At 39.8% G+C, this 144179-nt stretch overlaps 4 protein-coding genes, 1 pseudogene and 5 gene segments (V, D, J or C); 8 read left to right on the top strand and 2 right to left on the bottom strand.

The window, feature by feature from the left end:
* The first annotated feature begins 4982 nt into the window (after positions 1 to 4982).
* On the top strand, positions 4983 to 7782 carry LOC120548899. The gene is made up of 6 exons (XM_039785409.1): positions 4983 to 5343; positions 5523 to 5814; positions 6489 to 6622; positions 6982 to 7336; positions 7449 to 7495; positions 7588 to 7782. Exons 1-4 carry the CDS (start codon positions 5295 to 5297, stop codon positions 7308 to 7310), a joined length of 804 nt encoding a protein of 267 aa, XP_039641343.1. The 5' UTR covers positions 4983 to 5294; the 3' UTR covers positions 7311 to 7336; positions 7449 to 7495; positions 7588 to 7782.
* Positions 7783 to 10744: 2962 nt separating this feature from the next.
* Positions 10745 to 11530, top strand: LOC120549446. The segment is given in 2 exon segments: positions 10745 to 11105; positions 11198 to 11530. Coding segments are annotated over 2 exon segments (357 nt in total).
* Positions 11531 to 17675: 6145 nt separating this feature from the next.
* On the top strand, positions 17676 to 38995 carry LOC120548898 (M1-specific T cell receptor beta chain-like). The gene is made up of 9 exons (XM_039785408.1): positions 17676 to 17773; positions 17894 to 18187; positions 27903 to 28121; positions 32364 to 32388; positions 33086 to 33150; positions 37696 to 38046; positions 38162 to 38188; positions 38476 to 38582; positions 38681 to 38995. The coding sequence occupies exons 1-9, from the start codon at positions 17731 to 17733 to the stop codon at positions 38705 to 38707; spliced, it is 1158 nt and encodes a 385-aa protein (XP_039641342.1). The 5' UTR covers positions 17676 to 17730; the 3' UTR covers positions 38708 to 38995.
* An 11260-nt stretch (positions 38996 to 50255) lies between these two features.
* Positions 50256 to 50837, top strand: LOC120548897. The segment is given in 2 exon segments: positions 50256 to 50316; positions 50450 to 50837. Coding segments are annotated over 2 exon segments (402 nt in total).
* Positions 50838 to 50994: 157 nt separating this feature from the next.
* Positions 50995 to 53513, top strand: LOC120549438 (annotated as a pseudogene).
* A 2297-nt stretch (positions 53514 to 55810) lies between these two features.
* LOC120549442 lies at positions 55811 to 56990 on the top strand. The segment is given in 2 exon segments: positions 55811 to 55919; positions 56499 to 56990. Coding segments are annotated over 2 exon segments (447 nt in total).
* A 6561-nt stretch (positions 56991 to 63551) lies between these two features.
* Positions 63552 to 64145, top strand: LOC120548896. The segment is given in 2 exon segments: positions 63552 to 63660; positions 63741 to 64145. Coding segments are annotated over 2 exon segments (432 nt in total).
* Positions 64146 to 70485: 6340 nt separating this feature from the next.
* On the top strand, positions 70486 to 86601 carry LOC120549449. The segment is given in 8 exon segments: positions 70486 to 70563; positions 70682 to 70982; positions 75476 to 75482; positions 83574 to 83616; positions 85444 to 85793; positions 85909 to 85935; positions 86078 to 86184; positions 86293 to 86601. Coding segments are annotated over 8 exon segments (911 nt in total).
* A 7850-nt stretch (positions 86602 to 94451) lies between these two features.
* Positions 94452 to 132291, bottom strand: paplna (papilin a, proteoglycan-like sulfated glycoprotein). Of its 3 annotated transcripts, none has more exons than XM_039786364.1 (28): positions 132096 to 132291; positions 129735 to 129797; positions 128571 to 128674; positions 123031 to 123091; positions 122698 to 122800; positions 122391 to 122521; positions 120112 to 120235; positions 119833 to 119913; positions 119282 to 119454; positions 117677 to 117800; positions 117425 to 117551; positions 117186 to 117251; positions 113343 to 113547; positions 112223 to 112399; positions 111484 to 111634; positions 107465 to 107545; positions 106547 to 106742; positions 106202 to 106286; positions 105622 to 105748; positions 104304 to 104748; positions 102211 to 102369; positions 101992 to 102119; positions 101032 to 101086; positions 100664 to 100810; positions 98937 to 99064; positions 97763 to 97871; positions 97010 to 97185; positions 94452 to 95560 (listed from the first exon to the last, which is right to left on the bottom strand). In XM_039786364.1, exons 2-28 carry the CDS (start codon positions 129789 to 129791, stop codon positions 95400 to 95402), a joined length of 3681 nt encoding a protein of 1226 aa, XP_039642298.1. In that variant the 5' UTR covers positions 129792 to 129797; positions 132096 to 132291; the 3' UTR covers positions 94452 to 95399. The 3 variants fall into 3 exon arrangements, with proteins under 3 accessions (XP_039642298.1, XP_039642299.1, XP_039642300.1); XM_039786365.1 differs by having other exon boundaries at positions 105622 to 105724; XM_039786366.1 differs by lacking the exon at positions 117186 to 117251.
* A 10934-nt stretch (positions 132292 to 143225) lies between these two features.
* The window catches only part of psen1 (presenilin 1), a 13456-nt gene continuing 12502 nt past the window's right edge, over positions 143226 to 144179 (bottom strand). The window contains exons 10-11 of the mRNA XM_039785407.1: positions 143824 to 143942; positions 143226 to 143598 (exon numbers count right to left, since the gene is read on the bottom strand). Of these exons, the coding sequence (XP_039641341.1) occupies positions 143443 to 143598; positions 143824 to 143942 (275 nt within the window). The 3' untranslated portion in view covers positions 143226 to 143442. The remainder of the gene's footprint in view (positions 143599 to 143823; positions 143943 to 144179) is intronic.

The raw sequence follows: 144179 nt of genomic DNA, 5'->3' as shown, positions 1-144179 counted from the left end.
AGAAGCTAATACAGGAGAAATATGATCTCTTCTCCTAGTTCTCGTCCAGAACACGTCGCTGCAGCATTCTGGATCAGCTGGAGAGCCTTAAGGGACTTATTTGGACAACCTGATAATAAGGAATTGCAGTAATCTAGTCTAGAAGTAACGAATGCATGGACTAGTTTTTCAGCATCATTCTGAGACAGGATATTCCTGATTTTGGCAATGTTACGAAGATGGAAAAAGGCTATTCTTGAGGTTTGTTTTAAATGGGCGTTGAAGGATATATCCTGACCAAAAATAACTCCCAAATTTCTGACCGCGAGTGCTGGAGGCCAGGGCAATACCATCCAGAGTAGCTATATCTTCGAAAACGAAGTTCGGCAGTCGTGTGGTCCTATCACAATAACTTCCGTTTTGTCTGAGTTTAACATCAGGAAGTTGTGGGTCATCCAGGATTTTATATCCTCAACACACGTTTGAAGTCTTGCTAACTGACCACTTTCATCTGGCTTAATTGACAGATATAATTGGGTATCGCTCGTGAGCAGTGATAATTAATTGAGTGTTTCCTAATAATATGTCCTAGAGGAAGCATATATAAGGAAAATAGAATTGGTCCAAGCACTGAGCCTTGAGGAACGCCATGGCTGACTTTGGCGTGCTTGGAGGGTTTATCGTTAATGTTAACAAATTGGGATCGCTCAGAGAAATAAGACTTAAACCATTTTAGTGCAGTTCCTTTAATTCCGACTAAGTGTTCTAATCTCTGTAACAGGATTGTATGATCAATAGTGTCAAAAGCAGCACTAAGATCTAGTAAAACAAGAATGGAGACAAGTCCTTTGTCTGCAGCTGTTAGAAGGTCGTTAGTAATTTTCACCAGTGCCGTCTCTGTGCTATGATTCTTTCTAAATCCTGATTGAAAATCATCAAATAAACTGTTGCTATGTAGAAAATCACATAACTGATTAGCAACCACCTTCTCAAGGATCTTGGATAGAAAGGGAAGGTTAGATATAGGTCTATAGTTTGCTAAGACCTCAGGATCCAGGGTCGGTTTTTTCAGAAGAGGTTTTATCACAGCTATTTTAAATGACTGCGGTACATAACCTGTTAATAAGGACATATTGATCATATCTAGTAGTGAAGTGTTTACCACGGGTAGCGCTTCTTTGAGTAGCCTCGTTGGGATGGGGTCCAAGAGACAGGTAGATGGCTTAGCTGAGGATATCTTTAACATTAATTGTTGAAGGTCTATAGGATAAAAGCAGTTTAAGTATATGTCCGGATTAGTCGTTCGTTCTAGCGGTCCTGTATTTAAAGATGAACTGTTAGAAGTTGAGGGCAAAAGGTGATTAATTTTATCTCTAATTGTTATAATTTTATCATTGAAGAAGCTCATGAAGTCATCACTACTCAGAGCTAGAGGAATAGATGGCTCAGTAGAGCTATGACTGTCTGTCAGCCTGGCTACAGTGCTGAAAAGAAACCTTGGGTTGTTCTTATTTTCTTCTATTAGTGAAGAGTAATAGTCTGATCTGGCTTTTCTTAAGGCCTTCCTATAGGTTTTGAGACTTTCTTGCCAAACGCAGACGGATTTCTTCAACTTTGTGTGGAGCGCCACTTACCCTCGAGGTTTCGCGAGACTTGTTTCAATCGCGAGTTTGTTCGTATACCAAGGAGCTTTTTCCTTCGCTTCATCGTTTTCTTTTGAGAGGAGCGACAGAGTCCAAGGTCGTCCGTAGGCAAGTCGCAGAGGGCCCACAAATGCATCAACCCGAGAGGGACTGAGGTTAACATAGAGGTCCTCTGTTATTCTAAGGCACGACATAGAGTCAAATGCTGTTGTAATATCTTCCTTAAATTTAGCTATAGCACTGTCAGATAGGCATCTAGTGTAGAAGCCATTATCTAGTTTAGTATGGTCAGGTAGCAAGAATTCAAAAGTAATTAAAAAATGATCTGATAATACCAAATTCTGCGGAAATATTCTTAAGTCCTCAATTTCAATACCATATGCCAGCACAAGGTCGAGGGTGTGGTTAAAACAGTGCGGCCGCCTTTGTGCACAGTCTGACTGAAACCGATTGAATCCAGTAATGTGTTGAAAGCAGTAGTAAGGCTATTGCTGTCAACGTCCACATGGATATTAAAATCACCTACAATAAGTACTTTGTCTGATTTAACGACTACACATGATAAAAACTCTGAGAATTCAGATAAAAATTCAGAATACGGACCTGGAGCTCGGTAGACAACAACAAATATAATTGGCTGTTCTGATTTCCGTGTTGGATGTTGAAGATTAAGAACAAGACTTTCAAAAGAGTTATAATTCAGTTTGGGTTTAGGATTAATTAACAGGCTTGAATCAAATATGGCTGCAACTCCCCCTCCTCGGCCGGAGCCTCTAGGAATTTGAGTATTAATATGACTGGGAGGAGTTGCTTCATTTAGACTAACATATTCTTCATGGCCCAGCCATGTTTCAGTAAGACAGAATAGATCAATTTGATTATCAGATATCAATTCATTTACTAGTACTGCTTTAGAAGACAGAGATCTGATATTTAGTAATCCACATCTAATTTTCGTCTCCTTTTCTATCATTGCAGTGGTAGTTTTAATTCCAATTAGGTTGTTAAGTATTGCCCCTCTATTCACCACTTTGTGTGGTCTGTTGTTGATTATAATTGGAATAGTACTAGTACTACATGTTACTGGAATAGTACTAGTACTACACGTTACTGGAATAACACTAGTACTACATGTTATCCTGCAGAAAACATTTTCAGATTCATCCACTTGTATAGTGCTATCAGGATCAATGCCTGGGGGACATGAATCTGTGATATTTTCAACATAATGTCAATACTTGCCCAATGGGCGCGTCGATTGTGTCGCTGGACCAGGATGAGCTGCGTGGGGACGTGGCAGAGAAGGGAACTCCTCGTCGTTCGTCAGAATGCTGTAGCGGTTTTCTAGTCGTAGGGGTCGTATTACACATTCTCTTATCTCTGTATTACAGCTCCTCACAGCACCTCAGACCTGTCTCTCTCCCTCTTATTAGGTGGCAGTATATCTGGGTGTAGGGGTAGTCGATAGGGCTGGGCTGATATACCTTTGTGCCGACTCGATTCTTTGACGATATATAAGTGCCAATTCGATTTGTATTGCGAATATCATTTATTGCGGTTGTAGAAGTACTGTGGTTCGATAGTATGGAGTGTTGCGGTTTTCTTTTCCTTCTTTAACAAAAGTTGAATAATACACTTCTAGAGACAATATATTCGGAGACTAGTGTTTCCTCTATGTTGATTTGACCGTGGCGGCCCCCCACAGCAACATTTCTGCCCCCCACGGTATCAGAAATCGGGCTGCATTTAGGGCTGCAGCTGTATTATTCCATCGATTAATCGAGTAATCGGATAAGAAATACTTTTGTTTTATTGAAGAGCAATAATTAACAATAGTTTGGTTAAATATTCGGAAAAAGCTAAATTTTTATTGCCTACATTGCTTCCTATATCATATCTCAAAAAACTAAACATTAAGTGCATTTAAGTGCCATATTACATTGTTTTTTAAAGAACTTTTTTTTCTCCAAATGATATCAACCTCAAACTAAGGCATACATAAACATTACATTGTGCAACTTAACTTTCAGAACTACACGTTTCATCCTGAGACTGATCTGTATATAGGCCAATATGTAGATATTAGTTATACTACAGCTACACAGCTCTGTTACACTTATGCTATTAGATTGTTGATCAGCTGTTTCACCAGAGAGAGAGAGACAGAGAGAGACAGAGAGAGAGACAGAGAGAGAATTGCAACAATCAGCTGTTTTTCCAAAGGGATAGTCACCACGTCAGCTCTTTAGATTAAATTGTAGTCACCATTATATATTTTCTTGTCTTTGTTTTTGGTAGTTGTTGTGTTTGGTGTAGTTTCATCGTCCATACGACTCTGGGATTTACTTTTGTCGGTCCGCTTCGTGGAATGGATGATGAAGTTAGACTGAATGTTTTCTGTTGAGATGCTAAAGCATTGATGTCGTGCTATTATTGTGGTAAGCTAGTTTGATTTTGCAGTAGACACACTGCGCAGTTTTCGTTTTAATTACGTTTGAGCTGATTCCAAACTTTAGACACTTTCTGTTGTTTTCTCCAGCCTGTCTCTTCTCTTAGCCCCTCGCTATTTACGCTCTAGCACAGGGGTCAACGTTTTTTAAGCCAAGGACCCCTTAACTGAAATAGACGGATCAGGGACCCCCTACTACATATATTGTATAAAATGAAGTTGCATATTAATCTGGTCCTACAATAACTTTTAGGGCGCCTAAAGCAATTATAGATACCTTTTTTGCATAGAATACTAAGCTATTAAAATAGCCTTAAAATTGTTGGCTTGATTTTATAAATCATGTTTTAATTAGTGACTACATTATTGGCCAGTAAGCCTATCAGTGGGGATTTATATTTGCTAATAATATGTTGGAATCATGTTAAGTTGTATATTTTGAAGTTGTAATATTTTGAAAAAACCTTTCAAAAATTAATAATTTGGAGGCCCCCTGTAGTGACTCTGAGGACCCCTAGGGGTCCCTGACCCCCTGGGGAAGATCCCTGCTCTAGCATGTGTCGTCAGCAGCAGACTGAGGAGCGTCTGGTGTGCGACAGTAATAATGATCCGTGCGGAAACACCGTCCGGCAGCGATACAACGTTGGTAACATTGATTTAACTAAACTTCGAGGCAGGTCATTTCGCATCGAGGATTTTTTGTAATCAAATTATTCGAGTTATTCAAGGAATCGTTTTAGCCCTAGCTGCATTGTTAGAGTGCATGTCGGAGAATAGCACGGACACACAACGATAACTAGCCAGTTGAGATTGTGTGTGTACGTCCTTGAGAACTGTAAGTCGTATAACTTATGTTGTCAGTTCATTTAAGCCTGGTCTTGCAAATTTAAATTAAGTTAACTGGTGATTTTCGTTGTTTGTATTCTTCACCTGCGAACCTGCCCCCACCGCTAAAAAAAATCCTAAAGGAAACACTGCAGAGACATTTCCAAAAATAAATTGTTTCCTAAGAAGAATGTACATCGCATCATCAGTCAGTCATTTATTTATTTAAGAATGTAAAGAGGAGGAGGATCCACTATGACACCACCCACCTAATGACTTCATGAGGATCTGCTGACAGGAGGGTTTACTCAAACAGGAGGTTGGAAAGACAATGATTCACAGCAACAAGATTTTGATTGTGTGTATTGTTCAATATAACCAAACACTTGGAAAACAAAATGATCATCTTATTCCTCAGCATTACTTTGAACACAATTCTGGTTTCAGGTAACATCATCAAAATCATTTCTTTTGAAGTTTTCAACAAAATCTGTTTACACAACTCCGACACTGCTGCAATGTCAGCTGTCTTAGTGGATTTTTTTTAAATGTCTTACGTTAGTCAGTTCATTCAATTCACCAGGGTTTATGCTCCTGTTGTATTTAGTCTGATGCTTTTTCCACAGGTTCCTCTCTCAGTGACAGAGTCCACCAGACTCCAGCTCATGTGTTCAACAAACCCAAAGAAACAGCCAAAATCAACTGCTCGCACAGTATTGACAGCTACGACCGAATCCTCTGGTACAAGCAATCGGACAGACAACTGCAGTTCCTGGGATACATGTATACAACCAGTGGAAACCCAGAGGCTGGTCTGGGTGTGAAGATAGAAGGGAGTGCAAATAAAGACCAAAACTGCACATTAACAATAGAAGAACTCAGCCTGAGCAGCAGTGCAGTGTACTTCTGTGCTGCTAGGTGACACAGTGCTGCATATCACTGCTCTTCAGTACAAAAACCTCCTCACAGTTGTGTTCCTTCCTAAGGATATCATTACTCAGATCTGTATGCTGAGCCAGTGGTGTGTAAAAGCTAGTTACCATGAGTTATATGCACAATGACACCACCCACCTAAAGACCTGGGAGGGTTTACTCAAAGAGGAGGCTGGAAATACTCAGTTAGTACAACTGCTTCATTCATTGCGACAACAAATTAGTGTTCCTATTTTCCTATTTTTGATTTTGAACACTCAGAAAAAACACACAACGATCATCACATTCCTTTCTATTACTTGTACCTCTATTCTGGTTTCAGGTAACGTACTCAATAGTTTGAAGAGATTTTAATTAAAGTTCTCATATTGTAAAGATTGGCTTGTGTACAGCCAGTCTCATATAGTGCTGCTGTTTCAGTTGTGGTTTGCATTATTATACATTTAAAATTTGTCTGGTTTTTAATTCAGCCGTGTTGATGCTCATGTTCTATTTTGTCTGATGCATCCTTTTCCACAGGTTCCTCTCTCAGTGACAACGTCCACCAGACTCCAGCTGATGTGTTCAACAAACCTGATGAAACTAACCAATGTCGGTCTCTCTTCTGATTAAGATCCGAAATTAGAATGGGAGGTCCTTTCTGTAGAGCAATGCCTTTAACCTCCCACCTCCCATTATAAAAAGCAGCCTCAGACATTCATCAGGTCTGCTGTGACGGCGTCTCATGTTAACAGGATCACTATTATGACTCAAGTTCTCATTACATTTGTAGTCTCGTCTCTGTGGCTTCAAGGTACAAGGCTAAATATTGATATTTTTGTAATGTGAAAGGGATAGATTTATTGTTATCCAGTGTATTTACTAAAATGAAAACAGGCTGATGAAGACCTATACATGCAGTCTCAAATTCTGACTATAAATCAGGGATAACAAAGATTCAGTAATAGTAGACTCAAGAAAAATTATTTGATTTTTTTTGTCTACATGCATACAGATAAATCACCATTAGCATTAAAGAGAATCCAGCATAGGAAAATATTGACTTGATAGTTAAAATATTAGGATTTGACACCCTGTACGTTAATAACAACTTTTTCGAAATGAACTAAAAGGGAAACTACTTGTATTTAATGTTGTATTTTCTCCGAACAGGTCAGTGCCAGGATGTGACCCAACACCCTGAAATCAGTTGGAGTTATGTTTCCCAATCTGCAGAGATGAACTGCAGCCACAACAAAGATATTTCTCATAACCAGATGTACTGGTACAGACAGCGTCCAGGGGAGACCATGACCCTCGTTGTCTACACAGTTGTTGGTGTACAGCCAGACTACGGGGGGGCTCCTCAAACCAAATATTCAGCCATCAAAGAAAACTCTGAGAGCGGGGCTCTTACTGTGAAAGACTTGCAGCTTGAGGACAGCGCTGTGTACTTCTGTGCCGTCAGTAAACACAGTGATGTGACAAGTCTGAGCAGCTGAACAATAACTGGTTGCCAACACATTTGGTGAGTGGATTAGGAACCAAATGTTTGCTTTGATATCGTTCCAGCAGGCGGCGCTGGAGTTCCAGAAATACTCTTCAGTTCAACACTCAGTGTTCTGTGTTCATTCAGACAGACAGGAGGACAACATGCCAACATTATTCCTTTTGTCTTGGCTCATTGGTAATCATTTTTATAACTCAGGAATACCACTTGATCTAAAGTTTCTATGTGATTCGTTCATTTTCTTTCCCTCTGTCTGTCTTCCTTTCTAGGAGTTTGTCTGGGTGATGAAGTCTACCAAACTCCTCCAGAACTTCTCAGAAGACCTGGAGACAAAGTCGAGCTGGTCTGCAGCCATGAAAGGAGCTACTTCACAGTCATGCAGTGGTACCAGAAATCCGCTGGAGACTGAGCTCTGAAACGCATTTGACATGTGTATTACAGCAACATAGAGCAGGAGAAGTCTTTCAAAGAGCATTTTAACATCACTGGAGATATGACTGGAGACGGAGCAAAGAACGGCTCTCTGGTTATATACAACCTGAAGGCCCCTGAGCACAGTGCGGTGTACTACTGTGCAGCTAGCAGGGCACACTGACTGAACATCCCCTCTCTGTTAGACAAAAACTCTCAACCAACTTTGATCAACATGTATGGTTTTGGATAAGCACCCTCCCAGCCAGCTGCTCTTGATTCGCTGCCATCGTCTGTCAGACGTTACACAGTGATGCCGTTTCATCTTCACTTCCTTTTCCGTTTCAGTAGAGGCCTCAGTTGGATCTCCATCACTCACAGGACCCAGGTTGATATTACTGTCAGCGACTTACACCTCTGAAACTCTAGGATACATACTTCGGAAAACTAATCTATAAAAGGCGTTTGAGTAACGTTTTCATTTTGAGCAAGTCAAAATGATCAGTTTTCTTTTTTTCTGTTGCTTAGCAGGTAATCACTTAAATACAATTAGATCCTAGTGTATGAACGTGGAACTGTATAATCTATCACAATAAATACGTTATTTCTTTCTCTGCCTAGGTGTGTGTCTGGGTCTTGATGTCCAGCAGTCTCCCTCTGATCTCATCACCAAATCTGGAGACAAAGTGGAGATATTCTGCAGCCATGATAAAACTGACTACAGGGCGATGCTCTGGTACCAGCGCTCACCTGGAGACACGGCTATGAAACTCATTGGATATTTGAACTTTAAAGATGTCACAAAGGAAGAGCCATATAAAGAACATTTTAATATGTCTGGAGATTTGGGGGTTAATACAGTAAAAAACGCCTCTCTAATCATCCAAGTGGTTGGACCTGAGCAGGGTGCAGTGTACTACTGTTCAGCTAGCAAAGCACGCTGACAAATATCCCCTCTGAACCTAACAAAAACTCCACACAGTTCTGTATCCTCAGTGGTTTTGCATAAGACAAGCTCCCAGACACCTGCTACTGTGGTTGTATTTTGGTTTGATGCAATCAGACCGACATTAACTAATGTGACTGTTTATATCTCATCGCTTCAGTCTAATTCAACAAGGCACGTTATTTAAGCACAATTTATATATTCCACCAGTAGTCAAGCAAACACTTTCTCATCACTAATTTATTTATATGAAAATGCATCAACGTGGCTGAAGCAACAGGCTCCTTTGATCGATGACAGGATAGACATAGTTTATGACAAAATGGAGAGATTGACATTATCTCAAACTTCGGTAAGAAGATTTTGCCAGCATATGGTTTAAGTGGACCGTATATATTGCTCCCAGAAGAGTAGACTTTATATAATGCATACTATATGCATTTAATTCAAGTACACACATTCCTCCCTGTTCTATAATATATATAGTTCTGTTTGTGGTACCAAACAGACCTTTTATTGAAGATTATACACAAGTTATCAAAAGACAAAGTCAAGTGTTTTGTTTGTTTGTTTTCTTTTTTGTATGTGAAATCCATGAGAAATGTGACGGGTAATAACCTGGAGGGTGGCCAGATGTTTTTTGATCGTACTGATGTGGTTTCTATTGCTCGTCTCTGTGTGTCTTTGTGACTACGTCCCTGACGTGTGTTTTTCTTGCCTTGCTTTTGAGAGGGTAGGGGTGCTGGGAAGGATGCAAGGTGTCTTTAATGGTTAATGTTTTTCTGTAATGCTCTGGATACCAATTAAAAAAAATAAATAAATACATCAAGGTGCATGCGGGCATAAATACTGTATTTAATAATCCTATAGGGGCTGGGCTTTCTAAATAACCATAATCTGTTAAACACTAGGGGTGTAAATCACACGTTTTCTCACAGAAAATATATTGATTCTTCTTCAACGATATTTATTGATATCACAAAGTCTGCCACGATATGATTTGATTTAATTCAGGGGCCTGCAACCGATACGAGACGATACCATAAGCCCATTTAACACCATCAGTTACATTTATATAGGTATATTTACAAAAAGCAACTAAAGTATGATTTGACTATTTCATTACTAACCTCTTCCAGATATTTAAATTAAAAGACAAACTTCTCTTTCAAAAAAAAAAGAATATAAAGTGAAATAAAAAAAGTCAAAATAAAGGTGCATCTTAAAGATGACGATATGTATCAATATTTTCACTTTGTATCGATAATATTGGATCGTTGAGGATTGAATCCATATGTTGATCTAGATCGATGCATCGTTACGCCCCCATTAAAAACACATGGATGCAGATATTCAGCCCAAGTTTATTACTCCTCCCAGCCCGCTGCATTTACTTTGAAGTTTTCATCTTTGCCAACATATGTACAGTGACCATGTTTCGGCATCACTTCCCTTTCCTCTTTAAACCTCAGTGATCTCAGCAGAGCTATTAGTCGATTCTCATTCCAAACCGTGACAATCAGTGTGATCAGAAACAGACATCCTTAAACCTCTGCCACACGGTTGTACACGTCATCTAAAGACTTCAAAATATATCTTCTACGTTGACAAAGATAAAATGATATGCCTTCTAGTTTTCGGCTGCCTTTCAGGTAACGAATTGAAAAAGTATCAATTCCATAGAATGTGGAAATGTTTGATTGATCTATCACAATGTGTATCATTTATCTTTCTCTGCCTAGGTGTGTGTCTGGGTCTTGATGTCCGGCAGTCTCCCTCTGATCTCATCACCAAATCTGGAGACAAAGTGGAGATATTCTGCAGCCATGATAAAACTGACTACAGGTTAATGTATTGGTACCAGCGCTCACCTGGAGACACGGCTATGAAACTCATTGGATATCTGAACTACAATGCTGCCACAAAGGAAGAGCCATATAAAGAACATTTTAATATCTCTGGAGATTTGAGTGGAGATACAGCAAAGAACGCCTCTCTAATATTCAGAATATCTGGATTTCAGCACAGTGCAGTGTATTACTGTGCAGCCAGCTTAGCACAGTGAGTGTTCTTTCTTTCTCCTTCATACAACAACTACTCCAACTTTTATCAACACATATGACCTTAAATTAGAACCTGAAGAGGCCCCTCCCAGCCAGCTGCTCTTGAGTTGACACCATTAGGTTTGCCAGCCACTGTACAGGAAGTGTTTAAGCGCTTCCCTTTCTTTTCCAGACCTCAGTCAGCTTAGCAAACCCATCAGTATAGTTCTATTACTAACAGTGAGACTGTGTGTAATCTGATGCCAGATTACAACAGTTTACATCCCTAAAACCGTGACATCGAGATTGGCCGGAAGGACTTTTGAGCAACTATTTTATGCTGAGGAATTAAAAATGATCGGTTTTCTCTTTCTCTGTTGCCTAGCAGGTAGTAACTTGTTCAAATACAGTTAGCTCCTGTGAATGTGAAAACGCTTTCATTTTAGATAAATGACTTCTCTATGTTCCTTCTCTATCCAGGTGTGTGTCTGGGTCTTGATGTCCGTCAGTCTCCCTCTGATCTCATCACCAAATCTGGAGACAAAGTGGAGATATTCTGCAGCCATGATAAAACTGACTACAGGGTGATGCTCTGGTACCAGCGCTCACCTGGAGACACGGCTATCAAACTCATTGGATATTTGAACTTTCAAGCTGTCACAAAGGAAGAGCCATATGAAGAGCATTTCGATATCATTGGAGATTTGGGGGGAAATACAGCAAAGAACGCCTCTCTTAAAATCAAACTTTTAGAACAAGAGCACAGTGCTGTTTACTACTGTGCAGCTAGAGAAGCACGCTGACAAATATCCCATCTGCACTTTACAAAAACTCTGCTCAATCTTTTCTCCATCAGTGGTTTATAATAAGACATGGAATAAACTGCTCCCAGACACCTGCTTTTGTGGTTGAACTTTGGTTTTGACGCAATCATATCATCAACAGCTACTGTAACTGTGTTTCTATTATTTATTCTAAATAAACCAGACAAGTTCAATTCTAAAATATAAAAAGGAAATCTGTCAAAAGCAAAACATCTGTGTGGGGGGAAACCAGGTGAAAGGAAGAGCGTATATAGCTAGATATCAGCTTGATATGCAACTGAAGCCACTCCTACCTCCTTTCTACATCACATTTGCTTCCTCCTTCATGTGACTGTTTAGTGAGAAAGCCCAAACAGCAGAGGCGCCGTCCTAACTTTACACTGCATTTTATCTATGACTTCAGAATAACCAACAAGTTCATAGCAACAAAAATGACAAGGGGAGGATACAGTTAGAACAAATGTTTTATAATAAAGAGGCGTAGTTTACTTCATACCTGTTTTATTACATTGTCTGGGTCACATAACTTTCATATATAACCAAAATATGTATCCTGGAATTCATTCCAAATTGTAATTTGTTTAAAAAAAGTAATAAATAAATATTTTAAAATTTGACTAAAAGAGACAATTATATTGTTAATCCCAATCATTTCTGTGACAATTATTTGTACAGCAAAATTTGGAATTGTTACAGCTCTACTTAGTAAGCCACAGTATATCATAGGGGTGGGAATCACCAGAGGCCTTACAATACGATATCATCACGATACTTATGTCACGACGATACGATATTATTGCGATTTCAAACATATTGCAATATTCTGTGATATATTGCAATTCATTAACTTTTTTTCCAACTTCAAATTTTTCCCAATTTTAAAATTATGTCCCCAAAAGGAAACTTTGTCAACGTCTGTTTTATCTAAAGAGATACATTTCTCTGTTTGTTCATCTCATTTCAATTATACTGCTGCAAAATTCAGATTGTCAAGCAGACAAACTAACCAACACATATATAATAAAAGATCAATACTTGGCGTCTGTGTATCGATACAGTACTGCCGCAGAACATATTGCGATACTATGCTGTATCGATTTTTTCCCCCACCCCTAGTATATCACCCATTACAAGAATCTCTTCAACTGAAGCATCCTACAGTCAGCAGGCAAACTTTTGTAGTACACCTAGACACTTGAGAGAAAAGCCTCAATATGTCATCTGTAAACATGGAGCAAAATCCTCCTCCCCCCATTGTTCAGTTGGAGGAAAACAACAAAAAGAAAAGGCAGATATTGTTTTCCCTCCTAGAAGACAAACTGACTGAATGAAAGAAAGGCTTGTCAGTGTGAACTAGTGCTCTGACTTCTCTACGTCACTTCCTGCCCCCCCCCCTGCTGCTCCACAAAGCTCTGCAGAGACCCCAGTTGGCTTTTCACATTCAACACTCAACAAGATGCCAGCTCGTCTGATCATTTCCATCATCACGGTGTTCTGGATTGAAGGTATTGAGCATTCATGACGCCGCCACTTTTTCTATTTAATTTGGAATTAACTCTCAAAAACCTTCAGTGCCAGTGGAGGAATAGAGGTATTTAAATAGTAATGGTTTTGTATACTTCAATGGCTTTTTTCCTCAAATAACTGCAACTGTGTAGTTAACGCCAAAGGCACAAAGATTTGATATTGTGCTGGTCTCTCTACAGGGGTTTACCTCAGTAAAGAAAAACAAGTGTCTCAGACTCCGACTCAGCTGTTTTGGAAACCCAACGCTGAAGCCAACCTGAGCCTCACACATCAAATCCCGAGCTATGACACCATCCTCTGGTATCAGCGCTCAGCAGGAGACACTTCCCTCAAGCTGATTGCCTACGTCTATTATAAAACTGCTACGGTTGAGCCAGCGTTTGAAAGCCACTTTAGCATGAGTGGAGATGGAGAGAAAATGGCTTATCTTCACATCCTGAACCTGAGCCACCCTGAAGACAGCGGAGAATATTTTGGAGCAGCGAGAAGCACAGTAATAAAGACAGTGACGCTCTCGTACAAAAACCTCCAATAATGATCCAGCGGATAACAGCACGCCAACAGGAAACCACTGAAACCACGTGACACAGAATCAAAACGAACAAAAAAGCATTAGTATTGGTTGCTTAGGATGAGTTAGGTTCCTTTAGCATGTAGGCTACATTTGGGGGGGGGAAAGTATACAACCCTATGAACATTTGACAGAAAAGTGGTTGCAAAAGTAAAGAGAATTTTACTGAGACGGATATGTATCCTCACAGTCATTGATTAATGAGATCTTTTGCTATTCAGCTCTCTCCACTCTACAGATATTAGTCACGATAACCAAATGAGGCAACATTTCATGCAACGGAGGACGTGGCCAAAATAGTGCTGGTTCTATCCTTGCAAACAGGACTTGTACATAAATGTACATTTACTCCTACTTCCACTATATTGACACGATTACTCATTGATTTTTGGAAACAGTAAAACAAAAATCTGCCTTAATACTTTTCCCTTTTGAACTTTTTGAATTCCCCTTCGGAACAAGACAAAATAAGAGTTGACTTGCATAATGTCATGTGCAAAATAATCATTTTTCCCCCCCGATGACTTTGTTTTGGTGATCGCTGGGAGCCAAAATCAAAATTTGATGAACTGCACAGCCCTATATCACCGCCCTGGTTCTGGCACGCTCTTGACAGCGCTTCCATTGGGTTTTTGTGTTGTCATTCGGACTGAGATTTGTTTTTAAACCGTGCTTGTGCAGACAGGATTTTTTTGTTAGAACTAAAGGAGGGAAAAACCCTGTTTCCAAAATACCCGTCTGTACTAGGCCTCAGATCACCTTTGCATGAGTCAGAATCAGAACACTGAACAGCAGAGAGCAGTGAAAACACACCGACATGAAGATGCCTGTACAGTCAGTAAGCTCCTCCTTCCTCATTACAAGCATGCAATAAAAGGATGATTTCACACCAATGTATTTTCATTAATGCCATTGCATATCTCTGTATTAGTCCCAGTTCAGATGTGAGCCACCACAGTGAATATTATGCCTAAATGAAGATTTTAAAATGCTTGTCATTTTGTTTTTTTCTCTGTCTTTGCTAACAGGTACTGCACGAGTCACAAGATGTGTGTAATTTCTCATTATGACATAAACCTGTCGTGTCAACCCTCAGTTTTTATTTTTCCTACTCTAGACATTGTGATGTCGTCGCTTACGATCCAACAATCACCTCCTCTGATAAAACCTGAGCAAGCAGAAGCCCGTCTTGACTGTTACCATGGAGACAACAGCTACCCCTACATGCTCTGGTACCGGCACAAGTCGGCAGCAGGAGGCCAGGGGGGCATGGAGCTGATCGGACTGCTTCATTACGAAAACCCAAACGTTGAGGAGAACTTTGAAGCACGTTTCAAGATGACGGGCCACTCAAAGGGCCGAGCTCAGCTCGTCATCTCCAACATAAACCCAGCAGACAGTGCAGAGTATTTCTGTGCAGCGAGGTAGCACAGTGTCTCAACTCCTCTGGCTCCTTTACAAAAAGCTGGTGGCCCACAGCAACATGCACCTGCATCAAAAACCTAAACTGCTCGATAAAGACAGCAGCATACTTCAACTGCTGCTGTTTTCTTTCCCTGCTGAGAGGACTAACAAAAGGTATAAAAGTAATGCGTGAGACAAATTATGATCGATGAATCAAACAAAAGACGGACTAAAAATGCCTGTTGTGCACATAAACATCGCAAACACAACGCGCTCCAGTCTTCTTTCTTCTGTAGTCTTCTCTTTGGTCTATTTAATACTGCAGAGAGTCTGATGTCATTTACTCCACACACACAGCTCTCAAGTGTTGGCTCATTGTATTTTCAGTCATTTTATTTTCCTAAATCCAATAAAATAAAAGTTAATATCTATAAAAAAAAATTTTTAATTTTAAAACATATATAGACACAATCTGGCTTCCTCTCATCAAATGTGTGGTTAAAATATTTTTGGTGTTTAATATAGAGTACATTTTCATCATTTGTTCCTCTGAAGTAGGGCTGCTCGATTATGGGAAAAATATTTTTATTGTGATTATTTCGGTCAATATTGAAACTCGTCGACTTCTTGAAAGATGTTGCAATTGTTGAACTTAAAACAGTGGAAAAAGTTAAATAAATCAACAGTAAAAAAAATATAAATACTTTCCCTATTTCCTATTTAATTTTTACAGTCAGAACACAAGACAAAGTAAGAGTTTACTTGCAAAACGTAATGAGTTAAATAATTGTTTTTCTCAATTATTCCGTTTTTGTGAACATTGGGAGCCAAAATCATAATCACGATTAAATTTCAATTAATTGCGCAGCCCTAATCTGAAGCAAACGGATTTAAACTTTTTAAACAAAGCAAAATACAAAATAGAAAAGCATGTAAACACATGACTTATATTGATGTGATTTAGTTAGTTAGATAAAAGTATTTGTTTATTATGCTGGCAACAGCTTTTCTGATCTCTGTGTTTCAGATGTTTCTCTGTCTGCTGATCACTCAGGCCTAACTACATCTCCAGTCCTACCAGTGTCGTGGCAGAAATGCACTGTTACCAGAATGACACAGATTATAATAATCTGCACTGCTACAGACAGCTGAGAGGAGAAGGTTTTCAGTAGAAGCAGTGGTCTCTGGTGAAAGAAAATAAAAATAAAACAGCATTGAGAAGGAGAATGAGCCCGTTTATCTGTGTGCTGCCAGTCTACAGACCTTACGTCTGTGACATAAACATACAGTGGAGACGGAGAGGCCGTTTATCGTTAGGACTGTAACAATTATGACATAATTGTCTCATCGCTTAATTGCTAATAGCTAAGGTCCTAAGGGGTATGACTGTTGATGGTAATTGTCAGTTTCATGTTCATTTAAGCAAAAAATACAATGTACTTGTGGTATTATCTGGGTCACTTGACAGTGATTGATATAACCAAAAAGATGTATTCTGGGATTCACTCAAAACTTTCATTTGTTTGATTCATTTGACTGAAAGAGACAATTCTATTGTTAATCGCAATTATTTCTGAGACAATTATACAGTAAAATTTGGAATTGTTACAGCTCTATTTATTGTTCTGCATCCTGACTCGCATTAATAATAAATCAAATGAAGAAAGGAACTCAACCACGCTGCAGAGATCATATCAGTGACTTTTACTACATGTTTCACTTATATTAATGGAAGGGACAAAAGGCACAAAAAATAAAGTCAATCAGGAATAAACTGCTCTCTAAAAGATAAAATATATTATTGATTATTTGTTATAAAAAAATAACTTATGTCTGTGTTTTCCTGTAAAGTAACCAACTGCAGTCATGCACATTACTGTCCTGAATAGATTCAACCAATAGGTGGAGGCACAGCACCTGGCATGAAGAGAATGGTTATCAAGAGAATGATGATGATGAACCGCCAGACACAATGCCCTCCCTCCTCACCCTGAGCCTCGTTTTTCTCTCAGCAATTCTTCCCCTCACATCAGTGCCTCACAATGTCTTCTTCACCTTTGCACACATTTGCATTTCTCTTCATCTGGCTTTCATGTACGATCTCAAATTCCATCCTGAAATTACGTGAAACTATGATTGATTAGCTATGTTTAAAAGGCTAAAAAAAAAATTAAAAATAAAATGTTACATGAAATTATGAATACTGTATCCTTGTCTTGTCTTTTGTGTCAATAACAGCTTCATCTAAATCTGCTTTCTCCACAGGTCAGGCGAGCGCTGTCACATTTCAACAATCTAATCCCCAGATAGTGAATGAGGGCACTGAGGTCCAGATTAAATGCAGCCATGATGATGCTGCCCTCCTAATGTTGCTCTGGTATCAGCAGAGAGAGGACAGTCTGTCTATGACCCTCATTGGGTATGGATATGAAAACTCCCCAACCTATGAGGGTCAGTTTGAAGAACAATTCAAGCTGACGAGAGACGGCTCAACGAAAGGAGCTCTGATTATACAGAAAGCAACCCTGTCACACTCGGCTGTGTATTTCTGCGCTGCCAGTACACAGTGATGTGGTTTAATGCCACTCCCTCACTAAAAACCCTCATGGTCTCACATGAGGCGCTGAGTCTCTTTAAACAGACTCTCACTGAAGGAAGTTTCTCCTGCAGCAGAACGAAACTGGACCATGTCTCCAACTGTGATCGGGTTTCTTCTCATCTTGCTTCCATGTAATGAAATTTGCTGCAAAAATAACTAATTGTGTGTAGGTCATTTTATACAGCACTTATATTTTTTTCACAGAGGATTCTGTATCAACCAAGTTTCTTAAATCTGTTTTTTCCCCACAGACCAAGCTAAGAGTGTGACATTTCAGCCGTCTCATCCAAGAATAGTCAACGAAACGTCCAGGGTGGATTTTAAATGCAGTCACGATGATAATGCTCTTAATGTAATGCTCTGGTACCAGCAAACAGACAGCGGTCTGATTAATTTAATTGGATACGGCTACACTGGCAGTGACCCCAACTATGAGCAGCAGTTTAAAGATCGGTTTAAGATTACACGAGAGGACACCCTAACAGGAGCTCTGATCATTCCCAGTGTCGATCCAGCAGACTCTGCTGTGTATTTCTGCGCCGCCAGTACACAGTGATGTGGTTTAATGACACCCCATCACCAAAACCCTGTTCTCTTTTTTTTTCTGTTGTTTTCATGTTCAAAGATCCTGAGACTGAAAGTTGACTCAGTAGCTCTCAGTATGCACATAGAGAGCAAATTTACATTAAAGATACAATACAGACGTAAAACATAACTTAGGGCTGGGTACCGAACGTCGATACTTTTATGGCACCGAAAAAATTTCGGTTCCAAAAGCGTCTTAGTCACTTATCTGTCCTCTCTGCATATTGACACAGAGCGGAGATCCGACACACACACACACACACACACACACACACACACACAATTTTGATAACTATTTTGATAAACAATTAAGGTGGAAAAGAAAAGCTTTGTGTTTAATGTATTTTTGTTGATGCTGAAATGGATTTTAAAACATATGGTATCGAAAAAAATTATCGTTAGGAACCGGCATCGAAACGGAGGTATCGAAATTGGCACCGGATCGAAAGATTTTGAACGATACCCAGCCCTAACATAACTACTAACAAATAATAAATATAAGCATAGTGAAACATGTAGCTATGCCTACAGACAAGAGCTGGACAACGACGACGCAGTTATACAAGTCAGATTGGTAGTTAGCATACTGCACATACAGGGTTGTTGTGCATTAACGTCAGTGTAAGAGTGCAAGCATTGCAAAAAATGTATGTAAACTGTATTCATCCCGAGGGAAATTGGTATGCTGCAGTTCAAAGTAGAGTACAAATATTTATAAAAAAAATTATATATACATATCAAATATCCTCAAGGCGCAAATGATATTTAATACTGTATGGATACAATATGTATTAATACAGAGGGTGGGTTATGTACAGTACCGCCTGTTGAGCCTTAAAGGTCCACTGTGTAGGAATTTCTCCCATCTAGCGGTGAAATTGTATTTTGCATTCAAACAAATAGTGCTCTCTAGCGCCTCGCTTTTTCAAATGCGTGTTGCAACTACGGTAGCAGTTATGTACCAAGAAGCTATGACAACATGTCTTCCAATTTTCGCAGGCTTTCAAATTTGCCGGGGCGGTGACAAGCGCCTCTCACTGATCTCCTCCTCCGTTTCAGCTGGTTTCAGTCACGTGACGCTGGCTCTGAACGAAAACGCGTTGTGGATTAGCTAGACAGGTCGGCTAGTGCTCTATGTCCATGGGGGTAAGCTTCGCTTCAGAACTCGAACCTCCTATGGCGCCATTTTGATGCTACAACAATATCACCTCTTGTTAGCATTCCATTGACTGCCATTCATTTTGATGTCACTTTGACAGCGAATAACTTTACATCTGAAGCATTTAAAGACTATTTGTCCATTTTTTATTTCTAAAGAAACACGACAATGTATAAAAGGCTCCATTATCCGTTAAATCAATGTTACCAACGTTGTATCGCTGACGGACGGTGTTTCCGCACGGATCATTATTACTGTCGCACACCAGACGCTGCTCAGTCAGTGCAGCTGGCGACACATGTTAGAGCGTAAATAGCAAGGGGCTAAGAGAAGAGACAGGCTGGAGAAAACGACAAAGTGTCCAAAGTTTGGAATCAGTTCAGACATAATTAAAACGAAAATTCTGTACAGTAGGTCTACTGCAAAATGGAACTAGCTTACCACAATAATAGCACGACGTCAGTGCTTCAGCACCTCAACAGAAAACATGGAGTCTAACTTAATCCTCCATTCCACGAAGCGGACCGACAAAAGTAAATCAGAGTCAAATGGACGATGAAACTACACCAAACACAACAACAAAACAAAGACAAGAAAATATATAATGGTGACTACAATTTGATCTAAAGAGCTGACGCGTTGACTACCCCTTCAGAAACACAGCTGATTGTTGCGCACCACTTTCTCTCTCTCCACAGAGAAACAGCTGATCAACGATCTACTAGCATAAGGCCTAGTCCACACGGACACGGGTATTTTCATAACCGTGACTTTTTTTACGCGGTTCGGCCTTCCGTCCACACGAAAACGCAGTTTCAGGGCACTGTAACCGAACATTTTTGAAAACTCCGGCCAGGGTGAGCATCTTCAGAAACGCCGGTTACAGTGTTGTCGTGTGGACAGTATAACCGGATTTTTTGCCTTGCGACGTCAGAGTGTGCGCCGTTATCCGCTGTGTTTGACGTCATATTGTGCGCCGCTAACTGCTTTGTTGATGTTTGTTGACGATTCTTTGCAATGGCGGATGTAGCCCAAATCGTGCTTATAATAACTGTGCTGCTAACAGGGCTTCTAACATGTATACAGATACATGCTCAATTATATCACTATATTGAGGAACAAAGGCGTCAGAATGCAATTCTACGCAGGGCACTGCTAATGACAACACTCCCAGTCCGGCGACACAGACCCCGCCGCCACCGACGCCGGTTTTGGACGAGACCCGGTCGGACCTCTAGTTGGTGGGACAACTTTGAGCACGAAGTGGTTGTTGCTGAAGAATGGAGAGAGAATTTTCGTATGTCGAGGACATCGCTGTTGAAATTGAGTGACCTGCTTCGCCCGCACATTGAAGGGCACACAACTGTAATGAGATCGCCTGTCAGTGTTGTCAAAAAGGTTGCCTGCACACTGTACTATTTAGCAGACGAGGGGAGATTACGCAAGACGGCAAACGCCTTCGGAATATCTAGACAGGTGGTGTCGAAAATAGTAAGGCATGTATGTGAAGTAATTACAGTCCACTTGGGACCTATGTATATACAGTCACCTGTCACTGAGTGCAAAGTAAAGGAACTTGTAGAGGGGTTTCACCGAGCCCATGGCATTCCTCAGTGCATTGGTGCCGTGGATGGGACCCATGTCGAAATAAAACAGCCATCTACAAATTTGATTACTTAAACAGAAAGGGGAGGTTCTCTATTAACATCCAAGCCACATGTGACTACAAATATTCATTTTTTGATGTCGTAGTCAAATGGCCAGGTAGTGTCCATGATGCCCGTATGTTTGCAAATTCGACGCTGAACACACAATTGAAAAATGGCACGATCCCCTCCTCAAAAAAACAAATATTAGAACATGAGGAACCCATTCCAGTTTTTCTTCTTGGGGACCCAGCGTATCCTTTGCTTCCTTACCTGATGAAGGAATACGCAAATGGGGGAAGCACTGTTCAAGAACAGTATTTTGGACTCTCCATATGTCGAGCCAGAATGGTGATTGAATGCGCCTTTGGCAGACTGAAAGCAAGATTTGGAGCATTGAGAAGGGCGATGGACATTAATATAAACGACCTTCCCTTTGTCATCTATGCCTGTTTTGTGCTCCATAACTACTGTGAGGCCACCAAGGAGACGATGGATGAGAACAGAGTCAATGAGGCAATTCAGCACGATAAGGACAACCAGCCAGACACACAGACTTATTTCAGAGCCGACTACTTAACAGCAGAAGGGAAAAGGGTCAGGAGAGTTCTTACTGAATTTCTTGATCCATAAAAGGGACTGTGGCCACAGTCTTCTCTGCCTAGTACATGAGTGTGTTACATTCCAGTCAAACCTGGTTAACCTGAATAACTGTTAAGTGCCTTAAGTTAAAAATTGTTGCTGTTTTTTGTTCTAGGAAATCAGTTAAAGCAATTTTCTATGAAAATTTGAGTTTACAGAAAAAACGTGTGAGTTTACAGCATCTACAGTTCACAGTATTGTCTTATGTTAAATAAACACTCAGACATGTACAACTTTATAACTTTTTTTTATTGAAAACATTCACATTATTGTGACTGAATAAAAAAAATAAAATAAAAAAAATCACAATCTGCCTGAGTTCTGTTTCAGCACAATTTAACAAATCAGGATCCATTTTCAAAAATCTTTCAGGAGCATAACTTAAAGAATGAACTGACCTCGTAACTTAAAAGTAGGCTGGCTTCCTTTACAGAAAATCTTTCGTACTATAAACAAAGGGTTTGACAGTCCATTATTAAAAAAACAGACGTTATTTTACTCATTGTTTTCTACATAAAATATTGAAGCCATATAAAACAAATGTAATAAATGTAACACCTCAAAAAAAGGTAAACTTAAACAAACAGTCTTTTGAAGACAAAGTGAAAGTATAATAAATTAAATATAAAGATGCAGCCCAAACAACAGCTTTCTAATGTTTTTTTGTCAAGAACTTCAGATGTCATCCTGGTAAAGTGCTTGTGTGAATGAAAACGGTGTGAATCCCTGCACAGGTGAGGTAGAGCCAGGTGTGTGTTGTGACACACTTACGGTAGTGTTGGGTGGAAATGTGGTAGGTGGAGTGTTGGGTGGAAATGTGGCAGGTGTAGTGTTGAGTGAAAATGTGGCAGGTGTAGTGTTGAGTGAAAATGTGGCAGGTGGAGTGTTGAGTGAAAATGTGGTAGGTGGAGTGTTGGGTGAAAATGTGGCAGGTGGAGTGTTGAGTGAAAATGTGTTGGGTGGAAATCTGGCAGGTGTATTGGGTGGTGGTGGTGGTGGTGGTGCAGATGCATACACATGTCCATAAGGACCCCTGTTTTGGTATGGTGACTGGTTGAATGGTTGTGGTGGTGGTTGCATTATAACTTGTCTCAGCAGTGAAAACCCATCTGCAATTGAGATTGTCAGACTCTCAAGATTGGTTGATAATTTTCTGAAATTTTCAGATGCTTGCTTCTCTGATGTCTCCATCATGTCCAGAATTCCTTTTTTTTATCTGGATGTATTCCTCGGCTGCATGCAGAAACTGTGTCTCAGCTGGAAGCTTTCTTTTAAGTCTGTCCTGTTTGTGTCCTGTGAGTTTTGCCTGAAAAAAAATTTAAAAAGTAGATTAAAATAATTATTTCAAGAAAATTTCAACTCCATAGGCCAAGATGATAAAAATGATACAAAATACACCATTGTTGGAATAAAGCTAAGTACACTTACATTGTACTTAGTACAGATTTGTTAACTTATGTTTAGACTATTTCCAATGTCTAATACTGCAGTTGATCATTAATACCCACCAGTTTATAAAGTTAGTAACATTAACATGATTAACAATTGATAAGTTATCCATATAACATTTTTTTTATTAATTAAATTAATCTTTTTTTTTGATACTTTTTTTCATGCTTTTGTTGAAACGTATATTTTATACCTTGTACTTTAAACATTTTGAATGCAGGACTTTTAATGTAACAGTGTACGTTCTACGGTCCTATTTCTACGTTTATTTAAACAAATGATCCGGTACTTATTCCACCACTGCAACAGACACACCGGTACCTGCATGTATATAGAGTTAATCTACATTCAACTTTTATAAACAAATGCACTTCTAAATGTTCAACGATTAATAATACATACATTAAGTAGAGCTCTCCTCTCCTTCACCACTGAGGGGGTCAAATTGCTGCCATCAGAGTCTTGAAGTAGATCAGACACGGGAGACATTTCTGCAGCCGAGAGATCAAGTGTAGATGAAGATGCAGGATCTGAACTGCGATGAGAGGCCGTTTCAACATCTGTCGTTTCTATACCGTTGAATGAATGGTAGTCGTGCAGGAGAACCACCCCATATCTGCTCACATAGTTCAAAAATAAGTAGAACCACTCGCCGGCTGCTTTTCCGACCCGGAATCCACCGCTTGCCTGTATTTAACCCGTATCGCCTTATATTTGTTGGTGATGATTTTATCCTGGTTTATCCTCATGAGGAAACTCTTGGGACGTCTCAGGGTAATGCTCTAGGAACACACGCTTAGGATGTCGGCAAGCATACTTGGACTGGCAAGACTCCCAGTCCACATTTTCATGTGTTTTATTAACTTTATATTCACGTGTGACATTAAGTAAAATCTCAACTTCGCCATCAGTCCAAACATACGACTCTCCCTTTCCTCTCGTCATGTTGTTAGTCTAGCGGAACCGGTAATAACTTTTTCTAGGCTTCCGATTGGCCAAGGTGACTTTACGATTCTGGGTTATCACGCCGCGCTGGTGTGGCATGCTCTTGACAGCGGTGAGCGTGTTTTTACCATTTTCATGTGGACGGAGATTTATTTTAAACCGAGCATGTGTGGACGGTTTTTTTTTTTAAACGGAGGAGAAAAAACTCCGGTTATAAAAATACCCGTGTCCGTGTGGACTAGGCCTAAGTGTAACAGAGCTGTTTAGCATTGTAATCAAATATATAAATGAAAATAGGTTTAGTATAACTAATATTTACATATAGGCCTATATACAGATCAGTCTCAGGTTGAAACTGAAAGTTAAGTTACACAACTTAATGTAATGTTTGTATGTTTAATGTAGGCCTATGCCTTAGTTTGAGGTTGATATAATTTGAAAAAATGTTTTCTTTAAAACAATGTAATATGGCACTTAAATGCACGTAATATGTTTAGTTTTTTTGAGATATGATATTGTAAGCAATGTAGGCAATACAAATTTAGCTTTTTCTGAAAATTTAACCAAACTATTGTTAATTATTGCTCTTCAATAAAACAAAAGTATTTCTTATCCAATTACTCAATTAATCGATGGAATAATCGGTAGAATACTTGATTACTAAAATAATCAATAGCTGCAGTCCTACTCCATTACCTTGTATCTCACGTTATGGCTCCGTAGCAGACGTTTTTGTAAAAATAGGCCAACGATTGTGTCATAACCAAGCGACTTCCATAGTAGAGGAATTACCGTATAGTACAGGAGAAGCTCGCAGGCAGTTTTGACTTACATGAGCTGTTTAAGTTTAATTACTAATGTTAACTAGCATTTTAGTTAGCAATAATTAGCCTGTGTCCATGTTATCTCCTTACATATACCTACGCTCTCCGTCTCTGTAAGATTGGGAATGATTGAGATTTCTCTTGGCACGGCTACCAGAAGACTTCCAACTTTCAGACAGGTTGCTCACGTCACATCTATGTCTTCAAGCTCAGTTGGAGGCTGCTCATTAACACTCAGCCATCACCAGAAAAGTGCTTCTAATATCCTTCACTGGTCTCCTTCCAGAGCAACGGAATCTGCTGGTCCATTCTTATATACGGTCTATGTTTATGTCCCTCTCAGCGATTATAAATTAGTTTTTCAAAATGATGGAAGAACATGGAAGCCTCCTTGGACTTGCCCGTCCAATGTAAATACAGATAAGGAATTATTCACTTACGAGGATAAGTCAGATCATTGGCAGAGGTAACTTTACACCAATGAGGACATATTTATGTATGAAGACATTGATTTTAGCTAATACAATACTTAAAAAACTACACTTTGTTGTGTACACACAGAGTGTACCTTTAAGTATGACAATGAATGTACATATTGCAGTGTGCGTTAAACTGCATTGCTAACAATCTGATTATTTAGCTAGTATTGCAGTGCTATTTCGCAAGAATTGTTCTGAAATAAAAATTAAACTGTTTATGAGTTCGATGGTGTGTGGAAATACATTGCTTTGTGTCACCTTTACAATTTAACCCCCAATAAAATTAAAACAGCCAGAAAAACTAACATTAGCCTCCGAAATAGCCATGAAGTTGAATCAACACCTCTACAATTTCAACAACCCATTCAGCCAAACACTTCAACACCCATATTATCATATTTTACCAAACCACCAGCATCCAAACCAAATGAATAATGCCAATTCACAATCAACGTCAATTCTAATATTACACAGAAAGAAAGAATCAGCAGCCATCAACCACAAAACACATGCATGACACCAAACAGCAGCAGAGCAAAAAGGTTAACGTTAGCTAAGCAGCCCCACAGCCATTAGCTTAGCCAAGCATACAAACACCAAGAAAACACAGCCTAAACTTCAACTCATGACATACAAGAAACAAAGGCTTACCTTCTTGGCAAGAGCAGTAACTTCCGGCATCTTAGACAGCAGTAATGTCTTTGAGAAGAGGCAACAGCAGACTCAAGTTCAGACTTCAAGAGGACAACCGTTGATGGCGTCCCAGCTAGCTAGCATTAGGCTACAGCAGCTAAAAGTGGCGAACACGGTCATTACAGCCGTCCTGAGGCGACATAACCGACTGTTGGAAGTAAACTCGCTTATGAGATACAAACTGTAGTAAATGTTTATGAAAGTCTTTCTAAAGGTTTAACACACTAAAATATTTTGTTCTTTGTCCTGGGTGAGGAGTTGGACGGTCACCTCTTCACAATTAAAAAAAGCAAAAAATGTTGGCAAAGTGCAATGTGTTGAAATCGGCTGTGACCAATCACGTTCCACCAAGGGCTCTGGTAATGACCAATGGTATTAACAGAGAGCCTCAATCATTCCACAAGCCAAAAATGTGCATAATGAAGTTAGTAAATAGTTGTTTTCATTATCGCTTAATCTATCATCTAATATTCTGTTATGCAATTGACATTTTTTCTAGATAAATAACATTCATAAAATTGTTGATTTTGTTGATTGATTTGTTTTAGCTACATCATTTTACTATAAGTAGTTAAGTATAGAGCTACAAATAACAAGATAAAATTAGATAGATCTTTATCTCGAGGAAAATTGTTATGCAGCAGTTGCAGTACAAAGTAGGAAAGAGTACAACTATCAAAAATGACATGAAATATCCCCAAGGAGCAAATCCCAAATGTGCAATGCTAAAAAAAATTCTGATAATTTTCATTCATGTTAGAAAAATTTTGAAAGATGCCCACAATTTCCTAGAGCCGAGATGAGATCTTCAGACATCTTGTTTTGTCTGACCAACACTCCAAAACACAAAGATGTTGAACTCCAGGAACTGAAATTAGTGAATAATCAATTATCAAAATAGCGTCAATTAATTTTCTGTTGATCAACAAACACACTTCATGACTTCTGGTTCCAGCACTAAACAAAATCATGATTAAAACATTTTATTACATAAATGAATTATATTAAATAGATTCCTGGAGCTATATGTACATACATATTGACATTAACTGAAGATCGGTCACATATTTTAATGACATAATTGCATGGGCTAAAAATATAAGATATAACAAGAGGAAGTTAATAATATATGTTACATACTACACTAATATGCTTTATGTTACATTACTTTGATTCACTGTAATGAAGCAACATATGTGTATTATTCAGTTATGTTTCAAGGAATTATACTATTCATGCTCTACTGCTCGTTATAAATGTAAAAAACATTTCTACATTCTAGTTTATCTTGAGTAGCAAAGAAGCATCACTATACCATAAATATTACATTAGTCTCAGTTTGAATGTAGAATTCACACCGATCACAATGGTGTAAATGTTTCAGATGCAGCTCCACCCTGACAAAACAAAGTACGGACAACCTCAGTCTAAATACAAGACAGAAATCATCTTCCCTGTGCTTATTTCATCCGTGATTGAGAAGAACAGTCAGTCTCACATCCCTATCATGTGACCTCATGGTATATTGTGCTGAACAGAGTGACGTGTGACTCATTCAGCTGGAAGACGTGCTCTCCGCTGACATGTTCAGCACACTCCTTTATCTGTCGCTTCTTTTACACTCAGGTGGGTTTTATGTATTTATTCATAATGGATGTACTAACTTTTGGCTGCTTGAATGACCAAGTTCCAGTCCCATTTACATGGCATATGTTTCTGTGAATTTACAGTTTTGTACATTGAGGTGAGACGCAATAAAACATCCTCTTCATGTGCTGCAGGTCTCACTGTGGTAGTTCTTCAGTCTGGAGATCAAGTGTCCCACCCATGATTGACAGTGAACTTTGAGTGCAGCATGGGTCCAGGGTTCAGCATGGACAGCTACACCATGCTCTGGTATCGACAAAACCAGCACGGAGCACTGCTGGAGTTCCTCACCAAAGAGTACGACCAAACTGAGGGACGCTTCCAGCCGTCTCTGGAAACATCCCAGAACAACTTCTCTCTACAGATTACTGGGCTGCTCCTGAATGACAGCAGCACTTACTACTGCGCCAGTCAGCACAGTGATGCACACACGACACACAGTCATACAAATAACTGTCACAGGTGGTGGCACATAGGCTCCTGCCACAGGAGCTGTGGCTTGTATGGTTTTTATACTCAATTGGTGGAAAAATAAATTATATCATTGATTAAGTCCTGAAAGTAGGGCAAGACACAATTACAGCTACTTTCTATCTGACAGGGTGAGCTACCCTACTTTTAACTACATTTATAAAGTAGTCCATTCTAACAGATATTTTCTACCTGACAATAAGCAACCCTACTTTTAACTACTTTTATAGAGAAAGTAATATATTCTGATACATATTTCCCAACTGACAGAATGAGCTACCCTACTTTGAACTACATCTAAAAAGCAAGTAGGGCATTCTGATATATATTTCCTACTTGACAGGATGAGCTACCATACTTTTAACTACATTTATAAAGGAAGTAATCCATTCTAATACACATTTCCTACTACCAGAATGAGCTAGCATACTTGTAACAATATGTATGTAAGAAGTAGTCCACTCTGGGCTAATATTGGCTTTTTAGGTTATATCCTGTAAGAAGTCTTCAACCAGTGCCTGAAATGGGCCAGTACTCACAGTACTGACTTCCAGCACTTCTGATTTTTCTCGAATAGTCGAATATTATGTATGAGGTATACGTATGAATAGAATTATTTCCAGAACACATGCAATGATCATGTCATGCAAACGCTAAATTAGGGTATAGACACCTTTTTTGTCTTCAACCATCAATATGATATGTAACTATCTAACAATGGTTATATCAATGTTTGCAGATAACACTTTATATTACTAACTGTGATGCCTAACTAATGATTTATCATGAGCTCCTCATGCAAAAACTATAAATCTAGTTCAAATATGTTATGCATCCAAGTTTGGCAAATTAAATTTGATAATTAGAGTAGGGCTGGGAATCAAAGATTTTTGGTACCCGTAACGTGACTTAGATACCGGTTCCTGAACGATACTTATTTCTATACTAATTTAATGGAAATCATTTTATACAACACACATGAGCATAAAGTTTTCCGGGGGGGAGTGGAAATTTTTGCCGACACACCTTTATAAAGGCAGGGCCAGAAAAACAACCAAACCACCCAACCACCCACCACCGGCTCCCCGTCGCCCCCAAAAAACAAAAAGCAAAAGGGGGAGGAAGAAAAAGGGGGGGGGGGGTGTATTTTTATAAAAAAAAAGGTTAAGGGGGGGGGGGGGGGGGAGGGAAAAAAAAAAAAACATTTCCAAACCCTCCAAAAAAAAAACCCACCCAAGAAAATTTTTTAAATTAAAGGGATTAAAAAAAAAGACTTTCCCAACACACCCTGACTCTATACAATGTACAATACAATCTATCAATCACCAGCATTATTAGATCGTAGTAGAAGCATGCTGCATACTTATTGGCTCACTGACGAGATTTACTCAGGTATCGAAACGTATTATTGAAAGACAAGGCATTTCTTGATACTCGATACCATGGAGGCAAATCGTTCAGTGCCTTAAAAGTATCAGTCGTGTGCCCAGCCCTAAATAAGAGAGAGAGAAAAAAATAAATAATAAAAAATAAAATAATCAGAATTTCTGGCAGCAATCTGACTGTTTGACATGAAACAAATAATCTGACTGTTTGACATGAAACAAATAGATTGCTGGCAAGCTACACGCTGAAAATGTCACGTTTTGAAGAAAATTTTGATCGTGCAAAAACCAGCTTGGTTCGTTCGGGGAATGACTGTAAACAATTTTAAAATAACGTTTACATCGTTTCCTCTCTAACTGGGACGTTTTGGGACTGATTGGTGGGATTACTGTGGACCAAGTACCAAGGTGATACACTGGTAAGAGCATTACATGTCATTTAGCTGACACTTTTATCCAAAGCGACTTACAATTGCTATATATGTCAGAGGTCGCACGCCTCTGGAGGAACTAGGGGTTAAGAGCTTGCTCAAGAACACATTGGTTGATGTATCGCAGTGGGAATCGAACCCGATCTCCCGCACCAAAGGCATGTTTCATATCCACTGCACCATCACCACCCCACAAAAGAGCAAATGAGGTTTAACTATGTGTCCAGTTAATTTAAATAGCTCACATTACTGTGTTGTGTGAACAGATAACTTTAATATTGTATGTAGCGTTTTCTTTTGCGGGGTGCAAATGTTCCACCAAAACAAGTTCCTTCCCGAGACCATTTTGCAGAGCCACCGTCTCTGCGTCCAGAGCTTCGCCCAAGACGATTGTGATTGGTTTAAAGAAATGCAAACAACCCAGAACGTTTTTTTTTTCCCTCCTATCCCAGAATGTATAGCCTCTTTCCGACCAAGTAGTTACAGGAACGTAGTTATAGGAACAGTCCACTTCGAAACAGTTCTACTAACTACTCTCCCCCAAAACCGGTTTTGCCATTTGCATTCGCACTGGCCAAGTGGCCATAGGAACTGGTAGGAGGGGTAAGGGAGAGACGCAAGCACCGCAACGGTCTTTATAGCGTCGTCACTTGACTTTAGCGCCACATACAACAACAAACCAGCAATCAGAACGTTCCTGTTGTGTGAATATGTACCGTTTGTGTATCAGACATTGCTAGGTCACTAAGGGAAAAGGGAAAAGACCCTGCCCTGAAGTAGGAGCTGAAAGAGTTACAGGAACTGCAGAGTGTGGTGAAGCCAGACCTATAGCGCTGCGATAGGTCTGGCAATGCAAGACTAACATCAATGTGACAATAAAGTAAGAATTGGGACATCCAGTCAAAAAGAATCTGCATGATAAACTCAACTAGTTCATTAAAGAATGGTACAGGAAGTGTCTCTCCACAGCTCAGTGATGATCCTGCAACACCACAAAGCTGATCAGTTCAGATAAGTGAGCAGGTGTTAACATTGGAAGGTTTAAACATCCCATACAACATATATTGGCGTGTACAGTGAATCATCAGAGTCATTCTGTGCTCATGTCTACACTTTCCTATAATATTTACTTCTAAGTTTATCAAGTTAGTAAGAAGTTAGCATACACTGACCTCTACAGGGTTCATATGGGATTACACTTGGATATGCTAGTTTGACTGGCCATCCCTTTTACATACTGTACTGACCTTACTTTTAAGTGTTCTCATACTGAGCTATATATTTATAAAGTGGTCGGAATGTGGTGCCGTTTACAGAAAAGTAAAAAGAGTAAATATGACATAATATAATGGTCTCAGCAATGCTTATAATGTATCATAGTGCGGTTACTTTTATTCGGAAATGAAAGGGACAGACTATTCATTTAGTCCCCGATGTAAATAAAGTCTAACTAAAGTAGCTTAAAAACAAATGAATAAAAGGACAGAGTGAATGTTGTTAAGAGCTCTTTTTTAATTTAGGGACAGAAAGCCTATGTAAGATTACACAGTAAACAAATGCCACAATTGATGGCATTTAAGCTCTATGTTAATGTGCAAAGCTTGTCATTAGATTAAACAAACCAAAGTAAATAAACCAAACTTTTAATATTTTCATGTAAACTTTGAAGAAACATATCTAGATATAAGCTGATGAGAATCTGATACTGAAATGTTTAATGAAACATTGGTTCACGTTAGAAGATGTTTTGTTCGAAGATGTCACGTAGACAGACAATGCTATTAAATAGAACTACATTTCCTTTTACAAAAATGGAAGAAAAAAAAACTAATAAAATCTGGTGATACAATGAGTTCTTAGGTTACAGGAGCCATTATCACTTCATAATGGATGGAACACATTTTTAACTAATGCGTGATTATATTGTTAAACAGTGTAATAACCTACTATGGCTTTTTCTCTCATTAGCAGTGCGCGGCCACTGAAGGCTTGTATCATGTGGACGCGCTGACAGTTTTGTTGTCATTACTATGGACCTTTTTCACAGCAGACATTTTGACTTGTCATAGCTCAGCTGAAAGTGATAACCTTAACGATGGCTCAATTCCATCAAGTTTCCCAGTGAGCTATTTCAGTGAGTCAGCATGCACAACACCAGGACCTCTCCTAAGTGGAATGCAGCCATCAGTAATGGTTTTGAATACACCTGTGCTTTACACATGATTACAGTGTGAAGTAGTGAATGTTACTCAGGGAACATGGGTGGATAAAGAGGTGTGACCAGCTGAGATGTCACTCCCTCTGAACAGCTACAAACAAAGACCAGTTTCCCTTTTCCTTCCCTCTGTTCTGCTTCTTTTCTTAGCAGTCACAGAAATAGCAGCAGTCAGGTTGGAGTCAGCCAGCCCGAGCTGTACAGCTGCTCTCACACAGAGAGAGATGGAGGCTGAGATATGGAGACGCTGGCTGGGGGAGGGAGAGGGGAGACAACCAAAGAGACTTCAGGTTTTTGTATGATGCTTTTTCATCGTGGGGACAGGGAGCCACGGTGATACAATCCCATAGAGCCGCTGTACAAAAACCTCCTCTCATTAACAGCCATTGTTTAGACTGCTACATGCTCCCTGGGACAGCTGGGAGAGCAGAAAAATCAATAATCTGAAGGCAGCACACTTTGGCATTGAAAGGTCCATGTTTATGCAGAAAATCTGCTGGAAAAAAGTTTTTTAAATGACTTTTAATTCAAATGTGGAGCATTGGGATGCTTCTTCCACTCGCCTCGACAAAAACGAACATAATTGGACATTATGAGGCGTATCCTGCATGTTTAAACCTTCATCCCCTGGATTATTACACTGTCTCAACATGCTGATTATGGGACGTTTTGAGACTTTTTGGTAGAGGAGATATTCAGTGTGACACTGGATCTGAAGCTTACTTTGGAAAGGGAACAAAACTCACTGTTTTAGGTAAGTAACATCTCTCACTGCTTCAGTTCACTGCAACCAACTTACAATAGTAGACATGTTGGTATGAAAGTGAAGGTAGAAACTCTTAATATGAAAAAGTTGAAATATTGAGCTGAAGACAGAACACTGTGACCTACAATAATCCTGCTTTCTTTGGAAAAGGAACCAAACTGACAGTTTTAGGTAAATATTTCTGTTTATTACTTTGTTTTCATAATTGTCACATTGCTTTAGAGTCTTAGTATGAACAGTAAAAACTTTCTAAAGAGAATTCTGGTAGAGAAAGAGGAGAGAGTTTCATGCTCAGTTCTCTGCACTGTGACAACTTAAACGAAGCTTACTTTGGAAAAGGAACCAAACTGACCGTTTTGGGTAAGTCAAGGATGGTTAAACCTGAACATAAGCTGTATGATGTGTGTGGTTCAATAAGAATCATAATGTACTTGGGTCTTCATAGTTTAAGTTGAGCTCAGTGCTTTTTGATATTAAGCTGTAGCGCTGTGCCAATTACGAAGCCTACTTCGGCCAGGGAACCAAACTGACTGTTCTCGGTAAGTAAGACATCCAAAAATCTTCACATTCATTCTCCTGTAGCAGAAGTTCAACATACACAAGCAGGTTGGTTGTTGAGGGGGAAAGTTTGTGTTACATTAATCTTGTAATAACCAGACTGCAGTACTGCAAAAAGTGATATTTGATACATTAAACACTTAAAAGCAACTAAATGTAAAAAAGAAAAGAAAAGCTCAGTAAAAGCAGCATGTTGGGCTGGTTTGCGCACTGATGGAGTACACTGTGACTCTGGTGCATATGAAGCTTTCTTCGGTGGAGGAACAAAGTTAACTGTTTTAGGTAAGAAATCAAATCACATGAAAAAATAGCACTGGAATTAGAGTGTTTCTTACTGTACTTAAGTCTAGTTTACTAAAGAGTCAAAGTAAAAGCAGCATGTTGGACTGTTTTGAGCACTGATAGAGTACACTGTGACCCAGACTACAGAGGCTTACTTTGGTGGAGGAACAAAGTTAACTGTTCAAGGTAAGAAAATAAATGAGGAAAAAAAATAAAAGCATTGTAATTGTAGTGTTTCTTTAAAGAATGTACAGCATTTAAGTATAGTTTTAGTTCTGCTCAGAGCTTTTTGTTCTTAAGTTTCAACGCTGTGTCAGTACGAAGCCTATTTCGGCCAGGGAACTAAACTGACTGTTCTGGGTAAGTTAACATAAAGTCTAAGAGGGTGATGAGTGAGATGTTTGTGTTGCATACAACTTGTGAAAACAGGTTTTAGGTGTTGGTTTAAAAAGGAAAGTTATATTTATTACGAGACTAAAAAGCAAAGAAGCTCAGTAAAAGCAGCGTGTTGGGCTGGTTTGAGCACTGATGGAGTACACTGTGACTCTGGTGCTAATGAAGCTTACTTCGGTGGAGGAACAAAGTTAACTGTTTTAGGTAAGAAATCAAATGAAAATAGCACTGGAATGAGAGTGTTTCTTACTGTACTTAAGACTAATTTACCAAAGAAGCTAAGTAAAAGCAGCATGTTGGGCTGGTTTGAGCACTGATCAGGTGCACTGTGACCCAGACTACAGTGGCTTACTTTGGTGGAGGAACAAAGTTAACTGTTCTAGGTAAGAAAAGATATACTGCATATACAGGCTAAAGTTTATGGTAAGATAAGAATTAGAACAAATATAAAAAGCATTGTGAGTGGAATAGTTCTTTAACAAACCTGCTGTACTGCACCAACCTTTTGAAAGCTCTGCTCAGAGCTTTTTGTCCTCAAGTTTAAACGCTGTGTCAGTACGAAGCCTATTTCGGCCAGGGAACTAAACTGACTGTTCTGGGTAAGTAAGCGCTCAAAATGTCTTCACATGTAAGCCTGTAAGCAAAGTAAAAACATATAAAAGGTTGGTCGCTGAGTGAAACGGTTTTACATTGCATGAAAACGCAGGGTATAGTGCAGGAAAGGAAAGTTACATTTATTACAAAACTAGAAACTGAAGAGTCAAAGTAAGAGCAGCATGTTGGGCTGGTTTGAGCACTGATGGAGTACACTGTGACTCTGGTGGGAATGAAGCTTACTTCGGTGGAGGAACAAAGTTAACTGTTTTAGGTAAGATATCAAATCAATTGAAAGGGTAACATTGCTAATTAAGAGGTTTGTATTGTAACTTATTAAAAAAATAGGGAAGTTAGTTAGTAAATTCATTACCGAACTAGAAAATAAAGATTCAAAGTAAAAGCAGCTCAATGGTGTTTTAAATCCCCGTCTCCTTCCAGGCAGCGCTGCGACCATTGACTTTACCTAACCCTAACCTTAACCCTAACCCTTGCCTAATCCTAGTGCCTTCCAGGCAGCGCTGCCTTTGAAGGAGACGTTGGGGGCATAAAACACAGATAAACGTGAAAGCAGCATGTTGGGCTGGTTTGAGCACTGATCAGGTGCACTGTGAACCAGGCTGCAGAGGCTTACTTTGGTGGAGGAACAAAGTTAACCGTTTTAGGTAAGAAATCAAATGAAAATATAAAATTGTAATTCATTTTAAGAATTGCACAGCACTCCATTCTAGTGAGTTCCTTTGATTTAGGTGCTGCTCAGTGCTCAGAGCTTTTTGTTCTTAAGTTTCAACACTGTGTCAGCGCGAAGCCTATTTCGGCCAGGGAACTAAACTGACTGTTCTGGGTAAGGTACCTTGGTAAAAGAGATGCTCCTATTGTATTTATTCATTTAGGTGTTGGTTTTAAAAGGAAAGTTACTGTACATTTAGTACAAAACTAAAAAAGCAAAGATAGAAAGTAGAAGCAGCATATTTTGAGCACTGATCAGGTGCACTGTGACTCTGGTGGGGGTGCAGAGGCTTACTTTGGTGGAGGAACAAAGTTAACTGTTTTAGGTAAGAAAATCTTAAATATTGTTCAGTTATGATTTTGTTAAGATGTTTCGGACACTGTAAAGATACTCTAAGGCTCTACAGACTCCCAACCGCCATTGATAAACCATGATTGAACCTGTTTATACTGTAGCATGCTGATTATTGCTCGTTGAAATGATCGTACAATAGTCACAAAAGCACGTGGATGTTTAAGAAGCAAAAGTTACCGAAGGAATGCAGACTCTTCTGTAAACTAAAGTAGATTCTAAGTAAAGTCTTTAAATGTCAGAGAAAGAGAGAAAGTTGGAGTAATTTGAAAGTGGCCCAGATGAAGAGAGGCAGTAGGAAGAGTTTTGTTCCAGCTGAAGGTCTCTGTGCTCCTACAACGAGGCTTTCTTTGGAGCTGGAACTAAACTCACTGTTTTAGGTAAGAAAACCTGCAACAAAACAGCTCAGGGCACGATTCTCAGCTTGCTTGTATGCTAAGATTATGGGCAATAATTAAGAATATATTTAATAGACATTTTATTTGATGGCAGTGAACAGAGAGAGTGTGCTCATTTTAAATGTGTTAAAGAAGTTAATGCAGAAGACAGTTTGTGCCAGTAAAAACAATCCTAGTCTACGTTCTCCAGTCAACGTGCTGCAGCTAGAAAACATTTGGCTCTACGCCCAGATTATTACTCTCACAGACAGTTCTTATCAGAGCTGTCAGACACTGTGAGTTCCAGTCAGAGGCTTACTTTGGAGCTGGAACCAAACTCACCGTTTTAGGTAAGACAGTAAAGATGATTCCATATCTACTGACATACATTATCAAAATATCATCATTAATATCATAGAAAATGATGTCAAGTTATGAGTGCTACCAGTTATGTTATTTTCTTTTTAAATCATATGATCTTAAATGGATCTTAAATCAGCAGTATTATACTGTCAAGTTTGAATTCGGTTAAAGCATTTCTTCAGGAGTTTTGTGTGCATGGTTAAATTCTTTTGTTGAAAAAAAAAAAAAGAGCCGAAAGTCAGTGTACAGCTGTCAGTGGTGAGAGGTTGAGCAGTTTTTCTGTAGCCTCGTATCAGTGTGAACAACTACGATCCTGCTTACTTTGGCAGTGGCACCAGACTGACAGTGTTGGGTAAGAAAATGACTAAAATCATGAGCAGAAATGGTTGCTCCTTAGATTTATTGGACCTAAATCTGCAAAATTATTGTGAAGTAAATACTATGTTTTATTCAGTGATGGCTGAGTAGGTTTGCTGTCAAAAGTGGCACAGAAAATGTCAAATTTATCTCACAGGATAAATCTTTTAAATTGTATGACCAATAACAGCTACATTTGGTCCGAGCGCTAGACTTTGTTGGTATAGTTCACGAATCAGCTTAGAGCTGGGGAATTTGGCATTTTGCACTAAACTTGTTCACAACAGCAAATGGTGTCTCATTTGCAACACCGCGAGAAGTGAAGGGAAAAAAAAAAAAAAACTTTGAGTCAAAACATCTGTGAGATAAATGGTGATTGTGATTTCACTGTATGTGTGCTGGTTAGTAAAAACAAAAACTCACAAATAAAGTAAAAAAAAAACCAAGCTAGTTCATGTCAGCTGTTCTTTACATGCGAGTCAATGATTCTGCTGATTTTGGAGAGGGACTGACAGTGTCTAGTCTTGGTATGATAACGTCATAAAAACAAACATTTAAATGAAAAGAAGAGTTGGTAATACGAGAACAAAAACCTGCAACAACCATGTTTCTTTTCTTATTAGATCTGAAATTGGTCATTTTTCACGGTAGATCTCCAGGATTTGGACTGTGCAGCTCTAATTTAATGATTTGTGTCCTTTATTTTTGCAGAACCAAACCTTAAAATCACCGAACCAACAGTGAAAGTGCTTCCACCTTCAGAAAAGGAGTGTCAAAAGCAGAAAGACGATTCGAGGAAGAAGACCATCGTTTGTGTGGCCAGTGGATTCTACCCAGACCATGTCAGTGTTGAATGGAAGGTCAACGGGATTAATGAAACCAACGGTGTGGCGACTGATAACGCTGCCCTGCGGGTAGAAGACAAGTTTTACAGAATCACCAGCAGGCTGAGTGTCTCTGTAGAAGACTGGTTCACACCCGGCAAAACTTTCACCTGCATCGTCAAGTTCTTCGATGGAACAGCAACAACCAGTCATGAAGATACAGTTGTGGGTGTTCAAGGTCTGTTCTTTTTGGTTCTTTTGGAACTCAGAAATTGTTTAATCTGAATCTTTTTGTTTTGGGGAAAATGATTATCTGTCCTCATCTAATCCATTTCTTATTCGTCTCTCATCAGGCAAAGGTGAAAACGTCATGACAAGAGGTAAGTCTTTAGTCTTTAACTCTTTACATTTCTGTGAGTGATTTTTATGTATGTGAGATATATGTGTGTATGTGTGTATGCTGTCTTATGGTTGTCTAAGCTACTGGATGCCTACAATTTCCCTCGGGATGAATAAAGTATCTATCTAAATATTCTGTGATTCTGTACACCTCAATGCATCGGTTCTACTGTTTAGTGTTTGGTTCCTTGTTAGATCTCCACAAAGTGCACTGGCCGTTTCCTCTTCATGTCACTTAACTGTATGTAAATGTTTGAACTTTCTGCAGAGTATTATCTGAAGATCTCACAGACGGCCAAACTCTCCTACGCTCTTCTAATCGTCAAGAGCAGCCTCTATGGAGCCTTTGTGGCCTTTCTGGTGTGGAAGCTTCAGGTTTGTTGACATAAAAAAACGGCTCTGTACAATGTAATATGTGAACTAACGTGTAACAAAAAGAGCTTGTGACATTGTGTCTTTTCTGTCTGTTGCAGAGATCAGCCGGAAAACGGAACAACTGAGAGCTGAGGTCTGAGCCAACCTTAGTTTCTGTAAATAACATTTGTAGAACATATTATATGGTTATATTTCCACAACTGTGTACGTCACAACATATTTGCATTCATATATAAATAAGCCAACCAAATTCTGCTACCAATAGAGGAGCATATTCTCGTTACTTTTTAACGCCAAAACTGGCATGGAAGTAAGTTTGGTGTAGATTTTATAATCTCTTGTATGTTTGTGGTCGTGAACTATTTGATGCTTCATTTTCTACTCAATAAAAGTACGTCAGAGGATTTTGTCAATCACGTTTCATTTTTCCTTTAAACTTTTGCCCCCAAGTGTCTGCTAAAAGACTAAATGACTTGACTTTGGCAATCCGTCCTAAAAATGACAAAGATTACATACAGCACTGAACATCACTTTTTCCACAGACTGTCAGGTATTTTTAGCTGCTCGCCTATCTGCATCTTTTCTGAGAAATCAGTCATTTCTCAGCTACATCATGTTGAAACATCTCAGCTCAGGGAAACCTCATCAGCAGGTTCATTTGGGTCTTAACATTTTCCATTAAGCAAACCGAGAGGTGACTAAAGTTTCCCCAGTGACATTTGATTTGATTCCATCAACCAAGCTGTTCTTTTCTTTGTAAGAAATCATTTGAACTTGTTAAACTGGGTTTATTTACAGTATCGGTCTGACTTTCACTCTCACTTTACGAGTGCGAGAATCTTACGACAGTTGAATGTATGAATAAAGCAGTTCTTCCTTTAGTTCAAACGCCGTTAGTAGGAGAGTAAATGGAAGAGTGTGAGCCGACCACATGACAACAGGAAGCAGACGTTCTGGTCTGTGTACAGAAGAAGGTCAGAGCTGTTGTTGGGGGGGGTTGAAAGCGAGAAGAGGAGCAGAGAGCGACATCAGAGGAGAGGATGTGGTCACAGAGCAGCCTGCAGAGCCGTCTCACTGCTGAGAAGTGATGAAGGTGCAACCTTCCTCTTCACCGCAACCTCCGGCTGCAGAGTGCAGCTGCAGCTCTGCACCAACGCCCCCCCCCCCGCACTGCAAGGCTCCGAGCAAACCGCTGGCTAAACGTACATTTCTGGGTCAACTGAAGCTACACAAACACACACAAATGTGTCCTATATCTCATGCAACAGCTGTTTAATCTCATCTGGGGCAGAAAAACATTTGGATGGTTTTATGTTGCAGTTGATAAGAGCTATAAAATGAATGCTGTTGCCATAGATATAAAACCGTAGATGTGACATGTAGTTCTGACTTGCCAATTTGGTATGGAACCTTATGGAAACCATCTTACCTAAGTTAAGTTTTAGACTTCCTGCAACTGGAACCTAAGATGAAAGAGGCTCATGTTGTCTATATAATCCTTGCATTTCTCTACCAATTCATCAATTCTGTTTTTTATTCAAAGTAATAACCGAAAGACAACTTTCCATGAACCAAGGAACTAAAAAAAAAAACTAAGATTTTTAGTAGAATTTGGATTATTATAGCTCCGAGATCAAATAATGCATTTAATCAAATATAATCTCATAACTGCATTTATATTGCAGATATTTTTTTTTTGCCAACATTTAATATGCAATCACTGTCTTTTGTATTCATGGTTGTTGTAGTAACAGACTAAGGACAATTATCACCATTAATTAATGAATAAAATCATAAAAATGTTCATTGTAATCTCTATAAATAATCTGCATGTGAATCAAGCTCTACAATAATTGAAGCATGGCCATTTGATAAATGCTTCTGTCTAAACTGTTTCCCATCCAAATTTAGATTTGTTTTTTATTAGTAAAGACCCCTGTGGGACAGAAAAACTGAGGAACATTGTCTCCATTTGTTTCCTTTAAAAAACATGTTTGTGCTCAATCAAGCCTCATAAACAGGAAACGATGTCTGAGAGCGCAACAGAACCACGCCACATCTGACATCTGGGAGCTAGATCATTAGATCTCCTCCTGCAAACCCTGATCTACAGAAGTTATTCTCGTTTTCCATCCGTTCGTCGGAAATACAATTTCACACTCTGTCTGCGTTATAAAAACAATACGTTACTTTTAATAAACCATAGTTCAAGATGCAAACAAAGTGATCTGATATAGGCCTACAGTAAATGCTCCCTAATAAATTTGTACATTTTCATAATAGGATTCTGTATTTGACTTAAACAGCTGAGCTGAAGACCGCAGGATGAAAACTCAGCATCCAGACTGGGCCATCATGTTGATAGAAGAGGCAGGTTTTCAGTTTTAATCAACTGCTTTTAATAAAAAATAAATAAATGTCATTATCACAATAATGATTACAGACAATACTAAGAAAAACTGAAATAGAGCAACATTTCAAATCATAAGGAAGTATTTTAAGAAATAGATACTAAACCAAGTAAATAAAGGTGCATCTATAGACATGAGGGTGAAGTGATTTCATCAGTCACTAAGAACAGGTTCTTATTTACAATGGTGGCCTGACAAGTGGCATTTAGGGCCACTTAGGGAAAGGGAAGGAGGGCTAGATGATAAATACATTAGAAATACATACAGTTTAGAAATGACATAAAATACAATTTGAAGTACTGCACAGAAAACAAACACTTGTAACGAGATAAGTGCACAGGTACATGGGTGAGTAGGAGAGGAAGAAACAATTCAAATATTTAGCTGGGAAAATGATAGTGAAGCAACTGCATATAAATGGTTAACAAGGATGATATGGTGGTTCTGAAGGATGAAATGGAAATTAGTTTGTACAGTTTGAGAATCTTTTGCAGAGCGTTCCAGTTGCGAATGGCAGAGAAAAGATGCGAGACCAGAGGCAGAATTGGTTTTGGGAATGCTTAAAGTGATGGTTCGGAGTAATTTACCCTAGGGTCCTTTGCACCATGACCTCGAGCCAAACACCCCCCCAGAAGCTTTTTTCACCTGGGTCTAACACTGGGCGAGTTAGCGTAGAGTAGCGTTAGCCGCTGAGTAGCTTAGCGCGGGGCTAATGGACCCACGTTTGTATCTCTTAAAGGGGTGATAGAATGCAAAACCGATTTTACCCTGTCATAGTTGAATAACGACAGTTCGGTGGGTAAATAGGACATACATAGAAGCTCAAAGTCCCACTGACACCCCTTTACTATGAAAATCTCATATTTTGAAACTGCCGCTGAAAACGGGCGAATCCCAACAAAGCTGAGTTGCTTACGCAAGCGTCTCAAAATCCGGAACCTTAAGAGAACAGTCACGCCCCAATATTTACATAGGCTACACAACTGAACTGAGATCAGGTAGTCTTCTGAATCTAGCTAGGTCACGCAGATCTCTGCTATTCCATTACAAAATTCACTTCTGAAACTTTTTTATGCGAGAAATCAACCATATAAAGCTCAAATATGGGCCGCTTTACGAAAATGGATGGCTAATTAAAAATTTTCTCCGACTGTGTCGGAGTTTAGTGCCGGTGTTGGTGCTGCCTGGGTTGCTACATCGCCGCCCTGACCGCAGTGTCAGCGAGCTTGTTACGCCCGCAATCTTTTACCGCACGCACGCGGCGTTCCAGTTAATCTTATAATGGGTATGTGTGTTGAGTTATTTAAACAAACAATCGGGAAATAAAGCCTCTTGTCCGCGAGTCTCATTGATAGAGCAGCGGTGAGATGGAGTCCATCAATGAGAGCTAGCTAGCCTCCTCCTAACTCTGACATTCACAAAAATACATTCAATTGAAATCCGAAATCGGACAAGTGTTAGCTAAGCTTTGTAAGACCTTGAGGAACCTGTAATATTCATGCCGGTGACGAAATTCAAACTGTAAATATACTTTAGTTATGCAAAGTGAGCAAGCTGCGATATTTCCCCATTGTAATGAATGGGACATATAGCAAGCAGCTGCTCGTCCTACAAAGACGCCTTGTGTTCATAAAAATGCCTTAAAATCAAATCGGACACAACGGTTAGCTTTATAAGACATTGGGGAATGATGTAATATAAGTGGCGTGACGAAATTCAAACTGTAAATATAATTTAGTTATGGCGACAGTGTAGCTAGCTAGCTGCAATATTTCCCCATTGTAATGAATGGGACATATAGCAAGCAGCTGCTGGTCCTACAAAGACGCCTCGCGTTCATAAAAATGCCTTAAAATCAAATCGGACACAACTGTTAGCTTTATAAGACATTGGGGAATGATGTTATATAAGTGGCGTGGCGAAATTCAAACTGTAAATATAATTTAGTTATGGCGACAGTGTAGCTAGCTAGCTGCGGTATTTCCCCATTGTAATGAATGGGACATATAGCAAGCAGCTGCTCGTCCTACAAAGACGCCTCACGTTCATAAAAATGCCTTAAAATCAAAGTGGTGCGGAAATTCAAACCGTAAATATAATAGTTATGCCGGCGCAGCCGCGGAGCCCTGTAGTGCAGTATCCACAAAGGGTGACTTTGCGTAGGTATGGAGCCCAGCAGGCTACCGCTTTCCGTCAGACTGTGTGGAGCTCCTAAAGTCCGACAGCGTCTTACCAAATTTGCAATTAGCCATCAAATTTTGTAAAACGGCCCATATTTCAGCTTTATATAGTTGATTTCTCGCTAAAAAGTCTCAGAAGTGAATTTGGTAATGAAACATTGCAGTGTTTGGAATATGAGATTCGCGCTTCTCTAATGTATGTGTATTGGGGATTCGCTCAACCAATCAGCGCGCGTCTCTAATATGTGCGTATGGCAAGTTGCTCAACCAATCAGCGCGCAGCTCATCTAAATATTCATGACCTTACCATATTTGGAAGAAAAGCTCTTGTTACAAATAGGGCCAAAACACAGGGATGCATAAGGGCCAATAAAATATCAACCAGGCCATTTTCAGCCCAACCAATGTTACATACCCCATTAGGAGACCATAAGGAACAGTGTGAAATACCCTATATAATCATTCTATCACCCCTTTAAATGACCCCACTAATAATGCCCGAAATGATACCAAAGGTCTACACTAGTACATATAGGTTATGCTCTCATAAAACGATGGATTGCAAAGTTTGTAAGTACACCAGAAGTTTATGAACACTTGCCTGCTCTCTTCAGCTCTCTGTTGCTGCTGCTGCTACCTGCAGTTAGACGAGTGCTTAGGGCCATCTATAAATTACTACACCGAAAAGAGATACAACAAAAATATGTATTAATTTAATGATTAAATAAGGTAATGTCTCCAAACTTACCTCAATTATTATAAAATATTTTTGTTGCATCTCTTCTCGTCTCACAGCAGCAACAACAACAGCAGAGAGCAGAAGCCAGCAGGCAAGTGTTATTTACATAAACTTCTGGTGTACTTACAAACTTTCAAATCCATCGTTTTATGAGTGCATAACCTATATATACACTAGTGTAGACCTTTGGTATCATTTCGGGCATTATTAGTGGGGTCATTTAAGAGATACAAACGTGGGTCCATTAGCCCCGCGCTAAGCTATTGAGTGGCTAACGCTACTCTACGCTAACTCGCCCAATGTTAGACCCAGGTGAAAAAAGCTTCTGGGGGGGTGTTTGGCTCGAGGTCGTGGTGCAAAGGACCCTAGGGTAAATTACTCCGAACCATCACTTTAACTGAAGATGAAGCGAGGACCGGGTATTGTACGTAACAGACTTTGGCTGCAGCAGGTGACCCAAGTTAGGAGGTGATCAGCCAAGAAGGGTCTTGTAAATGAAAGTGAACCAGTGACTCTTACGGTGAGTGTGAAGGGAGGGCCAGTTGACAGATGAATATAGGGTGCAGTGGTGTGTATTGAAGGGGGCATTTGTTGCAAACCTGATAGCGGAGTGGTAAAGGGTGTCGAGTTTTGATAGAGTGGTCTTGCGAGCAATCATGTGATGATATAGTATATCAATAAAAAGACTGAAAACCTGAATAGTAGAATCATTTCGTCACATTATGAAAGATTCTAAGGTTGAAAAAACATAACCTCTATATATGTGACATCATCTGATACTGATCGTCTGGCACACCTGCTGTATGCATTATTAGCAGTGATTAACCCTTGGGTTGTCTTCCCGTCGACCATGCAAGGTTTTTGTTTTTCTCGGTCGACATTTTAAATTCAAACTTATTTTTAACGTTTTGGTCGACTTTGACACCTTTCTGATGTTTTTGCCACTTTTTCCTGTGGTTTTTAAAATATTTGTAGTTTTTTTCCCCACATTTTTTAAGTTTTTTCCCCACATTTGTCACCTTTTTCAACATTTTATGAATTTATTTCCAAATGCTATAAAATTAAAAAAAAAAAAAAACACCTGAATTCAATGAAAGTAGTGAACTGATCATTTATTTTACTTGTGAAAAGCGTTGTATGGAACCATCCATGTTATTTTTTTTGATTGAAAGAAACCCAACATTTCTCATATAGAAACTTTTTTTAAATGGGTCAAATTTGACCGAAGGATATGGGATTAGTTTTGTGTAGAGATGGCCCGATACCATTTTTTGCTTCCCGATACCGATTCCGATACCTGAACTTGCGTATCGGCCGATACCGAGTACCGATCCAATACCAGTGCGTCCTATATTTTATTATGTTTTAACAACTGTATACTACTATCCCTGTATGGATGTGATATTATTTCTATCTTTGTTGTCGGTCTGGCTCAGGTTAAACTCTTTGTGAAACATGAACAAACACAAACAATGAATGCCGTAGAACTTTCTTATATTATCCAGTCTGTCAAGTCAGTTATAACGGAAAAAGAACAAATAAACTACTATAACGTAGATTTTCTTTAGGGCTTTATTATGTGGTATCGGATCCGTGCATAATCTCCAGTACTTCCCGATACCGATACCAGTGTTTTAGGCGGTATCGGACCATCTCTACTTTTGTGACTTTAATTCCAAGCAAAACTTCTCAAGTATCAAACAAAAAACACTAACTCAAGCAAAAAAATTAAAACGTGCAAACAAAACATTTGTGTAGTTGTAAACTATTGGTCTTTTATTTGTTTGATATTATGTCCTTTTGTTTACAGTTTCTTTCTCAATGATCAGTCTTTTGATCTCTCCATCACGTTTGCAGTCATGCTCCCAGCTTTCTCCTTTGCGCTCCCTGAGTTTTTGCTTGCGATTCTGACACAAACATCTCGCGTGGGTGGGTCTTACAGGGGTGCGTCCCCATTGGCTAATGAGTGTTAAGGGAACGTTAAGGGAAAGTTTGAGTGACAGCTCAGCCTCAGTGCAGGTAAACTAACGTTATAGACTCAGTCTGGTCTGGAGGACACACAAGCCACTCCACAGCGGATTACTACAAGATTAATAAAGTGTAAGTATTGATCATATATATATATATTATCTGTGATCTACGTTGCAAGTACGGTTACTAGACATTTGTTGTTTCATTGTGTTAAGTTACTAGCTAGCTAGTAAAGCTGTTTAAGTTAGCATTTAACGGTAGCTATACTGCTAACGTATATACCCAATACCTTAGCATTGTGTATTATCAGGCCAATAACAACCACAACAATTAGTAGTTAGCTGGATAATAATTTTTCCTAATAGACCATAATATAGCTATGTTACTAACCTAAGGTTACCTGGGAGACCATCGTAGCTCTGCTCGGGTCCTGCAGGTCTCTACAGAGAGAAGACGATAATTAATACAGCTCCATTGAGTAAGGCCTCACGAAGAATACATGATTCCCATGGTTAGCTCAGTAAGGTAGCCGGTGGCTACAAGTTTTAGATAACGTTAGCAGTATAGCTAACGTTAAATGCTAACTTAAAAAACCTTTACTAGCTAGCTAGCTAGCTAGCTAGTAACTTAACACAACGAAACAACAAATGTCTAGTAACCATGCTTGCAACGTAGATCACAGATAACATATATGATGATCAATACTTACACTTTATTAATCTTGTAGTAATCCGCTGTGCAGTGGCTTGTGTGTCCTCCAGACCAGACTGAGTCTATAACGTTAGTTTACCTGCACTGAGGCTGAGCTGTCACTCAAACTTTCCCTTAACGTTCCCTTAACACTCATTAGCCAATGGGGACGCACCCCTGTAAGACCCACCCACGCGAGATGTTTGTGTCAGAATCGCAAGCAAAAACTCAGGGAGCGTAAAGGAGAAAGCTGGGAGCATGACTGCAAACGTGATGGAGAGAGCAAAAGACTGATCATTGAGAAAGAAGCAAAGGGAACTGTAAACAAAAGGACATAATGTCAAACAAATAAAAGACCAATAGTTTACAACTACACAAATGTTTTGTTTGCAAGTTTTAAGTTTTACCTTTACGGTGACACTTTTTTTTTGCTTGAGTTAGTGTTTTTTGTTTGATACTTGAGAAGGTTTGCTTGGAATTAAAGTCACAAAACTAATCCCATAGAAGGACAACATGAGGGTTAAGAGCAAAAGCGAAAATACCTGAAACAGAAAACATGCCTCTGTCGTTTTTATAGCTACCACACATGTATTTTAGGAAGTTTAAATAAAAAGGCTGAAACGTCTCTGTATAACATCGATATGAACTGATTTGACTCAATGGATGATGTTTGGTACAGTAGATTGAAACTGATTAAACTGCAACAAGAACAGGAGATGGAGATTTGATTAACTATTTTTCAGTGGTATGGGTTATAAGCCATAACACTTCAGTAACTTTCAGTAACTATATAGAAAGAAAACCCCACATATTCACTTTTAAGCAGCAGAATGAGACTTTGTCATCACATTTACCAGAAGTTTAGTCCAAAATCCCTTCAGTATCAGTAGGGTTGGATCCACATATTTGAATAGTCGTTCGATGGGTAGGTATTCAAATATTTACTGTGGTGTTTTGTTGGTGTTAAGCCACTAGCTGCTGGCTAATGTATGCAGCGTCCCCCCCCCACCCCCCCGGTCTGGGGGGTTAGGGTTATAGCAAAAAATAACTGTGCCGGGGGAGTATTTATTTTGAAACATACTGCACAATGGCAGGGAGAAGGATTACTAAACTGCACTTTCCATATGCAAGCACTGCAGTGCTCCACTCTGTGGCTCCATCAAGGCTACTTCAAATTTCAAAAACAATTTCAAGAATTTGATCATTATCTATATTTTGTATTGTATTATGTATGCAGGGTTGAGGAGTGACTAGTTACATGTAATGAAATTTTGTTATTAATTTACAAAATGAATGTAATTGTATTTAGTTGTATAACTGAGGTAAAATGTGTAATTCAATGAGTTACTAATCAAATTAAAAGGGAATTGCTTTGCATTGATAGTAATAATAGTAAGTAATCCAAATAAAGTAATCCAAACCACATTTATAATGGGTAACTTATAACCGTAAGCAATTACATTTCCAAAGTAACCTTCCTAACACTGAATGGATGTGAGATTCAACGCATTCTGTTGTGTGACTGTGTGGAATTTCTTTGAATTGCCATGAATTTAATTCCACTTCCTGTCATTCCAATTCAACTTCCTGTGGGGCAGAGTCAATTCAATCCAAATACTATTCATGAATTGAAAGGAGGCCAATTCTGAAATTCTGAATTTTGCACAAGCCTGATGTAAAGACTAAAACACTGACCTTTGACTCTGAGCTCCAGCTGTCTCTGCTCCTGCCACTGCTGAGTGGAGGCGGTGCGTGCAGACAGACAGACAGCAGTCTGCAGACTGTCTGGGTGCCATCTGCTGGATAAACCTGCCACACAGCAGACAGTCACAGCTATAAAACACAATCAGGGGCCAAACCAGGGAAGTTGATTTCAAGTAGTATGCCTTTGAATCACGATCGGACTTAAGATGCCACTTACTAAGGCATACTTTAAAACTGCATATCGAGTATACACTTAAAATATAAAAATCTAAATAAGATATTCTCCAGGTCATTTCCAGAGGCTAAGACATTGAATTGTCTATTAGAGGGTTTTTTTCTTCATATATTAAAGAGCTAACTCAAAAGAAAAGAAGAAGCGTGCATTTTAAGTTTCTCAATCGTATCACATGTTATATTGTTTTTATTTCTGTTCAAGGGAAAAACTTGTTATGGTCAAACTGCACAAAGCTTTCACTAACTGAACGCACCAACAGTTTGTTCCACACCAGCAGGGGGAGACATACTTCAACAAACAAAACGGGGATAACATCTTGCACTCTGATAGACCGTATCAACACAGTGCTAATGAAGATAGCTGTGATGTAGATAACAGACACCTCCCCTGTTCATCATCATGTAACCGTGACGTGCTCTTTTCTGCAGGCGCTGAGCTGACAGGACCTGAACAGAAAGGTGACAGAGCGTCACGTCGTCTTCAACATGATGTTAATGCTCTTCATGTTTTGCTTCTCTTATCTGCCGTGGATTAAGGGTGAGAGAAAATACAGCAAACAAAGTAAAATGTTATGTAATGACTTTAGTAACTAAAATGTGTTTCCCCCCCCCCACAGGTGCCTCTCACATTAACAGTGTCTTCCAAACGCCATCTTTCATCATTAAGAGAAATAATGAATCGGTTGCCAGTGAGATCAACTGTTCACACAGCATAACAAATTATGATAAAATTCTCTGGTACAAACAGGAAGAACAAGGAGCTCTAAAGCTTCTGGGATATCTGAATATAAATTTTGTAAATCTCGAGGAACCGACGTGAAAGGAAAAAATCAGTTTTGATGGAGTTGGCAGTTCACATTCCCCCAGCGTGTTCTGATCTGTCATTAAATGACAACGGTGTGTATTTCTGCGCTGCCAGTCGGCACAGTGCTGCAGATTCCCCTCAAGTCAATACAAAAACTCTCCTTAGTCTGTCTGCAGAGAGACATCATGTTCAGACGCTTGAACACCTGCGGCTTTGAAGATTACATTTACTGTTAAGACACAAGTGTGACCCACTGAGGATAAAACTACTGACAACACACATTCTTTGTGTCACGGTGTGAAATTGTAGATTGTTTAAGCATTTGAATATTACATTCATGTATTATTGTTCAGGAGTTGTAGGATCTGAAAGAAAGTCACAGAACACAAATGATGTCCCTAAAGGAAAACTTTGTTAACATTGTTATCTAATAAGATAAATTTCTCTGTTTGTTCATCTTACTTGCAAAATGCAATTCTCCTGTCCAATTTATATAATAAAAGATTGATACTTGGCGTCCATGTATCGATACAGTGTTGCCACAAAAGAATATTGCAATACTGTGCTGTATCGATTTGTCCCCAACCCCCTAGATTTAGGTAATAAACAGACTTTTTATAATTTTGCTGCACTTTTTAGTTATGTCAGTCCAACTTGAATCTAGTGTTATCAGTAACACTGAGAAGATGAAGAGTCTAGTTGGTCTTGTCTTCATAAAATGTATCCAACTAGACTCTTCAGCTTCTCAGTGATACTGATCAGTATGCAAGTGAAAGTATGTAACGTACTGTAGGGGGATCCTCCGTACCACTTATACCACCATCTATACTTTGTATTTTTATACAGCTAACAGGATGACATCACACATACAGCGACACTCCCACCTGCAGCTCTACGTATCAACCATATGAGAGTCTGGTAGCTCCTGTCCTGCAGAACATGGATAATCTCATTAAACGAGGCCTGCTCACATTGTCAGTCTTTGTGCTGTGGACTGCAGGTAACTTGCAATCAAATTCTAACATTTATATACACTTATTTTCATGTTTTTGCTGTAGATGTGATGTCAGAGAATAGAAGTAGAATCCAAGAACAAAAGTTCACTATGGACCCTTTTATTGTTAAACACACAGGTCTAACTGATGGGAGTGATGTCACCCAGACCTCCATACTTTGGAAACAACAGGAGGACAATGCAACAATGAACTGCAACCACACCAAGGGTGCTCAGTACTACCAGATGTACTGGTACAGACAGCTGCCAGGAGAAACAATGAAATTAATCGTGTTCACAACAATTGGCGCCATCAACAACAATCATGATTTTGGAGATTTCAGTAAAGAGAAATTCTCAGCCACCAAGCCTAACACTGAGAGTGGGACATTCACAGTGAAGAATCTGGAGGCAGAAGATAAAGGCTTGTATTTCTGTGCTGTGAGTCAACACAGTGATACAGACACATTCAACAGCTGAACAAAAACCCCAGAGCACCACTGGCTCTATTAGTGAGTCTATTTATCTGCTGTACTGTAGGGAGACCTCAAGGACCACAAATACTCAAGTTACACTTTGATTCACCACGTGGGTTTTGATAGAGCAGCTAACAGGATCAGAGAAGGTCACACTCTGCAGAGACACTCCCACCTGCAGCTCTTCATATCTCTGCACTGCACACTACACTATATGAGACTTGGAACTTTAGAACATGGACACCATCAGACATGGACTCCACAGCTGGTTGCTATTTCTGCTCTGGAACAAAGGTAAACAATATGGTTGAAATAAATATCATGCCTGAAATACAAATTTTCTTTCTGAAATTAAAGTTGGATCACAGCATGACAAATGTATGTAAAATCACAGGAAATTAATTATTTTTATTGCCATAAACTACTGTATGTTCCACTATTACACATTATATCAGCAAAATGATTCATATATACAAAACACATTGTGATAGCAAATTGCATGTTATTATAAGGTATTATAAGGTAAGGGAATTTTGTATACTGATAACATTATGGCCCTATTATGATATAATTCTGCTGAAAGTCTAGATGTGAAAATATTAAGCCCAGGACTGAACACGCAGTGCATTTAAACTTACTAATAATTGTTTTTAAATGGTCTTTTGTATGAGAGTTGGAATGTTCACTCATTGCAACTGTAAAACACTGTTATATACACACACACAGGTCTAACTGATGGAAGTGATGTCATCCGGACTGACACAGTGTGGGGGGAAAAGGGTAACAATGCAACAATACACTGCAGCCACACTAAGGACAGTACATATCGACAGATGTACTGGTACAGACAGCTACCAGGGGAGAGAATGAAGCAAATCGTTTTTACAACGGCATTCAGCAACCATGAATATGAGAGCGGCTTCAGTGAGGAGAAATTTCCGGCAACAAAGAGCGATGCTCTGACTGGATCTTTGACTGTGGAGAAGCTGCTGCCTGACGACAGTGGAGTGTATTTTTGTGCTGTGAGTCAACACAGTGATACAGGTGACTGAGACAGCTGTACAAATACCCAACTGTTGGTGTCACAATAAATAAAAGAGCTGTGTCTTTAATGAACTGTAGAGGGAACTATACACAAATTGGTTACACTTTTCTTTAGACAAAGATGAAAAAAATTTTTTCAAGGTTTCAACTGCATTACTTTTTTTTATCTGAAAGGATTTTAATATTCAATTCATTTCAGTCAAGCTTCCTTACTTTTGAATTTTGTTTTCCCCATTTTGAAAGTCTTATGCTGAATTCTTTAATGGTCGTACTGTATTCTGTGACAGACTCCCAACAAGTATAACTGTCTGAATATTGAAAATAAATCACATCTCTAAACCACCATCTACTCTGTGTATAGTGCCAAAGACAGGGACTAGCATCACACTCTTATATTTACAAATGACCAACACGTTAATAAAGACACATTTTTTTACAACATGTTTTACATGAGAACAGAAAACATTTTTGTACAGCCTGATCTTCTATCACTATGAAAGATGAGTTAAGTTCAGCAACATCACACGTAATCAAACCTGACCTCCTCCGCTTGTTGTGTTATTGATCTGAATGTAGGGGAATCTCCAGTTAATATCTAACCATCTACACTTCAACTGACGGTGTAGGTTCTTATAGAGCAGCTAACAGGATCAGAGAAGGTCACACTCTGCAGAGACACTCCCACCTGCAGCTCTTCATATCTCTGTCACCACACCGACAGACAGTATATGACACTCTCAGTTTTAGAACATGGACATTATCAAACATGGACGCCTCAGCTTTTTAATATCACTGCTTTGCATACAAGGTTAAGTACTTTAATATCCACAAGTTTATTTCAGAGAACAAATGTCAACTTATGGTAACTTTTTACTGTTAAACACACAGGTCTAACTGATGGAAGTGATGTCACCCAGACTCCGGACAGACTGTGGAAAAACACGACCGACAGTGCAACAATAAGCTGCAGACACACCAAGGGTGCTGGCTACAACCAGATGTACTGGTACAGACAGCTGCCAGGAGAAACAATTAAACTAATCGTGTTCACAAGATTAGGCTTTCGAAGATCATGATTTTGGAAATTTCAGCAAAAAGAAATTCTCAGCCACCAAGCCTTACACTGAGAATGGGACATTCACAGTGAACAATCTGGAGGCAGAAGATAAAGGCTTGTATTTCTGTGCTGTGAGTCAACACAGTGATACAGACACATTCAACAGCTGAACAAAAACCCCAGAGCACCACTGGCTCTATTAGTGAGTCTATTTATCTGCTGTACTGTAGGGGGACCTCAAGGACCACAAATACTCAGTTACACTTTTGATCACAAGCCACACAATATGACACTCCCACCTGCAACTCTTTACAGATCTCGAACTACACTGACCATTATATTAGACCTGTTGCAGTCACTGAATTGCAGAACATGATCAAACCAGGTCTCCTGAGCTTTTTAATACTCTAAAATACTAAAAAGGTAAGATCATATCAATACATTGTAGCCTTTAACTTGTAGGTTAACAAACTAAAGTTGACAATGTATTTTAAATAATCTACGGTACGAGAGTTAAAATGTTCACTTGTGGTAACTTAAAGTGTTTTACACACACAGGTGTAATTGCTGGTGATGATGTCACCCAGACTGACCTACTGTGGAAAAAACAGGGGGAGAACGCAACAATGAACCGCAGCCACACCAAGGGTGCTGGCTTCTTCCAGATGTACTGGTACAGACAGCTGCCAGGAGAAACAATTAAACTAGTAGTGTTCACAACAACGGCCAACAAAGATCATGATTTTGGAGACTTCACTAGAGAAATTCTCAGCCACCAAGCCTAATGCTGAGAGTGGGACATTCACAGTGAACAATCTGGAGCCAGAAGATAAAGGCTTGTATTTCTGTGCTGTGAGTGAACACAGGGATACAGACGCATTCAACAGCTGAACAAAAACCCCAGAGCACCGTTGGCTCTATTAGTGAGTCTATTTATCTGCTGTACTGTAGGGGGACCTCAAGTACAATCTAGGGCTGGATCCCAATATCTGTATGACTGTACTGTAATCAGAATCTAGAATAAAAAACGTGTTCTGTATAAACTACCATTCCCTCTGTGTCTACTGCCAAAGCTAGGGACTTGCACGTCACAGCAACAGGACCCAAGCACAGTTCAATACACTGACTACTAACAAATGTTAATTGAGATAAATGTAGATTGATTACAGTAGACCGTGTGAATTGTCAAGTATCCCAAGTGTGTGTTGTCTCGCAGTTATGATGACGCACCTTCTTAGAGAAAGCACTTTCATGTGACAGGATGGATGATGTGATGCTGAGATCAGCTGCTTAGTTGAATGCCTCACTGTCATCTGTCACATCTGTTCAGCAGATCAAAATTATCTCAGCCCTCATTTCCTCTATGTTTCTGTTCTGTGCTTCAGGTTTTATACTTTTGCCAACATCTTTGAATTAGTTTTGATGTTTGGTACAGCGGGGCCAGTCTGCTCAGATGAACTGCAGTCGGGATATTCATAGCAAATACTATCAGATGTACTGGTATCAAAAGTTGCCAGAGGAAAGGGAGGAAAAAATAAAAAAAAAATAGACAAAAATAACTAATACCAAGTTACAGTAAAGGGAAAGGGCCCTTTGTAAGACACACTGCAAGTTCAACATTAAGAACATTTCAAAACCTTTGATGAGAAAATACTACTATAAGTACACCCGATTAATCAATTAATCATTTAGTTGAAAATCCCCAAATCAACAATCCCCCCCATATAACATGTAATATAAAAACAGCACAAAGTCCTCACATTTCAGAAGTGGGCACCAGTAAATGTTTTTTTGGAGAAAAAAAAATAAGTTATCCGATCAACTTTTTTATAACATATACATATATCAGTAGTGTAGTCTAATGTATTGTAGTGGGTATACTGTACATCTATTTAAAGGGGGGAGGGAGGGGTATATCATAGTGGGGGGGTCTGGGTGTCCTCCCTTTGGGAAGTTTTGAGCATCAACGACTTCATTTCCTGTATTCAGATATACTTTTATGCACCAATTTACGGTGGAAATCCCTTTATTTAGCCCATGTGAAGAAGAAAAACACAGATGACAATTCAAAATATAATGGGAAGTATGTTGTTGCGTGTCATTGGGCATTAAGTGGGTATATGGTATAATACAGTGGTGCCTTAAAATAACCAAAATCTGTCTCCTCCCCTCAAAGTTAATCCCATAACGTCTGTTCAGTCTGCCAGTCGATGCAGAGACCGAGGAAGATTAACACATCATGATCAGAAACATCAGCAGGATCACTCTGCTGCTTCTCTGGCTCTCCTGTAGGTTTCAATTCAAACTCTTAGCTAAAAAGGTTTTTTACAACGGTTTGTTTTCTTAATATTTTTTTCTCTCTTTAAATGCAGGTCATTCACAGAGCACTAACGTCCATCAGGCTCCATCATCAATTCTAGGAAGTCCTCGTGGTTCAGCAAACATCAGTTGCAACCATTCAGTCAGTACATACGATGTAATATTGTGGTACCAGCAGCAGACGGCTGACTCTGGCCTTAAACTCATTGGATATATTCATTATACTAACCCAGTCCTTGAGGAGCCATTCAAACTGCATTTCAGTGTGACTGGAGATGGCTCAGTGAAATCTCAACTTGAGGTACTGAAACTCAGACAGCCAGAAGACAGCGTGTATTACTGCGCGCAGCTAGTAGACACAGTGACTCAATTTCAATCTTGCTTTTACAAAACCCTCTCTGATAATCAGCCACGTAAACTCAACACTAAAGAAGAAAGAACACACCGCATCTTACTGCAGCCTGTGGCAGGAAATCACCATTGATATCATCAGGATACCTGTGTGAGCCAACACAGCAGGATACTGTACAAAATCAACGTAAAGCGAAGACGTAACAGCTCATAAAGTCGGCCTCTCCTCCTCCTCCTCCTCCCTTTACATCCAGGCAGCTCTACTCAGTTTGCAGTCGTCATTATAGTTTTGTTTTTATCTGCGTCAAGGATCATGATTAGACTCCTCGTACATTTAGCAGCTCTACCGTTCTGTTTAACAGGTAATATTGACTGTTGATTTGGGTCTATCCTACGGTCTACTTTATTCCCTTATAATGCCCATATTTAATGCAGTCTTTTTTTTTAACTTTATCCTTGAACTGCTATAGTTTTTATATTACTATGTCTACATTATTCTCTTATATTGTCCATATTTAATGCTGGTCTCTAGACTTGATCCTTGCACTATTGGACTTATTTGCACCACCACCACGACACACTCTCATAGAGCACCTTACCATGCATACAGAATCACAGGGTCAGTCCCTGCCCTGTCACTGCAAGCCTCTCATGCTTATACATCCCTTAGTACATTCATGTGGATTTTTTATTTAGTATCTTTTCTTTTATTGTCCATATTATGCATGTGGATTTGTTATTTTATCATCCTGTTGATGATGTATGTGTATGTTGTGTGTGATGTCTTTAAGTTACTGGGACCTTGAATTTCCCCTTGGGGATCCATCCATCCATCCATCCATCCATCCATCCATCCATCCCATCATTACATTAACTAAAAAATTACCTCAATATTTTCATTGAAGTATATTTTCGTCACTGGTTTTAAATGTCTCCTGCAGAACTCCCACAGAACCGTGTTCATCAGACTCCTACTGCCGTGATCAAACATGCTGGAGAAGTCGTCGTGATGAACTGCAGCCATTCAAACACTAATTTTAATATGATCCAGTGGTATAAACAGTCTGCTGGGAAAAATGACATGGTCCTAGTTGGCTACGTACGATTCACTTCTGCAGTTGTTGAAGCTCCATTCAAAGACACGTATGACGTGAGTGGTAACGGAGGAAGCCTGGCAAGTCTTCATATCCCAAAGCTGAGTGGATCCGAGGACAGCGCGGTGTATTTCTGTGCTGCCAGTAAAGCACAGTGCTGCACTAACCCCAACGTCTTTAACAAAAACCCTCTCTGGTGCAGCCGGTTACACAAGCACACAATTTACCACATGAACGACAAATAAACCACATTGTGAATGACTGATATCAAGACAGCTGGCTCGCTTTGAGACAGCTAGATTCTTCTTTCGTCGTTAGGGTGCAGTGTTTCTCCACACATCTCTTGATGCGTGTGACAGTTTCTTTTTGACAAACTATGTGGGAAAAAATACAACACACAAATGAAAATTAACTTGTATGTTCACATCTGGGCTTTAATAAAGAAAGTTGAATTGAACAATATAATAAAAAAAAAAATGCATCGCTTGTTCATTTCAGGTCTTTGCCATAGGTTTCATTTATTTATATTGAGATATATAGATCCTTTCATTAAGTGTCTGTGTAATTTTTTTTACCCCTGATACTAGGGCTGTGCAATTAATCAGATTTTGACTCCCATTGATCACAGCAACTAACAATGTAATCGAAAAAAAACTGATTATTTTGCACATTACATTTTGCAAGTAAACTCTTATTTTTCCTCATTGTGTTATGAAGGGGAACTCAAAAAGTAAAATAAAAAAAAAAAGTATTTGGGGAAATTTCACAGTTTAAGGTTTGTTTTTTTTACTGTTGATTTATTTAGAGTTTTTTTAAATTCAATAATTGCAACGCCTTTCCAAAAGTCAATGAGTAATCACGTTAAATAATTGGGATTTCAATATTGACCATTTTCATTTTTTCCATAATGGAGTAGCCCTTGGGTTTTATGTTGTTGTTTTTTTTAATCTTAGAACAGGAGGATGAACTATGACAACGCCCACCTTCATTTTCTGATAGGAGGGCCTTTTTAGAAGAAGAAAAAAAAAAGGAGGGAATGATTGTCATGCATGAATAGTGGCGAAAATAGTTCCAGAAAGAAGACTGTCTTCAAATTCAGTCTGAATACACAATATGCTGATCATTGTCTGCTGCATAACCTTGAATTGTATCCTGGTTTCAGGTAATGAATTGTAAAAGAAATTTGGACATTTGCTCTTTTTCTTTGCAAAACAGTTTGCTGTTGCTATTTAGGTTTCATACTATGATCTCTGTCATGTACATTCAATTACACCCAGTACAAACCGATCCAAAGAATGCATTGGGAGAGAAAGGACAGTTTTCTCCCTTGTTACTTTCAAAATTAAACTTGTGTCTTGCACTTGCTTTTCCGTAGGTTCCTCTCCAAGTGACCAAGTCCACCAGACTCCAGCCAACACTTACAACAACCTTGGACAAAAAGCCAGAATCCACTGTTCACACAGTATTCAAAGCTATGATCGAATCCTCTGGTATAAACAATCAAAAAGACAACTACAGTTCCTGGGATATGTATATTTTAACGATAAATATCCAGAGGCTGGACTGGGTGTGACAATGGAAGGGAGTGCAAACAAAGACCAAAACTGCACATTAACAATAGAAGAACTCAGCCTGAACAGCAGTGCAGTGTACTTCTGTGCTGCTAGTTTACACAGTGCTACATATCACTGCTCCTCAGTACAAAAACCTCATGTCCACATAACAGCTTACAGTCGCCTCAATGCACCTGTATTCCTTCCTTTCATAAAGGTGGCAGTATATCTTTAATCAGATCTTTATACTGAGCCAGTGGCAGATAGTGGTAGTTGACATGAGGGTTATAATGGAGGAGAAGGGGGAGGATGAACTATGACACCCCCCACCTAATGACTTCCTGTTGGTTTGCTGACAGGAGGGTTTACTCAAAGAGGAGGTTGGAAATAATCAGTAGGACTGCTGATATGCTGAGGATATCTTTCATATCAACAATAAAATTATTACCAAACAAAATAACCAAACCAAAAAGACAACATGATCATCCTATTCCTAAGCATTCATTTGAACACTATTCTGGTTTCAGGTAATGTCATCAAAAGACATTCGTTCTTAACAACATCTGGTTATAGTTTTGTGTACAGCAAGTTTACTACGGCGCTGTCATTTTAGCTATAAACAGAATTTTGTATTTTTATTACATTGCTGAATTTACCATTCTTACACATTGTGTCATGTTTTTTTGTTTGTGTCTTTTCAACAGGTTCCTCTTTCAGTGATCAAGTCCTCCAGACTCCAGCTGACATTTACAGCAGACCAGGACAGCCAGCCAAAATCAGATGTTTACACACCGTTCCAAGCTATAACCAAATCCTCTGGTACAAGCAGTCAAAAAGACAACTACAGTTCCTGGGATATGTGTATTCAGACAATGCATCACCAGAGACCGGAGTGAATGTGACGATGGAAGGGAGTGCAAACAAAGACCAAAACTGCACATTAACAATTAAAGAACTCAGCCTGAGCAGCAGTGCAGTGTACTTCTGTGCTGCTAGTTTACACAGTGCTACATATCACTGCTCCTCAGTACAAAAACCTCCTCACATTGTTCCACGTCTTTATTACAGCTCTCAGCCCCTGCACCTGTATTCCTTCCTTTCATAGGGTGGTAGTATATCTTTAATCAGATCTTTATACTGAGCCAGTCAGTGGCGTAGAGTGGTAGTTGACATAATGATTATAATGTTAAAGGGATAGTTACAATATAACGTAACATTACATTGCTGAATTTACCTGTGCTTATTCTTAAACATTGTGTCATGTTTTTTTGGTTTGTGTCTTTTCAACAGGCACCTCTCTCAGTGATCAAGTCTGCCAGACTCCAGCTGACATTTACAGCAGACCAGGAGAGCCAGCCAAAATCAGATGTTTACACATGCTCGATGGTGTTTTAAGCCCCCAACGTCTCCTTCCAGGCAGCGCTGTGACCGTTGACTTCACTGCAACTAACCCTAACATTAACCGTTGCCTAATCGACTTCAAGGCAGTGCCGCGACAGTTGACTTCAAGGCACCTAACCCTAACCATAACCATTGCCTAATCCTAGTGCCTTCCAGGCGGCACTGCCTGGAAGGAGACGTGGGGGAATTAAAACATCGGTAAACTTTACACACCGTTCCAAGCTATAACCAAGTCCTCAGATACAAACAGTCAAAAAGACAACTACAGTTCCTGGGATATAACAGCTTACAGTCTCACCGATGCACCTGTATTCCCTCCTTTCATAAAGGTGGCAGTATATCTTTAATCAGATCTTTATACTGAGCTAGTGGCATATAGTGGTAGTTGACATGAGGGTTATAATGGAGGAGAAGGGGGAGGATGAACTATGACACCACCCACCTAATGACTTCCTGTTGGTTTGCTGACAGGAGGGTTTACTCAAAGAGGAGGTTGGAAATAATCAGTAGGACTGCTGATACGCTGAGGATATCTTTCATATCAACAATAAAATTATTACCAAACAAAATAACCAAACCAAAAAGACAACATGATCATCCTATTCCTAAGCATTCATTTGAACACTATTCTGGTTTCAGGTAATGTCATCAAAAGACATTCGTTTTTAAACAACATCTGGTTATAGTTTTGTGTACAGCAAATTTACTATGGCGCTGTTATTTTAGCTCTAACTGAATTTTATATTACATTGCTACATTTACCATTCTTATACATTGTGTCATGTTTTTTGGTTTGTGTCTTTTCAACAGGTTCCTCTCTCAGTGATCAAGTCTTCCAGACTCCAGCTGACATTTACAGCAGACCAGGAGAGCCAGCCAAAATCACATGTTTACACACCATTCCAAACTATTACCGAATCCTCTGGTACAAGCAGTCAAAAAGACAACTACAGTTCCTGGGATATATGAATTATAATGATGGAAATCCAGAGACCGGAGTGAATGTGACGATGGAAGGGAGTGCAGATAAAGACCAAAACTGCACATTAACAATTAAAGAACTCAGCCTGAGCAGCAGTGCAGTGTACTTCTGTGCTGCTAGTTTACACAGTGCTACATATCACTGCTCCTCAGTACAAAAACCTCCTCACGTTGTTCCACGTCTTTATTACAGCTCTCAGCCCCTGCACCTGTATTCCTTCCTTTCATAGGGTGGTAGTATATCTTTAATCAGATCTTTACACTGAGCCAGTCAGTGGCGTAGAGTGGTAGTTGACATAATGATTATAATGTTAAAGGGATAGTTACAATATAACATAACATTATTACATTGCTGAATTTACCTGTGCTTATTCTTAAACATTGTGTCATGTTTTTTGGTTTGTGTCTTTTCAACAGGCACCTCTCTCAGTGATCAAGTCTTCCAGACTCCAGCTGACATTTACAGCAGACCAGGACAGCCAGCCAAAATCACATTTACACACGCTCCGTGTTTTAAGCCCCCAATGTCTCCTTCCAGGCAGTGCTATGACCGTTGACTTCAAGGCACCTAACCCTAACCCTAACCCTAAGTCGCTACCACCTTCCCTTCTTAAGATACAGCCCAAAACGTCAACCGTATCCCATGATGCTTTGCGTTTTGCAAATTGTGGACATAATTGCCAATATCTCAGCCATTAAACATTAAAAATGCAAAGTATTATACATTCCTGTGTTCGTCAGCATGTCCTCTATCAGATTATGCTTAAAAAAACACCATGGTCAAAAATGTTGCAGCGCCGCAGAAGTGCATGTGTGCTCAGAGGGGTATATATACAAAGTCGAAACATTTGTATAATGTCTGTGCGGTGCCTATTGCCACTCGCAACTGTATTGGTACCCCTACCGATATCCCATTCCATCCCTAACTCCCTAGTGCCTTCCAGGCAGCGCCGCCTTGGGGAATTAAAACATCAATAAACTTTACACACCGTTCCAAGCTATAACCAAGTCCTCAGGTACAAACAGTCAAAAAGACAACTACAGTTCCTGGGATGTAACAGCTTACAGTCTCACTGATGCACCTGTATTCCCTCCTTTCATAAAAGGTGGCAGTATATCTTTAATCAGATCTTTATACTGAGCTAGTGGCATATAGTGGTAGTTGACATGAGGGTTATAATGGAGGAGAAGGGGGAGGATGAACTATGACACCACCCACCTAATGACTTCCTGTTGGTTTGCTGACAGGAGGGTTTACTCAAAGAGGAGGTTGGAAATAATCAGTAGGACTGCTGATACGCTGAGGATATCTTTCATATCAACAATAAAATTATTACCAAACAAAAAAGACAACATGATCATCCTATTCCTAAGCATTCATTTGAACACTATTCTGGTTTCAGGTAATGTCATCAAAAGACATTCGTTTTTAAACAACATCTGGTTATAGTTTTGTGTACAGCAAATTTACTACGGCGCTGTTATTTTAGCTCTAACTGAATTTTATATTACATTGCTACATTTACCATTCTTATACATTGTGTCATGTGTTTTTGGTTTGTGTCTTTTCAACAGGTTCCTCTTTCAGTGATCAAGTCTTCCAGACTCCAGCTGACATTTACAGCAGACCAGGAGAGCCAGCCAAAATCACATGTTTACACACCATTACAAGCTATAACCGAATCCTCTGGTACAAGCAGTCAAAAAGACAACTACAGTTCCTGGGATATGTGTATTTAGACAACGGATATCCAGAGACTGGAGTGAATGTGACGATGGAAGGGAGTGCAAACAAAGACCAAATCTGCACATTAACAATTAAAAAACTCAGCCTGAGCAGCAGTGCAGTGTACTTCTGTGCTGCTAGTTTACACAGTGCTACATATCACTGCTCCTCAGTACAAAAACCTCATCGTCACACATTGTTTTATCTCTGTATTACAGCCCCTTGCACCTGTATCAACCCCTTCTCACCAACATAGTTTTTTCCTCCTATTAAGATCAGATTTAAATGGGGGATTCCTTCTGGGTTTAACCTCTGTCAAATACCCATCACTTCAGCTGAGGCTGCATCTCATATTGACAGGATCACTATGACGACTCAAGATCTCATCACGTTTAAAGTCTTGTCTTTGTGGCTTCAAGGTACAAGAATAAAAGAGGTTTGTATTTTCTAAGACAGTATGATTAGTAGATTTCCATCTGTAATTGCTTCCATGCCTGTATTAACATGGTAGTATATATGCTTATCTGGACTACACTGGGCTTTTTGTTTTCATTCACCATCTTTTCCTATCTTTATCTTTTTCATTGTCAACATGTTTTTTCTTGCACAAAAAACTAACATTTTGGCTCTCTGAATACTGAAAACAGTAAAAAGAAAATCTTAAACATTAACAAGTGTTACACTGTTAATATTCCTTTTTCAGAAGGAATGCAAATTATACTTTGTTTTGGATTTTCTCCACACAGGTCAGTGCCAGGATGTGACCCAACACCCTGAAATCAGTTGGAGTTATGTTTCCCAATCTGCAGAGATGAACTGCAGCCACAACAAAGATATTTCTCATACCCAGATGTACTGGTACAGACAGCGTCCAGGGGAGACCATGACCCTCGTTGTCTACACAGTTGTTGGTGTACAGCCAGACTACGGGGGGGCTCCTCAAACCAAATATTCAGCCATCAAAGAAAACACAGAGCGGGGCTCTTACTGTGAAAGACTTGCAGCTTGAGGACAGCGCTGTGTACTTTTGTGCCGTCAGTAAACACAGTGATGTGACAAGTCTGAGCAGCTGAACAATAACTGGTTGCCAACACATTTGGTGAGTGGATTAGGAACCAAATGTTTGCTTTGATATCGTTCCAGCAGGCGGCGCTGGAGTTCCAGAAATACTCTTCAGTTCAACACATGAAGCACTAGGAAATATGATGTAGCAGATTTAGATTTGATTGGAGGGTGCTGATGAAGATTCTCAAGTTAACAGAGCCACTATTCGGCCAGCAGTTCTGTGTTCATTCAGACAGACAGGAGGACAACATGCCAACACTATTCCTATTCTCTTGGCTCATTGGTAATCATTTCTTTAGAATAATTAAGGAATAAAACTGTATCTATATCTTCTGCATTGCTAATTGATTTCCCCTTTTCCAGGTGTGTGTCTGGGTCTTGATGTCCGTCAGTCTCCCTCTGATCTCATCACCAAATCTGGAGACAAAGTGGAGATATTCTGCAGCCATGATAAAACTGACTACAGGATGATGCTCTGGTACCAGCGCTCACCTGGAGACACGGCTATGAAACTCATTGGATATTTGTACTTTAAAGATGTCAAAATGGAAGATACATATAAAGAGGACTTTAATATGTCTGGAGATTTGGGGGGAAATACAGCAAAGAACGCCTCTCTTAAAATCAAACTTGTAGAACAAGAGCACAGTGCTGTTTACTACTGTGCAGCTAGTGAAGCACGCTGACAAATATCCTGTCTGCACTTTACAAAAACTCTGCTCAATCTCTTCTCATCAGTGGTTTATAATAAGACATGGAATAAACTGCTCCCAGACACCTGCTTTTGTGGGTGAACTTTGGTTTGATGCAATCATGTCATCAACAGCTACTGCAACTGTGCTGTGTTAACCAATCAAGCCATTAGTTACACTTTAATATGTACTGTAATGAAATCTGTCAAAAGTGAAAACCTCTTTTGAAGGAATCACGTGAAAGGAAGAGCATATCAGCTTAATGTGCAACATGAAGCCACTCCTTTCTACGTCACCTTTGCTTCCTACTTATTGTGACTTTGTTTAAAGAGTAAACACAAACAGAAGAGGTGCTGTCATAACTTAATACCAAGTTTGATCCATGACTTCAGATTAACTCTGTCTCTACATGATGATTAGATTTGTCTTTTGCTATCTCCTCACAGGTAACAACTTCTTCACTGTGCAGTACGATGTACTGTATTTACTTCCACATCTTAAATACGAGCTGCACAATGAGGAAAATATGCGATAACAATATTACTCGACGATAAACTGAAACCGGTATCAGAATGTACCCAGTTCTGCTGCTTTCAGTATTCTGCTCAAAAAAAACTCTTGTTGAATTTAAAAAGCCAAAAGAAAATTATTTCCAACATTTTAATTTAACATTAAAATGCACCACTAAAAGAATATTTTAAAGTAGTTTTCATTCAACTAACATAAAAAATCTCTAAGTGTCTTTTTGTGATATGTCGCAGGCCTTCTACAGGTTTATTGGGTAATGTTGATATTGGCGAGCAAAGATTCAAAAAATATATATATATTTTGTGCAGCCCCATCTTAAATCAATTATGTGTCCAACAGCAGGTTTTTCTCTGGGGGTTCAGGTCCATCAGTCTCCCTCTGCTGCGATCAGAAAGGCCGGGGATGGCGTGCAGCTCGTCTGCACTCACGGACAACCTGACTACACCGTGATGCTGTGGTACCAGCAGTCACCTGGAGACACGGCTCTCAAACTTATCGGATATATAGAATATAGTACGATAAGCTATGAAGAATCGTATAAAGGGCATTTCAATATCACTGGAGATCTAAGTGGAAACACAGCAAAGAATGGCTCCCTGTTCATAGTGGACCTAAAAGAGCCGGAGCACAGTGCAATGTACTACTGTGCAGCTCGATACACACGTTGAGGAGGATCTCTTTTCAACTGCACAAAAACTAAAAACACCCCACTTGATCAACTGTGGTTTTGTCGTCAACAGCCAGCTGCAGTCGAGGTCTCAGTCATGCGATTTCTACCTCACTTCCTCACGTCTCCGCTCTGTTTTTACATATTCAGTGCAGTCATATAGCCAGAGTAGACATCTGGTGATCTTCACCATCAGAGAACTAAATCTGCATGGGACAAACAACTGTCCAACAAAATGATTTGTTTTCTACTTTGTTGTCATCTCATAGGTAATGTTATCTCTTCTCCGAATCAACAAGTTTGTAGTTTTTTTTAGATGTGGAAGCAAATAAACTAGGGCAGCACAATATATCGATTTTTGTTTATCATCATTGCGATAACCGGCACAATGAACACATCGCAACATCGAGATTTTTTGAGTTAGTTGAAAAAAAAAAAAAAATCTGTAGAAAACTGCACTTTAAAATGTAAATATCACCTTTTTTTTTAAGTCGTGCCTTTTACAGTCAGTGTTCAATTTGTTCGATAAAAGAACACTGGTAAGGATTTCAACAAGCAATTTGTTGTATTTTAGGAGAATACTGAAAGCAGCAGAAAGGCAGAACCGAGGACACCTTAATATTGGTTTATCTATCCAAGTAATATCGTTATCGCGTGTCGCATATTTCCTCATACCGTGCCGTTTTAAAATAAACCTTGGGTTTTGTCTCTTTTTGTAGGTTTTTCTCTGGGGGTTCAGATCCATCAGTCTCCTTCCGCTGCGATCAGAAAGGCCGGTGATGATGTGAAGTTTTTCTGCACACACGGACAAAGTGACTACAGAGTGATGCTGTGGTACCAGCAGTCACCTGGAGACACGGCTCTCAAACTGGTCGGATGTGGATATGTACAGTTCACAAACGACAGCGTGGAAAAGCCATTTAGAAAACATTTCAAATTAGCCGGAGATTTGAGTGGCGATGCAAAAAATGGTTCCCTTTCCATAAATAATCTAAAAGCACTTGAACACACGGCAACCTACTTTTGTGCAGCAAGAGAAGCACAGTACGTCAAACACCCATCTGCTCTTGACAAAAACCTTGTCACGCCTCCACTCTGAATGTAGGTCAAAGATGATCTCCCCCATGATCGTGTGATTATTTGTGGTTTTACTTTGATTTACCAACTTATCACTCTTGTTCATCATGTTTATAAGTTGCCACAATTCACTTCCATTTCCTGTTATAACAGCTTGTCATACTCAACAGCATTGACACTCACTAACAGAGCTTGAGGCAATTTTTTGGGATTAAACCAACAAGTATTTATTCCTCACAGCTAAAGCCTTAAAGTGCTCATATTGTGCTTTTTGGCTTTTTCCCCTTTCCTTTGTTTTTATATATGTTTTTGTGCACGTTATAGGTTTACAAAGTGAAAAAGCCCAAAGTCCACCCCAAAGGGACTTACCATCTCCAACTGCTCCAAACAGCTCTGTTGTAGTCCAGCCTTTACTTCAGAGACAAACGTGGGTCACTTTGTAACACACGTTATAACGCTCGCCTAGCTGCTAGCATGGCACGCCCTCATACTCTGCTTCTGACTGGCTAGTAGTCCTTACCTAACTACTGCACATGTGCGATTCCCAACAAAGATTGAATATAAATGAGGTCTCACTCTGTAGCTAAAACAGAGAGCTCAACACACAGGGTGAAAAGAGGAGCTGCAGCAATGTGCAGTACAACAAATATATGGTGTTTTTTTTAACTTAAACCATGTAAACCTATTCTGATATAACCTCTAAATACAATTATGAACCTGAAAATGAGCATAATATGAGCACTTTAATATATATTCCCAATCCCAGCTGGTGGTTACCATGTCATGCCAGACCACGAAAGATTTGCTACTCGGCTGAAGAAAACCATGTCACACAACACCATCGCCTCATTGAAAGTAATACAACTTTAGAGGCCATCTATTGTATGCTATTTTTGTGGTAATTATCTTGAATTTGGCACAATCTGCGCTGCATTTTTCTCACCACTCCGTGCCCACTACCAACATTCATTTACTGATTTTTAAACTAAAGTAGGTCATCAGTGCACAAGGTAAACTTTCACTTATCAAAGTTTCAGCCATCGGCGTTGTCTTTCCTTTCCGGAAAAGGCAGGCATACTGAATGAAAGGTTTTTCATTGTCAACTTGTTCTTCCTGTCCCGCCTTCTGCTCCACAAAGTCAAGAAACTCTAGCTGGTTCGTCACATTCAACAAGATGCCATCTCATTTCATCCTTTCCATCATCACTGTCTTCTGGATTAAAGGTATTACACATTCATGAAGCCATATTTGCTCATTTAGAATATAACCCTCGAAAATCTTTATAGGTGGAGGAACTAAGGTGGAACATTTACATCCACTAAAATATATTTTTTATTTTTTTTTTTTTTTTTTTATAATTTAATTAATTTTTAATTTTTTTTATAATTAATTATTATTTTATTTTTTTCAATATAAATTTTAATAGTTTTTTAAAAAACTTTGTGTGTTTTTTTTTAAAAAAAAAGATAAATGTATGTGGGTGGGGCTTTTATTTAAGCCACACTTACATATTATCAAAACCCTCAGACATAAAAAACTGGGCGAAGACACTTCATTTGGGAGTAAGTCCCCCTCTAGGTTTTATGACACTTTAAGGAATTACGTTTATGATTGAGATTATCTTTAAAGTTTTTTGGTTGGGGGGGTGGAAAGGGTTAGAAAAAAATGAAAGAAAAAGGGCCAGCTTATAATCTGCTTTTCCTTTATTGGGGCAAAAAGTGGGGAGGAGGTGGTTTTATGGAATAATATAAGCAATATTGAAAGGGGAGAAACACTCTATAATGCAAAACTTCCATTAATGCAAACAAAAAGCAAACAAGCGAATGCAAAAATGAATGATAAAAAGCACAAAATTTGATTAAAAAATTTATTTAAAAATAAATTTGTTATTTTAAAATAAAAAAAATATTGATGTTAAAAAAAAAAAAAAAATGTTATAAAAAAAATATATTAATAGAAATTTTTTTTCTGTTTTTGTCAAGTGAAGAGAACTAGCCGCTCCAATCATTTATCTTCTTTTGAATCAAATAACTTATGTTAGCAGCTACCTTAATCAAATGATAATAAACTAGTTTGTTTTTTTTTTTTAATTAAAAGAAAAAAGTTAGTACCCAGGCACCTTTGCTCATAATTCTAAAAAAAAAATATGAATCATTTTATAAATCAATAATAAAAAGAATATTTGAAAAACAAAAAAAAGTAAATAAAATTTTATAAAATAATTAATTAACTAAAACAGATAAGAAAGAAAGAGAGAGAGAGAGAAAAAGGCTTACAGTCAGGCATAGAGAGTCAAAAAAAACATCACTCTTTTTCCCCAACTATCGTAAATAATTTTATTTAAAAAGATAAAAAAAGAAAAAAAAAAAAAAAAAAAAATTTTACTAGTAAAAAAAAAGGAATTCTGGTTTTTTTTTTTTACAGAAAACACAATCACAAACAATTGTTGTGGGTTTGCCAACCCTCACCAGCACACAAAAACCTTTTTATTATACCATTTTTTTATTTTTTTTTTTTGTCATTTTTTATATTTTTTATTTTATACAAATTTTTTTTTTTGTTTTATGTTTTTTTTTTTTTTATATTTTTTGTTTTTTGTGTGATTAGTAAAGTTTTTTATTATATATGTGACACATAGGACATGTAGGCTATATGACTTTCTGTAAACTGCTTTGAGAGAGAGAGTGTCTGATTACCTCCGCTGTCCGAAAACTCCTGTTTTCTGAACGACAGTTGACACATCGACGTACTATGTGAAGGTATTTTATCATCTGCTGTCTTAGTGTGTGTAATCCCTGGGTCTTCTTGCTAATAACAACTGTTTTCGTCTTCTCGGAGGTGATTTTCGACCGTTTTCGACGCATTTCTTTCGACATTCTTAACTACCGCGGAAATGTCAGAGCGCGTCACGTGACGGATTCTGAACGAATCACGTTGTCAGAAATTGGCATCAGCCAATGTGATTGCGCATTTTGAGTTAAATCCCCTTTTCACTTTCCGCGATTGGTTGCTGATTAAAAGGGAAATGACCATATTTGGATCCGACAGCATTGTAGAGGAGAGAGAGAGCTTTCCAACGGTATATGTGTTGACAGGGTGCAGACAGCAATCGCGAGCGCGCGGATGATTTAGAACGCCAACTTTTGTTGAATTTACGATAAATCTACCGACGCTAACAGACAAAGTCTAGTAAAATAAAGACCTAAATGTGTATGTTTTACTTTCTTTCACCACAAATCTGAAAGAATACATGTTATTGAACACAATTAGCCAAAAATCTCAAAATTGACCAGTGAAAAAAAACGATGTTTTTGCCTGCCGTGTCTCGCCTTAAAAATAAAAAATTAATTGATTAATTTAAAATCTTCAGAAAATCTGCTAATAACTCAGCATCTGCAGATTGTGGCCCTGGTGACGCCGGAGTTCAGTGCATTGCAACTTGAACTTTGATTATGGGACAATTTCAGGACAACTTCTTTCAAGACAAATTCTACTTCTGCCACTATATTTTGGCGAGTGACAGCGTTTGACTACACCTAATGCATTTATTCATCTTCTGAGATGTTAAAGATCCCACAAGGAATAACTGATGATTGTTATTGGAGCGCGCCAATGAACCTTATGTCAGAAATAGGTAGGTGTGGCAGGGTTGGTTCAGTGGTAGAGCAGGCGCACATGTACTGCGAGGTTTATTGCCTCGACTCAGAGGTCCAGGGTTCGAATCCAACCTGTGACAAATTTCCTGTGTGTCTTCGCCCTCTCTCTCTCTCTCTCTCTCTCTCTCTCTCTCTCTCACCTAGCTGTCCTGTCAAAAATTTAAGGCAGAAAAGCCCCCCCCAAAAAAAGGAAAAACAAAAGAAGTAGGGAAAAAAACAGGGCGAAAATGTAGTCGTCTTGTACCACTATATTACTTATATATTGTTTGTGTTTGACCTATGCACCCATTCAAATAATGACCTCTCACAATACCTGGGCATACAAAGTCTGCTGAAATTCTAATATTTATAATTAAGAATGCTGAAAAAGCTGAATCGTGAAAAACCATTCAACCAATAGGTGGAGGCACAGCACTTAGTATGCAGCTTTTATCTCACACACACACACACACACACACACACACACACACACTTCTCTTCACCCTGAGCCTTAGATTTCTCACATCAGTGCCTGATAATGTCTTTGTCTATGCAAACCTTTGCTTTTCTCTTCATCGGTTTTTATTGTAAGATCTTAAACTATTTTTTTTTTTATATAACATGCTAAACAATCATGCAAAATATAAATATTCTTTTTCTGTTGTGCATTAACAACCGTTTCATCTAAATCTGCTTTCTCCACAGGTCAGACGAGCGCTGTCACATTTCAACAATCTGATCCCCAGATAGTGAATGAGGGCGCTGAGATCCAGATAAACTGCAGCCATGATGATACTAGTCGTCCAGTAATGCTCTGGTATCAGCAGAGAGAGGACAGTCTGTCTATGACCCTCATTGGGTATGGATATGAGAGCTCCCCAACTTACGAGGGTCAGTTTGAAGAACAATTCAAGCTGACAAGAGACGGTTCAACGAAAGGAACTCTGATTATACAGAAAGCAACCCTGTCACACTCGGCTGTGTATTTCTGCGCTGCCAGTACACAGTGATGTGGTTTAATGCCACTCCCTCACTAAAAACCCTCATGGTCTCACATGAGGCGCTGAGTCTCTTTAAACAGACTCTCACTGAAGGAAGTTTCTCCTGCAGCAGAAACAAACCTGGAAGATGTCTCCAACTGTGATCGGATTTCTTCTCATCTTTCTTCCATGTAATGAAATTAACTGCAAAAACAACTATTTAATTGTGATGTACATTTTTACAGCAACTAGACAATTGTTTTTGTTTTGTTTTTTCCACAGACCAAGCTAAGAGTGTGACATTTCAGCCGTCTCATCCAAGAATAGTCAACGAAACGTCCAGGGTAGAAATTGAATGCAGTCATAATGATAACAACATGTATACAATGCTCTGGTACCAGCAAACCGAGATAAGTTTGATGAGCTTGATTGGATACAGCTACAGTGGCAGTGACCCCAACTATGAGCAGCAGTTTAAAGATCGGTTTAACATTACACGAAAGGACATCCAAACAGGAGCTCTGATCATTCCCAGAGTCAATCTAGCAGACTCTGCTGTGTATTTCTGCGCCGCCAGTACACAGTGATGTGGTTTAATGACACCCCATCACCAAAACCCTCTTCTCTTTTTTTCCTCTGTTTTCATGTTCAAGATCCTGAGAGGTAGGCTAAATAACTGTTCTTACATTAACAACGTTTACTGATTTTGAACAGATTGAAAATAATGTGGTTCTTCATGGTCACATAGTCTCAAAGAATCACATAGCCTACACATGAAAGCGTTGAAGTCCTTTTTTTTTTTAATTTAAAGCACATAATGGAATGGGGTGGTATGGCTTCAATATATAGGCAAATTTGTATCCTTAAAATATACTTAATTCAAATACAGTACTGTGCAAGAGTCTTCGTAGGTGTGTAAAAATGCTCTAAACTAAGAATGCTTTCAAAAATATAAATAATGATGGTTTATTTTTATCAATTTACAAAATGCAAAGTGAGCGACCAAAAACAAATTATCTAAATCACATCAATATTTGGTGTTTACTACCCTTTGCCTTCAAACCAGCATCAATTCGTAGGAGGCACACTTGCAAAAAGTCAGGGAACGTTGAGGATCGTAGACACAGTGGTCGGCCAAGGAAGCTTAGTGCAGCAGATGAAAAACACGTCAATCTTATTTCCTTTTGAAATTGGAAGATGTCCAGCAGTGCCATCAGCTCCGAACTGGCAGAAACCAGTGGGACCCAGGTACGCCCATCTACTGTCCGGAGAAGTCTGGCCAGAAGTGGTCTTCATGGAAGAGTTGCAGCCAAAAAGCCATACTTTCGACAGAGAAACAAGGCCAAGCAACTCAACTATACACGAAAACATAGGAACTGGGGTGCAGAAAAATGGCCGCAGGTGCTCTGGACTGATGAGTCAAAATTTGAAATATCTGGCTGTAGCAGAAGGCAGGTTGTTCACCGAAGGGTTGGAGAGCGCTACAACAAGCCTTTGGCAACAAAGCCAAAAAATAACTCAAATATGAAAAACATGTTAGCACAAACGGATAATTAACACCTTGGTGAGGTAAAGCTTTGATTCCTGGTGATTTCGAGAAGAGTAAATGCTTCCGAAGCAGCCAAAAGCAGGAGAGGAATACTCCGGTTCTGACTTGAAGTAACCTGTTGGCCGCACTTTGCGGCCAACCGCATGCACAGCGAAAACTAATTCCTCCACATGGCCATTCTGAAGAAACATTATTGAACTGTTAGCAGTAAGCTTTCTTTAGAAATGTGTTTTGGGTAGTCATTCTCACGTTTTACAACATAAATTAGTTTTTATTCATTTGTCCCAGTAGGAGTCCGTACCTGGGTTGGGGTACGGTTATTTACAAGAGCACAATATTACCCCATAAGTAATTACATTCAGCATCAAGGTTAAATTCATATTGACTTCTAAATTCAAGGACGGTAAGCAATATTAGTAAATATTCAATGATAGCCAACTATGAATATTTTTTAAAAACTGTAAAAGATGTGACATGAAAACAGGTTTTAAAATGCATTTGATAGCACTGCTTTTTTTGTCTGCTAGTCTTTGGTAGGAATGAAAACCTGCAGATCACTCCTAAGTCTAAAACGTAAAAAGAGACCATAAAATATAAAACAAGGTTGCACGCTCGAGTTAGTAGGCTATTCACAAAAGTGTAGACCTATACAATTACAAATTCTAGTTAAAAAAGGTCCAATGTGTGGAAATTTCTCCCATCTAGCGTTGAGATCACATATCACAATCAACTCTCTCGAACCACGCAGTTCAAAGTACGTATTACAGCTACGGTAGCCTTCAGACTTCAAAAAGCCGGCCTCTTGCTCTTTTCAGTATCCTTTTTCTGGGCGAAGAAGAAGAAGACTCCCGTTGCTGAAATTTGGATTTTGAATACGTGTGGTGCTCTATGTTTCCTTCTTCAAACTAGCTGGGCCCAGGAAGCTACGATACCCATTAGCAGCACCTGTGAGTTTATCATGTGACAGCGAAAAGCGGAGCAGTATGTCCTGTATGTCCCTTACCGGCTAACGTACTTCAAGATGGCGCATGAATATGGAGCGTCTTCCCCAGTTAATACGAATGCAAACATAAAATTTCAAGCCAAAAGGAATACTTGGAATTGATGGTGGAGGTAAATATTCATGAAAAAGGACAAGTTTGTGAACGGGCAACACAGATTTTGATAATGAACAACTAAACACATTACACACTGGACCTTTAAATTCATAAAGCTTTAGTGTTCAGTTTCTCACATTTTTTGTTTTCCAGAATCACTCTATACAACAGCTTTACAGTCAGATATTTCTGATTAATTGAAGGCCTAAAACCACTACACCAAGACAATCCATCACAATATATCATATATGTATTATTCATTTCTGATCAGAAAATACACCAAAGAAGCAGTAGCAGGCAGAAGATCAGCTGCGAGCAGAGGAAGAAGGTGGGGTTAGAGGAGGTGCGATATATGGAGAATGGAAGATAGTGATCTCTCATTTGTAGTAAGCTTGTCAGAGCAGAGCGACGTGTGAACGCTCCAGCTCTGATGCTAGGTTTTAGTATACGCTAATTATTAATTTGATGTGAGAACAATTGCACACTTCTCTTTCTGAATTATCACGGTTGCACAAATCTTGGTTTTAGTTTCCAGGATGCCTCCAGCTTTATACACATTTGGAGTTTTACTGCTCATGCTTACAAGTAAGTCTGATTCAATGTTGTATGACTGTCTCTGTAACACCAATGTCTGTGTGTTTATGGTGTAAACATTCGGCATTTTAAAATATGAATTGACTTTCGTCACAGGAAAAGTGGAGAGTGTTACCTTTGAACAGTCCTCTCCTCAACTTGTGCAGGAAGGGACTGAGGAGCTCAGGATTAACTGCAGTCATGACGACAGCAGCCTCCAAGTCATGCTGTGGTACCAACACCAAACTACACAGAGCAGGCGCTCTATGAGCCTCATCGGGTACACAGTGCTCCAGGGTGATCCAAGCTACGAGGACCAGTTCAAAGACTCCAGATTCCAGATTAAGGGAGAAGGCACATCGAAAGGATTTCTGCTCATTCGCACAGTGAATCCATCCGACTCAGCTGTGTATTTCTGCGCTGCCAGCACACAGTGATGTGGTTTGATGCCACTGCTTCACTAAAAACCTCCTAGGCCTTATAACAGCTGCTGCTCAGGAGTTTAGTTATTTGACAACTGAATGTACTGCTAATGTAAATTTATTCATTGCAAAACAAAAAAAAAAAAAAAAGATATAACCACAATCATGTACCAAAGTGTAATAATGTATATATTGAAAGTTTCATTTAAAAATAAGTGAAAATCAATATAGACTTTTATACACATTACATTAACTGACAGTTGTAACATTTTTATTTTACAGGTAACCTCATTAAGACACAGGGTTCCATTCTCAAGAGAGACCCGTTTAGGACTAACACAACAAGCACTCAGACACTCGATGGTGTTTTAAGCCCCCAACGTCGACTTCAAGGCACCTAACCCTAACCATTGCCTAATCCTAGTGACGTTGGGAGCCTAAAACACCAAACACTGTCACAGACAGACAGATATACCAATAGTATACTGTATATAATGTACATGAAAGTGCCAAGTACAAGAAACCACACAAAAAATACTACAAGTTTCCAAAGATGCTTTTTCCAATGCCCTTAAAATTTGTTTAAAATCCCCTAGTGGGATCAAGCTGGACAGATTTAGACCATGCTGCTATTCCAGGTTGAGGGGTCAGAAAAAGAAAAAGCCTAAATATGTTGGCAGCAATCCAAGGATGGATTTGGACATCATGAGTTACATATTGTACTGTAACTAGTCTCACATTGTCAGAACTTCCTCCACAGCGCTGCGAAGGAGGGTCCTCCATAATCCACCGGAGTTTAAAATTACAACACAAAGAAAGAGGAAGGCTGGCTGAAAAGAGTGGAAGTGGAACGTTGTGGAAATAGACTATACTCTAAGTAATAATGTCAAAATTGCATTCACTAATAATGTAACATCTTGTTAGGATATGTAAAACATTTTATTATGTGTTGCACAGGTAGTCCATATTTGGATTGCTCCGTTGCCGGCAGAAAATCCACCGGATTTCCCTCATTTAGGCCGGATATCAGTTGCCTTGGGCTACCTTTGTGTCGGCATTCTAAACTCCGGTGGATTTCTGAGGACTATGGTTAACTGCTCCTCAGATCTCTGCAGGGTAAATCCAGACAGCTAGCTAGACCATCTGTCCAATCAGAGGTTTCTGTTGCACGACTAAAACTACTTCTAAAACGTACACATTCCAACAGAACAAGTTTCTTCCCGAGGCCATTTTGCATCCTCACCGCAGCTTTTCTCCAGTGTTTAGCACCGCCCAAGATGATGGTGATTGGTTTAAAGAAAATCCAATAAACCAGAGCGTGTTTTTCTCCCATCCCCGAATGCTATGTGGAGCAGCCAGACTCTCCTCCAGTGCACTTTGGAGGAGGGTCTGGCAAAGCGAGACTATAGTACAGGTAATAACTGGTTAAAGGGATAGTTGGGATTTTTTTTAAGTGCGGTTGTATGAGGTACTAAACGGTCAGTGTATTGGCTACAGTAGATGGGGGTCGGCACGCCTTAAGTTTGGAGAAACAGACTGGAGTACAGATACGACGTTACCACTGTGGACAGGGGCAGAAGATAAACGTATTTTAGCCACCTAAAACAATCAATATCACTTTAAGTGTAGGCCTATATGCTACATTTGTGCCTTTACCTTGCTGTCAAACAGCCCTTTGACAGTAAACTGAAGCTGTTACATCCTTTTACAGTATGTATGCTCTTTTCAAAGCCACCACACTCCTTTGACCAAAATAGTAATCTTACCTTGCAGAAACAGGAGTTGCTGGTCTACCGTTGCCACGATTGGTTATTGTGTGACTTTGGTGAATGACAACTAACCTTTTAAAAACACCAAAGTTACAAAATAACACTAACTTAACTGATCAAGCAGCAGTTGACCAGCAACTCCACAACGTCACATGTGGTGTCCCTCAAGGCTCAGTGCTCGGCCCCACCCTGTTTATTCTTTACATGCTCCCCCTTGGCCATGTCATCAACCGGCATGGAATTTCATTCCACTACTATGCTGATGATACTCAACTCTACCTCAAGACAAACCCAACCGCCTCTGCTGCCCTGCCATCATCCACTCTGACCACCTGCCTGGAGGAGATAAAGGCGTGGATGAAACAAAACTTTCTGCAGCTTAACAGCTCCAAGACTGAAGCCATTCTAGTCGGCACCCCACACCAGGTTCAATCATCTGACATTACCAGCATCAACTTCTCCGGCCAAACTATTCCACTTTCAACATCAGCCACTAACCTGGGTGTTAAAATGGACTCTCATCTGACCTTTGAGACTCACATCAAACATCTCTGCAAGACCCTTTTCCACCTCAGGAACATTGCCAAACTCCGCCCCACACTCACTCCTGCAGACGCTGAAAAGCTTGTCCACGCTTTTGTCTCCTCCAGGCTGGACTACTGCAATGCACTCCCTCACCGGATCCCTGACAAAAGCCTTCAGAAGTTGCAGTATATTCAAAACAGTGCTGCTAGGATCCTGTTGAGGGTGCGCAAATATGACCACATCACCCCATCCTTAAATCACTCCATTGGCTTCCTGTCTCACTCAGGGTTGAGACAAGGTACTCCCCTCCTTACCCACCAGTGCATTCATGGTGAAGCCCCCCTCACCTCAAGAAACTCCTCACCCCACAGACCTCAACACGTACCCTCCGATCTGCCTCAGCATAATTTTTGAAACCTCCCAGGACAAAGCTCCGTACAATGGGAGATCGGGCTTTCTGCTCAGCTGCTCCCAGACTGTGGAATGCTCTCCCTGACCACCTGAGGACCCCACAGACTGTGGATGCTTTTAAACGTGGCCTTAAAACCCACCTTTTTAGGAGAGCTTTTGAGTGAACTTGTGTCCTTTTGCCTTTTATTTACTTCCTTTTCTTTTCATGTTCTCCATGTGTTTTTATAATTTTTAGCACTATCATGTAGCACTTTGAGATTTGCTTAAATATAAAGTGCATTACAAATTAAAAATGTATTAACTCCAGTGTTCTGCGGGGTAAAGATACAGTTTTTGTCAAAAGGAGTCTGATGGCTTTGAAGAGAGAATAGATGGATATAACGTTTTTAGTTCCACGTCAAAAAGGGCTGTCTGATGGCAAGGTAAATAGCCATCACTTACAATACAGAGTTTTATTGTCTTGCGATTGTGTAAATGCTGGTTTGGGATATTTTTTCCCAAACAGAAATCAAATTTGAGGTAATCACTGTAAATGGTCACCAATGTCGCTTTAGCTACTAGAACTGTGCCAGTAGAGGTTGCCAGTACAAACTGTACAACAGACTAAAACCATTTGCTGGTGGCAGAATACATGAATACATAATGAGCTTCTCACACCAATAGCATCAACAGCTCCTGAGCCAGCCCAAAGGAAAAAACTCCCCTAGTGTCCACCAGGAGACTGTGGATGTACTGAGAAACCCTTCACACTTATTTCATAAGTTGTGACTGTGGCAGTAAGGTCTGCCAGCAGCTGTTCAGCCTGAAGACAGTTGCGATTGTGAATATATGTCTTTTTTCAAATTAGTTTTATTGTTTAATCAATGTCAAAATGAAGCTGCTACTGTTTGCCGTTCTCATCTTCACCAGTAAGAAAATTTTTACAGTTTGATTTTTTTTTCTTACAGATTTCCTTGTTGAAGTTGTTTAAATTTCAAGTTCTCTTCTTTCCTACTTTCTAGATTCCTCCGGTGGTGTAAAACTTCACCAGCCTCCATTTGTAATCAGCCGTGAAGGAGACCCCCAGGCTGTCACTTTGCAGTGTGAACAAGACGACGAACAATACTTCTACATGTACTGGTACAGACAAAGCAGCAGCGGTAGGGAAATACAGCTCGTAGCATATTCTCCCGGTAAAGATGTGTGCAGCATTGAAGCTCCTTTCAACAAATCCAAGTACAGCATGACCCGGGCTACAGTGCTTCATTCCTCTATGCAGATACACCCTGTTGAGACTGGAGACTCAGCTGTGTATTACTGTGCCTCCAGTAGAGCACAATGGTTCAGAAAGCCTCAGCAGCTTAACAACAACCTCAAGAAGAAACCAGGAAGAGGCGACAGGGAAGGAGGCATCAATGAGGGTGGTTAATGTGTTGATAGGTCTGCCACACCTAGCTCTACAGAACTGTGGACTAAGGTCTAGCTACGGCACACATACAAAAGGCTGAAACAGCAGAAAAAATGTCAACAATGTATAAGCGACGAAAGCTTTCGTTTATTACACAAAGCTAAGAATACTGCTGTACTTTTAGTGCACAAAACTAAAAAAAACCTGGAATAAAAATCTGATGCGGACCTTTGAGCGATGGGTTTATGAACCCCTGCTTTAAACCAATCACAAATCGTCTTGGGCGGCGCTCTGGACGCAGAGACGGTGGCTCTGCAAAATAGTCTCAGGAAGGAACTTGTTTTGGTGGAACATTTGCACCCGAAAAGTAAATGCCACATACAATTTAAACTGAAGTTAACTGTTCACACAATACAGTAACGTGAGCTATATAAACAGACCAACATACATGTGACATGACAATTTGAAAGGAAAAAAAAATAAAAAATCTATTAATTCATTACAAAAAAGGTATAAGAATGCTTCACTGTAAGTCATTGTGTTCTTGCAACAACACCACAAAGCTGATCTGTTCAGATAAGCGAGCAGGTGTTAACGTGCTGAAGATTACTTGTCACATTCAGTATTATTGTCCTACAGAGTGTGTCTCGTCTGTGTCACTGTGTACTTTAGTCTCCGTTATTTCACTATAATTCTATGTGCAGTCTGACAAGATGAAAGTATGTTAAATTGAAGAGGTTATCATACACTGACCTCTACAGGGTTCATGTGGGAGTGCACCTGGAAAAAAATAAATAAAAATAAATAAATTTTAAAAAAATCAACTCAAGCATTTTTTTTTTTTTTTTAGAAGTCAGGATACGTAAAAGGGAAGCCAGTCAAATAATTAAAGAGGTATTAAAATGAAGAACTGGGTGGCCGGGTTGGATCAGTGGGTAGAGCAGGCGCACATATACTGAGAGGTTTATGCCTCGACGCAGAGGTCCAGGGTTCGAATCTGACCTGTGACGATTTCCTGCACGTCTTCCCCCGCTCTCTCCCTTTTCTCACCTAGCGGTCCTGTCCATTATAGGCAGAAAAGCCCCCCCCCCAAAAAAAGAAGAATTAGGCTGAATAAGCTACATTTAACATACAAGTGACCTCTGCAGAACAACGCTGATGTAACATAATTGTTATATTTCACAATTAAGTATAAAACAAAAGATTTCATTTTAGGTATGAGCTCACAGTAGCCAACCAATCATCTCAACAGGTAGGACAGTAATGTGTTATGATTTTAAAACTATATTTAATGTTTATTTTATAGGAACAGTTGTATATTCAACCCATGATTTACTTTATACATTTACTACACTTCAGAATAGAATATTGCACTTTTCCACTCATTTTATTTTGTAGCTTTAGATACTTTGCAGATTCACTTTATTAATACAATATAATCAACAAATATGATTTATTATAGATTTGAGTTTATAGTTATGGTTAGCTCCACAGTTACTAGCTGCAGATCCAGTGAATTATGATCCTAGAATATATAAGATTCTGAAATGGCCCTCTCTGCATTTGAGTACTTTAGGTACACATAATGTGTACCTACTGATGCAGGACTTTAATTCCTAACTTGTGTAGGCTACTTTGTACTATAAATGGCGATGTGGTCATTTATTGTTAAGGAATAAACTGCTTTAATGCCACTTTTGAATCCAATGTTACGTTGAAGACAAGAAACAGTTTAAGGATCACCTAGAGTATCAGTCACATCTGTCAGCGAATGGTTCTCCTCAGTTCACTGATAACTGGGTGGATAAAGAGGTGTGACCAGCTGAGATGTCACTCCCTCTGAACAGCTACAAACAAAGACCAGTTTCCCTTTTCCTTCTCTCTGTTCTGCTTCTTTTCTTAGCAGTCACAGAAATAGCAGCAGTCAGGTTGGAGTCAGCCAGCCCGAGCTGTACAGCTGCTCTCACACAGAGAGAGATGGAGGCTGAGATATGGAGACGCTGGCTGGGGGAGGGAGAGGGGAGACAACCAAAGAGACTTCAGGTTTTTGTATGATGCTTTTTCATCGTGGGGACAGGGGCCACGGTGATACAATCCCATAGAGCCGCTGTACAAAAACCTCCTCCCATTAACAGCCATTGTTTAGACTGCTACATGCTCCCTGGGACAGCTGGGAGAGCAGAAAAATCAATAATCTGAAGGCAGCACACTTTGGCATTGAAAGGTCCATGTTTATGCAGAAAATCTGCTGGAAATTTTTTTTTTGTAATTACTTTTAATTCAAATGTGGAGCATTGGGATGCTTCTTCCACTCGCCTCGACAAAAACGAACATAATTGGACATTATGAGGCGTATCCTGCATGTTTAAACCTTCTTCATCCCCTGGATTATTACACTGTGTCTCAACATGCTGATTATGGGACGTTTTGAGACTTTTTGGTAGAGGAGATATTCAGTGTGACACTGGAACTGAAGCTTACTTTGGAAAGGGAACAAAACTCATTGTTTTAGGTAAGTAGCATCTCTCACTGCTTCAGTTCACTGCAACCAACTTACAATAGTAGACATGTTGGTACGAAAGTGAAGGTAGAAACTCTTAATATGAAAAAGTTGAAATATTGAGCTGAAGACAGAACACTGTGACCTACACTGATCCTGCTTTCTTTGGAAAAGGAACCAAACTGACAGTTTTAGGTAATATTTCAGTTTATTTCTTTGTTTTTATAAATGTCACCTTGCTTTAAGAGTTTTGGTATGAAGAGAAGTATTGGTAAAAACCTTCCAAAGATAATTCTGGTAGAGAAAGACTTGAGTTTCATGCTCAGTAATTCTGCACTGTGACAATGCAAACGAAGCTTACTTTGGAAAAGGAACCAAACTGACCGTTTTGGGTAAGTCAAGGATGGTTAAACCTGAACATAAGCTGTATGATGTGTGTGGTTCAATAAGAATCATAATGTACTTGGCTCTTCATAGTTTAAGTTGAGCTCCGTGCTTTTTGATATTAACCCGGAGCGCTGTGCCAATTCTGAAGCCTACTTTGGTCAGGGAACCAAACTGACTGTTCTCGGTAAGTAAGACATCCAAAAATCTTCACATTCATTTTCCTGTAGCAGAAGTTCAACATACACAAGCAGGTTGGTTGTTGAGGGGAAAGTTTGTGTTACATTAATCTTGTAATAACCAGACTGCAGTGCAGCAAATGTTGGTATTGGATTTAAAGAAAAGTCATATTTGATACAACAAACATTTAAAAACACCTGAAAGCAAAGAAGCTCAGTAAAAGCAGCATGTTGGGCTGGTTTGAGCACTGATGGAGTACACTGTGACTCTGGTTCTTATGAAGCTTACTTCGGTGGAGGAACAAAGTTAACCGTTTTAGGTAAGAAACCAAATCACATGAAAAAAATAGCACTGGAATTAGAGTGTTTCTTACTGTACTTAAGTCTAGTTTACTAAAGAGTCAAAGTAAAAGCAGCATGTTGGACTGTTTTGAGCACTGATGGAGTACACTGTGACCCAGACTACAGAGGCTTACTTTGGTGGAGGAACAAAGTTAACTGTTCTAGGTAAGAAATGAAAAAAAATGGTTATTGGACTGTTTCATACTTAAACTTACTGCACTCAAGCTCTTTAAAGTTTCAGTTCTGCTCAAAGTTTTTGTTCTCAAGCTAAAACACTGACAGTTGGAAGCAGTACTACTCTATTTCAGCCAGGGAACTAAAACGGACTGTTCTCGGTAAGTTGAAATAAAGTTCATCAGGTTGATAAGTCAGAAGTTTGTGTTGCATACAACTTGCGATAAACCTTAAAGTTGCAAAACTAAAAAGCAAAGATTCAAAGTAAAAGCAGCCTGTTGGGCTGGTTTGAGCACTGATGGAGTACACTGTGACTCTGGTTATGAAGCTTACTTCGGTGGAGGAACAAAGTTAACTGTTTTAGGTAAGAAATCAAATGAAAATATAAAATTTTAATTAATTTTAAGAAATGCACAGCACTCCATTCTAGTGAGTTCCTTTGATTTAGGTGCTGCTCAGTGCTCAGAGCTTTTTGTTCTTAAAGTTTCAACGCTGTGTCAGTACGAAGCCTATTTCGGCCAGGGAACTAAACTGACTGTTCTGGGTAAGTTAACATAAAGTCTAAGAGGGTGATGAGTGAGATGTTTGTGTTGCATACAACTTGTGAAAACAGGCTTTAGGTGTTGGTTTAAAAAGGAAAGTTACATTTATTACAAGACTACAAAGCAAAGAAGCCCAGTAAAAGCAGCGTGTTGGGCTGGTTTGAGCACTGATGGAGTACACTGTGACTCTGGTGGGAATGAAGCTTACTTTGGTGGAGGAACAAAGTTAACTGTTTTAGGTAAGATATCAAATCAATTGAAATGGTAACATTGCTAATTAAGAGGTTTGTATTGCAACTTATAAAAAAAATAGGGAAGTTAGTAAATTCATTACTGAACTAGAAAATAAAAGATTCAAAGTAAAAGCAGCTCAATGGTGTTGTAAATCCCCGTCTCCTTCCAGGCAGCGCTGCGACCATTGACTTTACCTAACCCTAACCTTAACCCTAACCCTTGCCTAATCCTAGTGCCTTCCAGGCAGCGCTGCCTTTGAAGGAGACGTTGGGGGCATAAAACACAGATAAACGTGAAAGCAGTATGTTGGGCTGGTTTGAGCACTGATCAGGTGCACTGTGAACCAGGCTGCAGAGGCTTACTTTGGTGGAGGAACAAAGTTAACTGTTTTAGGTAAGAAATCAAATGAAAATATAAAATTGCAATTCATTTTAAGAATTGCACAGCACTCCATTCTAGTGAGTTCCTTTGATTTAGGTGCTGCTCAGTGCTCAGAGCTTTTTGTTCTTAAGTTTCAACGCTGTGTCAGCGCGAAGCCTATTTCGGCCAGGGAACTAAACTGACTGTTCTGGGTAAGGTACCTTGGTAAAAGAGATGCTCCTATTGTATTTATTCATTTAGGTGTTGGTTTTAAAAGGAAAGTTACTGTACATTTAGTACAAAACTAAAAAAGCAAAGATAGAAAGTAGAAGCAGCATGTTTTGAGCACTGATCAGGTGCACTGTGACTCTGGTGGGGCTGCAGAGGCTTACTTTGGTAGAGGAACAAAGTTAACTGTTTTAGGTAAGAAAACCTTAAATATTGTTAAGTTATGATTTTGTTAAGATGTTTTTAAGAATTTAAAAAGATACTCCAATGCTGAAATGACTCATGTTTTACCCATTACTAGATATATTATAGATTTAATTAATCATAAAATAAAAACCATGAATAGATGTTTAAATTGGGTGAATAAGTCTAGGATTTGACCATTTTGTAGCTGTAAGCTCAAGTCTTTAAATGTCAGAGAAAGAGAGAGAAAGTTGGAGTAATTTGAAAGTGGCCCAGATGAAGAGAGGCAGTAGGAAGAGTTTTGTTCCAGCTGAAGGTCTCTGTGCTCCTACAACGAGGCTTTCTTTGGAGCTGGAACTAAACTCACTGTTTTAGGTAAGAAAACCTGCAACAAAACCACTCAGGGCACGATTCTCAGCTTGTTTTTATGCTAAGATTATGGGCAATATTAAGAATATATTTCATAGACATTTTATTTGATGGCAGTGAACAGAGAGAGTGTGCTCATTTTAAAATGTGTGAAAGAAGTTAATGCAGAAGACAGTTTGTGCCAGTAAAAACAATCCTAGTCTACGTTCTCCAGTCAACGTGCTGCAGCTAGAAAACATTTGGCTCTACGCCCAGATTATTACTCTCACAGACAGTTCTTATCAGAGCTGTCAGACACTGTGAGTTCCAGTCAGAGGCTTACTTTGGAACTGGAACCAAACTCACCGTTTTAGGTAAGACAATTACTAAACTTAAGTAATGCAACAAGTCTGTGTTATACATAATATTCCATAGGATATAATGGCAAACTAGTAGAGCGAAGGGCTGTTTTTAAATGTTCTAATCTTAAATAAACCCTAAATTAGAAGTTTAATGGTGTTAGCAACTAATGCAATTTGGTATGACTATGTATGGTTTCTACAACAGTTGAGTTTTCTGAAAATTGTCCCAAAAAAAAAACATCGCGTAATTCATTTGATCCTTTGGCAGTGGCACCAGACTGACAGTGTTGGGTAAGAAAATGACTAAAATCATGAGCAGAAATGGTTGTCTCGTGCCCTTCTTACCTTAAATCTGAAAATTACTGAGTTGAATTTTTTAGTTTAAAAAAAAAAAAAAAAAGTTTGCTTAAACTGCCAAAGAAATAATTGAGGAATCTTTTCTATAGCAAAGAAAGCCTATTTGGTCTAGAAACCTGACTTAATGCATTATTTTCAAGCTCTAAAAACAGAAAGGATAGCACATATTTGCTCAGGTGATAGAATGTAGAATTCCTGTCTTGCATAAAACAGTGAAATCAAAAAAAGTCTATCAAATGATATGAATGACATGAGTGGGATCCATGCCATAAAGTAATTTGATTTTATATCTAGAGTCACAAATGGCATTTAAAAAACAAATTAATTCACGTTGTAGATTTTATTTATTATAAATTTGAAGGTATCATTTTGGAGCTCTGTAACCTGTAATAATTCTCTTTTATTTGGCGTTAATGGTTCTCCGGATTCGTTCTGGTTCCCGGTGTGCATGTCTAAATTCTGGTATTCAGATGTCACATGAAGATGAGAGTTAATATTGCACATTAGTTTGCTGTAGATCTATAGGCAGCTTTAAATTTTTGGGGTCATTTGTTCTTTCAGAACCAGACCTTAAAATCACCAAACCAACAGTGAAAGTGCTTCCACCTTCAGAAAAGGAGTGTCAAAAGCAGAAAGACGATTCGAGGAAGAAGACCATCGTTTGTGTGGCCAGTGGATTCTACCCAGACCATGTCAGTGTTGAATGGAAGGTCAACGGGATTAATAAAACCAACGGTGTATGCGATAAATGCGCCGCCCTGCGGAAGGCGACAAGTTTTACAGAATCACCAGCAGGCTGAGTGTCTCTGTAGAAGACTGGTTCACACCCGGCAAAAGTTTCACCTGCATCGTCAAGTTCTTCGATGGAACAGCAACAACCAGTCATGAAGATACAGTTGTGGGTGTTCAAGGTCTGTTCTTTTTGGTTCTTTTGGAACTCAGAAATGATTTAATCTGAATCTTTGAATTTTGGGAAAAATTATTATCTGTCCTCATCTAATCCATTTCTTATTCTTCCATCATCAGGTAAAGGTGAAGGCGCCATGACAAGAGGTAAACATTCTGTGATTGTGTACACCTCAATGCATCGGTTCTACTATTTAGTGTTTGGTTCCTTGTTAGATCTCCACAAAGTGCACCGGCCGTTTCCTCTTCATGTCACTTAACTGTATGTAAATATTTGAACTTTCTGCAGAGTATTATCTGAAGATCTCACAGACGGCCAAACTCTCCTACGCTCTTCTAATCGTCAAGAGCAGCCTCTATGGAGCCTTTGTGGCCTTTCTGGTGTGGAAGCTTCAGGTTAGTCCCACACTGTGACTTTTCTCTGCCGCTTACTTCTCTTGACATTAATATGGAAATGAACGAGAAATAAAAAGAGTTCATACTGTTGTGTCCTATCTGTTGCAGCGTCCAACTGGAAAACGGAGCAACTGAGAGCTGAGGCCTGAACAAATGAAATCTACGGGGAACAGTGTTGAATCCTGTAAATAAAAATGTTTAAAAATTTTTTTTCGATTGGATTGTGTGGATGTGCATTTGTATTGTGCTAAACTAGATTGAGAGCTCTATGAATATTCTTGTTGTAATCTCAAAGCTACTGTATATCTGGCAGGCAAATACTTTGGAATCATATTTTTAGACATGCTTAATTCTGTGTGCTTGGGAATAATTTGATTCATTTTTTTACTCTTAATAAAAGCATTTCAGAGAATCTCAGTCTTGTGCTTTCATTTCTCCATAAAATTTTTTTTTTTTTTTCCCTGACGACATCTCAGTTGAACTTGCACTACATTCATTTTATATCTAAATCTATATCTGGGTCAATCTTCAGAGCAGACATTGTTATTATCATGGTTGATTTAAATAGGTTAGACATTGCTCTCACGTCTCATCGGACACTGAACATCACTTTTTCCACAGACTGTCAGGTATTTTTAGCTGCTCGCCTATCTGCATCTTTTCTGAGAAATCAGTCATTTCTCAGCTACATCATGTTGAAACATCTCAGCTCAGGGAAACCTCATCAGCAGGTTCATTTGGGTCTTAACATTTTCCATTAAGCAAACCGAGAGGTGACTAAAGTTTCTCCAGTGACATTTGATTTGATTCAATTCCATCAACCAAGCTGTTCTATTCTTTGTAAGAAATCATTTGAACTTGTTAAACTGGGTTTATTTACAGTAGCAGTCTGACTGATACTGTAAGTCATATCTATCTTTTTTTCACTTTACACAAGTAAGAGAAGCTTACGACAGTTTACATTCTCTACATGAATAAAGCAGTTCTTCCTTTAGTTCAAACGCCGTCAGCAGGAGAGTAAATGGAAGAGTGTGAGCCGACCACATGACAACAGGAAGCAGACGTTCTGGTCTGTGTACAGAAGAAGGTCGCGGTTGTTAGGGTTGTTAGGCGGAGAAAGAGAGGAGAGGGAGCAGAGAGCGACAGCAGAGGAGAGGATGTGGTCACAGAGCAGCCTGCAGAGCCGTCTCGCTGCTGAGAAGCGATGAAGGTGCAACCTTCCTCTTCACCGCAACCTCCGGCTGCAGAGTGCAGCTGCAGCTCTGCACCAACGCCCCCCCCGCACTGCAAGGCTCCGAGCAAACCGCTGGCTAAACTTACATTTCTGGGTCAACTGAAGCTACACAAACACACACATGTTGTTTACTGTCATCCGGTGCAGAAACATGCATTTTAATGTAAGTAGAGCATGAGCAGTAAAGTTAGAGATTCAAACATGCAAACAACACATTTAAAGAGTTACTGTAACTGTAGTCCAGTGGTGGAAGAAGTATTCAGATCCTTAAGTAAAAGTACTACCACACTAAAAATACTCTGTAACCAGTACAAGTCCTGCATTGAAAATGTGACCCTCATTAGGTGTACTAGACCTGTACTACACTTCAAACTCTTCCTCCTGAGTGAGCTCAATGGTCGCCTCCTTGGCTTGTTAAAACTAATGGAATCAACTTAAAGAACAGCAGTGGTGGAACAAGTATTCAGATCCTTTACTTAAGTAAAAGTACTAACACCACACTATAAAAACATACTATGTTACAAATAAGGTCCTGCATTGAAAATGTTAGTACCATAAGGTAAATGTACTTAAAGGAATAAAAGTAAAAGCACAACTAATTAACCCTAACCCAATGCAGAAAAATCCTCACAGTAAAAGTCCTGCCTTTCAGCTGGACCTGATGGCCTGTATATTGTTGGCTTAATTTCAGTTTATATTAAAACATTGTATTTTATAAACTACATGTGTTTTGGGAGCAAAAATCTTAATTTGTAAAGTAACTAAAGCTGTCGGATGAATGTAGTGGAGTAAAAAAAGTACAATATTTCTCTCTGAAATGTAGCGGAGTAGAAGTAGAAAGTGGCATGAAAAGAAAAGACAAGTAAAGTACAAAGACCTCAAATTTGTACTTCAGTACAGTACTTGAGTAAATGTACTTGGGTTACATTCCACCACTGCTGTAGTCTCATCATTTTCATGTGACCCACTATGTCCCGGGTTAGCCGTGCCCTGTGAGACCTGGCTGATAAAGGAGGAGGCTGATTGATGGAAACTGAATGAAGCAAGTATGGAGCGCTAACAGGGCCCATAGTTAAAGGGGCATAGCCTGTGTATGGGGTTTATTTATTTATTCAGTTTTTTTTGTTTCTCTTTTTGGATTGCAACCCACATGCAAGGTTGGCCGAGGGACAAAAACTGAGAGAAAGGCCCAGTTTGCAGTCCATGCATTTATTTATTCCCAGGATGGTAACATCAATCTGCAGTCATATTTTACAGTGCAAAGCCCAGCCCCAAGAAAATAAATGAACTGAAGAGAGAAAAAATAAATGTCCCAATAAAAAAAAAACATGGAATAACTAAATGCAAAACTGAAAAAAATAAAAAATAAAAAAAAACTACACCCTGTTAACTATGGCCAGCATGAAATCCAGCATGCTCCTTTATCAGCTAGGGTCTTCCACCAGCCATGGCTAACCGCTCACACACACACATACCCACACCCACACACCATCTCAGATACTACATCGTCCAGATTTAAAGCTAACTTGGCCTTTTACTAAATGCTTTTGTTCAAACAGTCCCTCATCAACAGAAGTGGAAGAGAGACTCACATCTTTAACTGAAGAAAAAAGTAGCAATAGCACAGTTTAGAAAGTTAGTAAAAGTCAGGCATGTACAGCTAGGGAATACAAAAGTATTAGCATAAAAACACACTTTATAGTACGAAAAGTAAAAACCACACACTCTGCAGAATGGCCTGTTTCAAAATAATGTAAACTGTTGGATTATAATTATTCATGCATTACTGTGTTCATTACTTCATTGTTGCAGCTGCTAAATGCATGCAACTTCATTTGAATTACTTTATATACACTGCTAGCGTGTGAATACCTCTCTTATCTTAATCTACAATAATACAACATCATTTCTTTTCTGGTAATATTTTGTATTATTAATCTGAATCTGCAAAGCATCAAATAAATGTAGTGCAGTAGAAAGTACAATAGTTGCCTCTGAATTGCAGTGAAGTATAAAGTACCAGAAAATGACATTTAAGCACAGTATTGGAACAAATGTGCATACACTCCACCACTCATCAGACTATGAATAGATCTACTTTATCAGTTAAGACCCCAGCGGGATTCAAACTACTTCAACGACACAAACATAACTATAAACACTTTCTATTTTCTCCACGTGTTTCCTTAAAAACATGCATGTGTTCGCTGGAGTCACATAAACAGGAAACAGTGTGTGTGAGACCGCAAAAGAAACGTGTGTGTGTGTGTGTGTGTGTGTGTGTGTGTGTGTGTGTGTGTGTGTGTGTGTGTGTGTGTGTGTGTGTGTGTGTGTGTGTGTGTGTGTGAGATCACACTTGTATGTCTTGTTTGCTTTTCTTGATTGTCTTGTTGTGTATTCCTATGTTCTATATTCTAGTATTTTGTACTATGTGCAGTACAAAACACTACACATTTGTTTGTTTACGGACCATATTATGGGAAGTAAAACCAGTGCACAATATGCAAGCTGAGACACGGTAACACACAGCTCTCTTCGAAAATCAGACATTTTCATATGGGAGTTCTGTATGGAGCAGGACTTGTGTACTTTGTCCTCCAGCTGCACTGAGCTGAAACATCAGACCAGTCTTAATGCAAAGTCAGAGTTAAACTACAACGACCTGCCGCCTCCAGTTTAGATCAGGGCTCTCATGAAAACCTGTCCACCGATATTCAACAACTAGACCGAACAAGAAGACAAAAAAAAAGCCATGTTTAAAGATTCCCGTTTCACCTTAACGCCATCATCACCACATTTACATCCACAAACAAAATACAGCTTTAGCTTATAGGCCTATGGAAAGCTAATATGCATCTTCTTTCCATTAAGAGACTTTTCTTCAAACTGCCTGAAACCTTTGTAAGAAATGGGTTTGTGAAAAATGCAAACGGCCAAACTAAAACAGATCAGGGTTATCAAATCCTCATCAGAAACAAGGGATCTTCCAGAAAAACAAATCAAGATATTCACAAACTAGGAAGAGTCAAGTTTATCCAAACAAAGACTCACTTTAAAACCGCCATCATCGCATTTCCATCTACAGAAAAATACACAATATGAAGAAAATGCTCAAGTCACGTCACCTGCGAGCACTGTAATGTATATTCGTACGTCTTCATGATGATGATGACGCATTTGTTATTTTAAGTAGTACTTTGTGTTTTTTCCGTCTGTATTTATATTTTTCCATCTGTATTTATATTTTTCATTCTGTGTACTTAATTTTTCAATATTATTTACATGGTCACACTTCAATATCTTTTATATTATGGTTAATTACTTTTGCTGTTATTTAATTACATATGATTCAATCTAATTTCACATCAATTACTTACTTACATTACAACATTATTCGCACTTTGGCCACTTTAAAATACTCTTTATATAATGCCACTTTACATTCATTCAGTACTTTTTGCACATGGTCTGTTGTCTGACATTTGTTTGTTGGTTTGTTTTTATTGTGGAAAAACTGCTTCTGTAACAAGTGAATTTCCCCATTGTGGGATGAATAAAGTATTATCTAATCTAATCTTTATACCCCTTCCTTGCACTGCTGTGACATGTGAAAGTTAAATCTTACCTTCTCTTCTCTTGTCTCTAAACTAATCAAAGCTAATGTTGGACAATAATCCTCTGAAGGAGACATTTTAACAGATAGAAATCCCTCTTAAATGACGGCCTGAAACCTTTGAAAGTAAGTAGTTCATGTAATCAAGAGTGGAACAAAAAGCACCTGTGCTTAGGCCTGGCTCGTCAGCAGCCCAATTAGTGCTGCTGAGAAATCACCTGGCACACCTGGGGCACGTTCAATCTCAACACGGTGGGCACCGTTCTGCTACGGTTTGTGCAATGGCTTTGAGATAGGTTTTCTCTCCTTTGGTGGGTGTGTCTCTCGTTTAGGCTGTGTCACAGGTGATAACCAATCAGCAGAGACCATAGACTGTAAATATTATTTAATATTAATTCATATTAATAAAGACATTAAGTGCTGGATGGCTAACAACTTTCTCCAACTCAATGGACCTTTTTCACAGCAGACATTTTGACTTGTCATAGTAGGAAAAGCTCAGCTGAAATTGATAACCTTAACGATGGCTCCATTCCATCAACTGGATGGGGTGGCAGTAGCTCAGTCCGTAGGGACTTGGGTTGGGTACCGGAGGGTCGCTGGTTCAAGTTCCCGTATGGACCAAAGTACAGAGTGTGGATTGGTAGCTGGGGAGATGCCAGTTCACCTCCTGGGCACTGCGAGGTGCTCTTGAGCAAGGCACTGTACCCCCAAACCGCTCAGGGTGCTGGTCCAGCACTGGCAGCCCACTCACTCTGACATCTCCCTATTTGTGCATGAATAGGTCCTGAGCATGTCTATTTCAGGCCTGTGTGTAGTGACAAACAGAGTGTAACACTTCAAAAACAACAAAAAAAAGTGTCCCAGTAAGCTATTTCAGTGAGTCTGCATGCCCAATACTACAATACTAAGTGAAATGCAGCCATCAGTAATGGTTTAATACCAGGGTCTCTCCTAAGTGGAATGCAGCCATCAGTAATGGTTTAATACCAGGACCTCTCCTAAGTGGAATGCAGCCATCAGTAATGGTTTAATACCAGGGCCTCTCCTAAGTGGAATGCAGCCATCAGTAATGGTTTAATACCAGGACCTCTCCTAAGTGGAATGCAGCCATCATTAATGGTTTAATACCAGGACCTCTCCTAAGTGGAATGCAGCCATCAGTAATGGTTTAATACCAGGACCTCTCCTAAGTGGAATGCAGCCATCAGTAATGGTTTAATACCAGGGTCTCTCCTAAGTGGAATGCAGCCATCAGTAATGGTTTAATACCAGGGTCTCTCCTAAGTGGAATGCAGCCATCAGTAATGGTTTAATACCCTTTTGCCAGAAATCTAGGTTTCATCTTTGACCCAGCATTACCATTTGACAAACAAATGTCAAAATGTAGCTTTTTTTTTTCATCTCAGGACTATTGCTAAACTAAAATCCTTCCTCTGTCGTAAGGACTTGGAGACTGTTATTCGTGCTCTTATTTGGTCTCGTATTGACTGCTGCAATTCCTTGTATTCTGGGATTTGCCAATCCTCTTTATCACGCCTGAAGCTTGTCCAGTATGCGGCTGCTAGATTGTTGACTGGTACCAGAAGGAGGGATCACATCTCCCCGATATTGACTTCTCTTCACTGGTTACCGGTCAAATATAGAATCGATTTTTAGGCAATGTTAGGCCTACTTGTTTTTAAGGCATTACATGGACTGGCCCCTTTATATATTACTGATCTTCTTACCCTTCATCACTCCTCCAGGAACCTAAGATGGTCTAATCACTTCCTTTTAGCTCTTCCACAGTCTCAGATGAAAACAAAGGGTGATCGAGCCTTCTCCGTTGTGGCCCCCGAGACTCTGGAACAAACTTCCCATTCATATTAAGTCCTCCTCTACTGACGACATCTTTAAGTCTCATCTTAAAACACATTTTTATTCTTTGGTGTATGATTTAGTTTAGGGACATTTGTATAGAAGTCTGTTGTTTGTATGCTGCTCATTGTGTCTATATTTGTATTGTCTTCCTTTGTTTTTATACATAATATAACTTTGTACAGCACTTTGTTCAGCCTAGGTTGGTTTTAAATGTGCTCTATAAATAAATTGACTTGACTAATATTAACAGTCTAAGGCAGAGGCGTGTCTGCAAACTCGTAATAAAAAGGCAGAGCGCTTTCAGTTTAAATAAACGTGTTGCTACGGTTTGTCGGGGCAGAGCGTGGCCCTGATGGTGGGGTTAAAACTGTAAAACTGAGAACTTGCAAGAGACAAACGACCAGAGTACTTTAAAATACTATGATTCAATGGCAATATATGAAGGGATGTCATGTAATCCAAAATATATCATTAATGTTCAATGTTCAATTTATTTATAAAGCACATATTAATACAGAAGTTGACCACAGTGCTGTACAAAAGATAAAATAACACAATCATCAAAACATTTAAATTCTGGACCTTGCCACTACTAAAATCCTATCACACCATTAACACAGCACTCATAAGTAATCAAAAGCCAGAGTGAAAAAGTAAGCTTTCAAATGTCGTTTAAACTCTATAAGAGAGGAACATTCCCTGATATAATTATTAATTAATTAATGCATTTGCAATAGTCAGTAGCAGTGGTGGAAGAAGTATTCAGATAATTTACTTAGCAAGTCAGTTACTTAAGGAAAAGTACTAATACCACACTTCTTTTGTCTTTTCTCTCTTCATCTAATCCCCAGTTTTATCTCATGTTCATCAATTTGTTTCTCGTATCTCCTAATTACTCTTCTCTCCTTTCATCTCATCCCTTTTAGTTTCTTTACATCTTTTTCTCCTTGATTTATCTTCTCTTCTCCTCTGATCTCATCCCTCTGCATTTTCTCCCCTAATCTCATCCTGCATTGAAAATGTTACTTCAGAAAAAGTATGTAAGTGTCATCAGGAAAATGTACTTAAAGTATTGAAAGTGCAGAAAAATCCTCCCATTTTATAAACTGGAAACAGTCCAAACAGTTATGTCATCTAGCTAAGTGTTAAATGGTCTAATCATTTCAGATGGACCTGTAGGTCTATATATTGTTGGGTACTTTAATTTATAATAAAACATTGGATTTTATAAACTACATGTGTTTTGGGTGCAAAAATCTTAACGTGTAAAGTAACTAAAGGTGTCAGATGAATGTAGTGGAGTAAAAAGTACAACATTTTCCTCTGAGATGTAGCGGAGTAGAAGTAGAAAGTGGCATGAAAAGACTCAAGTCAAGTACAAGTACCTCAAATGTGTACTTAAGTACAGTAATTTTAGTAAATGTACTAAGTTACATTCCACCCCTGGTTACTAGATAGACAGAAAAAGTCCAGTATCAAGCTGCTGAACGAGCCGAGCGCCCCCCTGTGGTACAAACTGGAACACCAAGTCCCACAGTGATTCAAACCACCAGGAGCTTTTATCAAAATATTACTTTTATTATCAAATAATTACATAAAAATAAACCAAACAGAGAGAAAATACAACGCTTGAAATATTGATTTTTAAAAAAAGAGCAGTGGTCAAAATAGTACAGCAGAGATGGAATCATTTCAGTGGATTTACATGTTAAATCCTTTTAATGACCTGAAAGTAAAATCATCCTCTAGAAAACAGAGAACATGTAGAGTCGGTCCAAAGAGTAAATAAGTTATTTAAAAGACGTGGCAGAGGAAGAACGACAAAGAAACTTGCTTTATCACATTCAAGGTTTACATACTGTAGTACGTATTGTTTTTAGGCCCCTGTTTAATGTTTCCATATTCAGTGTTTAATGCAGCAGTGTACAAACAGACTGCCACAGACTTAACTACATCCACAGTAATCTGTCCCTTTTTTTTTATTTCAGTCTTGAATTGGGATTAGGGCTGCTCGATTATAGAAAAAAATCATAATCACGATTATTTTTGGTCAATATTGAAATCTCGATTATTAAACACGATTACTCGTTGACTTTTTGAAAGATGTTGCAATTACTGAACTTAAAAAACAGCGAAACAGTTCAACAAATCAACAGGGAGAACACCTTGAACTGTGACATTCCCTTTTTTTCTTTTTTTTTTACTTGCAAAACGTAATGTGCAAATTAATCTTTTTTTTTTTCTATTACACTGTTTTTGTGACCGTTATGAGCCAAAAAGCGTAATCGCGATTAATTCCACTTATTGCACAGCCATAATTGTGATTGTGCACATAGGAGGATAGGAGTGTTTGGAGTCCTTTTGGCAAAAGTTCAGTGTTTAAATTTTTTTTTTAAATAAAAACATGTTTAAATGCAGTCCTCCAAAAACAGCTTTAACATTTCAAACACTCCCCCCTGTCCCCCCTGTCCCACCCGTGCCACAGTTTTTAAACCCTGTGCGGCTTCAGCCCAGCCGACCAAACCTGTCCTTGTTCTGGGAGTGTCTGGTACAGCTGGCGCAGCAGAAGCTGGAGTAGTACGAGTTGGTGCACAGTCGGGCGTAGACTATCAGCTCGCAATTGGCGAGCTCCGGCTGGTCCACGCACTCTGGAGGCACGTCATCTCCTGCAGCACAGTTCAAAGACATTTCCTCTTTTTAGTGCCACATCAAATCAGTTCAATACACAGAACATTGTGTGGTTTGTTTGTTTGTTTATTAAGATCCCCTTTAGCTTATGTCTGTCCTAAATAGGGTTGGGCATCGTTTGGACTTTATCCATTCTGATTCCAATTGCGATTCTTCCTTTGAACACAGCGTCCCTCTTTCATTCCTTCAACCAGCTTCTTGAAAAGGTCGGCGTAGCGATGTGTGCTCATATCCAAAAGCCTGCTGATATCCAAGTCTTGATAATGATTAAAAGTAGCTGTGTTTGTCATTCGTATCGGGTCTGCAGCCTTGCAAACTGTTGGCTGGTTGGTTTGTGTACAGAAACCATAGCAACGCTCAGAGCTGACCATAAGACTGCGGTGAAAACCCTGATTGAGACGCATATTCTGAATGCGCTGTATACATGTCCAAAGAATGCCTCTAAAACCGGAATAATACCGGAATATCCCACGTCTTAATCTGAAAATGCTATATTCTGGAAAAGGCCTTATTCGGAATATCCAACCACATTTTACATGACCTGTATCAAATTCGGAATATTGTCATATTCAGAATAATAGTGGAATATTGGTGTGCATGTGAACATACTGAGTGCCACACTGTTACACTTTGTTTCTGCTTGTTTGTTCACCTGCATGGCACAAAACTTAACAGCTTAGTGCCGCTGATGTCAAAATAAGAGTTGAAACCATTTCTTCTGATAAACCAGAAGACGTTGAAGCTCAAAAGCAACCTCTTTCTGATTGTGTATCACACTCACAGAGATAAACAAGGAGAATCTGGTTCAAGCAATGATTCTTTTTTCAAATGCGTCAGGGATGCACTGAATCCAGAATTCGGGTTCCGATTCGGCCGAATATTGGGCTTTTTGACGGGGTTCGGTTTCTGCCGAACCTTAGAATATTTTTCCACCGAACCAAACCCTACGATTGCGCTACGCTGGTCGACGTAATGGCGGCGCCGTTGATTACGGGAAGGTGTTTACGTAGGTGGAGCGTTCAATGCAGTAGGCTGTGAGAAAGGGAAAATGGAACTCGTGAGCAGACAAAGTGTTGTTTGGCAGTACTTTCAGTCAAAAGAAGGCCATTCAAGTCCAGCTACATGTTCAGTTTACAATGCCGATTTGTCTCGTGGTGGCGAGGACCCTAAACTATACACAACATCGCCGCTGTTAAAACATTTGCGTACGAAACATCCGAAAGAATACGAGTTGTGCATGAAGGAATCTCCAAACAGCAGCCAAAATGCAGCAACTTCAGGTACGGCAAAGGAAGGACAGTTTACTTCATTAATGTGTTTACTGTGTTAATGGACTGAGGGAGGGAGGAGGATTCGGTATGTGGTTTCAGATTCGGCAGAATCTTAACCAGTGGATTCGGTGCATCCCTACTGAATGTCATCCTCACCTTGTTGTATGTCTTTAGTGACTCTAACTTCGGCCGTGGCACTCACAGAGTAGATGCCAGTGTAAGCGTTGCAGGTGTACGTGCCCTCGTCTGAAGGCTTTACGTTATTCAGGATCAGGCTGCCGTCAGAGGACATCAGGATGGTACGACCGTCTGGACGCACTGGGACGCCATTCCTGGAGTCAAAGAGGAGACGGCCAGTTAAGGCAGACAGCCAGGAGACAGCCAGTTAAGGCTTTGTGTCCTTATTTTTTACAAAACTCAACTCAGGAAAAGGACTACTTCTTCTTCATGTTTCTGTACATAAGGAAATCCAGTCTAGTTTCTTTTTCTTATAAATGATTTGAACTCCACAGCAGACGACAGAACTTATTGCAAGTTTGAGCTTGTGTGTTTCTAACTGGATTGATGAGCTGTGAACTTTGTGATCATGTTTTTGAAAAAAAATGTTAAAAACTTCCAAGACACATCTCACCTGAATATCTTTTCAAATAAAAAAAACCTTTTCGTTTACTAATGTCCTTTCATTCATTTGTTTGTGTCACTTTTACAACTGTTAGATATCTGACTTTGAAACCAAACTCCAAAAGTGCAGTTCCTTCCTGTCAGCATCGAGGATAAATAGGATCAAAATTGAGCTTTATAATGCAATGAATGATTACTTCTTCTTTTTTTTTTCAAACTGGACACTAACCCTGTTCTCCTGGGTGAAAGTCCTGTGTAACGTTTACCCCCCCCCCAAACAATGATTACCTGGACCAGCCGATGTTGACGTTGTCTCCTGACACCACACAGGGGAGCACAGCTGTGCTTCCTTCAGACACCTGGATGTTATTGGGAGCTTTGGTGATCTTCAGGTCGGCTGGATAAGAAAACCACAACCAAATCATTAGTTTTTCACCCTAAAAGTCCTTACACCCTCATAAACCCACACTGAATTATTCTGGATGCCCCCCCCCCCTACTGTCTATTCTCATGCCACTCACATACACTGACCTCTGCTGGAGCTTAAGTGAAATTACAACATCGATAGATGCCAACAGAGTACTCATGATCAGTCTCGTATGAAGTACTTGAAAGTAATACTTGAGTAAAAGCACAAGTATCTAACCAGAAAGTGACTTAAAGTCACCTTAAAAACTTGAGTAAAAGTCTTAAAGTATCTGGGGCGGCCTCTAGCTCACCCGATAAGAGTGTTCGCCCCATGTTGGCTGAGTCCTGCAGCGGCCCAGGGTTCGAGTCCGACCTGCTGCCCTTTGCTGCGTGTCGTTCCCCGTCTCTCTCCCCCTTTCATGTCTATCTGCTGTCTAATAAAGGGAAAAGACCCAAAAAATTATCTTAAAAACAAATAAATAAAAAGGTCTTAAAGTATCTGATATTTAATGTACTTAAGTCTCTAAAGTATTTTATTTGTGTTTTTTGTTCAAAGATAACTGTTTTGGCATTGTATGCCTTTAGTTGTGACAGGACAGTGTAGACATGAAAGGGGAGAGAGAGGGGGGATGACCAAGGACAGCAAAGGGCAGCAGCTCAGAATCAAACCCGCGGCCGCTGCATTGAGGACTGAGCCTCTACGTATGGACGCACGCTCTACCAGGTGAGCTACCCAAGCGCCCCTAAATTTTAGAAAAAGTGTTGCAGACTAGCAATAGCCATATCTACGCGATGCGTATAAAAGATAAAAAAATTTGCAAAGGAAAAAAAGTTATAAAAGACTAAAAAAACACGTAACAGACGGAGCGACTGAAGAAGGCTGCCACTCTCGTCGGCGCCTGTGCACAAGGAGAAAGTAAAGGACAGATACGCGATAATCCAACTTAAGCCCAGTAACAAAGTATTTGTACTTCTTTACATTACAACTCTGCTCGTGATCATGGTCCAAACGGCATGTTATGTGTTCAGCTTGATGGCAAATGATGGAACTGACCTTGGACTCTGAGCTGCAGCTGTCTCTGCTCCAGCTGCTGCTGAGTGGAGGCGGTACATGTGTACACACCAGAGTCTGCAGACTTCACGGAGCCGATGGTCAGAGTGCCGTCTGAATGTTGGCCATACCTGCAACACGGCAGAGAGTCAACCTGAGGTGTAATTTCCACTGGGGACAAGGGGGACATGTCACCCCCCTTTTCAAAAGCCCATGTGTCTACACATGGGATGGGTCTACCCCACTTTCAAATTGTGCAAATGTTTGACTATATAAAATGATTCTCTCAAGTCGGCCCCTATATAAACAATGAAGAAATTAAAACCTCTTTTTCTTATACATAGTTTAGTAGTGTGCTTTCTGGCAGATTTTACCATTATGACCAACTTAATTATTTCCTGGATTTTGTATCATCATAGTCCCTAAATGTATGTAGAAATGCAGGAAATGGGATTCAAATAGAAAACATTTTTCTGGCAGAGGACCCCCCCCCCAGACCCCGCCCGCCGCTTCTCAAACCAAAGTTACACCCTTGGAGTCAACACACCTGTTCACACTGCTGACCTGAACAGGAAGGGTCATCTCCGCAGTTTAGCACTAGGCTGCACAATAAATCATTTTTTTTTTTTATTGCCATCGCAATATCAACGGGCGCAATAAAAACACCGCGAAAGACCGCAAGATCGCAAAATACACTCCGAGATGTGTAAAGAAAATATCAGCAGAAAACTACACTTTAAAATGTAACTGTCATTCTTTTTTGGTGGCGCCTTTTATATTCAATTCAATGTTTAGAAAATGTATTTCCTTTCATTTGTTTTAAATTCAACAAGCAATATCGTGTAATGTATACCAGAGTTGATTCTAGGATCAGAGCTTTAGGGGGGGGGGAACTCAGGCCCCTAATGAGAATGTGACACAGATACAGTGCCTTGCAAAAGTGTTAGAGACTCAGCCGAAGGCGGGAGTCTGACACAACCATCTCCGATTGGCCAACACTACGTTTTCTGTTAACCCTTTCCTTGACTGGGTTACAGGTGCATAGCATTGGCGACAGACACACAGGATATTAAACCTTTTTTAAGCCCTTTGAACCTGTAATTGTTTGTCCTCTGTCACTGACAGACAAGTTCGCAAACTCTAACTTGAAGCATTAAAATTGATTAAAAAAAATAATTATTATATTTTTAGGGGGGCTGATATGAAATTTAGGGGGGCTTGAGCCATGACTTATACTGAAAGCAGCAGAAATGCAGAATTGAGTACACTTTAATATCTGTTTATTTATCGCAAGTAATATCGTTATCGCGATATTCAACAACGTTATCGCATATTTTCCTCATATCGTGCTGCCCTGATTAGCACAATACGTCTGCATGTACAGTTATGCAGCATTGAGTGTATTCCGATCCTTTACTTACTATCCTAGTAAGTAAAAGTAGCAATAATACACTCTGAAAATAGGCCTGCTACATTACAAGTAAAAGTCCTGCATTCAAAACCTTGCTTAAGTAAAATTACAAAAGTATTATCAGCTAAATGTATTTAATAAGAATATGTTACAACGTAATTGTAATTTTTCTGGTTACAAGATCATTTCTTTGCCAAGTAGAACATCTTAGAACAAAATCCACTTTTTCTTTTCTCTGGACTTTGACAATTGCTTAGAAACACAATCTTATATGTATCAGATACTGTCCATGCATTCCTTTGAGCAGTGTGATGATTACCTGGAGTCACTGAGGGCGTGTCCATCTTTAGTCCACTGAATGTTGACAGACTGAAGTGCTGAGGAAGGGACGATGGTGCAGGACAGTCTGGCAGTTTGTCCCGCTCGCATTTCCAGCAAAGATGAGCTTGACCGCTCAATACTGAACCTAGGAGAAATGACAGTAACAGAAAGTCAGTGGCTGTTTCATTTCATTATTTACAGCTACACACATTTATTATATATTAAAGAATACAATATACTAAGGTTCACAGAGTTTGGTGTTTTGTTTCTATAATCTTCAATTTCTCTTGTTTACAAAGGTCAAGTGATTGTATATTTTCTTCTTTATATTCTATGTTGAAAGCCTTTTTGTTAGATTGTTCTTACCGAGGGAGAGGACCATCTCTGGGCAGTGAGGTTGGAACCAGCTGAGAGGATCCCTCTATGAGGCACACACACACACACACACACACACACACACACACACACACACACACACACAACTGAGTTAATGTTCCTGTCATAATTCACTTACACAATGTTACATTAACACATCATGTTTAAAGACCGGCTTACGTTTTTAAGGTCAGCGTGTTCTGACACAACCTCTGACATCATCTATGACATCAGGGCTTTGCCCCGATCTTCTTCGTGACTAATTGGGGTTAAAGTCGGTCAAATTAACATTTTGACCGAATCTGGCCCCAATTAGCCCGACAGCTGGAATTAGGACAGCTGAAGACATGAAAGGGTGCAGAAAGGGGGAATGACATGCAGCCATAGACTGTTACACAGTCTATGCATGCAGCAAAGGGCCACATGTCGGAGTCGAACCCGTGGCTGCTGCATCGAGGAGTAAAACTGTACATATGGGCGCACGCTCTACCAACTGAGCTACCCAGGCACCCATATGCTACACTCTGTTTCTATCCATACAGGTTTTGAATTTGTAAATAGAAATCAAAAGTTTATTTTTCATCAGTGATTAACAAGAACAGATAAGGAATTATGACAAAATATTGACGAAGCAAATTACTTCCATACAGCAGGTTCAAACTGCTTATGTTTGCCAACACTTTAGAGGAAGTCTTGCACAATAACTCCACAGTGGTTTTATTAAACAGGTGAAATTATTTTATCTCTGCATTTAGAGCTGGGCGATATGGAGAAAATCAAATACAACTATATTTTTGACCAAATACCTCAATATAGATGTGTGGGGTTGACAATTTCACAAAATGTTAACACAATGTCAACATTAATTCAACACTTTTTGAAGACGATATCTCGCCATATATATCAATATCGATATAATATCAATATATTGCCCAGCCCTGTCTGCATTACCTGAGACAGACAGGTAAATGTAGCGGTGGTCTCTCTCCTGTTCACGAGTAGCCACGCACAAGAACCAACCAGAGTCCGACTTAGTCAGAGGACCAACTAACAGGGAACCATTGGGCTGCTGGAGATGCCTAAGGAACATAGAAATAAAGAAGTAGAGAATAGTCACAAACGCTGACAGAAAGCCTTATCAAATATACTGCGTGTGTGCCTTCTACTGACCTGTGAGTAGACAGAGGGACGCCGTCTCTTCTCCACTGGACACTGACAGTGGAGGACGGCGGCGGGCTGACTCGGCAGGGCAGCACAACTGTCTGGCCCACTAAAGCTTCCACTGTGGAGGGGTCCGTCTTATCAATGCTCACTTCTCCCAGGGTCAAACTGAGGAAAGAGGAACAGGATACCAAGACAGAAGGAAGCAAAGGAAGGAAAGGAAGGAAAGGAGGAAAAGAAGGATGGAGGATCAGGAGGCAGTTGGAAGATTGAAGTGAAGAAGAGAATGAAAGAGTCACTTTATGCTCCACTGTTGGTACTTTTATTAGCAGTCACCAAAGCAAGCATAAAGATCGCCCACAACCTGGCTTCAGAAGTTTATCAGAGAGAAAAGACAGAGAGGAAACCCAGCTTTGGCTCACAAACGGCCCATGCAACATGAAAAGTGACGAGACAAAACAATGCAACCTTCACCCACATAACAACTCCTTCAGTGCGCTACGATTTAAAGACAAAGGACAGTTTGCTTCATACCAGAATAAACCCAAAGTAAGTTCCCAGCGTGACTAGCAACTTGCAACGTCCCCAAAAGAAAGCTAAAACCTATGATGTAGCTCAGTGGTCAGCAACCTTTTTTCAAATGAAGTGTCATTTTAAAAATGTTCTCATTAATCCATGTGCCATATCAGATCAGCATTAAGCCTGCCATCATCTACCGAGCCCGCTCAGGCATATTTATTTCATATTTAATGAATACTGATGGGGAAAAGGTCAATCCACTACAACTACCGGGAATGTGCTCCTGCCAATGGGTGTGAAAGAGGTCATTTGGGATTGGAACATTCCAAAAACCTCTTACACACGTATTGCCAGTGTGCCATTGGTTGAGCTACCGCGTGCCCAAGGTTGCTGACCCCTGATGTAGCTAATACACCCGACTACACAAATGTAAGGTGGAGAAAGACAGAGTTTAGTGACAACACAAAACCGACAACATAAAGCATCACAGCAAAACCTTTATTAGTGTGATCTAGTGACATCAAGGTGGCAACACAAAGCACAAAGGTGATGGCGACTGACACAGTGAGGTAGCAGGCACACATAAGCACAAGACGACTAACGTTAACTCCACGCAGACAGTGAAAAGTCCCACAAGCATCAAAGGAAAAAGAGCTGTCCATTTTAGGGTCGCTGTGAGGTTGACGACTTCTCCCCGACATTTTGTCAAATTCAAAAGGAAGAAACGAGCGTGAGAGCGAGAGTCTGTGGAGCTAGAGGTACAGTAGCGTAGCTGTGGTTGTATTTTACAAAGCAAGGGGTTCAGATTATATTGGCATTACAAAAATGATGTGCATCTACATACTGAAAAAAGAATGTTGCATAAAATAAAGCACATATAGAAGTCTTTAAAGAGTAACTTAACACCAGGCTGACTGCCTTCTCTGGTTAAACGTTTCGGGTCTGTTGCATCTGTAACCACACCCAGTTATGTCATGATGTGCCGTGATGTACTGACACACGCTGAAGTACCCTTCTACACCACTGCAGCAAAAACAAGGCAAGACTCAGGGGGGGTGTGAAGTTACTCTTTGGGTTTGCCGTTTCTGTCTCAGCTTGGAAAGGAAGGCTGTTAATTTGGTCTCCATTTTCATTTCTCTTGCATTTACCCGTACAGATGCTTCATTGGTAATTAATACATTTTACTGAAGACATTTAAAAATCCAATTGTGTGCATTATGTGAACTTTTTGTTTTAATATTAAACATGTTTGTGCCTAATTCTGGATCTGGTTCATGTAAATTTGTTGCGCAGGACTTGGAGGACCATGCAGGCTGGGAGTATTTGTAGACATAGAGACAATGTTTAACAACTTTAACTTGGACTTCATCATCATATTTTATGGGGTAAGTGAATGATGGACATGATTTGTCTCCTTCAGCTCACTCTATGGCCCCACCCGCACCCAGCAGGGCTGAGTGGGCTGGGGCTCCTTCAGCAGGGGTAGGAAGGCTGTTACCAGCATTATGAGGCTAGTGGAGGCGGGGCTGGGCTGGGCAGGGAGTGAGCTTTTGGCCGTGCTCCCTGGGCCTTCGGGGACTTACCTTGCTGCTGGGCCCATGTGCTGTGCAGCAGTAGCAGGGGAAGGTCTGCGGGGGCGCAGATGGACTCTAGCTCTGTGGGCATGTGAGGCGGCACTGGTGGCCTGTCTGCCAGTGCCCGTGCCTCCCTGCACTGTGAAAATCCTCCCCATGTTGCGGGACCCCGCACCTGTTGACCCTCCTCCAGATGTGGAGCTTCCAGGGGTAGATTCTCTTCTAGAAGTGGGCTCTCCGGCGGGAGCGAGCGGCCCCGGGCCCTGCTGACTCGGTGAAGGCGCCTGGCACGCCCTCTGGCAATCAGCCCGGCTCATGAAGTTGTTGCTGTTGCCGTGGCAACTTCCGTACCAGAAGTGCAGACACTTGGAGGTGATGACGTCGTAGTGGTAGCGTGGCGTCCAGGTGCTGCAGGAGCCGGCAGCACGAGGCAGGGAGCAGATGGAGAGCTCAACTACAGCACAGAAACACAACAGGACAACGTTACCAACATCAAGTCTTCAGGCTGCACTTCGAGGACTAATGAATGGCTTTTCCTGCACTTTCAAATGTATCACCCGTCTTCATCAACGGAAAAACCGATACAATTTAAAGCTCCTGGAAAACCTACTAAGTTTGTGACTTTAATACTTTTTTTTAAATACTATGTTATCCAAGCATTAAACAACTTTCACTCCTTTTTCTCATCAATCTTTTAAAGGCCCTGAACACCCACATAGGTGATTTTAGTTATTCTGGCTGATTAGACCTCTCCCCAGGACTGTGTGGCCATGTATAGACTGATTGACTGACATCTTCCTGAGTCTCTTGTTAGCTTTGTTGCACCTGTTAGGGACAAATGACAGCTTTATCATGTTTATTCCCATCAAAGCTCTAAAAAAGAAGAACTAAAAGAAGAACTAAAAAAAAACTGTGTGGGTGTTCAGAGGCTTTAACAAATAAAACAACAATTCTCTAATACCACATCTTTGATTATAATCAGATAAGTTTCTTTGGCTCGACAAAGACTACAACCCCGAAGACTCAAATCGAATGAACTGGATTTAAATTATGTTGTGAATTTAAATGCTTAGGTCAACTGGGGATATTTGGGCAGGAAAAGTGAAAATGTACTGTATATTATCCCCTGCTTGCACTATATCACAGCAGTGGAGCGTCTTAGTGGCCAAAAGCAAAAGGCTAGGTTATACTAGACAGATCCACATGGGAATTAATGTTAGTTGATGACCATTGACCAAGTAGTACTCTTCGCAAATAAAAAAAAAAAGAGTTTAAGAACGCAAAAAAAACATTGTGTAGGAAGATTTGCAACTTCTCAGTCTCTTACTGTGGTTGGGTGGGTTGGGGCAGCCCTCCCCGTTGGGTCCTCCTGCAGGTGTGGTGCGGTCATAACAGCACCCGTAGGTGGTGAGACGGCACTGTGCTGCATTCTCAGTGGGGAGAGAAGAAGCAGCCTGAGGACATGCGACATGACAGATTAGAAGAAAGGTTTTATGGTCTGTCAGGTTGCTGCTGTGTAGAAGAGTTTGTCACCAAACATGTGCAGTGTTTTACTTGGTTTGTGGAAGACTTAGGTACATGTTTAGGGGTCTTCTCTTAAGAAAATTTTACTTTTTCACAAAAAAAAAGAATTTCTCATCATTTTGGACCATAATTATTTCTATATATGTGTCTAAATGTTGATAAAAAGCTAGAGCAGATAAATAAATAACACTCAAAAAGCTTAAAGAAAAAACTCACTAGGGACCAACTACACTTATTAGATCTGATGCTCAAATTGATTTTACATTCATTCAGCTTAGGTGGTGCCCAAAACTGCTTGGGTGCTGCGCCTAAGCCTTATAACGGCAGGGAAAAGCCTGCATGTGTACTGTGTAACTGTAAGAATTTCATGCATGTTTGCTTACAGTGGGTGCAGGGGCAGCATACTCGGCGCAGCCCTCCCTGTTGGGGCCCTGAGCAGCCGTCACGCGGTCTTGGCAGCAGCCATAACTGACACACAGAACAAAACAAATGAAAAAGACGAGTACAAACAATAAAACACTTTGTATGGAACATTTGTGCCAAAAATAACTTTGCAACTTTGGCATTTCTAATAAAAGCTTAGCCCCTGGTCACTTAGTGGGATCTACTGTGGTCATAGTAATGCCAACCAGTGTCTGGTTAGAGTGCTATAAAAGTGACCCCCCAGACAAAAACAGACTCCATATGTAACCTCAACCACAGTGAAATGACAGGCTGGAGCTGGATACCTGGTCTGGGCGCAGTGTGGCTGGGCAGGAGGGGGAGATGGGACATGTGGGCAGCCCAGACCCTGGGGTCCCCCGGCTGAGGTACGTCCATCTGGGCAGCAGCCGTAATAGGTCTGGCTGCAGTGGAGGGCTGGGGCGGAACCGTGAGGGTCCTGGACTGTGTTTGTACGTGTTGGATCTGTCTCTGGCCGGCGGGCTACGATGAAACCAAGAGAGCAAATTCGTTCACACATCGCTTTAGAAATATATACTAGATTCTAAACTATTGTGCTCAAGGCCACGCAGTGAGAATTCACAGGCAGCTGAAACACAAAAGAACGCGAAAAGGTAAATAGCTGCTACAATACGCATACATACGTATCATCAATCAAAGAAAAGAAAACATTTGAAAACAAAGATAACGCAGGGAACAGAACTGGGACAAGAAGTGCATTCAGAATAAACAATCTCACAGAAAATAAACACACACAAGACCCCAAACTTGAAATTCCTGACCACTGGGACGGTGCTGCAGAATGCCAGAACATGCCAAAAAAAACACCCGAGCCAGCCCTCGCACACTTCAGTGCTCCGGAAATATTTTAATCAGGCCAACAATGCCAATGGAACCCTGAAAACATGTCAATCAGGCCTGGATAATTAGTGCTGGGACAGGGGCTGGGTGGGGAAGGGGGCAATGGGCACAAAGTGACAGGAGTTATATCAGCAGAGAGGGGGGGTGCAGGGGAACTGAGGGGAAGCCATTATCAGGGTGCAACACCTACTATTTGCTAATGTGATAAATGCTAATATCTTGTATACAGATAGATTTGGGTATGAAATGCTTAGAGTGAGTATTCATTCATTATTCAGGCATTAGAGGGATATTGCTGATGAGTTAAAGGGAAAAAGATATAATTAGAGATAGAGCAGCCCAACCTGTTGCGTGGTCTGGCACATAGGGCTGGAAAACAGTGTGCGTGGTGTCGTGTCCTCGTGTGTCCTGGATGCTGGGAACCACTGCACAAAGACGTACAAGAAAACACAACAATAGGGATGAAACGATACACCCAACTCACGATTCACAATTTTAGGTCCGCAATGCCATTTTTTCGACAGAAAGGTGCTGCAGGCAAAGGCCTGAAAAAACTGCGCAAAACAACATTGTGATTTCTAATTCCATATTAAAAAAAACTAAATCAACAGAAAAAGATCTCTTCAGATGAATAGACTAAGAAGACGTAGTGACGCCTGAAATCAAACAAGTGAAATCAAAAGTAGATTTAAAGTAGTTTAGGCCCTTTAAAAATTCAATCATTTTTATTTCAACTGGTTGGAATCTTTACACATTTATATAGATTTTTAATTGATCCATAGCTCAGTATACAATGTAGGTGGAGGTTGTAGAAGTGGTTGAATTATACTCACAGTGTGTGTGTGTGTGTGTGTGTGTGTGTGTGTGTGTGTGTGTGTGTGTGTGTGTGTGTGTGTGTGTGTGTGTGTGTGTGTGTGTGTGTGTGTGTGTGTGTGTGTTTTAAGAGAGCTAGAACATTTTACTTCAGGTTTTTTTGGTAAGAATATCCAATGTTAGACCTGGAGTGAGTATATATAATGTGAATATATATTCATATAGTAATGACTCTTTCCTCTATTGTCTTTTCCCTACTTGAAGGTATATGAAATTGATATGCAACATATTAGTGGTGCTACAGGTGATGGATGAATGGCTCAAACACAGGACTTCCACCCAGGTTTCAACTGTTTGTATGTTGTAAAAAAAAAAAAGGTTGGTTGACTCCCTACAAATATTAAGAATGTTTACTTTGACATTCTTCATAATATATCCTTGTAATTCCAATTTAGCAAAATGTATGACTTATCTGATGTTTGTGTGGTCTCTTTGAGAGAAACTGATAGTCACCTTTTTTAATGTAGCATTTCTTTTTAAATAAATGAAGCCATTTTATTTTTGATCCAATGTATGGTAGTTTGACATTTTAAAACCATCTTTAAAGCTGCTGTTTAGCTACCAGGACACCCCTGATATATATTGTACCAGTCTCTGCTATTACAGTAGTAGTATTTTGCAGCCCTGAGAGCTTTTTAGTGTTGGCGTTTTATCCATTGAAATGTTTAACCTTTCAATCATGGAATCAAAAGTTAAAATTGAAAAAGATTTATCTTGACAAAAGATTTCAGTTAAATACGTAATTCCTAAAATACATATCTTCTCATTGACAAGCTGAACTATTCCAAAGTGTAAAGTTGATTTAACGGAGGTCAGAATGTCCCTGCTGTATGAAAGGTAGCAGCTGCAGTAAAGCCTTCAGACTCCAGAACCACTTCATATGGTGTTAAGTTGGAAATGAGAGACCGGCTCCAGTTTACAGAAAATAAAAAAAAGGTCAATATATAAAACCTTTGCTGTCGAGATTTCAACATGATTGTGTTAGTTTAAAAACATCCTATTTTTTAAAAGACAAATAGACAGATAAGGGAATTTTTTTCAAATTCAGTTTGTGTCAGGAAACCGGATCACCCAGAGTAACAATATTCTTCTTTAGTGGAACCTGCTAGTCTTTGGAGTATGGTAATAAACTGGATCACCCAGAGTATGGCCACGCTTGCTTCTCCTTGTTGTGAGGCTGCAGACCCAATCACTGAGCTGCCATGTGGCCTCAGAAGAGGAGGGAGAGAGGATGGATGGGAGATGGATGGAGAAGAGAAAGCCCGGTTCACACAAGACTTCACACAAGTCTGGCGGTAGAGGGTAGTAGGTGGGGGAAGGGGCTGGGGGAATAGGGGTGAAGAAGAGGGGAAGGGGGGAGGAGGAAATAAAGGATGTTACTTCTCTCTCCTCTCCCTCCTCTCGTGCTTCTTTTCTGCCTCCTTTTCTTTTTTCAGTCTTTTCTCTCTTCTCATTTTCCTTTTTCTCTTTCTTCTCTCTCTTTGATTCCTCCTTCCTCTCTTTCTTGTCTCTTTTCTCCATCTCCTCCTTTTCTTTCTTCTGTCTTTTTAGTTCCTCCTTCTCTGCCTTCTTTTCCTGTCTTCTTAGCTTCTCCTTCTCCTTCTCACTTTTCTGTGTGAGCTCCTGGAGGCTGACTTGAAGAAGCTGGAGGTCAGTGTTGTGCCCTCTGAGGACCTCCAGTTCTTCTTCTCTTTGAGCCACCTTGATGTTCCACCCATCCTCCATCTCTCTGCTCTTCTTCTCTAGTTCCTGGAGGCTGAGGCTGAGGTCGGTGTTGTGCCCTCTGAGGACCTCCATCTCTTCTTCTCTTTGAGCCTCCTTGATGTTCCACCCATCCTCCATCTCTCTGCTCTTCTTCTCTAGTTCCTGGAGGCTGAGGCTGAGGTCGGTGTTGTGCCCTCTGAGGACCTCCATCTCTTCTTCTCTTTGAGCCTCCTTGATGTTCCACCCATCCTCCATCTCTCTGCTCTTTTTCTGCAGCTGCCGCAGTCTCTCGGAGATCACCTCCTTTTTCGACATCAAATCTGTGTTTTTCGACATCAAATGCTTGTTTTGCATCATCAAATCCTTTTTTTTCAGTTTGATAAGATTGGCCTCGTCCTGCCAGGCCTGTCTCATCCTCTTGTTCTCCTCTTTAATGGATGCATTGAACTGTTCGAACTCTGAACTCCAGTGGCTTTTGACTGCCTCTGTGAGATTTTTTTCTTCGGTCAAACTTTCCTTAAGAAGGCGGATCTCTTCATCTTTCTTTTCCCGTATTGTTCTTTCTGACTGTAGAGCCTTCAAGATTTCTCCCTTCTCCTCCACCAGGCCAGCATTCACTGCGGCCAGCTCTTCCATTTGTTTTTGGACCACCAGAAAGGCTTGTCTCAGGTCCTCAAGCTCTGCGCAGTGAGTTTTGGGAACAATGTTCGCCATGATAGCCACAAAAAAATACTTTTGAAGATATTTTAAAGATATTTCTTGTGGTACTGAAGTATTTTGTAGTATAATTGCTGTATTGCAGTTTAGTACAAAAGTGTTTCTGTTTTGAGCTCTGTTCCATCAAAGATGTGTCTCTCAGTGGAGGGCAGGTTTTAAGTAAGTGAACAGGTTGGGTCTCTCAGTAAGATTCAAAGGCACAGAATGGCATGTGATGGCATGACTATAGAATGTCATTAAATAATGTGACATCCTGTTTTCCTGACACACTACAGATAAAAAAAATAAATGAAATAAAAAAACTAATTTGAAATAAAATCCCGAATCTGTCTAATTGTCTTTTTAAATAGATTTTTTTTTTTTTTAAGTAACAGGTATTTATTTCATGACATGGGCCAAAACCAGCAATTCCAATTGGGTTATTTTATAACATAATATAGACATCCCAATAATAATACATTTATCGTGATACATTTTGTCGTACACCTTTGATGCAAAAGCTTATCTGGACAATTTAAAGGCTAAATAAACACTTATCCTTGAAGTTGTTCTTGGATATGTGTCAGATCCAACAAAGAACTACTGTGCAGTTAACAGTGGCATTTGCAGCATGTATTTTTGGGATGTATACATGGGATTTTCTGTCATGCTAACTGGTTCTTGTTGATTCAGTCATTTATTCTTTACTCCAGAAATCATTTACAAACATAAAACCTGAATTCCTGTGTGTACTTCAGGATTTTTCTAGATAGACATGCAGGAAGCGCATTTGCGTAAAAGGAGTAAAATTAACATTTTGTCTCATTACATTTTTTTAATTTTTTTTACACTGTATTACAATAGCATTTGTACCATCCATTGTATACTATAGGAGCATAATCTTTTTAACCTTATCTTACTTTACTTTTACTTTACTTTTTTTTTTACTTTATACACCATTTATTCTTACTTATATTTGATAAGCAATGTGTGCAATTTGCAATACAGTATAAAAAATAAATAAAAAAAAGTCAATGCATGTTGCAGGAGCAAGACGCCTAGTTTAGGAGCCGGTGTGGCATGCACTCACCCTGTGGGCTGTAGCAGGACTGGGTGTTGCAGCGCTCCATGGTGGAGGGTTTGGGGTGGGCGTTACATTGGCTCACAGGGTACAGGTTCCTCTCTCGGTCTGAGCAGATCACCTGCCGCTCTCGGGAGCCGGAGCCACAGCTCTTAGAGCACTGAAGGGAAACCGAGAGAGATTAGAACCAATGAAAACTGTCCAACTGGGAGACAGAAATGATGACCTCACATTCAGCCACAATAACTGCTAGAGATGTTCCGATTCCGATAACTGAACTTGCAAATCGGCCGATACAGAGTACCAATCTGATACTAGTACGTTGAAAAAATAATTATATATATATATATATACACATATATTATTATGCGTTAACAGCTGTATACTACTAATCCTGTATGGATGTGATATGATTACTATCATTGTTGTATGGTCTGGTTTAGATTAAAGCCGTGAACAAATACATACAGAGATTACACTGACTGAATGCCATAGAACTTTCTTTTATTATCTAATTAGACAGTCAGTCATAACAGATAATGAACATAAATGAACTGCTTTAAGGTAGATTTCTTTCAGGACACAATTATGTGGTATCAGATCGGTGGATAGACTGGAATACTTGCTGATACCGATACCAGCATTTTAAGGCAGTATCGGAGACTGGTATCGGTATCGGAACAACTCTAGTAACTGCACATGAGTGTCCCTGTATTGTTTTTGCTTGCTGTTCCCTATCCCCGCTCACCAGTCCCCAGTCTCCGACGTGCCAGCTGATCTGTCTCAGGCAGGCGGCCATCTCGCAGGGTCGGACGGCGGTCGGGCGGAGCAGAGCGCTGCAGGATGTTTCCTCCAGCCTCATTCCTGCTGAACCAACACAGGTGACTTCCCGGGTCTGTTCACCTGAACCACAGGTCACGGAGCACTGTGAACACAACAGCACACATTCTGTAACACCCATTACTCTTTAATGGTGAGGCTTAAATTCAGGGGCGTCGGACTGGGGGGGGAAAAGGGGACTGAGTGCCAGGGCCCTCAGGTGAGGAGGACCCAAAAAGATGCTAGAATGAATAGCTGTGGATGCGGGGAGGGGCCCATAGAAAATGCCTTTCTACAGGGCTCAGAATGTTGTGCTACGCCCCTGCTTAAAGTGATGCTGTTTGATATGATTTAAATGAAGTGCAAGAAGAGAAAGAAAAAAACAGAGCATACATTATGTAAAAAGACAATACTCTGCAGCTTGTGTTCCTTAAGAGTCTGTAGTTTTATCCAATGGACTCATTATTAAAATATGTTGCATCTAGTGTGTGTTTTAGGCTTACAGTATCCGACTTTTCTAGCTTCAGTTTGGGCTTCTCATGTAATCTTAGCATTACATGTAAGACTTTATTGATGATTATTCAGTCACAGAGCTAAGCATCTGTTCTTCTTCATAAATAAATATGAGACAAACACTCTTACCACTGTTTAAGATATTTTCAAGTTCTTCTTTTGCGCTAAAGTGAAGGATATCTTTGCTTGAAGAAGCTTTTGACCTGTTTAATAAGATCTTTACAATCCTTTTTTTAAGCAAAAAAAAGAGCTAGTAGCAGAGTCACACATCTCATTGCTTGTCTCATACGACCCATTTTATTAGCAGGTTCATTTTTTTCGTATAATTAGTTTTTCGCTTGTTTATTTTGCAGCAGGTGGGATATTGTTCACTTCAGTTGGATACGGTCAAGCTAGTCATGCTAAGCTAAATATGTTAATGAATGTAGTATTGTTGTATTAAGTAGAAATACAGGCAATTCATCTAAAACAAATCTTGTTCTTGGCCCAAATTGTTTGTTTGCTTTCATTAGTATCAGTTTCACCGGTTTACTCACCGCGCTCCATCTAGTCACTTGATACTCGGCGCACTTTTGCATGTTGCAGGTCTGCAGAGAGGGTGGTGCCTCAGCGTTGGCAGCACAAATGGCATCCTCCACCACGCGGGGCCCAGCGGCATCATGGGAGACGCACTGCACGCTGCGCACCTGAGAGCCTCCACCACAGGTAACCGAGCAGGTGTTCCACTCGCCGGTTTTCCAGCTGGGGAAACCCAGCGTGAGGAGAGGAGAGGTGAGACAGGAAACAGAAGTCAGGAGATGTAGGAATGCAGTGCAGAGAAAATGAAGACAGTTTCATGCCAACACTTTTTTTTTTTTTTTTATTGTCTGGTCAAAAGGACAAAGGGACAACAGACAATATTTAATTTGCCACTTTCTCAGAGAGGCAAATATTTATGGACAGCATCAATACAATGTGGGGAGTGATGGGAAATCCAAAGCATCTCAGGCCCACTTGTATTTCTAGTCTGTGACATGTGAACTTTGACATTTTTGTGAATTTCTTTGCAAAGTGCAGCATTAAATTGCTTTTTTCACGTTTATTTTTTACAGACTATTCATTAAGAACAAGTTCTTATTTACAATGGCGGCCTGAAAAGTGACAAAGCCACTTAGGGGAAGCGAAGGAGCAACTTGAAACAGCCCTTGAAAATCTGGTTTTGACTGACATCAAGTGGTTTAAGGTGTCACCTTGCTGCAGTGATGTAGTGGCACCAGGATGCCATGACATGTCTGTTTGGTGTGATTACAGGTACAACAGAGAATACAGCCAGCCACACACAGCAGTGATGCTCAGTTGTTTTTTTTTATCAGAGAAGTTTTATGTTAGCCTGGTGTGAAGTTACTATTTAAAGTGAAAGTCTGTATTGAATATATGCAAATAATAACTTTCTGTTTGTTTTATTAATCACCTATGTAGTATCAAATAGTAGGGGAAAATGTCCATCAATATTTCCCAGATTGACAGATTTCTTACTTGCTTTGTCTGACCAACAGAGCAAAACCTAAAGACATTTCATTTTCAATCATATCAAACAGAGAGAAGCAGCAACTCCTAAAACGTAAGAAGCTGGAACCGGATCATTTTTGGCATTTCTTTCTTAATAAACGACTTTAAACGACACATTTGTGTTGATGTATTTTTCCGTCAATCAACAAATCGACTAATAGTCGCAGCAGTAATTGAATATTTGCCTTCAATAACCAGTTTTTAGTTCAGACTCATATCAGTGGTTTGGAATGAAACCATTCTAATGAAATGCAAGCGTATAAAAGGATGCATTGTTTTAACCGAGCTACTAAACAGCCTCCTAATCTAATAGACATGATTATGTTAACAACAACACATCCTTTTGGAGAAGCCAGCCACCAGTCTCCCTCAGCAAAGAACGTATTCTTCACCTCCTGGTTAGTGTGAACAGACAATGATTATTGGGAAGCATTAATTACAAAGACTGAAAAGCACGTCTAAAAATCCCAAAAAAACTATCACCAGCAAGCTCACATTTTATCTCTGCCCCAGCTTTAACACACATATACAAGTCAGAGACGTGAACATTAACCCTCTGAGGATGAAGGACGCGCCGGTGTTTGAACAACAGACAATGCTTCTACTCAAAAAGCGATATCACAATATTTTATGTTGATTATACATTTACTCATTTATTAATATGCTGCACTACTTTTGTGAAGCAAAGACTTTGGTTAACGCATTTCAAGCACCAAAACAATTCATTGACATAAGTAAAGTTTCACGAGATTTGAGGAATTCCGAAAAAGCGAACGTCAACTTCGCAGCTTTGGGGCCAAATTATCTCTTTACACATTCGACAAATTTGGGCGTCACTATACAGAAAGCGGAGTTTGTTGAACATTTTGCTATGCAACACATGGGGGTTAGTTATACTGTATGCAAATACCCTTAAGAAATGTGAATTTAAGAGGATGTGTAAAAAACAAGTTTTTTTTTTTTTTTTAACTGTTTCTGGTCTATAGCTTTCAATTGAGGGATAATGAGGGAGCAGTTAGCATCACCGCGATCTTCATGAACATCTCAGGTTTCTGAGCAGCAGCAGCATCAAAGAAAAGAAGCAGGAAATACCACAGAGTCACTGACTGAAGCCCCGGCTATTTACTACCACACCCACTGCCATTCAGATCCACACAATCCCCAACACCCTGCATGACGACCTATAACCTTTTACAAACACCTCACAACACAGCAGCTGCACTAATGCACAGGGACAGAGTTTTACAGTTTGCTAAAGCAATCAGGCAGCAGCCCAGCTCAGGGATTGGGCACAGGGGCCACAGGTTGGGAGGTTAAAGAAGGGGGCTTTGATGGAAATCTGGAGTTAAATCACCGCTCGGTCTCCACGGAGAGCGACGTTAAGTGTGTCCAAGACAAATGAGGATCATTAAAAGTTTGAAAGGAGATCTCTGAGCTGGACTGTTGCCTTCGTTCTCACCCCACATGGAGGAACAGGCTTAGCGCTAAACACAGATGCTACAGAGTCAAACACATCTTAAGGGGGAGAGTTATCAGACGGACATTTTAATCCAAATGTATGACTTACTTTTGAATTCACTTTTGGCACTTAGCTTAAGGTCCGTCACAACTGTGTCCACAGTCAAAAGCAAACTCAAAACCTTTTTGTTTTCTCAGGCATTTGTTTAATTACAGTGTCTGTGTGTGTGTGTGTGTGTGTGTGTGTGTGTGTGTGTCTTTACTTATACGTACGTTTGAGGTTTGAACACAATCTACAATAATACATCATCATTTCTTTTCTGGTAATATTTTGTATTATTAATCTGAATCTGCAAAGCAACTTAAGTCATCAAATAAATGTAGTGCAGTAGAAAGTACAATAGTTGCCTCTGAATTGCAGTGAAGTATAAAGTATCAGAAAATGATATTTAAGCACCGTATTGGAACAAATGTGCATACACTCCACCACTCATCAGACTATGAATAGATCTACTTTATCAGTTAAGACCCCAGCGGGATTCAAACGACTTCAACGCCACAAACATAACTATAAACACTTTCTATTTTCTCCATGGGTTTCATTAAAAACATGCATGTGTTCGCTGGAGTCACATAAACAGGAAACAATGTGTGTGAGACCGCAACAGAAACGAGAGAGCGAGTGTGTGAATGTGTGTGTGTGTGTGTGTGTGTGTGTGTATGTATGTGTGTGTGTGTGTGTGTGTGTGTGTTGTATGTGATATTATATCGATATCGTGATATCGTCTTAGATTTTGGATATCGTAATATCATGATATAGCGTAAGTGTTGTCTCTTCCTGGTTTTAAAGGCTGCATTACAGTAAAGTGATGTCATTTTCTGAACTTACCAGACTGTTGTAACTGTTCTGTTATTTGCCTTTACCCACTTAGACATTATATCCACATTACTGATGATTATTTATCAAAAATCTCATTGTGTAAATATTTTGTGAAAGCACCGATAGTCATCCCTACGATATCGTTGCGGTATCGATATCGAGGTATTTGGTCAAAAGTATCGTGATATTTGATTTTCTCCACATCGCCCAGCCCTAGTGTGTGTGTGAATTTGTATAATCACACTTGTATGTCTTGTTTGCTTTTCTTCATTGTCTTGTTGTGTATTCCTATTTCTATTAACACTATTATGTGTATGCTGATGCTAAGATTTTTCGTTTTCCAGGTGTCAACGTGAACGATAGGATGGCTACTAAATTACTATAATCGACTGTGCATGCTCAGGAAATAACAGAAAATGATTTAGATCTCCCCCTGTGTTTGCAGTCAACTAAAACGAAAACTCTAAGACTACGACCACAGACCCCGGGTTACCTGAACAAATAGGCCCTGGGTCTTTCAGAGGATCTCCACAACTGTGGTGGATACAGGTACGCCATCCTTTCAGACAGTCATGATCAAAGCTTAGTTTTTGCACTTTTATGAGCACAAACAAAAAAAGTAACACTTACAATGGAACAAAAATGACCTCTGGATGTTGTTGATCTTATAACATTCTGCCAAAGTCTACTGAAATGTCACATTTTTACCAGTGAAATTTGAGTGTAATTTACCTGCGGATCTGTGGGCAAGCATGGGGGTTGCATGTCCGGTTGGTCTGTGGCCTGGGCAGAGATGCACAGAGATAGTCGGGGTAGGCCTCGTTATCAATGGTGCAGAAGACCAAACGAGACTGGTAGCCTAATGGAAGGAGGAGAAGGACAACTGACTTGTATCATTTTCCAAGTAACAGGATGAGAAATACTGTATTGGTCTGCATTCAGGCGTGTTTTAAATTATTGTCTGTGTTTTTCTGAGACTCTGACCTGATCCGCACTCTCTGCTGCAGGAAGACCAGGATCCAAAGCTCCAGTAGTAGCCCTCTCTGGAGCGTCCATTGGGAAGATAAAATTCATACTCCACTCCTTGGTTGGGCTCCTGGCTGATCAGCTGAGAGGACAGGGTTGGACATAAAGATTAAACTCCATTTGCAAAGATTGAGATCATGCACTCATATTCCTTTGCTAGTCCGTCCAAGACTCTGGTCCAAAGGCCAGATTCCTGGTCCTTGGAGGACAAATCCTTCCGGATTTTCTGATTCCCTGACCTTTCCTCCGCAGCGCTGTGGAGATGGGTCTGGCAATGGGAGACTACCTTTCCTCTAACTCCATTAATGCCATGAAAAATTACTCTTGACCGCTATTTTACGGTCAGTTTTCCCTGAAGTGTGCTGTGTATATTCATGGTCTTTAGAGGTTACATTTTAATGTTTTGCAAATGTTTCTAAAATACGTCCCAAATTCCTACTTGTCAACAGGATAACTTATGATCTAATAACTATATTGCAATAAAATAACCTAAAACACCTTTATGTGCACAAAAACGGCTGTATCGTTTGGATTTTTAGTTGCCTGTTGCCTGCTCTCCACCGACTCCTGAGGGAAATGTAACGTGAGTGTTCAATATGTGGTGGTTGGATCACTTTTAATGTGAAGAAACAGCTGGATGGAGACGGATAACTTTCTTAAGCAGGACTTTACTGTTCTCCACACTTCATCAGCTCCACAACACTTCCCGGTTTCCCACTCACTGTGGTAAATGTGAGGAAAACCAGAGAGGTAGATTCCAGAGATTATTGACGGAGATAACTGCTGATGTAATAGAATTAAACATGCACATATAAAAATGTATACTTTATTAATCCCGCAAGGTGAAATTACATCCATGTTTTTCACTCTGTTGTTATTACACACAGGCGTGAACTACCACACACATGCTTAGTACCTATACATGCACTAATGGAGAGATGTCAGAGTGAGGGAGCTGCCCATGGAAAGGCACCCCAAGCAGTTCGGTGCCTTGCTCAAGGTGAACTGGCAGCTCTCCAGCTACCAGTCCACCACCATACTTTGGTCCGTATGGGGACTTGAATCAGCAACCTTCCGGCTCCCAACCCAACTCCCTACTGACTGAGCTACTGCCACCCCAATATGTAAATAATATCTGTGTAAACACAAATATTTTAATAATCAACTGTATAAACATTGTAATTTATTTTTAGTAAATGCATTAACTTGTAAACCTTACAGGACTATCTGGCTCTTTAGCTGCTAAATGCTCCACTATGTTCACAGCTAGGTGCTGACTTTGTCTGCATTCTGCTTGGTGCTGTGCAGGTAGCGTACGGTGGTTTTTAAAACTTCTTTTGCTGACAACAGCTGCCTGCTGTGGGCGGAAACTACAGGTATGCTATCTAAACAATAAGGCTCTGTAGAGCTGAGGGGAACTGCACAATTTTTTTTACAAGGTCATTTGATCCTTTGTTATTATGAAACATATTGATTATATATGCTTTAAGGACAGATTTGGAGTTAAATATTTGAAGTAAAGTTTGAAAGACCGACGCTGTCTCAGTGTATGTTCAATCTTACCTCAACAACAAGGGGCTCGGTGGTGGGGCCGCGGCCGATGATGGTTTCTGGTACGTTGTCCCCCTCAGCTCCTCGCTGGTAGTACAGCATAGTTCCAGCAATGGGTGTCGCCCTGGAAAACTCAATTACCCAGTGGCCATTGAGGTAGTACTCACCACGCAGGTTCTTGATAGCTGGCCGTGCACAGAGGTTACAGTCATTGTATGTCCAGAATACAATCAAACATACTACGCAATGAATACGGAGTAAACTATTTCTTCTGATCCTCAGGCCAAAACGGAATCTGGGGATTTTTTTTTTTTTATAGTTTTCAGCACTGATCCAGAATGAAAATCTGCGGAATTTAGTGGACTGCCTATTTTGCTGCTTGGGGTGGAGATGTGTTAACATTCTGAATTTTTTAAATTTGTTTCAAATCTGCCGAAAATCTACTGAATCGGTGGAAAATTTGCAGAAAATCTGAGGAGAAGTCTGTGGAATTCTGCTTCAGCAGATCCTGTGTGGCCCTGCTGATCCTTTAATAGTTTGTTTTCTAAAAAAAAAAAACTCACCAAGGTAGTTGCGTGTGGCCACTGTTTCTCTGATGCTGATGGTGGTGGCTCCAACAGGGATGATGAACATCTGGTTGTAGCCTGAGATGAAAATGAAACAGAACTCCTTTCACACATACAAACCACAAAATGCTGCAAACTCAGACTTAAGCAATCTACATGTGTGATGTTTCTCTCAGGGCTTCCTGGTACCTCAGCGAGAGGGAATTCATTTGCTGATGTGACAATGAAGAAAACATCTGTAAGTGTGTTCCCAAGGCAAAAGAATGTGCAGCGTACCAGTTGGAAGGCCGCGCGCAGAGAAGCTGTTCTTGACTTGGTAGCAGGACTGTCCGTTCCCCCCACACTGCAGGCAGGGGTCTTCCTGCTGCGCAGACTCCAACACGTTGTCACAGCCCAGACGCTGAGGAAGGAAAAAGTTGATTGGTGATAGTCATGTAGAGATATGGGTCTGATATTGGCCTTTTTGTCAGTGTCATTCATGTTGTCTGCTGAAGTTTGCAAAACCTTTAACGGTTATGTGTGTTGTGTCTCTTAAGGATTGAATTTGTCTTTCAATCCTCTACAGTCAAAGACAACAGAGCTGGCTCTCCCCGGTGTGCAGTGCGATACATTGGCCTCTCTGTCATTATTGGCATGGCGGTTAGTGTTGACCCACTGGAAATCTGTCAAACCGCAATCACACTCTAAGTGGATAGAAAGTGTTACAGCATATCTCAAGCTTGAAAAACGTAGATACTCTAGAAGGGGCTCTGGGCAAAAATTCTTAAGAGTCTGGAAAAATCTTACTCTCTTACTTCGAACAAATAATTGTATCCAAGCAGTAAACAGAGATTTTTTTATTTTCTGTGATGTGTGATTGTGGTTTTATATGTATGGTAATCTGTTTGTATGTAGAGCTTAGTGTATTTTTTTCACTGTAGTGTTAATTACTGTGATTTGTGTTGTGATAAGTAAATAAGTATGTTCAAAAATCTAAAATTAAAAAAAGAATTATAAATAAATGAAGATAACAGAGTTTTAATGTGCAGTGATGACCTAAAGGCACTTTTCAATCCAATGTAAACATTTTGAGAAATACTTACTAAAAGTGCTGTGTGCATGAATATACTGAATTACAGTAATAGCCTGAAAATGTTCAAATGTTTCATCCGTTTACAATGTGCTAAGTCAACTTTACTACATAAACCCTCAAAAAGGCAAAAGTCCAGTCACAGAATTGCTGGTTTCAGCGGCCAAAGCAAACCAATATAAGGTTGGTTTAACAAGGCGTTAAGAGACGGGTAGACTTGTGGGAACACAATGTTTCTGTGAAAGTCGCAATCTCGCAACCACGCAACAAAACTCTGAAAGTGGAGGTTAAACAAGTGAAGGTTTCTAAAGTAAAGACCTAGTAGAGGATAAAGACGTTGAGATAAGACAGGAGAACAGAGTGTCCCCACAGAGGAGGTGATTAGGACAAGATGTCAGAGGGTAAATAGAGGAGGTGTTTTGTGAGAAAAAGGTTGCTGCGATAATTACATGAGAACAGAATGAGAGCAGAGCAAGAGTTTGATATTACCACATAGTGAAACTAATCTTTCACCCTGCGGCTCAGCTCCACTCACTGTGCCTACTCTGATTAATGGAGTGATGCTGTAAACCAGGGGTCTTTAACGTTTTTTTAGGCCAAGGACCCCCTCAAAATTGAGTTGCATGTTAAACTGGGCCTACAATAACATGTAGGGCAGCCTAAAGCCTTTATACACACCTTTTTTTTATGGTGCCTACAATATGAAGCTTTTAAAATAAAAATTGTTGGCATACAGTATCATTCAAAAGTGAATGAGAAAGCGTGTCCAAACTTTTGACTGGCACTGTGTTCATGTATTTATACACTGTATCATATATTTATCATGTTTGAAGATTAAAATGTGGCACAGTGAATCCTTAAGCTTAACTGTATCTTTAGATGGCTACATTATGGCTACCTTAGCTTACCTTTCCTGACATTTTTTTGTATCTTTACTAATAATATGTTGGATTCATGTTGATGATACTGAATATTTTCAGACATATTTTAATCTTTTTTTAAACCAGCAAACAATAATTTGGAGGCCCCCCCTGCAGCAACTCCGAGGACCCCCTAGGGGGTCACGTACCCCCTGTTGAAGATCTGTTGTTTGGATTTTTATGATTCCGATGCCGAACCGGTACTTTTAAAACGATTCCGGTTCCTAAACCGATTCTTGAAAAACATCAAAGATGTAATGTGTTTACTAGCTATCACGTGCAGTGAATGGTTAATATGCACATCCGTCCATTTTGGTGAGCCCAGAGGGAAAATGTGGCATTTTAAAAGTAGCCTACATTTACGGTAGCTAGCTAACGGTAGACTACAGAGAAAGTGTGATATTTTTACGTCTGTATCGGAGCGACAGAGGGAAAATATTTCAGTCGACACACTAAGTGGAACCGGGTTTCGGTACCCAACCCTACGCGTGAGCCACCTGGAGATGTACTCCCTTTCATTAAATCTTGTGTGCGTGTGTGTGTGTGTCTGTTTCTGTGCAGCCTACCTTGCAGACTCCCTCCACACAAACATCCCTCCTTCCAGGGTGACAGGGCGTACCATCGACCACAGAGCTGCGATGGCGATAGAAAAAGTTCTCTCCTCTTGGCATGCAGTTCAGCTCACAGGGGTTCTCAGCTGCCAGGGACACAAGGCTTATTTTAGAATAAAGGTAATAACGTCCCAGTCTGACCTCAATTCATCTATGTTACACAGTCGTGGACCTTTGTATAATGTATGTTTATAGCAGGCTTTTGAAGCCCAATATATGCTCTTGCAAATCCAAACGCTACTACTGTTACGTTGCTTCTCACCTCCATAATATGGGAGCCACTTGTAGAGTTTCCCCTGGAAGTTAGTGCCATCAAACTGGGCACACTGCTCTTCACGGAAATCCTTGGATCCCTCGGGACAGTCCTGAGTGGAGCAATGGGAGGCAGCAGACACGTGTCAGAGGACAATTAAGCACAAATATTTAGTCAAAGAATATATATATATATATATATATATATATATATATATATATATATATATATATATATATATATATATATATATATATATATATGGTTTAGTTGATTAAGTAAAACACTCAATATTTACATATGATACATGAAAACTGAATTTGTTTCAGATGTGTTGTTCACCTGGATGTTGCAGGTGCGGTAAGACTTGTCTGGTCCAACACAGTTGTGTCCTCCATCATTCCTGTATGTAGTAAATGAAGCATCGATATGTGACGTTATTGGATGATGCTTTTTATAGATTAACCCTGATGCGTGACCTGATGTTGAGTACGAATTTTCCAAATGATCAGGGATGAAGTAGTTTCCCTTCGCTGAACCGGGAAGAAAGAAGTCTTATCTGCTTTATCTTTGTGAAGCTGCAGGAGCCGAGTAACAAAAGCCTTATAGGATAATAATATTAAAGGTCCCATGGCATGAAAATTTCACTTTATGAGTTTTTTTTAACATTAATATGCGTTCCCCCAGCCTGCCTATGGTCCCCCAGTGGCTAGAAATGGTGATAGGTGTAAACCGAGCCCTGGGTATCCTGCATTGCCTTTGAGAAAATGAAAGCTCAGATGGGCCGATCTGGAATCTTCTCCTTATGAGGTCATAAGGAGCAAGGTTACCTCCCCTTTCTCTGCTTTGCCCGCCCAGAGAATTTGGCCCGCCCATGAGAGAGAGACATCATGGCTATAGTCATCATACTAAGGAAAGCTCATTGTGGGACTGGCTCTAGTGGCTGTAATTCTGCACCAAGGCTGAATTTCGGGAAAGAGACTTCAGATACAGTATTAGGGGACCACTAAGGTCTATATAAAAGAGACTTCAGATACAGTATTAGGGGACCACTAAGGTCTATATAAAAGAGACTTCAGATACAGTATTAGGGGACCACTAAGGTCTATATAAAAGAGACTTCAGATACAGTATTAGGGGACCACTAAGGTCTATATAAAAAGAGACTTCAGATACAGTATTAGGGGACCACTAAGGTCTATATAAAAGAGACTTCAGATACAGTATTAGGGGACCACTAAGGTCTATATAAAAGAGACTTCAGATACAGTATTAGGAGACTACTAAGGCCTATATAAAAGAGACTTCAGATACAGTATTAGGGGACCACTAAGGTCTATATAAAAGAGACTTCAGATACAGTATTAGGGGACCACTAAGGTCTATATAAAAGAGACTTCAGATACAGTATTAGGAGACTACTAAGGCCTATATAAAAGCATCCAAAAAGCAGCATGTCATGGGACCTTTAATATACTGCGTTTTAAAGGACTATTCCAGTGGTTCTTCGGATAAAGTTGGGGAAACTTTAGAGACATATTAATAAGAGGATGGTCAAAAGTGAAGCAGAGACTTTTAGTAGATAAATTAAAAAAAAAACGCTGGATCCTACATTTCCCATAATGCAAGAGGATAGCACTTTAATTCTGCCTTATAAACCCCAACAACTCCAGTTTGTAATTCAGACTTTTGTTTTTTTTCTGATGAAGTCTCAAGCCTTAACTGAGACAACCTTGATGACATTTTTTTCAGATTTTGCAAAGATTATGCAACGATTTTCACATGCTGAGTCATACTCATGACGGGTAAACTATAAAATTGGGGGGAATGCACCTTTTAGCAACAAATATGTGTTTTCATTAGCCCTTATCAATGCTGTAAAAATCCGCTTTTGCATCTGTTCTGACTATACTTTAATTAAAACGTTATGGGTCATGATTGTGAAACAGAAACGGTTAATGACTAGGTGAGACAGCAGCACACGTATGCAAATACAGCTCAGACTGTCTAAATAACAAGTTTCAGCTCTTACATTAAGTGGCATTCCTCTTTAGTCTGTGCCTGTAATATAAAAAAAAAAACGAGTTCTCAGCAACTTCACTGTTGAGCCCAAAACCCACACAAACATCTGCCCACACGTCACTGAGCCATGAGCCAGCAGGCCGCTTCGCCACCCTCCCTTCCTGCCATGCTGATAACTCGTGATTAAGGCACCTCCAAAAGTACCTGCCCTTAAGCTCTAAAAAACAAGACACGCTTCTGTCAGCACGCCAAAACTGAAACTTAAACATGTCCAAACACTCAGTGACAACATGCAGCTATCAACTTTTCACCTGCGAGAGGAATAACAAACATTTGGAGCACCAAACAGTGCTTTCAATTTAAAATGATACATGACAGAAAAGCTCAATTATTGACCACAGGAAATTAAAATAGATTATAGTTCATGATGTACAGGTCATTTTCTGCTCAAATGAATGTGGAGCAAAAGGGAGTTCCTGTAAAAGCACCCAATGAGTCAACAGCAGTCTAATCATAGTATTTAAAGGTGTGATTCTGGCAGACAAGATATGACAGAGTTCAGTGGTGGAATGTAACTAAGTACATTTACTCAAGTAATGTTCTCAAGTACAAATGTTGAAGAACTTGTCCTTTACTTGAGTCTTTTCTTTCCACGCCACTTTCTACTTCTACTCCGCTACATCTCAGAGAGAAATATTGTACTTTTTACTCTACTCTACACTACATTCATCTGACAGTTTTAGTTACTAGTTACTTTGCAAAGTAAGATTTTTGTAGTTTATAAAATATAAGGCTTTACTATAAATTAAACTAACCAACAATATAACGGCCTACAAGTCCATGTGAAATGATTAGCTGATTAAATACAACGGTTTGGATCGTTTCCAGTTTCTAAAATGTGAGGATTTTTCTGCATTGAGTACGATTACTTTTTTTTTACTTTAAGTAAATTTTCCTGATGATACTTACATACAGACTTTTTACTTGTAACAAAGTAGTTTTTACAGTGTGGTATTAGTACTTTTACTTAAGTAAAAGATCTGAATACTTCTTCCACCACTGACAGAGTTCATCCAACTAGGTAGCAGTGGGCAGGACTTCTTCCTTGTTATTCATCATTCAGCTAAAGAGGGGAAACAGACTGTCTGACTCACTGGCTGAGTGCATGGATGGACATGTTGAAAAGCAGCATATCAGGAAGATCAATGGAAAACATCCCCATAGATCTATCAGGACATAACTACAGTTTCCCTTTCCATAAATGCAACTAAATATCCACCAAGGTGAATCAGAGGACATGTTAAAGAAACAGCTCCTAAATGGACATATTCTGCCTGGTGTGCAAAAATAATTAAACTTGTCCTTTTTTATGAATTCCCTGAGAGTTATTGCTCAATAGTGAGACACACCTATATTCTGCAGAGTGTTTTACGGCCAGAGAGACTGTAACAGCAAACATGATGAATGACATGCAACAACTCACCCAGCTAGAACAGTAAAATGCTGCTTACACATGTATGCATCCGTCATAATAATCTAAGAACGCCATATGTAACAATACATCAGTCACACTGGGCATTTTTCTGCAGAACGAGTGCAATAGAAATGGTCTGCCAGTGCCTACATTGGTATTTTTGCTTATTGTGATGTCACATATCTTTAAAACATCCCTAAAACCAGTACAACGTACTGTAAGCTAAAAGGCTATGTAAGTCAGAAACCACAATAATTAATAAAAGTATTGGAATTGTGACATAAATCATAAATCGGACATGTTAAAATTTTACTAAATAAAACACACACAGTATATTTATCCAAAAGATTTCTAAATGTAGAAAAATGAACAAAATATTTCTTAACATTTTCTGGTGTGTGAGTGTAATGGCGTTTTGATAGTTTGATCTGCAATAGAATTGTGTCAGCGGACGTCATGTGACGTGATGCCGTCATCAAAAGTGTACAAAGTAATGACGCGAAAGACAGAAGCCTTAGCTTTCTGCTGCAAACAGAATGAATGCTATAGCTGTTATGGATTTTTATTTTAGATCCTTTTATACAGGCTCATGTAATAAACAACCTCCGATCTCTAAGGGTTCAGTTGATTTTTTCCTAATACTTCATACTTTGACAGGGTCTTGAACACACCACTTCCCACCTCATGAATCGGGATCACTTTGTGGGTTACATGAGGCAACACGCCAGCTGGATTCCAGCCACAGGAGCTAGGACACACAACATTTACAATGGAAGCTGGCAACAACACTCCTCACTGTGTCCCGTTCAGTCATATGCTACAAAACAACCTATAAATGGACAAAACCATCTTTAAAGAAATGAAAAACACATGCAGCAAAGCGAACTTATGAACTTTTTTTTTTTTTTTTTTTTAAACCACTTGTCAGACAAAACAGGGCAGATAGAAATGTTCACTTTCCATCCCATCCTCTCCAGCGGCCAACACCCAGGAAAGAGAAGTCCTTTTAATGTTAAAGGGCCGCTCCCTGCAGTCTGTTTTGGATGTAAGACAAGGCCACGTCCTCGTGACTTCAAGGCATTCTTTTACAATCGAGATACAAGCTGTGCCCATGAACCTCACAATTAGCTTTATTCACACAGGGGGAGAATACAAACCTGTGTGTATTCAGGGCCTCACAATGAGCAGAGTTTGTCCAAGAGAGGCTGAGTGCGAGTGCATGTGTTTATATAGGCTTGTTGAAACAGTACACACTTCCTGTGTCCTAAATGGGCGTGGCCTTGTTTGAAAGTGTAGTGAACATTGTGTGGATGGGTCAAAAGTTATATTTGTATCATTTATTAATATGTTCTTTTGCTAACATTAGTTTTGTTAGGGCGTTCACGAACGTTAGTTGACGTTAGCTTCTCTGTGTTGCCAGATCTCGCCAGAGTTCGGTCCCGAGACAGAAACAGGTCTCAAACAAAGAAAAAAAATGCCATTTCAGTGTCAGAATGTTCTTAAGATGTGTGGCTTGCGAGGAATGGGATATGATGTGCGGAATGACTATGGGGCGAAAGGATCGGTCATAATCTGTGTTCATGTTCGCTTCTCCCGTTGGACTCAATACACACGGATAGTCTCCTAAAGAGGCGTGGCAGTGGAGAGACCCACGTGACACTGAGGGCCCTATCTTGCACCCGGCGCAGCGCAAAGCCCGACGCAAGTGTCTTTGCTAGTTTAAGAACGACGCAGTTGTCAATTTCCCGTTTAAATAGCAAGTGCACCTGTGCCCATCTTTGCGTCCATGGGCGTGCTGGTCTTTACAGGGAGGTGTGTTCAGGTGCATTCTTGGCGTATTGCTATCTTGAGGCAGCGGAAAGTGATCGCGCCATTGACCAACAAAAAACTGGTCTAAAGTCAACAGCGTAGCATTTCATTGTTATTTTAACAGCAAATTAGTAAAATGCTCCTAGGCTTATGCACAGCGCGCTCACACTATGCTTGTTACACACACAGGGACGCACAGCAGCACACAAACATGCAAAAGATTACAAATAAAAATATTACGGTGCAAATCCGGCATCGTAATAGCAATGCGCCAAGCTACAAACGCGCCTGGCTTTTAAAGGGAATGGGAGATGACACTCTGATTGGTTTATTGCATGTTACGCCCAAAACACACCTATGAATTAATGAGGACACTAAGTACAACCACCTTTTGAACCATGCACCTGGCGAATGGACCCTTTTTTCAGCCGTCAAACTAGCAAAAGTGGATTTGGACACGCCCTAAACGCACCTGCGCCAGGCACTTCACGCATGGAAATGACATTGAGTTGGGGCGTCTCGGTTCTAAACCGTCTCTGGTGCAGTCGTGATAGTTAGATACAGGCAGGAGACGTACCTGAGGGTGACACAGCGTCTGGTTCTCATGGTCACTCCGCTGCCACAGCTCCGGCTGCATTCTCCGTAAGGACCCCATGTGTCCCAGTGATCCACACTGGGCACCTGGACACAACACACCAGTTTACACACTCATCACAAGGTTAAAAAAACAACAGCAACAGGAACCTATGTTATAATGCTTTTTCTTTTTTTTATAATGCTTTCAAACCAAATCTCATTCACTTTTCACAAGTTAATTCTTTGCCTCGGAAATTGTTTTCAAGGTCAGGAACGCACTAAATGTTTAAGCCAACATGGGAGAGAAATCATTAAAGTGGTCAGAAAAATTTAAATCTGAACTGCACTATTATACTACATATTTTACTTTACAAACAAAATAAAATGTCTGTCTACATGTCATAAATACGGAAGCAAAACTTGGTTTGGTAGCATTCGGCTCATCGCACATATTACAGGGATTAGGATCCAGGAAAATATACTTTAGCAGTTATGTCGTTTTGTAAAAAAGTAACTTGAGGTTTTTGAGTGTGTACATTTTGTACAACATGAAACATAAACCTGAGGCATAAAAGTGAAATAAACTCATGTTTGAGCCAAAATGTCCCTTATACACCATTCACTATTATATTTATCATTGGGTTGGGTACACCATGTGTAATGTTGGATTTAGTTTTATATAAAATAGGAATTACATTTTTTTCATTACAATGGAATATTCTTTTTTCCAGATATTTTATGTCTGAAACTGTTAGATGTGCTGCTCATTGTCTCTTGAAAAGGTGATTTTATTTCTCACTGAGTCTCATTCCTGGTTAAATAAAGGTTAATTAAGAAGAATCGATTAATCGTAAGATTCTCTTCTCATTCTCTTCTTTTTTCATCCACCCAAGAGTCCAAAATCTAAAGATAGTCAGTTTACAGTAATGTTGAGGAAAAAGGAAAAGCAGCAGACTCTCTCAACATTTGGTCATTTTTGCTTGAAAAATTACTTAAACGATTAATCAGTTATCATAGTTAATCAACTTTCTGCTGATCAACTATCGATTATTGGACTAATCATTACAGCTGTAACTGCACTGATTTCCATTTTCGAAAACACACGGATGTCTCAGGTTTTGGCTTTCATAGTTTGTTATTTTGAGTGCGTATTCATTGCCATTACCATGAGCGCTGGAGCCAAGAGCAGCTGAAGGATTACCAGAGGCAGGAGCATCTTCATTGTTCCCTGGAAAAAAAAAAGAAGAAAAATAAAGAAAAAAACGGAGGAGACATCCAGAGTTAGTCACTGTGACTAATAGAGGCTTTTTCACATTGAGCAACAAGCAAGGGCAACAAGAAACAGTGGGAAAACAGGCCAACACACACAGACACACACACACACACACACACACACACACACACACACACACACAAGGATCTATCTTCTTATCTGATAGTATCAGCTTCAGTTTTGGCTGACAGTCTGTTTATATCAGTCTTGCTGCCCTGCAGCGTTTCCTGTAAATTTCAATGTTGGTTACCACCACACAATGCTGAGTTTGGAGGTTTGGGAGAGAAAAATATATATTTTTTTTTCTTCAATCTACAGAGGAGAAAGTAATCTAGAGCTGAAACAAACTCAACGAATCAATTAGTCAATCAATAGAATAATCAGCAACAATTTTGATAGTTTATCCTTTTTCTCAGTACTTATTTAAGCAAAAAGGGCAAAACATTTACTGGAATCTGTGTCTCAAATTATTTACTTTTTGGGCATTTTTAGTCGACCTTTTCCGGATTTTTTCGACATTTATGACACTTTTTTGGCGCTTTATCCAACATTTTTCTCACTTATTTCCATTTCTTTTTTTCAGTGTTTTTTGTGACATTTTTTGGCACTTTTTTTTTTTTTGACATTTTTGGTGTTATTTACTTATTCTTTATTCATTAGGACTGCTGGCACGCCTAGCACTTGCCTATACTGCCTATGCCACGGGCCGGCCCGGAGTCAGAGGGATGGTTATGTCAGAGAGGAAAGAAGACAGGCAGTCAGCATGTCTGGTCTGTCTCAAACACTCACACGCACGCTGCCACAAACGCCCAGAATTGAGCAACTTAATGTTGTCATTGTTCATAGCTGGTGGTAATCTTCTGTCTGGGCCAACAGCATTCATTTACACCTCAATAGCTCTGTACAGGTAAAGTAAGGAACCCCACAACCTGATTACTAGAGCTGCCCCTATAATTCTTTTCAGTTTTTTAACATCAATCAATGGATCATTTCATCTATAAAAACTCAGAAATTGTGATAAAGGCCATTACACATTACAAATTGCATGTTGTGTCCAATCAAAGTCAAAAGAGATTAAGTATACTGATAAAAACAGAGAGCCTAATTAAATATCTTAAACGTTGAAGTAACAAACATGAGGTGAGCATTCTTTAGTTCAGATACAAATCAGTGTTTCGCATTAGAACTCTTCACCTCAAGTGCCTTTAAGAAGACAAACTAACTACTGTAAAAACAAACTACTCAACACATACTACGTTAAACATTAACACATACATTGAATACTTAAAGAATGCATTCAAGAAAGCCATGCTAAGCAATAAAACCCAATCAAGGCCACCAGCTCATCAAATTTGTGAAACTGGATCCAGCAAGTGTTTTTAATTGCCGGATAAATGACTCAAATTCGTATAATAAAACCCCTTCTCGTGTCCATTTCTAATCAGTTAATCGACTGTTCTGACCGATCACCCTCCCAGTACACATGATGATATTCTTCATCCTGAGCACAACCAACCACTGGAGCCATTCGAGAAATCCTGCATCCCTCACTTTGTATTGTACCGACTCATAAAGCCTTTTGGCTTCAGGCTATACCAGCTTTTATCCCACCCAGTTAACAATTATTCATCAGTCAGTGAGGGCAAGCAGTGGCTTGTGTTCTGTACACTGGCCAACAAGTCCTGTCTCATACTGGCACCTGGTCATTCTGGAAAATCATCAATGGATCCTGAGTAAAAAACTATATTTCTAGTTTTTTTTCTGTAGAAAATTGAATCATGGAATAAATTCACTATATACTGTTTGATTGTCCTACCCTGAAGTGTCTCTGTGGCCTCCACAGTGTGGTTTATGCTAACTTTATTAAACTTACATATATATATATATATATATATATATATATATATATATATATATATATATATATATTTGATCTCCTATGGAATCTCCATCATATTCCACGTTGGTCTTTATCTCACATCCCTTTATTGTTCAATTTTTTTTGCGTGATATTCATTTCTATACACGATTACTTTTGCTTTTTTACTCGTTAAAGGAAATGTAAATGTCAAGTTTGACTCAGTCAACCTATCAACAAACCTTCTAATTAACCCTTCTCCCAGACAGACACTTATTTTTCATCTCCTCTAATGGATATTTCTTTCTTCCAAAATGTGAGGGGGGGGGAAATGGGGTCATTTAAAGCAAATCTGACATAAGAAGAAACCTTGATGAAATCATTAGGCTACTCACCCTGTTCAGTGGTCTTTCAAAAACGTCTTTCCAAACGAACTGCCGGTGGATCCTCCAGGCAGGCTGGCTGGCAGGCGGGCAGGACCGTGCAGGGCGCAGCGGGGCTCGGACTGACAGCTGCTTTCTCTCGGGGAGCTTTGACTTGGAAGTTGCGTCTGAAAAAGAGCTGCAGTGTCCTGGATATATGAGTAGGGTTATCTGGCTGCAACCCTTTGTCTCTCTCTCTCTCTCTCTCTCTCTCTCTCTCTCTCTCTCTCTCTCTTGCGTCCAACAGGAAACCGACCAACAGCAGCAGAAGAAGAAGTAGAAGAAGAGAGAAAGTCCCGTCGGTTGATCCTCCTCCGCGGCGTCATCAGCGCGCTTTTAAACCACCCGCTCCTCCGGACTGGCAGAGATGGGCATCCTTTACGCGCGGTCTGTAATTTCCCACTATAAAAATAACACATAATCAACGTGTTCGTTGGTTGCAAGGCCCCCCATAAGAATATATCCTCCATTTCGTTTATTTCCACTTTGCTGTATGTCATTATAATGTTCTCCCCACTGTACATACCGTACAAGTAATACCAGGGTAAACTTCCAAAGTCATTTCCCTTGAAAGTTTTGCGTCTAATGCGAACGGAAGGGTTACCATTTTTTTTTAGCTGAAATGGGTCCCAAATGTTCTGCCGCTATAGGGTGCGTCTAGATTTCTAGGATAACCTTACCCTTGTCAAAAGAGAAGTTGACTGGATCGTATGTTTAGTAGGACTCATTATAGGCTGATTTAACCCTTATGTTTTGTTGACATGAGGCTTTACTTCCTCAGCTAGTTTTGCAGGCATTTGGTCATAAAATGAGATGAAGTATTGGACGGAGTGAATTTTTTGCCTGTTGATGACGCAAGATGAAAAGTCAGAGCATCAAAGTTTTTATTCAGAATTCATCACAAGGGGACCATGAATGGCTGTACCAAATTTCACAGCAATCCATCCACTAGTTGTTGAGATGTTTTGAAGAAAACCAAAGATGGTCAACTTCATGGTGGTGCTAGAGAAAAAAGTTGGAGGATCACCAAAGTCTGGAGGATTCAACTCTGGACCAAGAATGTTTGTACAAAATGTCACAACAATCTATTCAATAGTTGTCAATGTCAAGATATTTCAGTCCGAACAAAAGCTGGTGGACCAACTCTCAGACTTGGTCAATTATGGAGTCATGCTGCAACAAATAACAATTGCAAAAATCAACTTAAAAAAAGAAGATCCTTATCCTTACCTTATTAAAACCCAATAAGTAGACCTTTTCTTTTGACACAAACTGGGCTTGCACGCTTGATGAAGGTGACAAAACAATGTTTAGTATGTTTTTTAAGCTTTAAAAAAGGCCGAGCGTTCTCCACAACCAGAACATTTGGGTTAAAAAAGCATCTTGATCTTTCATTTTGTGTTCTCAATAATTCACAAAACTGACCTGAAATACACGAAGCCTCTACACTAATTTGACAATTTAATTATAATCCTGAACATGTTGAAATTGCACAAGAATAACACAGAAAAGTGATTATTTTCGGTTTTAAAGAGGAAACCACCACACTACCAAAGCTGTGTTTAAACATCTTCCAGTATATGTTTCCCTAGAAGAATTTACCCCTCCCTTCTTCTCTCTTCTCTTTTGGGGGTGAGGTCTTTCTAAACGTCCCAACTGGATTCTGTGGGCTGAAGTTAAAAAAAACAAAAAAACTTGGGTGTAATGTGTACTTGTCTTGAGCTAACCGTCTTTTTCATTCATACATTCAGAAAAGGGTGTGTGAAGCAGCTCGAGAGCCACGGTTAACATTTGAATAAACCAAAAACTCAAAACAGTTTTTAACGCCAATTATGACACCAAAACCCATTCAAACCACATGTTTGTTTATCTGGTTAAACTAAAAGGATACTTTTCCATGTTTAGGCCAGACTGAATGACTCAGTCAGTATAAATGTTTAAAATCACTTCACAGGTAACCGTGACCTTTCTAAATGGATGGAAAAGGCCAAACCAAACTAGACATCTACTTATGTGCCTCACTGTACTGTATGGTGCAAACACCACTTAAGTTCAATGGACCATCAAACACAAAGTCCCATCTTAACCTTTTTATAGAGAAAATACACTATTTATAACTCCCAAAGTGAATATAATGTCAATCTTATTCTCCACACAGCGTGTGCAGCATAATCCGAGTGGTTTGGAACACATTTTATATTACAGTGCACAGTAGAGTGGTAGAGAAAATAGTTATTAACTTACGTAAAATGTACACTGCATTGAAAATGTTGTTTAAATAACATTAAACAGCATTGTTTGTAGAATGTATTAAAAGTATCGAAAGTAGGCCTACTCAATGCAGGAAAATGGCCCATGTGAGTTATGTAGTATCATATTTATTGTATTATTATTGCGGATGCATTTTGATTATGTAGCGGGTCAAGTTGGAGCTATTTTTGTATATTTTTTATATGCTGTTTGGAAGTTTAATCAATAACAACACATCATATTATATGAACGGATTATATGTTTTATGTGTTGAATCTTTATTTGTAAAGTAGATAAATGTAATGGAGTAAAAAGTACAATATTTACCCCTGAACTGCAGGGGAGAGAAGTGTCGTCAAATTTGAAATACTCAAGAACAGTTCCATTTGTACTTGAATAAATGCACTTTCCACCACTGTTATATGGAAGAGTCAGGAGACAGTGGGGTAAATATTTGACCTCTTACTCAAATGTTAAGGATGTTTTATGCTTCTCTGGCCTAAAAATAAAATGAATCTGGGTTAAAAGATGGAACCAACTGAGGCTGATTCAGTGTGTTTGATGGTACAACAAAACTTCCCCTTCACTTTAGTTTAGTTTCTGACTCTCGTGGGTGAAAGATAACACCTGAACTACAGGTGAGATTGTTTTGTCAGGCACTGTTTCCAAGTTCAAGGATAAGCTTTGGACCCTGAACTTTTTATATATATATATATATATATATATATATATATATAAATAAGAGTGGTTTGTAGAGCTGGTGTGTGTGAATGTGAGGTGTCATGGGACAAATTTAGTGACATACCTGTGATAGATGTCGGCTAATTCATAATCCAGAGGATGCTCCTGCTCTCTTCCAGCCACACTTACCTTGAACACACAATATTTTTCTACACAAATATTCACACTTTAATGGAAATATAAATACAGTTTATAAATCCATTTAGGCCATCTTGAATTTGGTTCCAAGTCTCTTTTTTTCTGTTATCAAAGAGCATTGTCAAAAGCGTCAAGGTTACGATAGTAATTTATATAGGCTAAATAGAAAATAAGTCATTTTGTCATTACTATGCTCTGGCATGGCTTGTCTAACTCTCCACTTTTACATTGGCCTTCAATATAAAAAAAATAATAACTTATTTAGAGGTTGCCAGGGTTAACTGGTTTATTGTAACATGGCCTTACTGGATAGGCAGATAGGGGAAATGACAAATGCAGCTCTTAGGTATTTGACATGGAACACTAATGGCATCAATGTATTATCAAAACGTAAAAAGGTACTTAACTTCCTGAAAAATCATAAAATAGATATAGCTCTATTGCAGGAGACACATTTGACCGATCGTGAACATGCTAAACTAACCCGACAATGGCAAAGACAGGCGTTTTATGCATCCTATACATATCAATCAAGGGGAGTTGCCACTCTGATTGGTAAAAATGTACCTTTGCTACCTGCAAAGGTACATTTTTAACGTTGAGAAAGACAAAGAAGGCAGATACTTGATACTTAAAGGCTATTACATTGATTAATGCCTATGGCCCCAATTATGATTGCCCTCAATTCTTCCAAAATGTGATTCTCATGCTTGAATGCTCCTCAAATGAGCTCGTTATAGGTGGGGATTTCAATTTAGTTTTGAACCTGGGAAAGGACCGATCATCTTCTTACCGCAAAACTCTAACCCAATACCTAGCTATGACTCATTCAGCCCATGCTCCTCCTTTATTTATATATTTTTTTTATTAATGTAATACTTAATACCACCACTACTATTACTATTATGTTGTAGTTTGCTGTTGGAGAGTCATTGTTAATGCTGTGTGCATTGTACTTTTTGCTGTACTGATCTCTTTTGTACTGCCCTCTATATCTTAGCTAAATGCTAAATGCTATCCATGTCATCTTACACTTTAAAAAAAAAAAGAAAGACATAATAATTGGCGAAATGCTATCTATTTACCTGTCTCCATTAAGTTAGCTTACTGCTAGCCATTTACCTGTTTCCGTAGCTAGGTTAAAGAAAGGCAACTAACTTATAAGCTGTTAACTTATTTTTGGTAAGGCTAAAGTAAGCTAACCGACTGCTAGCTGTTTACCTGTCTCAATTAGGCTAAAGTAAGCTGACTGCTAGCTGTTTACCCGTTTCTGTTAGGGTAAAGTAAGCTAACCGACGGCTAGCCATTTACCTGTCTACATCATCCATGGTCTCCATTAGGCCAACTTCAGATTTAGTGTACATACATGAGAATGGTGTCACTCTTTTTATCTAACTCTCGACAAGGAAGAAAATAATATGTTAAACTATTACTTGAAGTTAAGGTTTCTCTTTTTTTTTTTAGTTCTTAAATAAGTTGTTTATAATGTTTGGTTAAAAAAGTTAAATCCATAGCCTATATATTTAAAAAGACATTCAAGAGGATTCAGATTCAATAAGCACATTTAATAAAGGATGCCGGTTTAATAAACTACAAAACCTCTTTATAGTGTTCAGGATGCAAGATGCAAAAAGCCTTCAACAAGAGTGATTGTCAGTTTCAGAAATCTGCTGAGGATTTGCAGGATTTAAACTTTATTGGAGTAGGCTACATGAACATTATGTCCTGCGACCAAGAGTGGAGGGAGGCACCTCAAAGTCTCACAAGGTTGAGGGCAAGAAGGGATTTTTATAACTTCGACTGTACAAACACCAAAAATAGGTGACCACCCACTTGTCCTGGGCACTGAACAACTAAAGAAATATCATTAAATAAATCTTTACCGGGGCAGTGCAGCCTGACTTCCAGGCATGCTGTTGTTTTAATAATAGAAACCTAATGAGCACAATACCTTATGCACAATCTTTTCCCACTTTTGAACCCCCCCTCTCTCTTTTTCAACCAGATTCCACATTTTCCACATCCACAATTCTGAGAGACCTCCAGTTTTGATTCCTGGTCATTAAGTCTAGCCATGGCTTTAAAGGGAGCCCTAAGCCACAGGATTTACGTAGGTTAACATTCAAATTACTAAGCTTTACATTCATTCCCCTCTGGATGTAAAATGTAGACTACCACATATGCAGACAGAAAAAAACACTTTCTATATGTTAATGAAACAGCTGTGCCCAGATTAGCCTTCATGCCCACCCAGTATTTAGAAATCCTCTGCAACAAGTCTTTCCATCCACCTTGTCCATTCTTGTTTTCCTCCAGGACTCCAGTACACCCAGGTCACATCCACATATAGTCATGCTTTCATCCTGTTTGTGGGCTTTCAGAGCTGCCGGTTTAGCTTCTGCGCCTGTCTCTCCTTTGCATTGAAGGCATACTTTGTGTCCTGTAGCTGTTCTATAATCTCCTTGGCCTCCTTCATCTCCACAGCGAGCTGGTTGTACTTCTCCACCAGCTCCTGGTTTTCGTTCCGGAGCTCCACCACCAGCTGGCTCAGCTCCTCGCTCTGCTTCCCGCAGTGCACCTTCAGCTGCTCCATCTCCGACAGCGTCTCCTCCATGCGCTTCACCAGGCTCTCCAGCTTGTCCTTAGACATCTCTGAAATGGTTTTAGTCACCTTAACAGGGTTTTTTTCTTTTTCGTGTTCGAGCTTTAGCTCCTTTCTCCTGCGTTGAGTGTCTTGAGTGCACTTGTTGCCAGCGATTATTGAAGTCTAATCCTCAATTCCTTACATGTCTTATATGGAGCAGACATACCTCCCTGCACACTAATCCCCTTAGCAGAGCTATCCTGGGAAACCTCTAATGCACAAAGGTTTGACACACTGCCACATCGTCCCCTGCTTAAGTCCACTCCATACAGAGGATGGCAGTGACTGGCAGGTTACCTCAGTTCACCCTGTAGTCTCAACCACCTGTCAGTGAACACATTTAAAGGCCTTAAAAGAAACATGACGTCTATTTTAGCATCTGGAGGATGCCAAAAACAAGGAAACCAAAACAGAAGATTCAAATTTCTGTCAATGGGGATTCTTCCTCATTGAGTCTGGGTGGATGAAGGATAAGTCTTTTCTGGGAAAGCAGCTCAAACAGCTACAAGTGCATTGTGTAACCTAATCTGAACAGGACAGGTGTTTGGAGTGGTTGCAGGAGAAGCCTTATGGAATTAACTCTGTAGTTGTTCACTAGCCGAGCCACAGGACTCACCATGCCCGAATGAGGCCTCACTGAGGGCATATTAGGTAAGTCACAGTATGAGGCTAAACATTCTGGGTAAACTGCCATACTGTGCCACAGTCCCGGCCCGCCAGGCCAAACTGTCCCCATGGTGACAGCTAATACGTCCAGTGTGCAAGGCAGCGTGCCAACAGTGCCCGTCAGCCAGTTGGCATCGGGGGACGGCGAGCGCGGGATACCAGTGCATCAGCACGCCGAGGAATTTGCACAATGTTCCCACCGTCTGCAGAGATGCTTTACGTTGATTCTCGGGAGGGTTTGCTCACTGGCAAGCAGTGCAGATGATGCAGGAAAGACAACAGCATTTAGTAAGAAGTGTTGAAGCCCCCAACCTTTGACCTCTGTGGAGGGGGGGCCAAATATATAGAGATCAGTAAAGTTTTACATAAGTAAAATCTCACATCATACAGCTTTATGGTGTTTGGTGTTGTACATCAACTATGCAATGAAACTAAATGCATTTACTCAAGTACTGTACTACTGTAACTTTGAGGTACTTGTATTTACTTGATTATTTCCATTTTCTGCTACTTTATACTTCTACTCCGCTACAATTCAGAGGGAGATATCATGACAGCAACTACTTCCTTTGCATTAGATTTACACATCACATATAAAACATGGTCAATTATTACAGAATACAGACTCATTTAAAATTAGCTTCACCTGCAACATTATAATGCTCTTTACAAGTTTATGCATCAGTGATAATAATCCGGTAATAATAACGACTCTAGCAGGCCACGCTCAGCTGCATAATGAGTACTTTTACTTTTTATATTAGCCTTTTCTGCTAATAATATTTATGCACATTTAATGAAGTCGAATTTTGAATGCAGAACTTCCACTTGTAATGAAGTATTTTTTACATTATTTTACTGGTACTCAAGAGAAATGTTTCTTCCACCACTGTTTAAATGATAAATTCTTAGCAACATGCATGTACTACCTCTGCATTATTGAGCTGGTTGGTCTTGTGTGTGATAACCATTGCCAGTACCTTGCCGTGCTACCCAGGAAATAGTACACGTAGCACGTTTGTGAGAGACGGGGGTGATGGCGCAGTGGATAGGACACATGCCTTTGGTGTGGGAGATCTGAGTTCAATTCCCACTGCGATACATCAACCAACGTGACCCTGAGCAAGACACTTAACCCCTAGTTGCTCCAGAGGCGTGTGACCTCTGATATATATATATATAGCAATTGTAAGTCGATTTGGATAAAAGTGTCAGCTAAACAAAATCAAAGCATGACAGGCTGAAATATGCTATAACCTAGTCCTTAGTTTAGGTCAAGCTCCCAAAAGCACTGGATCCTACACTACCCATGATGCAACATTAGACCCTCCGATCTCAATAAATGCCCAGGTCTTTCAATCTCTACATCCCCAGTTTGTAACACAGACTTCCTGTTATAAATTTGTAGTCTCTAAGACCAAGCTGAGATTTTAGACTTTAGAAAGTCTCTAGAATCGCAGAAGACATTCCACAACTGTTTTTATTTTGTAAATTGACTTTGATGTGTAAAAATCCAGGGGGAGTGCCCATCTGTATTTGCTCTTTGTGTTGAAACTAAAACAAAATTTGGAGAAGCTCAATTCCTGAAAAGACAAATAGGCATAATCTCAAATTTTGCAAGATTAAAAAGAAAAGACGTCACAGTACGGGACACAGTGAGAAGCTTGGCATTGTGTACTTGTTGAATTAATTGTTTTGATACTGGTATATACAGTAAACGGGTGCACTGACCATTTTTTAACTATACGACCCTATTTGAAGATCCAAACGTCCATTGAAATGTATGCAAACGTTACTCTTTTCATCGATGGGGATTTCCATCAGCCTTGTACCTACATGTGATGTGCGAGCCGGGGGTTAACTGGTCTTTGTACTGGACACACCCATGTTTTTATTGACAGCCGACTCTGGCTAGTAAAGAGCAAAAGCACCAAAATCACCACTTGGCATCTAAGATAATGGCAAAAAAATAAAACCAAACTATGATTTCACAGATTATCACTTTAAGAGCTATAATGTGATGCTTTAGGGCGCGTTCAGATTCTATCAGATTCAATAGTCCATTGCTACCGGATAATAGGTTGGGTGTAATTGGCTATCAAATTGGGAGAGAGGGGGATAAAATCTGATAAAGATTTATGAAAAAGGAAACGGGCCTAATTTTGAAAAAGAAAATCTTAGAAATGTGGGAACATAGGGCTGTGGGAACATAGGCACGCTGCCAATGGGAATGTCACTGAAATGGCCCATTTCTGTGACGTCCTGTTGTGTTCTTTAACTACGGCGGCCGAGACGGTTCAACATCAATGCAAAAGCGACAACACAAATGCAAAAGCGACAACACAAATGCAAAAGGCACAACACAAATGCAAAAGCTACAACACAAAACGCAAAAGCTACAACACAAATGCAAAAGCAACAATGGAAATGAGCAGCAACGGAAGTGACTATCAAAGCAGCGGTGTCAGCTGGGAAAATAAAGAGCATTTCATGTCACAGCTGACACCGCTGTGTAGATGGTCATTTCCGTTGTTGCTATGTTGATTTCCTTCATTAATTGACTGCTTATTTCTGTAATGCCACCATAGTGCGGCCCCCATCGCCGCAGCCTAAACGCACTACCCCCATTCAAAATGAATGGGCAGACCTGCGTTTTTGCCAGACTGTCTGAGGACCGCTGTAGTGTGTGTGTGTGTGTGTGTGTGTGTGTGTGTGTGTGTGTGTGTGTGTGTGCAGCCTGAAGAAGCTGCTTGTAAAGAAAAAAAAAAAAAAAAAAAAAAAAAGACTATTTTAAGTTTCATTATTTATTTATTAAAAAACAAAATCTGAGTTTAATAACCTTGCATAACACACATATTCATGTGAAGGACAGAAAAAAAAGCCAGTCACCCAACATATTCCCTCAAAACAAAAAAGAAGAAAGAAAAAAAAAACGTTTCAGAACAAATCCCACTATATTGTTCCCTCTTGGTTTCTTCTCTGCAAGCATGAGACTCGAGTGCAACAACAAAAGAGCAATCAGTGCAGCTCGTCCTTCGCCATCTATCTGCATTAGTTCATATTTGAGAAGTCACAGAGTTTGGGTTCATACACATCTCAATATTCATACAAGATCTCTTTTTATACCTTGATTAAAACTTAGTTTGTTTTTTTTTACTTTTAAAAATAGACAGTTAAGCAAAGAATGCTAACTGGAGATTAGGTTTTCCGAAAATTTTCACAAATTCAAGTATCGACTTAGACTAGATCTACAATCCCTCATTCATCAGGACTAAGCGCGTTTTCCTCAAAACGCAAAACAGAATATCAGTCAAAAGTTGTAGGTTTTCACACTCCCCCCCACCCAGATTTTCCTGATCTGTGTAGGAACCCCGTTAACATTTACCCTCGTGTTTCCAAAAGTACAAAGTTTCTCTTCTGCATATCTTGAAAAACAACGCCACAGCATCTGCGTATGGTCCAAATAGTTGCGTTTGATGTAGCATAGTTCAAGACAGCACCAGGAGAACATCATGAGGGCAGCTATAAGCCTAAAGGTTCAGAGTTTGTGACCAGATGATCACAGGTTACAATCCCTGGACAGGTTGCAAAAACTAAAAAACTAAAAACTAATGAAATCTCAGTCAGGGAAGAGAATGAAAAGCACATTTCTGTCCCACAATGACAATAACAACTACTACTACTAGTACTACTACTGAAATGCCCTTGAGCAAGGCACTGAACCTCTGACTGCTCCAGCAGAGCTGCTCAGTGGCTGACAGTACATGACTGACATGGCAGGCAAGCCTCGGGTGTAAGTGTGTAAGTGGGTGTGAACTTTCCACCCTCTGCAGGCTCTTCCTTCAAATGCGATTTTACGGGGAAAAAAATAATAAAAAAATCAAAGTAATAGTGAGGGCAGGAAACGTGGTGAAATCTCTGATGAGTCAGTGTCACAATTACACTCAAATCTTTAGTGCTAGAGACTATAAATTCTTTCCACTATTAAAACTTCACATCACGTTCAGTGGGAATCTTTCGGGGGAGTGAATCGCTCCGGCTTCAGAGCTTTGGTTTTCGTGCGTCTTAACCATTCTTAATAGCGGTGAGGAAAGCACGTCTGGTGACTGACAGCTCATACACAATCAAACTACACATATACCAATGAAGGCTTTTTAATCTTGGGTTTAGTTTAGGGGGGGAGGGGGGGTCGGCGGTGGCTCCGAAGTCGTAAAAAAAAAAAATAAAAAAAATAAGGGAACATATTTGATCACAGTCTTTGAAGGGAGATTTAATGAAGCCGGTCTCCCTTTCGCTCAACAGCTCCCACCAAGGTGTCCCTGAGCAAGGCACCTACTGTAAAGCCCCAGTCGTAGAGGACTGTGGTTGTACTGGGCAGCTCCCAGATATGAAATGCGTGCGGATTGGGAAGCATGGTGCTGCCGAGAAGAAGCAGACAAGCTCTTGAAAAGCTTCCCTGGATTAAAATAAAAAATAAAAAAATAAAAATAAAAATTAAAAAAAAAAAAAGGTGAAAAACTTCTCATAAAGCTTGGATCGCGTCTTGATACCGGTTGATCGGCGATTTCAAGATGAGGTCCCAAGTCGAGCGAGAAATGTCACTTCTTGGTTTAAAACGGAAAAGAAATATTTAAGAGAAACAGCTGTTGTGGGGAATACCCCTGTTGGCGTCGATAAAGAAAAAAAAAGGCAGAACAGAAACAACTTGTTTCCCGTCATCGGGAGTTCTTAGGAGGGGATGTGGGGGTGGGAGAGGCCCCTGGCCTGCATCGCCCTTTGTCCCCCACCGCCCCCTCTCCACCACCCCCAGCTGTGAAGGGACTGCTCTCGTGTTGTTGGCCAGAGGGCTACGTGGGTGAGGGTTATCAGGGCAGCGTGCTGCTAAATGTAGAACTGGTGTAGCGCCAGCCGGTCCATGAAGGGCTGCACCAGGTTGTCTGTGGCGAAATAGAAGACCAGGCCGAAAAAAATGGAGATGGGCAGAGCGGGGAGCGCTTTCTTGAAGATGGCGAGGAGCAGCAGGGTGAGGCACAGGCCCTGCGGGGACAGAGACAGGCAGAAAATAAAAACAGACGAAATAGCACACGGTGTACAAATATTGTGTAAGCAACACAAAATCAGCTCTGAGGGGGGGAGCCAAGCAGCCTGCTATACAATCAAGTGGTGGACATAAAGACGGGTTAGCTACTGCGCTGAGAGGTAGAGATGAGGTTTGCGGCGACTCGAGCTTGACACCAAAAATAAGCAGCTGTGGTCACTCACGATGAGGATGGCTACGAAGCAGGCGAGCGTGGTGTTCCAGTCGCCGCTGGCCGTGGCCGAGGCCTTTCCCACCAGCATGCTGTAGAAGATGAAGTCTCCCAGTCCCAGTTTGACGCCCCCTGAGAACACAGGAGGACACCGCATTCAGGGTGGAGTCAATTCAGACACGAGATTGGCCTCAGCCCCACGCCCTCCAACCCCCATAGAATTCTTCTCTCAACTGTAATTACTGTACAAACAAGAGCTCCGACCCCGTATTTACCGAAGATTTGACTTCCACAGAGCGCAGGGCCCCACAAATAGTACCGACATGAAACCTAGCAATTGCCATGAATAATCGCTTCCTAATCTGCTCT

Source organism: Perca fluviatilis, chromosome 20, assembly GCF_010015445.1.
Source record: "Perca fluviatilis chromosome 20, GENO_Pfluv_1.0, whole genome shotgun sequence".
Lineage (NCBI taxonomy): Eukaryota > Metazoa > Chordata > Actinopteri > Perciformes > Percidae > Perca > Perca fluviatilis.
The sequence above is the reverse complement of the archived record's forward strand: the minus strand, read 5'-3'. Positions and strand labels throughout refer to the sequence as shown.

Bases quoted from the DNA above. Each gene is read 5' to 3' on its own strand.
- LOC120548898 (XM_039785408.1), top strand. From the start codon at position 17,731: ATGTCTCCAACTGTGATCGGGTTTCTTCTCATCTTGCTTCCAT. The intron at 38,189-38,475 runs GTAAGTCTTTAG...AACTTTCTGCAG, and splicing joins TGAAAACGTCATGACAAGAG to AGTATTATCTGAAGATCTCA. The intron at 38,583-38,680 runs GTTTGTTGACAT...TGTCTGTTGCAG, and splicing joins TTCTGGTGTGGAAGCTTCAG to AGATCAGCCGGAAAACGGAA.
- paplna (XM_039786364.1), bottom strand. From the start codon at position 129,791: ATGAAGATGCTCCTGCCTCTGGTAATCCTTCAGCTGCTCTTGGCTCCA. The intron at 117,252-117,424 runs GTAAATTACACT...ACTGTCTGAAAG, and splicing joins GCTTGCCCACAGATCCGCAG to GATGGCGTACCTGTATCCAC. The intron at 95,561-97,009 runs GTGAGGATGACA...ACTGTGCTGCAG, and splicing joins CACTAAAGACATACAACAAG to GAGATGACGTGCCTCCAGAG.
- LOC120548899 (XM_039785409.1), top strand. From the start codon at position 5,295: ATGATCATCTTATTCCTCAGCATTACTTTGAACACAATTCTGGTTTCA. The intron at 5,344-5,522 runs GTAACATCATCA...CTTTTTCCACAG, and splicing joins GAACACAATTCTGGTTTCAG to GTTCCTCTCTCAGTGACAGA. The intron at 5,815-6,488 runs GTGACACAGTGC...GCAATGCCTTTA, and splicing joins GTGTACTTCTGTGCTGCTAG to ACCTCCCACCTCCCATTATA.